The 144179-nt window shown below is 38.4% G+C and overlaps 5 protein-coding genes and 2 long non-coding RNA genes across 19 annotated transcripts; 4 read left to right on the forward strand and 3 right to left on the reverse strand.

Moving 5' to 3' along the window:
- Positions 1 to 16688: 16688 nt before the first annotated feature.
- LOC134825915 (uncharacterized) lies at positions 16689 to 18679 on the forward strand. Its single transcript, XM_063838118.1, has 4 exons — positions 16689 to 17274; positions 17388 to 17477; positions 17689 to 17782; positions 18047 to 18679. Exons 1-4 carry the CDS (start codon positions 17221 to 17223, stop codon positions 18388 to 18390), a joined length of 582 nt encoding a protein of 193 aa, XP_063694188.1. The 5' UTR covers positions 16689 to 17220; the 3' UTR covers positions 18391 to 18679.
- Positions 18680 to 25222: 6543 nt separating this feature from the next.
- Positions 25223 to 59143, forward strand: LOC134811458 (myoferlin-like). Its single transcript, XM_063818296.1, has 28 exons — positions 25223 to 25290; positions 25500 to 25556; positions 25714 to 28133; positions 28356 to 28436; positions 28614 to 28799; positions 28925 to 29027; positions 29255 to 29385; positions 29868 to 29997; positions 30188 to 30262; positions 30450 to 30527; positions 31430 to 31611; positions 31851 to 32102; positions 32260 to 32534; positions 32643 to 32791; positions 32923 to 33075; positions 33208 to 33402; positions 33524 to 33671; positions 33850 to 34122; positions 34268 to 34386; positions 34501 to 34668; positions 34970 to 35103; positions 56901 to 57030; positions 57216 to 57374; positions 57542 to 57637; positions 57783 to 57872; positions 58019 to 58178; positions 58401 to 58548; positions 58711 to 59143. The coding sequence occupies exons 2-28, from the start codon at positions 25535 to 25537 to the stop codon at positions 58756 to 58758; spliced, it is 6105 nt and encodes a 2034-aa protein (XP_063674366.1). The 5' UTR covers positions 25223 to 25290; positions 25500 to 25534; the 3' UTR covers positions 58759 to 59143.
- Positions 59144 to 75669: 16526 nt separating this feature from the next.
- On the reverse strand, positions 75670 to 85883 carry LOC134820567 (uncharacterized). Its single transcript, XR_010160902.1, has 3 exons — positions 85578 to 85883; positions 85314 to 85370; positions 75670 to 76272 (listed from the first exon to the last, which is right to left on the reverse strand). It is a non-coding gene; the product is annotated as an uncharacterized LOC134820567 (long non-coding RNA).
- LOC134823201 (uncharacterized) lies at positions 77256 to 84572 on the forward strand. Its single transcript, XM_063834591.1, has 18 exons — positions 77256 to 77401; positions 77495 to 77590; positions 77869 to 77974; positions 78133 to 78392; positions 78588 to 78689; positions 78833 to 78983; positions 79376 to 79630; positions 79781 to 80020; positions 80262 to 80501; positions 80671 to 80936; positions 81105 to 81245; positions 81485 to 81747; positions 82052 to 82145; positions 82556 to 82677; positions 83081 to 83313; positions 83627 to 83800; positions 83918 to 84106; positions 84364 to 84572. The coding sequence occupies exons 1-18, from the start codon at positions 77399 to 77401 to the stop codon at positions 84570 to 84572; spliced, it is 3144 nt and encodes a 1047-aa protein (XP_063690661.1). The 5' UTR covers positions 77256 to 77398.
- Positions 85884 to 107917: 22034 nt separating the features above from the next.
- LOC134820203 (uncharacterized) lies at positions 107918 to 108564 on the reverse strand. The gene is made up of 3 exons (XR_010160853.1): positions 108426 to 108564; positions 108196 to 108258; positions 107918 to 108089 (listed from the first exon to the last, which is right to left on the reverse strand). It is a non-coding gene; the product is annotated as an uncharacterized LOC134820203 (long non-coding RNA).
- Positions 108565 to 110402: 1838 nt separating this feature from the next.
- LOC134825986 (myoferlin-like) lies at positions 110403 to 143353 on the reverse strand. 13 transcript variants are annotated; one of them, XM_063838207.1, is made up of 50 exons: positions 138421 to 138568; positions 135643 to 135750; positions 135312 to 135450; positions 134924 to 135023; positions 134653 to 134769; positions 134453 to 134535; positions 134151 to 134234; positions 133851 to 134016; positions 133537 to 133683; positions 133215 to 133389; positions 133000 to 133046; positions 132707 to 132876; positions 131919 to 132105; positions 131637 to 131756; positions 131306 to 131474; positions 131036 to 131169; positions 130762 to 130868; positions 130573 to 130651; positions 130317 to 130427; positions 130067 to 130207; positions 129819 to 129938; positions 129293 to 129649; positions 129072 to 129183; positions 127977 to 128287; positions 127581 to 127742; positions 127099 to 127437; positions 126597 to 126725; positions 125989 to 126138; positions 125762 to 125863; positions 125341 to 125561; positions 125137 to 125240; positions 124870 to 124955; positions 120211 to 120367; positions 120021 to 120068; positions 118432 to 118506; positions 117811 to 117899; positions 117543 to 117674; positions 117153 to 117308; positions 116752 to 117017; positions 116133 to 116303; positions 115822 to 115973; positions 115482 to 115666; positions 115164 to 115249; positions 114870 to 114965; positions 114510 to 114651; positions 112091 to 112190; positions 111725 to 111900; positions 111493 to 111602; positions 111114 to 111261; positions 110403 to 111005 (listed from the first exon to the last, which is right to left on the reverse strand). In XM_063838207.1, the coding sequence occupies exons 1-50, from the start codon at positions 138446 to 138448 to the stop codon at positions 110973 to 110975; spliced, it is 6927 nt and encodes a 2308-aa protein (XP_063694277.1). In that variant the 5' UTR covers positions 138449 to 138568; the 3' UTR covers positions 110403 to 110972. The 13 variants fall into 13 exon arrangements, with proteins under 13 accessions (XP_063694277.1, XP_063694276.1, XP_063694275.1 ...); XM_063838206.1 differs by lacking the exons at positions 118432 to 118506; positions 138421 to 138568 and adding exons at positions 119816 to 119884; positions 136822 to 137028; XM_063838205.1 differs by lacking the exons at positions 118432 to 118506; positions 138421 to 138568 and adding exons at positions 119816 to 119884; positions 136822 to 137028 and having other exon boundaries at positions 127956 to 128287.
- On the forward strand, positions 112356 to 114266 carry LOC134826002 (uncharacterized). The gene is made up of 5 exons (XM_063838245.1): positions 112356 to 112489; positions 112720 to 112862; positions 113360 to 113549; positions 113692 to 113805; positions 114014 to 114266. The coding sequence occupies exons 1-5, from the start codon at positions 112429 to 112431 to the stop codon at positions 114163 to 114165; spliced, it is 660 nt and encodes a 219-aa protein (XP_063694315.1). The 5' UTR covers positions 112356 to 112428; the 3' UTR covers positions 114166 to 114266.
- Positions 143354 to 144179: the final 826 nt, after the last annotated feature.

Genomic DNA, 144179 nt, shown 5'->3' on the forward strand with positions numbered 1-144179 from the left:
GAATTATAGCGAGGCCGATGTTTTTTTTGGATAACTTTTTATCCATTTGTCTAAACTTCACTCTGTAAAAAGTTATTGGTAGTTCTAACTTCTAAGGTTTAAAGGTGTCTAAGAACTTGAAAGAACACCGTGTTCTTTCAAGTTTTTACGTCACCATTTGCATTGCCCATCATACTCCATAGCAACCGCAACGGGTCCCCTAGCAACTGTTTCAAAATTTTGACTTCTATCATCGTCAAAAGCATTACCTTTTATTTACTATAGCCTTGTCGAAGCCTGTGATTTACAGTCATGATCTGGTGAATCTTTTGATTGGTCGGTGGCTTTCACAACGCGTCCCATTCTCCAACTCCTGCTGCCTGGAGAGAGGAGACTCCCAAATTATATACCATAGATATATTTGGGGGGGGGGGGGGGGGGGGGGGGGGGTGACATGTCTCCAATGTCTCCCCGCACCTTAATCTTTCGAAAAAGACAAAGACATTGGAGACATTGGAGACACAGCTTTTGGAGACATTGGGGACATTGGGGACATTGAGACACAGCTTTTGGAGACATTGGAGACATTGGGGACATTGGGAACATTAGGGACATAAAATGGATATTAGGGGCATTGGAGACATTGGGAGACACAGCTTTTGGAGACTCCTCCTCCTCCTCTTTCTCCTTCCAGTCCTCCTCAGTCATTCTCCTCCTCCTCTTGAGTCCTCCTCCTGGGTCCTCCTCCTGGGTCTTTCTCCTCCTCTTCATCCTCCTCCTCTTCCTCCTCAATCATCAGTCCTCCTCCTCAGTCCTCCTCCTCATCCTTCTCGTCAGTCCTCCTCCTCAGTCCTCCCCAAGTCCCCTCCTCCTCAGTCTTCCCCCAGTCCCCCTCCTCCTCCTATTCAGTTCTCCTCAGTCTCCTCCTTCTCATTCCTCCTCCTGAGTCCTCTTCCTGAGTCCTCCTACTCCTAGGTCCTCCTCCTCCTCAGTCCTTCTCCTCCTCCTCCTCCTCCCCTCCTCTCAGTCATCCTCCTCAGTCATCCTCCTCAGCCATCCTCCTCAGCCATCCTCCTCAGCCATCCTCCTCAGCCATCCTCCTCAGTCCTCCCCAGTCCCCTCCTTCTCCTCATAAACATCCTCCTTCTCCTCAGTTATCCTGAGTCGTCCTCCCGAGTCGTCCTCCTCCCCCTCCTGAGTCCTCCTCCTGGGTCCTCCTCCTCCTAGGTCCTCCTCCTTCTCCTCCTCAGTCCTTCTCCTCCTCCTCCTCAGTCCTCCTCCTCCTCCCTCTCAGTCATCCTCCTCAGTCCTCCTCCTCTTCCTCAGTCCTTATCCTCATCCTCCTCTTCAGTCCTCCTCCTCCTAGGTCCTCCTCCTTCTCCTCCTCAGTCCTTCTCCTCCTCAGTCCTCCTCCTCCTCCCTCTCAGTCATCCTCCTCAGTCCTCCTCCTCTTCCTCATCCTCCTCTTCAGTCCTCATCCTCCTGGGTCCTCTTCCTCCTCTTCATCCTCCTCCTCTTCCTCCTTAGTCCTCAGTCCTCCTCCTCATCCTTCTCGTCAGTCCTCCTCCTCCTCAGTCCTCCCCAGTCCCCCTCCTCCTCCTCCTATTCAATCCTCCTCCTCCTCCTCCTCAGTCCTCCTCAGTCCTCTTCCTGAGTTCTCCTCCTCCTCCTGAGTCCTCCTTCCGGGTCTTTCCTCCTCCTAGGTCCTCCTCCTCCTCCCCTCTCAGTCATCCTCCTCGGCCATCCTCTTCAGCCATCCTCCTCAGTCCTCCTTAGTCCTCATCCTCCTCCTCAGTCCTCCTCCTCCTGGGTCTTCCTCCTCTTCATCCTCCTCAGTCCTCAGTCCTCCTCCTCAGTCCTCCTCATCCTTCTCAGTCAGTTCTTCTTCATCCTCAGTCCTGCCCCCAGTCCCCCTCCTCCTCCTCCTCCTATTCAGTACTCCTCCTCCGTTCTCCTCAGTCCTCTTCCTTATCAGTCCTCCTGAGTCCTCCTCCTCCTCTTCCTCCTCAGTCCTCCTCCTGAGTCCTCCTCCTCCTCCTGAGTCCTCCTCCTCGGTCCTCCTGCTCCTGGGTCCTCCTCCTCCTCCTAGGTCCTCCTCCTCAGTCATCCTCCTCAGCCATCCTCCTCAACCATCCTCCACAGCCATCCTCCTCAGCTATCCTCCTCAGCCATCCTCCTCAGTACTCCTCAGTCCTCCTCCTTCTCAGTCCTCTTCCTGAGTCCTCCTCCTGAGTCCTCCTTCTGGGTCTTCCTCCTCCTAGGTCCTCCTCCTCATCCTTCTCGTCAGTCTCCTCCTCAGTCCTCCCCAAGTCCCCCTCCTCCTCAGTCTTCCCCCAGTCCCCATCCTCCTCCTATTCAGTTCTCCTCAGTCCTCCTCCTTCTCATTCCTCCTCCTGAGTCCTCTTCCTGAGTCCTCCTACTCCTAGGTCCTCCTCCTCCTCAGTCCTTCTCCTCCTCCTCCTCCTCCCCCTCCTCTCAGTCATCCTCCTCAGTCATCCTCCTCAGCCATCCTCCTCAGCCATCCTCCTCAGCCATCCTCCTCAGCCATCCTCCTCAGTCCTCCCCAGTCCCCCTCCTTCTCTCATAAACACTCCTCCCTTCTCCTCAGTTATCCTGAGTCGTCCCTCCGAGTCGTCCTCCTCCCCCTCCTGGTCCTCCTCCTGGGTCCTCCTCCTCCTAGGTCCTCTCCTTCTCCTCCTCAGTCCTTCATCCTCCTCCTCCTCAGTCCTCCTCCTCCTCCCTCTCAGTCATCCTCCTCAGTCCTCCTCCTCTTCCTCAGTCCTTATCCTCATCCTCCTCTTCAGTCCTCCTCCTCCTAGGTCCTCCTCCTTCTCCTCCTCAGTCCTTCTCCTCCTCAGTCCTCCTCCTCCTCCTCTCACGTCATCCTCCTCAGTCCTCCTCCTCTTCCTCATCCTCCTCTTCAGTCCTCCTCCTCCTGGGTCCTCTTCCTCCTCTTCATCCATCCTCCTCTTCCTCCTTAGTCCTCAGTCCTCCTCCTCATCCTTCTCGTCAGTCCTCCTTCTCCTCAGTCCCTCCCCAGGTCCCCCCTCCTCCTCCTCCTATTCAATCCTCCTCCTCCTCCTCCTCAGTCCTCCTCAGTCCTCTTCCTGAGTTCTCCCTTCCTCTCCTGAGTCCTCCTTCCGGGTCTTCCTCCTCCTAGGTCCTCCTCCTCCTCCCTCTCAGTCATCCTCCTCGGGCCATCCTCTTCAGCCATCCTCCTCAGTCCTCCTTAGTCCTCATCCTCCTCCTCAGTCCTCCTCCTCCTGGGTCTTCCTCCTCTTCATCCTCCTCAGTCCTCAGTCCTCCTCCTCAGTCCGCTCATCCTTCTCGTCAGGTCTTCTTCATCCTCAGTCCTGCCCCCAGTCCCCTCCTCTCCTCCTATTCAGTACTCCTCTACGTTCTCCTCAGTCCTCTTCCTTATCAGTCTCCTGAGTCCTCCTCCTCCTCTTCCTCCTCAGTCCTCCTCCTGAGTCCTCACTCTCCTCCTGAGTCCTCCTCCTCGGTCCTCCTGCTCCTGGGTCCTCCTCCTCCTCCTAGGTCCTCCTCCTCAGTCATCTCCCAAGCCATCCTCCTCAACCATCCTCCACAGCCATCCTCTCAGCTATTCCTCCTCAGCCATCCTCCTCAGTACTCCTCAGTCCTCCTCCTTCTCAGTCCTCTTCTGAGTCTCCTCCTGAGTCCTCCTTCTGGGTCTTCCTCCTCCTAGGTCCTCCTCCTCATCCTTCTCGTCAGTCCTCCTCCTCAGTCCTCCCCAAGTCCCCCTCCTCCTCAGTCTTCCCCCAGTCCCCCTCCTCCTCCTATTCAGTTCTCCTCAGTCCTCCTCCTTCTCATTCCTCCTCCTGAGTCCTCTTCCTGAGTCCTCCTCACTCCTAGGTCCTCCTCCTCCTCAGTCTTCTCCTCCTCCTCCTCCTCCCCCTCCTCTCAGTCATCCTCCTCAGTCATCCTCCTCAGCCATCCTCCTCAGCCATCCTCCTCAGCCATCCTCCTCAGCCATCCTCCTCAGTCCTCCCCAGTCCCCCTCCTTCTCCTCATAAACACTCCTCCTTCTCCTCAGTTATCCTGAGTCGTCCTCCCGAGTCGTCCTCCTCCCCCTCCTGAGTCCTCCTCCTGGGTCTCCTCCTCCTAGGTCCTCCTCCTTCTCCTCCTCAGCTCCTTCTCCTCCTCCTCCTCCAGTCCTCCTCCTCCTCCCTCTCAGTCATCCTCCTCAGTCCTCCTCCCTCTTCCTCAGTCCTTATCCTCATCCTCCTCTTCAGCTCCTCCTCCTCCTTGGTCCTTCCTCCTTCTCCTCCTCAGTCCTTCTCCTCCTCAGTCCTCCTCCTCCCTCCCTCTCAGTCATCCTCCTCAGTCCTCCTCCTCTTCCTCATCCTCCTCTTCAGTCCTCCTCTCCTGGGTCCTCTTCCTCCTCTTCATCCTCCTCCTCTTCCTCCTTAGTCTCAGTCCTCCTCCTCATCCTTCTCGTCAGTCCTCCTCCTCCTCAGTCCTCCCCAGTCCCCCTCCCCTCCTCCTATTTCAATCCTCCTCCCTCCTCCTCCTCAGTCCTCCTCAGTCCTCTTCCTGAGTTCTCCTCCTCCTCCTGAGTCCTCCTTCCGGGGTCTTCCTCCTCCTAGGTCCTCCTCCTCCTCCCTCTCAGTCATCCTCCTCGGCCATCCTCTTCAGCCATCCTCCTCAGTCCTCCTTAGTCCTCATCCTCCTCCTCAGTCCTCCTCTCTGGGTCTTCCTCCTCTTCATCCTCCTCAGTCCTCAGTCCTCCTCCTCAGTCCTCCTCATCCTTCTCGTCAGTCTTCTTCATCCTCAGTCCTGCCCCCCAGTCCCCCCTCCTCCTCCTCCTATTCAGTACTCCTCCTCTCCGTTCTCCTCAGTCCTCTTCCTTATCAGTCCTCCTGAGTCCTCCTCCTCCTCTTCCTCCTCAGTCTCCTCCTGATCCTCCTCCTCCCTCCCTGAGTCCTCCTCCTCGGTCCCTCTGCTCCTGGGTCCTCCTCCTCTCCTAGGTCCTCCTCCTCAGTCATCTCCTCAGCCATCCTCCTCAACCCATCCTCCACAGCCATCCTCCTCAGCTATCCTCCTCAGCCATCCTCCTCAGTACTCCTCAGTCCTCCTCCTTCTCAGTCCTCTTCCTGAGTCCTCTCCTGAGTCCTCTTCTGGGTCTTTCTCTCCTAGGTCCTCCTCCCCCCTCTCAGTCATCCTCCTCGGCCATCCTCCTTAGCCATCCTCCTCATCCTCCTCCTCAGTCCTCCTCAGTCCTCCTCCTCCTGGGTCATCTCCTCTTCTCCTCCTCTTCATCCTCCCTCAGTCCTCAGACCTCCTCCTCATCCTCCTCCTCATCCTTCTCGTCAGTCTTCTTCATCCTCAGTTCTGCCCCCAGTCCCCCTCCTCCTATTCAGTCCTCCTCCTCCGTTCTCCTCAGTCCTCCTGAGTCCTCCTCCTCCTCTTCCTCCTGAGTCCTCCTCCTTCTCCTTCTCCTCAGCCCTTCTTCTCCTCCTCATCCCTCTCCAGGTCATCTTCCTCAGTCATCCTCCTCAGCCATCCTCTCAGTACTCCTCAGTCCTCCTCATTTTCTTTCCTCCTCAGTCCTCTTCCTGAGTCCTCCTGATCCTCCTGAGTCCTCCTCCTCCTCCAATGTCTCCAAAAGCTTTGTCTCCAATGTCTCCAATGTCTCCAGGACATGTCTCTGCACCCTATCTTTTCAAAAAAAGACAAAAGACATCGGAGACATGATCAAACCCCCCCCCCCCCTATATTAAACATAGATATCGACAACAGACTCCGAGAGTCTTGAAGTTCTGTTACCACCGCCCTTGGTCATCCTCCTCGGCCATCCTCCTTAGCCATCCTCCTCATCCTCCTCCTCAGTCCTCCTCAGTCCTCCTCCTCCTGGGTCTTCCTCCTCTTCATCCTCCTCTTCATCCTCCTCAGTCCTCAGACCTCCTCCTCAGTCCTCCTCCTCATCCTTCTCGTCAGTCTTCTTTCCATCCTCAGTTCTGCCCCCAGTCCCCCTCCTCCTCCTATTCAGTCCTCCTCTCCGTTCTCCTCAGTCCTCCTGAGTCCTCCTCCTCCTCTTCCTCCTGAGTCCTCCTCCTGGGTCCTCATCCTCCTAGGTCCTCCTCCTTCTCCTTCTCCTCAGTCCTTCTTCTCCTCCTCATCCCTCTCAGTCATCTTCCTCAGTCATTCTCCTCAGTACTCCTCAGTCCTCCTCATTTTCTTTCCTCCTCAGTCCTCTTCCTGAGTCCTCCTGATCCTCCTGAGTCCTCCTCCTCCTCCTCCTGAGTCCTCCTCCTCGGTCCTCCTGCTCCTGGGTCCTCCTCCTCCTAGGTCCTCCTCCTCAGTCATCCTCCTCAGCCATCCTCCTCAGTACTCCTCAGTCCTCCTCCTTCCTCAGTCCTCCTCAGTCTCTTCCTCAGACCCTCCCTTCCTGAGTCCTCATCCTCCTCCTTCTCCTCCTGAGTCCTCCTCCTGGGTCATCCTCCTCCTAGATCCTCCTCCTTCTCCAATCATACATCTACGTCTCCAATGTCTCCAAAAGCTTTGTCTCCAATGTCTCCAATGTCTCCAGGACATGTCTCTGCACCCTATCTTTCAAAAAAGAATCGGAGACATGTCCCCCCCCCCCCCCCCCCCCCCTATTTAACATAGATACGAAAAAACAAAACCCCGAGAGTTTTGAAGTTCTGGTTCACACCCTTTGGGTTTGAAACCCCCCCGGGGTTAACGACAGGAGACAGGGATTTCCCGGGGAAGGTCAGGCCCCTGCTACTTTTCAACTCTTGGGGTATGAAATTGTCATGAAAAACGCCTGTAGACCGTTTTCTTTCGATTTTTGAGTGACAAATTAAACTAAATCCTGGAGTTACCAAAACTTTTGGGAAGGGTGGGGAGCGGGGTCAAATCTGGGGGGTTTCACGAGATATGGAAAACCCGTGAGCGTTTAGACCCCTCCTTTTTCCCGGGGTTTTTGGGGTCCTGTCCAAAAAAAATCCTGGGTACACGAAGGGGGGGGAAGCCCGTGAGGGGTGTTTGATTTTTTTAAGGGTTAGGGTCCTAGAGTTACACGGGGGTGGGAGCCTGTGAGGTGGGTAAAAAAGGGGGGTTTCACGGACATGGGGAGGCCCGTGGCTTTTAGAAACCCCTCCTCTTTCGTTGTTTTTGAGTGTCCGATTTCCCAAAAAGGAAACTAGGGTACACGGACGAGGGGAAACCCGTGAGCGGTTTGAGTCTGTTAAGTGTTAGAGTCCTTTTGTTTTCAGAGACTGGGAGCCCGTAAGGTGTTAAAACCCAGGGTTTTCACGAGGGCGTGGTGCCTGTGGCGTGTTAAATCCGGGGGTTTTTTAAAGAAAACGTTGTTGCCCGGGGAGCGTGTAGAAACCCCTCCTTTATCGTTTTTTTTTTGAGTGTTCCCATCCAAAAAACCCAAAAGCTGGGCCCGGGGGTTAACGTTTATTTTGGGGGGCTTGTGAGGGCCCGTTAATTTTTTGCGGAAGGGTTAAATTTTTCCCGTGGTTAAAAAACGGGGGTTTTGCTGCGGTTTTCCCCGGGGGGTTAGTAGGGCATTAGGCCCTTTCCTTTTTGTAGAGGGTGGTAGGCCCTTCCCCAGGGATAGGTTAAAAAACACCCATGCACCTCCCCTTCGAGCCCCCCCCCAACACCCCGTGGAAAGGGTTTGGTGGGTTTTTTGTGGGGCGATTGTTCCCTATCCATTAAATTGCTATGTTGATCGATCTGCAGGTTTACTTGGGTTTAAATTGGGTTTCTGAGCCAAGTGGTTTTGGTTGGAAATTTTTAAAAAAAAATTTTGTTGTGTTTTTAAAAAGTCTATTTGAAAGGGAAAACCTTTTTTGGGGAGGGTTGAACAAATCAAAAGATTGCCCCTTCAGTGTCTTTCCCTATCATCTAATGTGAATAAACTATTTCAGGAGACTGTAGAAATCCGATGATTGTTTCCCGGGAAATTTAAATTCCTAAAAAATATTTTCCCTTTTAACCTACAGCCCGAACCCCCAACACCAGCATAAACCTAAAAACCCGTTTGAACCTCCACCTCGAAAAGAATTTCCCTTTGAATCCTTTTAGAACCCCCTTTTGCTAAAAAGGGGAAGATACAATTTTAGGGCAATTTTTGAGGGTTGGCCCCCTTTTATAGCTGTTTCAAAGGGTAAAATAACAAAGTTTTGCGCTAGGGCTTTTCTGTAAAAAAAACGATTTTTTGGGGGTTTTTTAAAGCAGTTTAAAAGTAAAGAAGGTGAGAGGGAAAATTGGGGCCCGCGTCTAAAGGAAAGCGTTTTTGAAAAAGCCTTGGAAAAATTTCAGTGGAGTCCCCTCTACTTTGAAAAGGGAAAAAAGGGTAAAGGTTTAAAGCTTTTTTTTATTTACTTTTAAAAGATCTTTCTTTTTTGGCCAAATTAAAAAGCTTTTAAAATAAAAAATGGGATTTCGAGTCGAATATCAACCTATCGATTAAAGGGGATTTTAGGTATAAGGGTTTTGATAATCATTACTTTTTTAGTTTTTTGGGTTAAAAAAAGGGAAATGATTTTAAAAAAAGTTTTTCAAAAAGGAAAGGTTTGCCCTTTGGGTCAACACAAAAGAAAAAAAAGAAGGTTACTGAAGGGAAACCCCCACGACCCCTTTTTAGCGCCCGCCCTCTGGGCGTTACCTTAAAAGGGCTGCCTTCTTGGGGAGGGAAAAATATTGGAAGGGAAAATTTCAAAGTGAAATTTTCTGCCCTTTGGGAGGGTTAGGGGCTGCCCTTCAGGGCACCTTTTTATTGCCCTTTGATGGAGAGGAAAAAACTTGGGCCCCCCCCCGTTTTTAAACCAAAGATATCGGGGAAAACTTATGGAAAAAACCCTTTAAATCAACGAGACATTTTTGTTTCTTAGGGGGAAAACATTCAAGGCCCCCGGATAGAAAAACCGTGGAAGGGAAATGGGTTGGGGGAAAAAAAGACTGTGGTGGGAAGGGATGCTTAAATAAGGAAATTGTTAGTTATATTATCAATTTTACTTACCGGGCCCCCTTTGAATTTCAAATATTAAAAAATCTTTTTTTTTATGGTATAGTTAGTTGTTTGAGGAAAGTAACCCTTTGGTTTAGGAAACACGTTTTTGGGTAAGGGTTTAAATTAAAAGGGGGTTTTTTTTAAGGGAAAAAATTCTTACTTTGCCATTCCCCTAAAAATTTTTAAATTGGGCCCTTTTTAAAAAGACGATTGTTTTGTTTTAAGAAAAAAGGTTTTTAGAGAAAATGTCTGAAGTTAAGAGTATCAGATGTTTTGTCCTTAAGCTATGTTCTGCCTTGGTTGAATGTTAGGGCCACTTAAAGTATACGAGTTGTGTTCTATGAGTAAGCTAGATGGTAGTTGGGTACTATTTAAATTGTTTTGGTAAGAACGTGTCTGTAAAAAAGGTCAATTATTAGCAGAATTTTAGACTTAACTGAGAGATAAAGACTAACGTGGTAACTCTTACTTCGTTTTAAAGATCTAGATTACAGTATGCTATATAGATAAATATCTACCACATACCCACTTTATTTTTATCACCAAACGACTATTAATCTGAGTACCCGTCTAGAGATTTGGCTGTTGAACCGGAAACAGTCTGATATCAGTCTATTTTTTCTGTTAGCATGCCCTTTAATAGTTGATACCAGATATGGAACCAAATATTTAGCTTAAAACTACTGCAAAATTTAGGGTCTGACATTTTGAAGCGCTGAGGCATCCGATCATTTTCATTAATTTTATTATGCAGATGAATTTTAGTTGTGTTATCTATCCATCTCCAGGATACCAATTGTACAAGTTTTAATTATATGTGGTCTGTAAATATTGTTGATTGTGACTAAAATTATGCTATACTGATTAATTTGGAATATGTTTTCTGATTAAACTACTAATTTTGATGTCCTGCACAAGCAGATCGACGCATTTTTAATTTATTTACTATTTCTATTTATATTGCTGTTAAATTTGACTCTAATTCTAATTTGTAAATGCTTTCCTGTCTTAAATTCAATACCGGGACTTAAGTGTTCAGACCACTAAACACCCAAAGCCCGGGGTCCCCAAGTAAGCAAGTAAGAATAAGATAGAGAGAGTTGCAAGTTCAAAAATTGTGAATAGTTGAGGGTTAAGCTTTTCTGTTAATTGTGATCACATCATCGAAGAAGTCAACATACAACGCCAAATAGTCTAGAACCTTCTAAATGTGACTCTACCGTACACGCGGTAACAATTAAGTATTGAATCCATCATCTCGCGCACGCGAGTTCTTCTCGTACAGTTGCACCTGAGATTTCTCGCGAATCTCGCAATTCGGATGACACCCACTATAGTGAAGCGGCAGTGGGGGTCACCGCGTGATACAATAGCCGCGGTGGTCTATCACAAACGTATTTTAGGAAACCTCCTACTTCACTGATCTTGCACTCACCTGAAGTTAACTTATTAAACATATATTTTGAACCATATTCCATAACCTGAATAATGAATCTGTTATATACAAGATTACTTTTATTCGAATATTCAAAAGGTTACCAGCATTTGAACCGGAGCTGGAGCCAGGGCCATATCTTGCTTTTTTCGTAGGATAGGGATTGTCTTGCGACGAAATGATATCATATAAAAACGATGATAGCAAGTGGCAAAAAAATCCGCATTTGAATTTGCAAAAATGTAGGATTTGTTATAAGAAAATGAATAATTTTTCTGGGTCAACCTTGCTTATATAAGCGTTTATTGTTATATATTATGCTCATATTATACTTGCCACCCCATGGCAACATTAAAATAGGTGCGACTATTCGGATAACCGCTAAAACACTATTTAATACCAGGTCACGCTGCTCTGTGCGTTTGGTCAGATGATTCAATTAGAGTTAGAAAAATGACTGACTGACCAACTTGAACCAATTACTCAATTAACAAAGATAATGTGTTCAGGGACAGTTCTCAATATATTATAACCAAAAAGGAACAACCGATCACCGTAAACCATGATGTTGCTAAGCGCAAAATGGTACAGGGTCCCCGACCTTGGTAATTTGCACGGAGGACACCAGTAATGTGAGTACCATGCTTTACAGGCATGAGCTGAAAAGTTTAAACCTGCAGAGAGGTGTAAATTCCTTAGGCACATGTATTACAAATTTACTGATGGATCGCATCACCAATTAATCGTCACTGATTGGATGACATGAATTGAAATATATAAGATTGACGCATCACCGTAGCTGTATCAAGTGTATTGTTAGTGCTTCTTAGTAAGACATCCAGCGTCTAGCAGTTCGCTCATTGCAGTTCGCTCAGAACAGGGTTTAAGTTTTTACCAAGTTTCTGTGATTGTCCCCATTATTGCGGGTTCCAAAGTAAGTCTCGTACATGCTGAAGTGCTGAGACTTATCACAATCAATATCATTTTATTTTACAATAACCGTCCCGTATACGGATTGATCGTGCGTATGATAGCATTGGGATGTTATATTTGAAGTTCAATATGTTGCGAGGTTTGCTATTCTTTTCAACTCTTATAAAAACAAAGGCTGACATCTCAGACGGCATTGTTTTCTACGACGTCAAATATTTGACACCCAAATGCTACAGAAAAATGGTGTCTTTTCTTTTTTTTCTTGTTACTTATAATTCAGAGAATTCTTTTGTCTGTATGTACGACCGCCCACGTGCAAATCAGACGAAAAATAGGAAGTTGCGTAGTTACCATGGTAACGAGGATTGTTACACGCACGTGCACGTGCAATGATTGTTTTAACGTCATTTTGATCGGTTTTGTTGATATTACGCTGTGTTTAGTACGAGCAACATTTTAATCGGCTGTATCTTCAGTTGTGTACTTGTGTAGGATATTATTGACACGATTTAAACTTACTAACAAAAATACTATTAGTTTCCTCCCTTACCACGGGTTTTCTAGTTTCTGTATAATGTCTGTCTGTCTGTACGACCGCCCACGTGCAAATTAGACGAGAAATAGGAAGCTGCGTAGTAACCATGGTAACGGTATTCAAAAGCGCACGTACACGTGCAAAGATTGCCGAGCGATATTTTGATAGATTTTGTGGTACCTTATCGGACCTTATTTGAACGGACATTAATTGAACGCTGGAGGTCCTAGCGTTCATCTTAATGTCCGTTCAAACAAAGTCCGTCCGTTTAAAGGTTTAAGGTCCGTCCAATTTAAAGTCCGTTGAGGTTTTTTCAAAATTGTTCCACTGCGAACTCATGTTTAGGATATGACAACTTTTTAATTTCAGTCAATTGTAATTTCTATCATCGGATTCGGACTAAACTATATCATTGGATCAATGAAACACGAGTTATTATGAAATTTAAATATTCTAAGCATCACATTATGGCATGATCACTATCTTGATCTTTTGCTTCCTTGTTCACTTCTTCGGAGTTCATATTTACCTCCACAATATCTTGTTAAAGTTTACACTGAAATGCAGGACCGAGGTGGTCAAATAATTTTTTTTTCTTCAAAAAGCAGGTATTACTGATATGATGCTTTAAGCATGGAATATTTAATGCACGATAACCCATTTGAGAAAGATGACCTGTGATATGGTCATCAAATCTGGTCATATTTCGAATCTGTTGTTTTTACACAACTTTCATAATCATAGACACTGATCTACAGATATTTTGACATTTTTTTACTGCTTAACGATTGCCTTTCTTGCTCATCACAGTGCTGGCAAGCACGACCGTTGCATTTATTGTGGGTATACTATGTTCCCCATTTACTATAAAGCTATAATACCCCCTTTACTATTATACCCCCTTTACTATTATACCCCCTTTACTATTATACCCCCTTTGGTAGTGTTTTTAGTTCAAAACATTCTAATTTGATGTCAAAGATGACAGGAATAAAAAATAGTTATGTTGAGATTTTTAAGAAATTTGCATAAAATAGTCGCCAGCACTGTTATACGAAATTCGGTAAAAAACCCAAAATCGCCATATTCAGGTGCCTAAAAACCATGTTAAAATTGAGTTAGAGATGTGAAATTTTTAAGGGCGTCTAGACGTTGACCAAATCGACTGCAAAAAAAATTTCAGGTTTCAGGAGCATCGGGAAATGGGTTTTCTAGAACCCCTGTTTTACGACAGATTGTCGGGACATATACATACAGATATACATATATATTCAGGGATAGACGCTTTGCCAGTCAATTGTAGCCTGTATTTAAGTGTCCATAGATTCAAAAGTATAAAAGATACAGCCATTTCCGACCACAGGTCTTGCAAACAATTGTTTACACCTTAGTTTACATTGTATACAAAAATTATTTGACGTCATAAACACCCCTTGATGACGTCATCAAGTTAACCGTTTTTAAAACTTGATTTTTGACAAAGTAATAACTTTTAAAATTAATTTTAAACCATTAAGGAGTAATTTTATTCAAAATCTGAGGAAATTTTCACCTTAGATAATTGTTCAAGCATTCTGAAAATCTACCGGAAAGTTTTTCTAGCTTGCTCCTTCATAAAGATATTCGTCATTGAAGTTTGTGCTTTTTTGAAGAATTATTTTATAAAAACGTCAATTTTGCGATTTAGTATTCTCTGGTGTTGGGCCATGCCTTGGATTGTGGAGCTCAGTTCTGCTTCCTATAGGTATAAATTGTGCATTAGGCTAGTTTTAAAGTTGAAAATCAAAAAGTTGCACACGTTGGGACACGCCCAAATTGATAGAAAATTGCTAAAATCACTGAAAATTACTGTTTTCGCCATTTTCTGTCAACTTTAGAGTGCCGTTGTGATTACAGTTCTTCTTGAAATACTTTGAAACTTTGCATGCTTATCAAGCTATATATAAAACAATTACATGCAAAAATTTACGGCGATTTGATATTAGATGCGCACGCAACGTCCGCTCAAAGTTTGCACGTGCGAAAGGTGAGAATTTTGCTCATTCGTGATTTCCAACAAATTCTGCTTTGCCACGACAGTTTAATGTCATTATATATGAATTTAATGTCAACTTGAATGAGTATTAAGTGGTATATTCAGTCAGTGATGGACCGATATGCTTACCTAAACACAAGGAAATGTTTTTAAAGGAAACATTTCGAAATCGTTGAAACTTCCTCCTTATTATAATGAAGATATCAGTTTATATTTCGACTTTATAAAGTACCCTGACATTATAATCAAAAAGAGATGATATTTTACCAAAACCCATAATCATGGGTAGAGTGGACCGCTGCCAGTGTCTCTCTTTCCCAAACAAAAGGAAATGATATTAATTTGATTGACCGTTCTCAAATGCAAAATGATACCGAGAATGAAATCGGTCGCTCGCTTTTCCCATTCATTTACAATTGTAATAGATTAAGAAGAACTACCCAAAGGCAGCTGTACTCGGCAATGAAGATTCAATAAACTTCAGCTTGTTCAATAAGTAATAACTACCACCCTTGTCCCTTACCCCGAAATACTAGGTATCTACCCGAACGCAACCCAAAGATATTTTTACAGCATCTGATTGATGTAATCAATCGAAACTTATATATACAATTCGTAAGCCGTAATGGGAAAAGCGAGCGACCGATTTCATTCTCGGTATCATTTTGCATTTGAGAACGGTCAATCAAATTAATATCATTTCCTTTTGTTTGGGAAAGAGAGACACTGGCAGCGGTCCACTCTACCCATGATTATGGGTTTTGGTAAAATTGTATGAACAATTTATAATTTACAAATAATCTGCTAAAATTTTAAAAACGCAAAAAAAAAGATGATTTTGAATGCCTTCGAGCGTTCATTTTAATGTCCGTTCATAATTATAATGTATGTTCATTTAATTTCCGGTCAAATACGTTGTGTTTAGTGCGAGCTACATTTTAATCGGCTGTATCTTCGGTTGTGACGGATATTTTTTGATGCGATAAAATTAACTGACTATACCAAAGAATACTATTAGCTTCCTCCCTGTGACCACGGGATTTCTAGTAATATAATAAAAACGATTACCTTACAAGACATTTTTATAACGTACGAAATGCGACGGTTTTCCCGAAATTTCGCCATATTTTCGGACCGCCAAAATTTCGGTCGTCGTAATAGAATCCGTCGCATTATTTTTAGCTTATTCCAATAATTGTGGCTTCATCGATTCATTTTGTTCTTGAAAAGTTAGTGATATGATGGTGGGACAAATAAACACAATATTCCATGATGAATTTAATGTCAAGTAATACGTTTTAAATTTACAATAAATTACATTTATGTGCTAACATAAACGTCTTATAAGAGACTAAGTCAAGATAAACAATTTAATACCAAACTCAATAAGTGAAACTGAAAGAGTCGAGCCGGACCCCTTAGAGGAAGATGAAGAAATCGATTTATAAGTTTCATTTTGTTTCAACATGATTTTACCGATTTTTAGAAAAGTTTGAATTTCCTTTAGCTTTGTGTCAGAAAACAAAATGATGAAAAATACCCTTATTTTCTGTGACGTCCGAAATGTGACGGTTTTTGTTCAATTTCGCCATATTTTCGGACCGCCAAAATTTCGGTCGTCGCAAATTGGTCCGCCACAAAAATGTCTTGTAAGGTATCACGTGCGCCAAACACCACTCTGGGATGCAATACAAGTAAAACAATTACATTGTAGGCAGTAGGGAAATTTGATCGTGCTTGGTGTATTGTGTAACCGCGGAGAAATTATTGTTTAGCTTTAAAGTCGGAAAATCAAAGTATGTAACTTTGATTCAATATTCAATATTCAATATTGAACAAGGGCCCTAATCAGGTTCTAATCAAGGGCCCTAATCAGGCCATACGAGCCTTAAGTTTAATGTTAAATATATGTGGGGATTTATAAAAGGAAAATTGCGTCGACTCATCGACTGTCAGCTGTAGTTTAGAAGAATAGGGCAGTGGAGATCAGAGATAGCTTGTTACTTTGTTAGCGTCTCGGGTTGCACTTTTGATTTGAGAATCAAATTTCAGAATATTGTGAATTCTTAATCTTAAATTGGATTGTGAGCTTTGCAAGTTCTTATCGGCATCTGCAGAAATTCAATACTATTACGACACTATTGGCACAGCCAGTTGAGTGTATCACAATGAAAAACATTCTTGTTATATCACGACAATTTTCTTTCCTGGTACTACTGAATTTTGAAATCTATGTAACTGATGTAACTTTGGCATGACTTTTAAAGTTTTCTGCTCGTCGCATTTTTGAAACTTGAGAAATGATTGAAGATTTCTCTAACCACTCCAAGGAAGACACTGATTGGTTTGCTCATAATGTCGGTTATTCTCTTATCGTCATGGGTAAGTTGTAAGATACCATTTCTAGTAATTATACTAACTGTACAATGCACTGATGAAAAATAGCTGAGGCCTTACGTAAGAATAAAATAACTATTTATGTGAACTATACTTTTTTGAAAAATCATTTTTCAAAAAAGTATGCTTCAACGTCAGGCTGTTTGGGAGTTGTGTTCAATACGATCTGTCTGATCTACTTCATCAAACTGAAGACCGAGTAAGTTAACCCAGTGATTGATAATAGAATGCACGAATATTAAATTAAAAAACTCTTTGTCACCTATTATATTACCTGTGTATCACCTATATTCCTGTATCAAAAGTTTTCTCTTCTCTATATGATCTCCAAATAATACCGGGGTCCGGGATCATAATGATTAGCTCACTGGCTTTGCTTCAGGACAGCATACTCCATGTTTGCAAGAATAGCGTTCATCAACCTGGCGGTAGTTGATCTGCTGCTATCTATCTCATCTGCTTGCATACGAGGTCCTGGGTTCGTTGATCCTGTCTTCATATGGGGGTCTAAAGTCGCAAAGTCAGGTACCATCTTGATAAAGTGATTTATTAATTAAATACCCGTGGCGAGTCGTTAATTATATGTACATCGAAGAAATTATTTGAAAACCGATTATTACAACAACTCGACTAACAGGTGATTTCAGCAAATGGTGTGAAGCTGGTACCCTAATCACGTGGTTCATCAGTGACCTCAGCTTGTTGGGTGTCATCCCCCTTTCCTTCATGTTCGTGTTCTTATACTTGCCCTTCCTGTCGCTCACCAAACTCAGCGTAAGTCAAAGTTTCTTGTTATATCTGAAAAGATTTCTTTAAGAGGCACACATAAAATACAACTTTATTACCCATATAAACATGGATTATTTCAGTTGTTGCTGTGCATTATCAGTTGCTGGAGTGTACCAGTATTGGAGATGATGTTCATACTCTCTTCCATAGCTCAGAAGAAGATTATTGTTCAATATGAGGTAAGATTTTTAGCTCGTTTAAAATTCTTAGTTTTGAAGCTCAAAGACAAAACCCCTGGTTTTAGAATCCCTCATGACCACTTAGTCCACTGTGTTGACGTCATACTTTACAGGACGTGTACAGACGTTGCACTCTGAGGGGGGAATATTCACGCTATCTAGACAGGGAAAATGCTTCCGTCTTCTTCGCTATTCCCCTGGGAGTAAGTTTAAACTTATTTCAGTCAGCTTATTGATATCAACCAAGGTTTTGACTGTTAAGAATTATATACTGCTGAATCAGTGCAGTGCTGATTAATTGTTTTATCCTGGGAGATCGATTTCATTCATCAGTCTATCAACTGCATAGAAACTCGTTTAGTGCTACTGCTAATAGGAATAATCTTAATTAGATGAAATAGAAATATTTTTCAGATTCATATCATATCCTGGAGTCTGATCATATTTTACGTTTGTCGTGTTGGAAACGGTTATCAGGACAAACAATGGTGGAAATTCCTTAAAACCGGTTTGTTTTCTGTTAGAACACAATAAATGCTTTATTATTTCGCTCATGGTGTCAGCTGTAGGTCGAGACTGATCCAATTAAGTCTCTCATGTGTGCCACACTTGAGACACTCACTTTAGCTAATGAAGCTACGCGACAAATCTGAGCTAAATGTTGAGACAGTCTCTTAAACCGTATTATAACTCAAACCGTAAGTTCAACATGTCAAGTTCCAGTTTATATGTACTAAGTTATAAATTTATAACTGAAAGTATAACCTCCCAGGGGTGATAGTGGTAGTTACCTTCACCTTCACCTGGCTGCCCTACTTTATAGCAGTGGTCTGGCAAACCATGGAGCCTGACGGCTGGTTCACCTTTGTGTACTGCTTCCTCTACTCCTCCGTTATACTGAACCCTCTAGTCTACGGGATGAGGTCCATGCAGTTTAATGGTAAAACTATCGGAGATATAGTACGGAATCTGTGTGGGGAGTTCAGAGCTAGAGCCATGTCCCGGGCCCGGCCAGCACCAGCTCTTAACCAGGTTGTAGGAGTGGAGAACAGTACTTACTCTTCTTATCAGGATCTGGACGAGGACGAGGGGGAGGATATGAACACTATCGCTTAGCTTGACAGCTAAATAAGGAACATTTTAGTAACAATTACGAATTAAAAAGTAAATGAGCTGGTGATCAGTTGTCTCAGGTCGTCATAGCAGTGACACTGACAATGAATATTTTAAACAGAATCGATATACCTTATCGGACTTTATTTGAGAGGAAATTGATTGGACGCTAAAGGACCTAGCGTTCATTACAATTTCCGTTCAAATTTTGACGGACGAAGTAGATGGCTCCTTGAGCGTTCATTTTCATGTATTTCGTTCAAAATCATGTTCGTTCATGCAATTTCCGGTCAAATAAGGAAAGATTTAATATGTCTCATTTATCTGTATTTTCAATTTTGTAAGAATTAGCATAGAGTAGAGTATCAGATACCTTACAAGACATATCTATGTTCGACATAATTCCGGTGACCTAAATGATTTGGGAACGAAAATATGGGAATTTTTAACAAAAACCGCCACATTTCGCACCCCAAATTTAATCATGGTATTTTGGGATTTTTTAATCTCCTTTAATTTTACAAAAAATGAAACCCAATATTCTAGAAAATTAAATACAAAAATCTTCTCTGATCAGCTGTTTTATCTTGTAAACAATTTCGCCGGAGCCTTTGAAAGTTAGCCTCAACTTAACTTATAATCCTCCAAAGGGTATAGGAGTATAGGAGACCGACACTGACAGTGTTCGTTATTTTCATTCCCACTACTCCTGAAATTTCACCGCTGTGGCCAATAAAGTAGTGACAGAGCTTGCTTATTTTTAATGGATAACGTGTCCAAAATCATTTTAAAGCAATTCATGATCGAATACTTATGTTTATTAATTGTTTGATGAATCATATTCATAATTTACTATATTGATAAGTTGATAGTAAATCGATAAAGTCTTAATTTAGGAAAATACGTGAAAAATTATATGCAGAAAACAATGATGGTGACTTAAATTTTTAGTCCGAAAATATGGTGTTTTTTCGAAAAAAAACACCGACTTTTGTAGTCGTACCTTTTAAATATGTCTCGTAAAGTAATATAATAGTAATACGCTGAGTTTAACTTGGAGTTGGATTGTTGTAGTTATTCGTTTCGAAGTGTATGTTTTTACGTTTTAATTACTAATGTAAAGATATTAGTTTTAATATTAACGGGTGATACTCGTAAAATATTTGGACCGTCGACGAGTCCAACTCTGAACTCGGCGCGCGTCCTGGTACGGTGTCGGTAGGTTATAAACCTACAATTTTAATATAAAATTAAAGGCCACTTCCTCACAATTGTTTCAAGGTTTTCAAAATATAACTTTTAATTTTGTGATCCTTTGCTAGTTAGTCCTGACATTCTTTTCCTCAAAATATAAAATAGGCCAAACATCTACCAACAATGTTTTATAAAAGTTTTAACTTGTATAAATATAATTGTTCTGAGCGTCAGTGTAACATAATGTTACCTCTACCCTGTTGCTACACCAGAAAGGAAAAATAATTTACTTTACGTACGTTATATTTTACTATTATAAATGTTATCAATGTCTACGTCTCGTCCATGATAAAGGCGTGGGCCGCAACGTTGACAACTATTTGTTTGATAAAACTGAGTGGAGACTCTCACTTAATAATAATTGTCCCAAAACATCAAATATAATTTAAAACTTTAATTGAAATTAAACGAAAAAGTATGGAAACTTTCGATGGAGTTTAAGTGATTAACTATTTGTTTTTTACCTTTTATGCTTTGATAGACTTCGCTTGAGCCATAGGTTTTTAACAAAAAGTGACAAATTAATAATTATCATCACATATGCATAAATTGAAAAACTTTGGAAGTTTGAACCAGTTATATAATATTTATAAACCGGCAAAAGAAAACAAAGCACCTAGGACTAAAAAGATTGACAGAATAGAGAAAAAATCATTTAAGTCTGGGTACATATCTTGGGATAGCTGATACAAAATATCAAGCTGAATGAAGGTTGTGATCATGTCATTCTATTTTTATAGAGGGTTCAAAATTCAATTTTGTTCCGTCCAATTCTTGCATGTTTGAGGTTTTGAGGTCCTGGGAATGTGGCTCGGCTAAAAGTATAAAAAAGTGATATTTTTATCTATCCTCTGACACTCCCTGAACTGCTTTAAAAAGTTCCATGTAAAAATATTGATCGGTCATTGAGATATGTGATAATATATGAGACGTTCCTCATGCCCGGAACGAGCAGTATCTGGCTAAGTTGCGCAGTTTCCGTCATAAAACCACAAAAATCACTCTTATCAACCTAACTGTTAATGTTCCTGGATGTAAAATGTATCAAGGAACACAGTGGTGAAATCTATTTGATTCTAAAATGTATCGTTTGGCCGGTACATCAATTTTCAAGGTCAGCATGCCCATATTTGGGCATTATGCCAAATAATCGCCTCCTCATGCATGAAAAACTTGCAAATGAACACGACGATAATATCCACAAGAGGCATTTTATAAGTTTGAGTTCATGATTGTAAAAATTATCAACATTTCGTAGCACTTAACAAATTCATTAATTATTATCAAAAGTTATAGTTTTATTAATTATTATCCTGAACGAAAATAAATTTACATACATATTTTACCTATACGGTGCAGAAACCACCAAATTGGACAGTTATTATTGCCAACATATGTCCACCTCCAACGATTGCTTTAAAATAGGCCCACTGCATCTCATTTCAAAAAAACAATACAGATGTTGGGTGGCTAAGAGGTCCACACTGAAAAATCCAGCTTACGATCTTCATTTAACATTTTGACATTTTGGGAAACCACTGAATAACAAAATTTGAATCATTTTCAAACATAAAATTCAGAACTCAGAAGAATGTTCGGAAATAAAATGCATGATTTTAAGAAAGACTTTTAAACATCACTGGTAATTGTTACTTGTACTTTTTCAGCTTAAACTCTCTTTCTGGCACTACTACTAGTGCTCACAAAATTCGGTGTAGTGGTTGAAATTGCTTCCTTTTTCGCATATTTTTCAGGGGTTTTTCCATTTTCAGTAACGAGAGCCTCAGTCCCATTTTGAGTGGAGACAGCCACATCCCCCTGTCTAACTGACAGCACGCAACTCAAATACACCATTGCTTTTGGGTAATCCTCAAACTTGTCAGCTTTAAACGAGAACCTCTTGCGAGTAGCCTCATCTGTCTTCAGAAACTCAGCCGAGAGAGACACTATTTTGTAGTTCTTAATAAGTGTTTTCTGCAGTTCATCCAGCTCATTCAAGGTTATGTGAGTGCGACACGATTCTATCTCTAGGACAGCCCCCTTCTCTATTGCTTCCACCTTAGCCTCAGCGAAGATATTCTCCCCAGCATTTTCTATCTTGAGAGGCATGTCCAGTTCCTCAGTGAAAGAGGAGTCAGAGTAAAGGTGTAAGGAAAAGGACCAGGGTGTAAAGGTATGGGTAGATTCTAGACTTATCTTATCAATCACATAGGCACTAACTGTCACCTCCTCAATCTTCATTGGTCGTGGGGTGTATCTGCAGGATACGTCCATCAGTTTCTTTGTCTCTGAGTGGGTGTGAGAGTAAACGCTATTCATGTAAATAGTCTGTTCTCCGTCCGTCCGACTCTTGAACCCACAGGAGGCGAGTGAAGCGTTGGTTGCCTGGTAACCAGTACTTTCACCTGACCAAGTAAGATTACAGCCCGACTCTCCGAGGGTGACATTGACTGGATAGTCAACATATCGGACCCTGTTATAATGATACCTGTCGTAGTATGATTTAGTGGTTGGAGTTGGTAGGTTGAATGCTGTCGGCATGATACTCAAGGACATGTCCAGGTCGCTGCACTGGATGTCTGTGGCGAATGATATACTGATCTCAGTGTACGGTTCAAGTTTAACGTTGCTATTTGGGATCAATTTGTAAGAGGAGACAAGGTTGGATCCACGTAGGATACTGTTCTCGTTACTATTGCATTGTAAGCTGAACGGGTCATGAGATGTCAGGCAGGTTTTATATCGATTGAAGGAACTAGTGGAATAGTGTCTCCTAATCAACACGGGTGTTATCTTACCTTTAAACCCTCGTCCGATTGCCCAGGTATTGGTGCCGCTACTTTCCTGTTCAAGGTCTTCCTGCTCCATTACTTCAGATGCTAACTCTCTCAAAGGTGATTTGTTCAAACCTTTGGTGTACATGCTCGGTTGCGGATACACGGTGAGCAGGATAAAGTGCCATTCGTTCATCGTGACATTGCAATTGGGAAAATTGAACACTTTGTGACTGCCCGATTGCTCAACTACCATGAGTTTAAGTTGGCTTGCTTCCATTACAAGCTCATAATGATGAACGAGTTTGAATTCGATTATCTTATTCAAACCAGCAGTGTTGTTTTCAGGTTTTATCCAAGTTCCTAGAGATACCATTCTTCCTCTTGACCCGTAACTCCAACCGGTATAAATCGTATCTTCAATATCTATGTCACTGACATTGTCATCTGAATCTCCCATTGCAACCTGAGCGTAATCTTCATTGCTTCCATCAAAGTAGAATACACCGACCTTTTCATCACCAATTTCAACTCTAAGTCCTGAAGTTAAACCAACGAGCACCAGACCCGTTATCAAAACAAATGGTAACCTCATACCGGCTAGAAATGGTGTAATACATATTCTCGTGACATATTTAGAGAGAGATTATCTAATTTGCAATTCCTGTAAAATAATCGGTCTGGTTAGTCCGAGGAGACTTAAGATAATTTCATGGAGAGGACATTTCGCCGGATTAACACAGGATTGAAAATTAATCATAAACTGGCTCTCTTGAGCAGCTCTCGGAGTGAAGCAAAGTGGAAGTGGGGGATATAAACTGTCTTACAGCACGTTCAAATCAAATTTGTATTCTGATTCATGATAGATAAGCGTGTCGGGTTGCATGGTTTATTCATGGTACTATGAGTATGGTTGGTTTCTAGTGAGCCCACTTCACGCTTGCAAGTAACAAATTCAATGTAATATATAACCTTTCTAAGAATAATTGGACGTTGTAAACCTTAAAACACAACCGTGACATTACTCTACCACTTACAGTTACCACCTTAAAACACAACCGTGACATTACTCTACCATTTACAGTTACCACCTTAAAACACAACCGTGACATTACTCTACCATTTACAGTTACCACCTTAAAACACAACCGTGACATTACTCTACCACTTACAGTTACCACCTTAAAACACAACCGTGACATTACTCTACCATTTACAGTTACCACCTTAAAACACAACCGTGACATTACTCTACCACTTACAGTTACCACCTTAAAACACAACCGTGACATTACTCTACCACTTACAGTTACCACCTTAAAACACAACCGTGACATTACTCTACCATTTACAGTTACCACCTTAAAACACAACCGTAACATTACTCTACCACTTACAGTTATCACCTTAAAACACAACCATGACATTACTCTACCGCTTACAGTTACCACCTTAAAACACAACCGTGACATTACCCTACCATTTACAGTTACCACCTTAAAACACAACCGTAACATTACTCTACCATTTACAGTTATCACCTTAAAACACAACCGTGACATCACTCTACCACTTACAGTTACCACCTTAAAACACAACCGTGACATTACTCTACCACTTACAGTTACCACCTTAAAACACAACCGTGACATTACTCTACCACTTACAGTTACCACCTTAAAACACAACCGTGACATTACTCTACCACTTACAGTTACCACCTTAAAACACAACCGTGACATTACTCTACCACTTACAGTTACCACCTTAAAACACAACCGTGACATTACTCTACCACTTACAGTTACCACCTTAAAACACTACCGTGACATTACTCTACCATTTACAGTTACCACCTTAAAACACAACCGTGACATTACTCTACCACTTACAGTTACCACCTTAAAACACAACCGTGACATTACTCTACCACTTACAGTTACCACCTTAAAACACAACCGTGACATTACTCTACCACTTACAGTTACCACCTTAAAACACAACCGTGACATTACTCTACCACTTACACTTACAGTTACCTAGACACAGAACCTACAAGAACTTTGAAATAAACAAATGTTGATCCACGAACTCGGGCAGTATCCAGATAGCCCGACCCCTGTCGAACAGCTGTTCACGAACAGATGTTCGTGAACAACTGTTCCCTATCTGGATACTGCCCGAACTCGATTGCCCTTACGTGACCTTATGTAAATCTTCTTTCCTTGATGTATGATTGACGTGTCCTGCACCTCAGATACGAATGCCTCATTGTTGATCTCTAGTCAAGAAAACCTATCAAATGTCTCAACATAACATAAACTTACTTCTTCATTCGTCCATAATTAGGTACCTAGCTAATTAAGCTGCTGATACTGATTAGAATCAATTACGTTAAAAGAAAAGTGAGAAATGAAACACATGTTAGTTACACAAACCTCTTCCTCAATGTACGAGTATTGAGGACCTTTGAAGCTATGTTTTTATTAGCTTCTAGTAAACGTTTGCTTATTTTGCTTGTACACAACAGTTCTATCATGTTCATTAATAAATAATGATAACTTAAACAGTTTTTTTGTCGATAATATGTTGACTTCCTAATTAGATTCGAATATCCTCCATTATTGTATAACTCATTCACACAGGTTCATTCAACCTTCTATCAGCAATTTAATCATTGATTTTTGTTCGCACTTTTGATTTTAGTTATGCTGAGTGGATGAGGATTGAGGAAGTAGCATTTTTTTCGGGTTGCCTTTTGTTTTGTTTGGGAAGTTGTTCTACATATAGATTAAGATAATATACCCAGAAAATCATAGAATGCTTATCTGACGATGACGCTGATAGTGATATAAATCAATTGATAACATATAAGGCAAGTCAACATTATTTGCATTCGCTGGAACCAAATCTCTATTTAAAACCAAATTCATGTAAATAAACGGTCTTGATTTTACTTTTAACGCTGAAACCTGAAATATGCTATTCAATACATAATAAATGTTTCGTAATTTATGCTTTAGATCCCAGAGATCGTATCCTGCAATCCTTTACTATTTTATTAACAATGATATCACTTCTCAGGATTTATAGTTTCGTTAACAAAAATAGTCACGACCATGCGTGATGGGTTTGGTAACGGTAATTGAAGATTTTTTTGTTATAGAAATTGATGTTTCTTTTCTTCAAAATTTTGTATGAGAGACAACGTTTATTTAACTGACTGACGTTAAAAACAAAAAAAAATCGATTTTAATGAAAGGAGTATTAATAACTCAAGCATATTTTATCCCCACAGAGTATACCCTTGACGTATTGGTGAAGAGAGCCAAAAACTTGCCTCTTTTTGACAAGAGTGGACATCAGAGTTCCGTCTTCACAGTAGGATTTCAGGGATGGAAAAGCAAAAGCAAAGTGTTTGACAATGATCTTAATCCACGTTACAACGAAATGTTCACCTTTCCAATTGGGATGCATGGCATTATTGAAGATGACAAAATTGGGATAAATGTAGAAACCTACAAAACGACGGGGCGAGGTCGCTCCCTTGGAAACATCACCCGAATTTTTCCAGTTAGCGAACTAAGAAGTGGGAAGGCGGTGAATTGTTCATGGGCCCTAAGTGACAATAACGGTTGCCTTAACGGAGCAACAATCGAACTAGAGTTAAAAGCAAAGTTTTGGCCTGAATTGAAAGTCGAAGAAAAAAAGATACAGTCAAAGCCAATAAACACGACGTTACTGCCAAAAGAGGTTGATACGTATAGGTTGCGTTTTCTGGTCCACAAATGCACTAAGCTAGTCCAATCACCCTGTTCGGCAATAGTAGTGATTCGCTTTGGAACAGACATCAAGTCAACCCAGATTTGTGAACTCACTCAAGATCCTGAATTTGAGGAGGAGATAAACTTTGTCGTCTACATGAGTCAGAGAGATATAGCTAAAGAAATTGTGACGATTGAGGTTTTAAATACCCTACGAACTGATAAAGAAGCGGTGGTAGGAGACTTTAAATTTATGGTAGAGACTGGATTCACTGGGGAGGCGGTAGGATGGGATGAGCCAGCTTATGAGGCCAACACAGTTTGTCGAACCATGACAAAGAAATGGATAATTTTAACTAATCCGTTCCAAACTCCAAAGAATATAAATGGCTTTGTTAACATGTCGTTTAGCGTGTTGCAATCAGGACAGTCTTTGGAACAATCGCCCATAATCGATCCCATAATACTCGATGTGTTAAGAAACGTGATGAGGCCGAGTGAGGTAACTGCTCAATACAAAAGGGTATATTTCAGAGTTTACCTTGCCGAAGATCTCCCAATCATGGATAATCCTGACGATATGTCTCATGTCATGGAGAAAATGAGATTAACGAGGGCGGCATTCTGTGACCCGTATGTTGGCATTTCCTACTGCGGGGTGGAAGCAAGAACTTCCATAAACTATGCTAACTACAACCCCCGGTTTAACACTGACATAATATTTAACATCGAAATACCAGCTGTAACCGATACAGTAGTAATAACACTTTATGATTACGACGCTGATAAAATCAACTCAGCAGATATACTAGCCACGAAGCACTTATCTCTCACCGAAATATCATATTTGTCAGATGACGAATACGGTTTCGATCCAACATTCGGCCCCTCTTTAGTGCCCTTCTATGGTTCGCCGAAGCATTTTGAACACTCTCAACACCCTGAACTGAACGAAGGAGCAAATGGTATCGGGTATAGAGGAAGAATACTGCTGGAGGTGTTTACAAAACCCAGCTTCTCTGTTGGGATGTTTGCCAACACTGCCCCTGCCCCCGAAGAGGCAATAAAGAGGGCAGCCAAGGGACTACGAACCCAAAAGTGTGTTCTGGTGATGGGTGCAATGGAAGCAACTATGATCCCAAAAGAGTTTGCAGACAACCCAGTTAGCTTTGAGATATCTGTGGGCGAGTTTGGCTATGCAAACTCTTTATTTACTAACCCGACTACAAGTAAGATATGGCCTCAGGCACCTTTGTTTGACTCAGTGAATTACTACTGGCTAGAATTTGATATAGATCAGGCGTGCATTATACCAATGGAATGGGAACATTCAATATTTCGACTTGAGCATTTGAACATTCTGGAAAGAATCAGAGACTTTTACAGAAAGTCTTTGGATGATATCGATGACGATATACAAAAAGAAAAAATCCCCGCTGACATAATCTCTTCTATGAAGATTCTGGTGAAAAGAACTATAGACAGGTGCGGCATTACTCTACCAGATCTACCAGATAGTGCCAATAACTTAGACAAAAACCAGAAAAGCTTAAGAGAGATGAAGTTGAGATTAATCATTCAAGAATGTAAGAAACTAGCCCGAGGATCTCTAGATGGCACCCCTCTCGCTCTGAAACTCCTTCAAAAAATTCTTCAAATCCTGGATGAAATCTGTTGTGAACCACAGATCGAAATCCCAAATGTTATCGTTTACATGTTCTCTGGAGACAAGCTTGTGGCCTATTTCTCAAGTCCCATTCACTACTTCCTAGAGTCTTCAGTAGCGAAAGGAAAGGACTGTGAAAGAATGATGTACATGGATCTGAAATCGACTGATGGACGGGATATGATGGCTGCTCAACTTCTTGGCTTTTTATGGTTTGGTACAGAAAAAATGTATAAAGAAGACTTTCAGTTCCCTTATGATGGCCGAATTTCCTCTTATGCTGAAATGGTGAGTGATACACTATTCAAACGTTTTGAGACCCTCAATTTTCGAAATCCTATTTACAGACTGACTCTGTAACAGTGAGCTGAAGTTGCTAAGGTTTACTTTAACCAAAAATTAAATGAGCACCATAGCAGGCATTCCTTCCCAGTCCCTAAAATTATTTGGTATTTGTATCTCTGTTTATTTTTTATAACATGTATCGGAATTTCCACCGTATATTTTCAGTATGAAAACGAAATTATAACAAATGGGCGATGGGGTGTAAAGAACTTAACACGGCCGCAATTCTCGAATGAAGATGGAACGGTAAGTACGCCTTGATCAACAGCTCAAATACTCGAAATAAGTTTCAGTCACATTATGACACCTCAAAAATCAATCCGTAAAAAGCATATAAACTCGCCATCCTACGCTATACAACGAAACTCTACGACACTTTTTACAAACAAAGTCGAGAACTATAAACGATGACCTCGTTCCCAGATGCAAACTCCGAAAGATTTCTTCACGGTACCAAAAGGATGGACGTGGGAAGGCGAGTGGGAAATTCAGCCAAAGAAAGGTTCGCTAGTTAGCGAAGAGTTCACACTGAAAGAATGGGTTGACAGAAGATATGAGACGGTGAACTATTTTGATCCGGGTGATATCGAGACTCAATGGTGGAACAAGGTTCTCATTTTTATTGATTTGGAGAGTCATGCAGTGTGAAAAGAGAAATGAAGCAAGTTTAGAGAATGCAAGTTTAAACAAAGGAGTTAGTTGAAAAACTAACACTTCTAATCTATTACATTCAGGACATGATAGAATCGAGCGCTAAAGATGAAGTTAAGTTGTCCAGTGACTGGGAGTGGACACATGAGTGGGTCATTGACTCAGAGGAACCTGGAGACGTTGATGGTAAATTTAAAATTTCTTTAAACTTAAAGGTTCTAATCGACATTTTGTCAATGCCTCAAAACATTTTGTCATGAATGCCAAACAACTTTTTCTAAAATGGTAGGGAATGAAATATCGAGAGGTGTAATGTTCGGCCACCGTATATTAGATTAAATAGATCGAATGTAAAAATCAACAGATAAATTTCACAGTATAGATTTAAGTTCGAACTAACTCCGTTCATTTAGGATGGTCCTACACACATAGTCCAGATAGTCAGACATACACATGCTCTGAGAAGAAAGGAAATTCGTTTAAGAGAAGAATGTGGAAAAGAGAAAGAGTCAGAAATGGGCCTCCAGTTCTGCCCGATATAAAGGTATGCTAATTAGGTGATCCTGCTAATTATGTGCTAATTAGGTGATCCTGCTAATTATGTGCTAATTAGGTGATCCTGCTAATTATGTGATAATTAGGTGATCCTGCTAATTAGGTGATAATTAGGTGATCCTGCTAATTATGTGCTAATTGGGTTATCCTGCTAATTAGGTGCTAATTAGGTGATCCTGCTAATTTGGTGCTAATTTGGATGATCCTGCCCTTGTTTAATTGTGATTATGTATGGGAATAAGCTGTCAGAATGATATACCAGCTATGTGAAAATTAGGCCAGCTATGTGTTCATTAAACTATTCCAATTCTCACCTACTTCCAAATAAAGCTAACCCCTGCTAAGTCATTTAAATTTTAACCTATTAGCGCCATAATTTTTCAAGATTATAGAAATAACATACTTTAAATTAAAACTTCGTGATTTGTTAATGTCAAGAAAAAAGGAGCCGTTATAATGTTCTCAATTCAGGAAGTTGTAGAAAAGAAGGGCGGATGGGTGTACAGCAAAACATTCAAGAGCAAGTTCAATATTGAAGAATTATCAACTGACATGGTCAGACGAAGAAGATGGATTCGAAATATGTCCTCAATGGATCCTTGTAAGTTCTTGAGACAGTGATCTCCTGATCTCTGATCAGGAGTAAGAATTTCTCGACTCTAGATTCTAGAGTGAATCATTAACTACTCTTACGTCAGTTTGATCAACCATTTCTATTTTGGGCCATATTTTTGATTTTAAGACAAAAAGTTACATAAAATATGTATATCATTGTAATTTTAATTTCGTAGATGCTGTTACCTTCTCGACAAAAACAGCAAACGCGGTGGTCACAGTAGCTCCCTCTCTGTTATTGAAGTTTCCAGGTAGACTGCCGACTTACTTACTTTAGGTTGAAACCATATGAATGAACCATGCGTAATATTTTTTACTTTGAAAGATGCTTACCTCTCTCTCATCTTGCATACTTGTTTAAAGTCTATTGTTTTACGAAGGTCAATTATGTTTTCATCACTCATTATATTCCCTTAAAACTTAAATAATATTTGACAGATATGCTCCGTTACGAAGTTCGAGTTCACATCTTCCAAGGGAGGACCCTCACTTCCCCCGACATTATGGGATACGTCAGTAAGTCAATATATGGTGCTATTTTGCAATCTAATAACAGCAAAGGATATAAGGTAAGCGAAATTGGGCCTATCTGGCTCATTTCAGACGGCACTATAATGCGTATTGGTCATATGGTGCAACTGGAGGGGGTTCGTAGCAGCAAACCTGTGTTTCATTTGGCTCTGATAACTCCATTGGTTTTATCAAAAGCTTTCAGTGGTGCTGATAGCGGGTAATATTTCCAACGCTGCATACGATGTTTTTAGGGCCAATGGATTTTACAAAATATCGACGATCATGTTTACATTTGTGTTAACTGTGATAAACGTCACTATACCTATGGCTATTGGCTATATGCTTATATGCTTATATGCTTATATGCTTATATGCTTATATGCTTATATGCTTATATGCTTATATGCTTATATGCTTATATGCTTATATGCTTATATGCTTATATGCTTATATGCTTATATGCTTATATGCTTATATGCTTATATGCTTATATGCTTATATGCTTATATGCTTATATGCTTATATGCTTATATGCTTATATGCTTATATGCTTATATGCTTATATGCTTATATGCTTATATGCTTATATGCTTATATGCTTATATGCTTATATGCTTATATGCTTATATGCTTATATGCTTATATGCTTATATGCTTATATGCTTATATGCTTATATGCTTATATGCTTATATGCTTATATGCTTATATGCTTATATGCTTATATGCTTATATGCTTATATGCTTATATGCTTATATGCTTATATGCTTATATGCTTATATGCTTATATGCTTATATGCTTATATGCTTATATGCGCATATATTGCGCATAATTGCGATGATTCTCGCATTTTCCTTGTTACGAACTATGCTGCTGCAGTCACGGCTGACAGAACGATTTTTCAGCGGTGTACGGGATTGTTTGTGTTTCTGGAGTTACTCATGTGACAAGGACAATCGAGCACCAGCTCTCTCCTACCTTCGACCAGACCCTTAAGTTTGAGGATATAGAGGTTATAGGGAGTTCTGAGTACCTACACTTAACTCGACCTAAAGTTACCATCCTCCTCTTCCACAAGGGACCCCAGGTACCTGACACAAGCTGTCTCTTCTTTTATCCAATTAGAGAGTTAATTAAATTCTGTATTATAGTCTCCTCAGTTCTTTTGTGATATTAGAGTATTAGCGCATTCCAGCGCTAATTAGCGTATTTAAAGCTCACTTTTCGTTCTCTCGGTTCGTGCCCTTTTGTGGTACAGGGATTGGCGACGGTCCGTGAAAAGCTGCAATTCACTATTTCAGCACAAATGATACGTACATATCCCAGGGAGATGTGTTTATTGGCAGAACGTCTATGTTTCCTGATATTGCCAATATTGGAGTCAGTCACCGGATGAAGTGGCATGAAGTAGAGTTGAAGGGAAACTATGCGGGAGACATTTTGGGGATGGCACAGATCTACAGATCTCATACTCCCGAGGATAAGGCATTGTTGCCATTTGATCCCCCTGTCATGCCAGACGGAATGTTTCAGCTTCCCCCAGGAATCAGACCAGTTATGAAACTTACTAGAATCGAGGTCAGTTATTTTCATCGTTTTCCCTACTTTAGATTTTCAACTAGGGACCATATGGGGTTTGTAATTATGTAAACTTATGTATAGTTGATACATTTTATCGTGCTATATTGTTCAGACATACAATTAAATAAAACGTGAACACTGATCTCCAAACCAGATTTTATCGTGGGGATTACGAAAGCTTAAGTTTTGGAACTCCAAGCCAATTGATCACCCACGAATTGAGATTGAATGCGGAGGCAGCACAACGACACTGGCACAAATTGAAAACGTTAAACTCAACTCCAACTTTCCTGAGACCAGTACCTTTTTCGATATTTTGCTGCCAGAAGGAAATACCTACAAACCACCCATCAACATTAGACTTCTCGACAAAAGGGGCAATGGATTTATTCCACTGGTTGGGAAATATGTCGTCACCGAGTTTGCCAAGTAAGAGCTCCAGTAAATGAGAAAATCAGTTTTGTTTATCAATGTGGAACTGGAAAAGAAAATGCAAACGTTACGTTGTAGTTTTGTAATAATATCCCCATACTCCAGGTTTGACCCAGAATATCTAGCGAAGGTGATGGCAGCTACAGACAAGATAGAGAAGCAGGGAGGAGGTGGTGGAGATGAAGAGGAAAACTCTTTGTATAGCTCTGAACATGGAACCTCTGTCAGTACTGACAGTACTGTCGTCATCATCGGTGAGTGCTTCTTTCCCCCTGTACTTTGGGCAACATTTTTATCGCGTTTTATTTGGAGTGAACATTTGTAATGTTTTATTGACCAGTTTACAACACACAGACTAATAACAAAATAACACTTGTCTTGCCAGAGGACGAGAACGAAGGCCAGACAGGGTGCATGGCATGTCTCAGTAAGATGGTAAAGGTGGTATCCTCCCTCATGGGTACTGAGGTGTTAGATGAAACTGATGATTGGGAGTTTCTGAGCATGTACTGGTGGTCCCGGTATTACGCTATGCAAGGTAACTGGTTTTGAATAAATATTATAGAACTGAAACATGTCAAAATTCTGTGACATATGAAAAAAAATTTGCTTTTTCTCAATAACAAAAATGAAATTGCCTATCTATTAAAATGAAAACAGAAAAATTCAGGAAACACGCTTTTGTACAAGACATTCAAACACCATGAGCTTCCGATGATATCGGTATTCGAGAAGGAGATTGAATTTTACTACAACAACTTTGCTGACTCGATCCAACAGTTCAAGTTGCAAACTGTGGCAAAACTAAAAGAGTCAAAAACTGACGAGGACTTGGAAAAAGATCCCATTATTGGGGTTTACAAAGGTGAGAATCATTTTAGTAAATTAAAATAGCGGCCAACATTTCGCTCGATAGTTATCCAAAAATTATTCAAATATTTTACTTTTAACAGCTCATCACTGAACTTCATACAATATTATTTCAGGGTCATTTAGGATATACCAGCTAGAAGATGGGGTAGAAAAACCTTTGTTGTATGCTTCAGTTCCAACCTCGAAACCTCTGAGAGTATTAATCAGAGTATATTGCCTGGAAGGAATTCAGCTCGCCTGTAACAGCCCTATTAAAGACAGGTTAGATTATAGACCTAGAGCTGAGACCTACAGCTGAGTTTCTTTATAAAAGAAATAAAATATTTAATATTTATGGATCAACCTGATTAATAATGTTAAGTGTAGTGCTCATTTGTCATTTATTACGCCAGTAACAAATCAATAAAGAGCAACCTTTTACCTCTTCCATGCTATACAGGTATTGTGATGCCTATATCCAGCTGCAGATCGGACCAAAAATCATCAAAGACGTTGGAAGTTTAGTCCGCAAAACCAGAAACCCACGGTTCTCCAAGATTTACAATGTCGAGACTATTCTCCCAAACTTTACAGAGCTTTCTGTGTCCGCCTACGACTTCGAGGCAACCGAGGAGAAGCACGACAAATTGATTGGAGAGACTAAGATAGATATTGAAAACAGATTCCTTTCAATTAAACGACCTATCTGTTCACTGATTGAACGTTACATGATGTAAGTTTAAATTTTAAAATTTTTCGACATAATATATTGGATTTAAGGTTTTAATAAGAACGTCATTTTATTATTTGCTTCTGAATCCCATATCAATTATCGACTATTCGAACAGAGTATCATAATCATATCTAATGTTTTTCAGAGGTGGTCCACACAAGTGGCGGGACTTCATGATGCCGACTCAGATACTGGACGAGTACTGCGTTGCAAATGGAATCTTCCTTCCGTCCTACAGCACGGATGGTACTACTTGCATTATTGGTAAGTCTTCTGTCGCATTATGTCACGGTACTCAAAGTGGATGGGAAAATTAATAAACAATTCTCTTTCTGATATCTATTTCAAATTTCACATCCAATTCCTTTTTACCCACAGCTAGCGAGGCATACACATTGGAAGAGTTTGAAAAGCACAAAGAAAACTTTGAAGACAGGAAGGTTTGGGGTCCTGCTAAGGAGAGGGTAGCCTTGTATGTGTTGCTAGAATTGGGGCTTATCCGTGACCATGTGGAGAAGAGAAACCTCTACAACCCTGTTCTACCCGGTAACTACTAAATAATATATTCAGAGCAATTTATTGATAGAGACTAGCAAATACAGGACTGGAAGAGTGGGCTAGTTAGAACTTTAGATTGATTTTAGACAGTACAGTGGGTAATGAACAAATAAAAAAGATCAAAATCTAGCAATTACGAATAAAACAATCATGATAGCAGCAAAAGAAAAATATTTATTTGCTGATCCTGTTGCTTTCTTGGCACTGCCTGAAATTCTATAGTTACACTCTCAGCTATAAATGGAACATCTTTCCTACTCCCAAACCAACGTTAGAAACTTTGCCTCAGGGGTGTCACAAGGTAGGCTGCTGATGTGGTGCGACATATTCCCTTATATGGAGAGTCCTCCAGAACCCATGAACATAGACCCTCCTCTCCCAGTGGAAATGGAGCTCCGGGTCATTGTGTACGACTGTATTGACGTGAGTCCTTTTCTTCGATATACTCTTTATATAACCTCTGATATTTATCTGATATCTACTTGATATTTATCTGATATCTACTTGACAAATCTATTTTGGTTTACTTGATGTATATAGTCTTGGCGGAGACAAGGGTGTTAGTGCTTCACCTGATTATTTTATTTTTAATTCCAGTTTAATGTATAATATATCATCTGAATGACCCAAACTTGCGTGCTCAATGATTGATGAATATTAGTCTGCTATTATACTCACCTAACGAAATGTTAGGGTGAGAGAGCTATGTTTAAATCTTACTATTATATTACTATGGCAGTGAAGTTTAGCTTAAATGACTCATGAAATTAAATGCTACAATGCTGTGTAGATTCACTATCACATACACATAGCGATTTAATATGCTAATATGAGTAGAGGTGGAGTCTTATAAAGTTATAACCTGCACTTCCCGCTCCGATGATTGAATAAGTTCTATCACCGCTGTTGTGCGCATGTTGTGCTCATGACACACACCCATGATCTCGTTACTATTCTATGTGATTGGGCAACCTTGTGCGATCTGTTCGGCCGCAGACCACTATACTGCCTGTGAGTCACAGTGGGGAAGTCACGGTTACATTGCTCCCTCTAATTTACAGGCAACCTTCACAGTGGTATTGACGTTACAGTGCGTCATGAGGGCTGAGGAGGGGGGGGGGGGGGGGCGTTTAATTGCATTTTATGAAATGATTGGGTAGCGTGGGTTAACACTGTCCTTACAGTCTGTCTACCTGTATCTTAGCTCACATGTGGTTGTAGGTATATGAGACATTGGCACAGTGGGGTCGTCTAAAACATAAGGCGAACTGTTACTATATCTTACTATAACACGAGACGCTATAAAGCTTTCACTTTAAAGCTTTTGAAACTATGTTTACATAAACTGAGGGTCAAAGGCTCATTAGAGGGCCTGAAATATTATCTGAATAAAGTTCAAACAGACATAAAATTATTACAAGTCTAGATAAAGACAAAGCTGGAGCCTGGACGAAAGGTGGAGTATAATTCATGAGCACATATTAATACTAATAGTCCTGTCGATGACAATTAGTTTTCACTTTTACAGCCTTTAACTTACTTTCACGTTGCTGTTTTGCCAAATTATTAATAAAATGTTGTCAGTTACGTATCACACGGTTTTTGTGTGCGAGAAAACTACCGAATCTTGCAAAATTGTGTTTGCATACTTTCAATTTTGGAACCCACACAAGTCGAACTGTGCGAGTAGTAACTGACAATGTAGCTCCTTATTCATTGTGACTTGATTTTGTGATTATGATCTCTTAGATTAGTAAATAATTTTTGTCTTCATCTTATTTCAAAGATGTAAATTTAGGTCTAGGCATCCCCAAAAGATGTCGATCGATGAACCAGTCCATTTCTTATTTGAAACATTATGTCCTGATGGATATCCATTTATAAAAAGTTTCATATCTCCGCATCGGCTCTTACTAATTCGCTCGCCCAAAAATTTCACGTGACTTTGGTGGTTTCACGTGACTTTTATGGTTTTACAGCCATTTAGTAGGAGCGCTCCGCATCATGACCTGCTCATGAAACATATCGCAGTGTCGATACAAAGTTGCAAACACTGGAGTCAGTGCAGTACTTTTCTTGAAGGCTTTATTTAAAACGATCATTAAAAATACCACAAATGTCATAGACATTATAGTTATACTCTACGTTAGCCCGAAGTTTATTTGGGAATTGGTCTTTCATCTGGCCGCCAACAAAGATGCCCAATAAGCTCGGGAAAGTCACCAGAAAACGAGCCCAACTGAACAATATCCGTAGTTACTCAGCTGAATTATGAGTCCAGAAATGTTGGTAGCTAGATATATATTATATAGTTCCATCTGAATACTCAGTACTCTCATCTTCTTTCATAAAGTCTTTGACAATCTTGTGTCTGTCTCCATCATGACATCTCACCATAACGTCCTTTTATTTATCAAGGTGGTACACGGCTTCGGCCGTGTTGCTGTGATACCTATAAATTTAACGGTTTCCCCATTTTAACCATGTGGGCAGTCAATCATTAGTTTTGAAAATTATATTTCAGGAAACTAAATACATTTTAATCGAAAACAGGTGCAAATAAATCTTAACATATGCTAATATTATATGCATATATATAATATATACTATTTGTGAAAAATTCAAATCAAAATCAACATCTGTTATAATAGCCCGTACATGTTCATTCGAAACGGCTTTTCCACATTTTTGACGTTTTCGAGTATTAAATATGTATTTTGACATTATTTTACATGCGTTTTCGGGTATTATGTATATGTTTTGTGATAAATTTAAATGTCGTGTTCGAGTATTATGCATGTATTTTGTTATTGATGTACATGGTCACTGTATTCTTGTGCAAATTTGTATTGATCCCGTTTGATGCGACAAGGAAAAATGCTCTTATCAGGAAAGGAATTATTCAATGTTTCAATGCTACAGCAAATTTCTTAAAACGATGTAAACGACGACAAGTTTTTCCAGTCTTCATTTTAAACAGTTTGTCACATCAGCAGTCATTATTTCCCATCTGTAATCATGTGTAGTATATTTAGTCTTGTAGTAGTTTTAGGATTGTACGTTATTTACTATAAAAGTTTGTCGTCGTATGAACTAATTTTGTTATGAATTTTTGTTATAAATTTTTTGTATCGCATTTTTTGGATAAAGTTGATTGAATTAAAAGTAAATAATTGTAAACTAATTTTGCCTCAGATCTATGTTTTTTACGTTTTGAATTTTTGATAGAAATATTTTAAGATCATGAATACGAGTAGATGTTGTAACATTGAAACGTTGAAACGTTGAAACGTTGAAACGTTGTAACATTGAAACGTTGTAACATTGAAACGCTGAGTAATTCCTTTCCTGATAAGAGCATTTTTCCTTGTCGCATCAAACGGGATCAATACAAATTTACACAAGAATACATTGCAACCATGCGACTCATAAACATTCTAGTGATAGTCTAGATCCGGATTTTACATGGTCACTGTTAAATTCAACATTTGACCAATTTCCCAACCCTTGAAGGATTTACAACCCCGATTTCGGTGTTTGCTGGCTACATTTAGTTTACTTCTATATTGTTTTCCTCCAAACTTTCTGTAGAGATAATACAAAAGTCAATTTTGTGACTCAAATTTTTGCCATAGTCTCCACATTCGACAAACATTCGTCATACGGTTTGCCTCATTCTCAAGTCTTTCGACCGATTTGTTTCCTTCTGCCTTCGCTTCATTGCAAAAATTGTTACTCTATAAAATTTATTGAATATGACATTGAGTATGATTATTTATTGTTATATAAAATATATCTATCCAGTATGCATCGAGTGACCGTCAAATTTAACCTTTGTTTCGTTAACCTTTGTTCTTTTAAAATGCACGCACCACATGAACTTTGGCGGACCTTTGTTATTAGTATAGACAGCTAAGACACGTGCCGTACTATTAGACGGCTCATTTTGGGTTACAATTGTAATTGTTGCACAGGGACCATGTGGGTTTCGCTGACAAAAGTAATACTACATGATAAACATCATACGGTATTTCTTGGTCGATGATTGATGGTTATATCTGGTTTTTGTACAGCCACTCCTCATCAACTCCCCATTAATAGCATTTTACTGCCAGTAGGTTTATCCACTGTCCAACTACCTGAGCTCACCAGTAATTACCCCACATCACAAGCCCATCCTCTCAGGAACTCCGCTATTTATAGGCAGACTCCCAAAGAGTTGTTGTTGTAGTTAGTGATCTCTAACGTCACAGCACATGACGTGTGGGGGGTCAGATAGTTTGATTTAGTCCCCTAGTCCAGTCCTTATATCATTGGAGTAATTTCCTCACCTAAGTCTTGTAACTATTATATTCTTACATTTATTGGGTTTATATCGCTTAAAATTACATTGTATAAACCAGCCTTTGTATCGAAGGCCGTAACAGATACTCAGATACACTATACAGCCAGTACGACATTTGGGTTTTAAGGAATAGAAGCCAATTGGTCAAAAGTTTTGCAAATTTTTCATAAATTTTTTTATACCATGAAATTAGAAAATACTGATTGTTATTTTGGGTAAAGCAAAGGTCGCTTGAACGCAAAATTTCTACGTCATTTAAAAGACAATGATTGTTCAAACATCGTAAAGTTTAATTTAGGGTAGTCTCCCACAAGCTGCAGCTGGCTAACGAAACTGTCGGTACTTGGTATGCAGTGTGCGACACTTTTGGGTTTTTGGGGAATCACGTTTTTAGGAATAGCAAGTTCGATGTGATATCACGTTTGCAGTTTAACTTAATGTCGTACTCCTACCTCCGTAGTGCACTTGACCGAAGTGACCGAAATGACTTTAGAGGCCAGTTCATTTCATCAAAATCTCGATGCGATGAAACATTGATTAAAACTTTAGAAGCCAGACTTTAAGCTTCACAGACTATAAACATTAACAACACAGACCTTCAAATTAGTTAGTTAGATAAGTTTTCTGCGGTATTTGTTGCGCAAGGGTCATGATAAGTTTCCAGTGTTAACGTTGTAAGCGATGTTCTGGGGGTAGAGCTCGTGATTAAATTCAATGTTGAGGTGTTGATCCACGATTTGAGAGGTGATATTTTGATCCTGTGCACGTAAGACTAATTTGTCATTAAACAACAATATCATTCACTCATTCATAATGAGCACGTACTGAAGTTATGACATTGAGCTCCTATAATATGGTCGGACGTTTGATCTGAGGGTTGATTTGCAGGTTAGTAAGGAATTTAAGTCTCAAACTTGTATACTCTTATACTTTCATCTAAAGCATAAACAGGGTGTTTCAAAAATTGTGTCCAAACACTGAGTACCGCTCGCTTACTGAAGGTTTGTCTGCAGCTCCTATATAGCCACCTTCATGCACCAGTAATCATCCACTAACGACCATGATAATAGTTGATTAATCGGTTACACTGTACAACTACAATTTAATGGGACGAGTTAGAAGCTGGTATACTGTGGTTATTATTCTTCACACTCTGTGAGTCAGATGATCCACCAACCTCATAGAAGTCCAAACTTATGGTTGTTAGTTTGCAGATCTTGGTAGTGTATGTGTTTCTCATGCATTGTCCAGAGTCGGCAAAATGGACCATGGTTCACTGTGATATAGCATGTTTGTTAATTGTGTACTTTTCTTTTAACTTTGTTACGGATCTACTAGAAAATTGTATCACGTCGTGACCCCCATTGTCGTTTCATTAGTATCGTGGCCACCGCGGCAGGTCTACAACTAGAAACTAAACCTGCATTTTGGCTTTCTTGAAGGACTATCTCGAAATTGTTGCTATCCTAAGGAATGGGGTTTATTGATTAACTAATCTGCTTGAAGGACAGAGGCAACATGTAGGTGCGGTTTATTGAAGGAATGTCTCGAGATTGTAGTTCTCATGGAGAAGGTGGGGTTAATCGATAAACTAGCTAACTGAGACATGTAGGGAAGAGAACTCATTAGACTCAAGCCATAGCAGTAATTGATTAATTGTGTACCACCATTGTATCTGTAATTACAGCTTCAATATTTTCTTAATTCTACAATTTATATCAAACAGATTTACCGACGAATAAATTTCGGTTTGTTGATTAAGAAATGCCAACAAATAAACGCCAATTGATCGGTAAATGCCAATTTATGACGCATTAATATTTAATATTCATTAATCTGATTTATTTGGTCAAATTCTGAGAGCCAGTTAAACTGACATCTTGATTTGCGGACCTGTCAGTAGAGCTTTGTAAGCAGCGTATGAGCGTAGTTTAACTCCAGCCCTTTATACAGCTTCTCTCTTCCCCAAATCATAGACGTTAAGACGAAGTCAGCCCTGCTCATGCAATGCCGCCTAGAAACGTTTAGTAGCGTCTCCCTGTAATATACCAACTGCTCCTGCTCCCACACTCTCCAACCGTAGATATTAAAAAATGTTCAATCTCTCCCAGTTTAATTATCAAGATTAGCCTGCTTTTAAACGTACTGCTCAGTTTCATCAGCTCAAGATCATCTCCGCCTTCGCTTTGATTAATTCCAAAAGTTAAAACCTATGTAAACTGTAAAGTATATTATATAGATTATAGCGGACACCCTTATCACATGTTTATTGTTGTTACCCACACTACTGTGACGTTGTGAGGGTTTGAAACTGGTCAACTTGCAGCTGAGAGCTTCCGTACAGAATTTATGATAAACTTTAGTTCATCTGCATAAACAGACAAAAGGAACGTTTATGTTAATGTTAAATAGGTAGTGAGCTGCAGAGTTGCACAGCTCTGATGGTTATAATATAAACATCAAAAATAGTCGCTCGTCCTAATTAATTAAGCTTTAGTGGAGGTTAGTTTGACTGCAGCTAGTGATTTAGTAATTGACCCTTCTTATATTTCTTTGTAGAGACTAGAATCTGTGCAGCAGCTTCAAGAGGTGTTGGTTGGTTATAGACTTACTAATTTGCATTTCATTCTGTTGCTTTAATTTATCAAATTTTTATTTTATTTCTAAGCACTATCTCTGTATCTTTGTATCTCTGAATATAGTCTTGAAATATTTTAGTTTGACGCAATGCATCAGTATAGTATTATCCACAAAGTTTACGTTTATACAGTTTTCTTTGAGGAAAAAATAATTGTTACCTGGCTGGTGAAGTGAAATCACTATAACCAATGTCTGCACTTTCAAGACTGTAGCGACTAAACAGTTTTTGATTATTCTGTCGCACAACCAGTCAGCTATTGCGTGATTGCCAGCATTCCACCCTCCAGAGGGATTGTCAGCTACCTCCACAGGGTCTCAGTACTGGAAACCTAACATATCAGCCGCACGGGCGAGCTGAAGAATGTACTATGGAGACGGCCGCTTACATCTGTCAAATTGTCTGTGTCTCAGCATGGTTCGACCAAATTAAATACCTCAAATATCCTAATCGAATATAATCTATACCAGTATATCGAGCCCTAATTCGGATCATATATTCCTAACTGTCATCGTGATAGTGGAACCCTGTGGTTCAAGGCGAGGTGATGATATCCAGAATGGACACCCGACATATATCCTGCTTGTCTTTGTTTATTAGGCGTGATTTTCAAAGTACCCATCATACCGCATTCCGTATGTGGCCGGTTTGCATGGCTTCTCCAGTGCCTCCCCTCAATCTCATCCATCATACCAACAATAGTTTTTCTACTGTAATTATTCGATATAATTTTGCTGTTTGTCCGTGTTTTTGTCGATTAATTTTGGTCTGTTTTTCTGACGTACAAATATACGAGGTGTTATTGCATTTGTCTTTGGGTTGAGTATTAAATGATGAAATAATGAAGTATCATCGACGACACCAGATTTAGTCCACTTAATGCATTGCACTAAAATCATACTATTGCAGTAGTCCATGGCGCTATATTCATCGCATTTAGGTAGCTCTTACTCAGTGATTCAGAGAATTTCAATAGAATCCTAGCTTGAATTAGTTGTAGTTTATTTCTAAGATAGGAAACAATTGTGTTAGAAATATATAGCTAAAGTCAGACTCCATTACCATGATACAGTGTATCATGGTAGTGTAGTCTGACTTACACCACCACCCAGATCCAGGTGGTGCAGCACCTTCCCCGCTTATAAGGTTGGTTATCATTGTTTTCTCTTTGGAAACTTAAACGATCGTTTTTTATCAATCTACCCTCTACTATACTCAGGGGATTGTGTAAGACTTGGTTAATGTAAGGCCTCGTTTAATGTTGTAATGGAGGGATCAAAGGTCTGGAGATGAAATTATTAGCGAGGAGAGTTAATGTACACCCAGCAAACAAAGCATTATTTTTAAATGATCAGTCGGTAGCAGTGAAATTCATGTATCACTTCTCCTACATATCAAGAGCAATATAGGCCCTTTTCAAGTCATGACGCCAGTCCGCCGATGATTTGGGAAATTATGCAAATTCGGGAGGGGTACTGAGAGGGGGTACTAAGAGTTAAATATTGAAGCTTCTCTTGTGTTCTCAGATCCACTTTCTTTGATCTTGAACTTCTCCCATTTTTCAGTTTTCCGCTTCCCCTGCAGCTTCTTCTCGGCCCCAGTTTTACTGTCCAAACTCACTTTTGCAGTGCCCAATCTTGAATTAATACAGCCTCTCCATTTTCTGCCTCAGCCATACAATTCAGTGGTCCAGCTTTTAATTTTTAAACTCTTGCTGTGTCTTTCTCCTTTAAGTTACCCATGGCTTTGATTGATACGCTGCTGCTATATTGTCTATATTAATGCCTCCTTAAAGTAACAGTACGCCTTTTGACAAATGAAATAAGGTGGTCAATCAACAAACCATTCCTACAGCGGGAACATGTTTTCCACAAATCTATTGGTAAAAATGAAGGAAAATTGGTTGTCTTACGAGAAATATTTAAATGGTACGAAAGTCGGTGGTTTTTCGAATAAACACCATATTTTCGGACTACCAAAATTTAGGTCACCATCATTATTTTATCCAAATTATTTTTCACGTATTTTCCTTAATTATGACTTTATCGATTTACTATCAACTTATCAATATATAGTAAGTTATAAATATAATTCATCAAACAATTAAAAAACACTAGTATTCGATCATGAATTGCTTTAAAAATGATTTTGGACACGTTCCATCAAAAATAAGCAAGCTCTGTCACTACTTTATTGGCCACGGCGGTGAAATTTCAAGAGTAGTGGAAGATAACAAACACTGTCGGTCTCCTATACCCTCTGGAGGATTATAAGTTAAGTTGAGGCTGACTTTCAAAGGCTCTGGAGAAATTGTTTACAAGATGGAACAGCTGATTAGAGAACATTTTTGTATTTAATTTTTTCAAATATTGGGTTCCATTTTTGTAAAATTAAAGGAGAAGAAAAAAATCCCCAACAAATTATTTAATTTGGGGTACGAAATGTCAAATGTGGCGGTTTTCGTTAAAAGTTCCAATATTTTCGTTCCCAAATCATTAAGGTCACCGGAATTATGTCGACATAAATATGTCTCGTAAGATATACCATCTCATAAACCAACCAATTGATTAAAAATGTGTGCTCTGAAATGAGTGGGAAACTGTAAACCAATTGTTGAACAGCTTCACTATCGTGTCACGCAGTCATTAAGTTGAAGTTTACAGCAATTTATTGCCTCTTTTATTCTGTCGCATTTAGCTGTTGTGAAGTGGAGCAGTCTTAAGGCGTAACTCTCCCTGAGAGAGAGAGAGAGAGAGGTCGGAGAGAGTGGTACAAATTAGTTATATATTGATAATTATGAGTAGAGTAGTAATAAACGAGTTGTAACTTACATTTACAGATACAGAAATTTAGTATTCGATCTACACTTGTTTGTTTTGATCTAGGAACAATAACTGATGCAGCTGTATTCTATGTTGCTTAACACGCTAAACTCAAATGAAGACCGCAGTTAAATTGTATTAATATAGATGTTCCCAATACTTGATCGTCCAGAACTTTCGTGCAGTAAAAGATTAAATTGCATCGCATGGTGTAATTGCAATCATTTAGCGTAACATTTGACGCAACTTAAAAGAGAACGAGCTCTTGCCCGTTTTGTAATTACTTGTTAATTTTGACTTAATTCGCATTGACTAAATATTATGATGACCATGTATGAATCTGATAAGTGGTTTAAAAAAATTAGCTGTGACGCTTTGGTTTAAAGATAGACGTTCGTCTCACTTCGCGAATAAAATTTAATTGAAACAGTGAGTCGGTCTGCTTTTATTATTTGCAAATTTGTGTAATTGAAGCACACCAGTTTAAATGTCGCATGGTGTTAGAGGTTTTCCCAACAATTGCAAACCATAGAAATTGAACAATAAGGCAAAATAGCTGGGAAAATTTACCAGGCAGGTTTCCGTTTAAAAATGTAATGGCCCAGTGGCTCGCCTGGTCGAACTAGACTAAAAAATGCGAAAAGTACTTCAAATTTCTCGCATTTCATCGGTATAATTGATATCATAATTATGTTTCTGTCTTTGGGAAGGAGTCGTTGAAAGACGCTGATTGCTTTCTACACAGTTCACTCTTCCAAATCTTCACAAATCTAAGTAGTTCTGAGTCGAGCCGACTCACTCGTGATGTTTTGTATCCTTTTCATCGGCGTTCGGACAGACAACATGATATGCTTCTGCAGCTTTCATGACATATCAACATAAAGACTGTAATAACTTAATAAGGGGTTCCGACCTGAATTAAAATAAACTTGTAACAATGTAACAAACATCCGCTACTTTAACTTTATAAACTTATAATGACAAAGGGCACATCGCAAATTTAATGAATCGGGTTATACAGCTCACATTGTTTTAAATTTGTTTTAAATTACCTTCGAGATATTTCTATCACGCCGATGACTTTTATTTTAAATATACTCCTAAATTTCAATGAAACATTTTTTGCGGTAGGTTCTAAGGTTCGCAGTATAATTTGCTGAAAGGTTAGACACTTTCAGACTTTCACCTTGAGGGCGATTGTGTCACAACGAATTCGTCCTGTCATAGATACCACCTTTTGGCCTCTTTGATGGCGACAATGACGCCAATGGGATGCAATCCTTGTTCAACAATGGCTATGGTAGGGATATTTTTGCCTCTAAGCTAATGTGGCCGCGTCATTTCAGCTGAGATATGAGACCCGTGTCTCTGGCGGTTGGTCGCCACTAAGTGTCTACATGCGTCAGCTGCACTTCTCTTCTACCATTGTTAATCTTATTCTTATGCCTGTAATATACCAGTTACCCTGTGTTCTGTAGGGGAGGTTTTAAAAAATTAACAATAGTACTCCGCAAAAGTATTAGAGTATTGATCACTGCTAAAAAGTTGCGCTGTTTATTGGTCGACAATAATGCGACTTGGATTTATTTCATTCAATACTCAAATTGAGGCGATCATCTTCATTTAAAGCTCCTATACGGTTAATTATTAACCATATGACTATTGATCAATCAAATAGGCGGCTGTAGTGGTGAAACACTACAGTTGATAGTTCACAAGTCCTCTTTATTGAGCACATTATCTTATCACAACACAGGTTATGAGTTAGGGATCAATATTGATCAGGATTCAGGAGTTGTAATCACTTATTATCGCTAAAGTTACTGTTACCCCCTCCCACTTACTCTTACAATACTGTTAACACATCTTTATTTATTGGCTAAGAATCTGACGAGCTTAGCAACATTATAGCCGCGTGCTAAACTTAATATTCGGTAGTTCAACTCCTAGTTGGGTATAAGTTGGTCCGAAGTAACCACTTCACTTTAACACATCCCAGTGAGGGTAAATCATGACAAGGTAAAACGTCAAATCGTTTCCATGTTGTGGTGGTAGCTGTGGCGCTCTACAGCAAATGATCAATGACTGTGACTATGAAATGACCGTTACACGGTTACAGGGGCGTATTAATGCAAATTCAGTCATAATTGGGTGTGATCCTAATCTTATTCAATTTATCCATAATATTAATAATCATGCAAATGATTTACAGACATTTGATCATGGTACCGTCTAGTGCTTGTTGTCTGCAGAGAATTATCACGATCAGTCCCTTCAGTTTTCACTCTGAGCTTCCAATATTTTACATAATTAGGAGATTAATTGCAAAATTATATTGCAATTCTGATTATCTGCATGGTTGATAATTAATGATGTTATCTATATAGTGCTCGTGCGTATTTGACCTTAAGATGCACCTTTTTGGTTACAATTAGAGCTGTTATAGCTTTATCACGAACAGAATAATGCACCAACAGTCCTGAACTTGCATAATTTTTACCAATTAATAATAATTGTAATAACTAATTGATTCGAATGGTATAGTGGAATATCAAGCTCATTGCTGCAATTGTTTGGATCACATTTAAATAAAATATACCATCTGGTTATTGACTTGTAGACAAAATATCAACATGCTATCTCTGGTGAACAAAAAGCGTACATAATTACCACCGTCCACAATTTTAACCGTGCATAATTCTATCTTTGTTATTGTAACCGATAAAGTTGTCAAACAGATTGAGTGTGTGATCCTTACCGCTACATTTCAAATCCAGCGCAGTATTTAATATTTGCTTGTTCAATCATATTTATATATTTGTACAGTTGCGATTTTTGAATTAATTATGGTCTATGGATGAAACTTTGTAGCCTAGCAGCTGGTGTTGTGAAAGTGATATAGAGTAGAGAACTTGTAATATGATCCTTGGTGTCTTATAGTGCCTATTTCAAATGTAAAAACAAGTACCGAACTTCTCAACCATTGTCAGGGAGATGCGTCAATCTGTCCTCAATCTGTTTCATATCAAAACTTGTCCCCTGCAGTGGAGATATCTCACAAAGACTCTGGGTACCTGGAGACACTCTATACTAGGACTCTATAATACTCGGATACTTTAATAGTTAATACCTTAGTTCCCAAAAATTTGTGTGCCATTATATTGAGCACAATTTATTTGAGCCCGAAAAATTTGGGCAGAAAATTTGAACTCATTTGGGCGACCGAAAATTTGGGCACAAATTCTTCGAAAAATGAACGAATTTCCACTAAAATTTCAGTTACATATTTGCCTTAGTTCATTATTATTCCTTATTATTCCAGTCATTTTGATTTCAATTTTAAGCATGTAGGTGGTAGTCTGAGTTGTTTCACATTATGAAATTTACGATCTGCCCAGTAACTACTAAAAAATACAGTGATGATGGCACAGGAGGAGTTTCATCAGACAATGTGAAAATTGATACCCGCTTGACAGTGATCCGTGAAGTACACGCTCGTTGGATCAACGAACTTTTTGTAAATTTAAAAGGGAGGCCAGATGACATAAGGAAAGGCTTTGAGAAGTCGGGTATAACTGATGCTTGTAGATCAGACTTTACGGTGGATGATAATCCATTTGCAGATCTTGTTTAAATCTCTAGCTATCCGTACCTCTAGCCATTTGTTTTATTAGTAGTTGTTAGCTATTCCAGTTATTTCTATTCATTTAAAATATAAGCCTTTTTACTTGGTCAAGCCATGAATGACAGATTAGAAAACTAAAATTTCAAATATTATTTCACTTGGATATGAAGAAAAAGCCTTCTTTCTATAGATTTCAGGGCCACAGGCCAAACGCCAAAAGTTGGTTAGCAAAAAATTTACCAGACGGAAAAGATTTATGTTAATTTGGTCTGCAAAAAATTTGGGCGAGAGGCCCGCTCAAATTTTTTGTCGCCCAAATTTTTGGGAATTAAGGTACTCAGAACTTTAAAATCCCGGCCCGGCAGTCCAAGTGTCTGACCGCACTTAAGGTCCTGAAGAGTTAGAGTACTTTAGTTGTATAGGTGTCAACAATGATGATCCGGTGGTCAGGATACCACGACTGCCTTTTAAATATTGTAGCATGAAAAATGCACGGACCTCTTGTGGGCGCTATAGTACTTGGTGTGCAGTAACATTGAACATCTGCTTATCTTGTCTAGTTTTAAATGATTTGCTAGACTGGGTAAAATGTAGTACTTTTTAATTCCAAAAGTATCTGAATGACAGCAAAATCTTTCAACAGCATCTCACATCTTCGAAAACTTGAATTTATAGTTTCTCGCCAAAATCTCTCCAATTGGTAGAACGGGACTGCCGGAATTTCACTAACTACGGTTCCCAGTATTTCTTAATTAGTGATCATAATATTATGAGCATTAAGAATTCCACTCCCTCGATCTTTAATTCCATTAACTGGTAGTTTGCGCTCATTTTAAGGATACCAGAAATGTTCATCCACATACTTTATCACACGGCAACAATAATTAATTAGTTTACTCCTTCGCCAACTTTTCTACTGGAGATTAACAATTGTATGAGACCAGTTTCATATACTTCACCCCGAATGACCAATATACATAGACTCACAGTTGTTATGAACATTATTAATGTTATTGATAAATATTAATGTTATTAACCAATATTAACGTTATTGGCCACGTACTCTTCGCCTCTGTTTTTCCTGAAGATGTTAATTCATTAATTACACTGTTTGTGCTGCGGGAGGAGTGTTTAGTCTTTTACTTTTAGTGGAGTGTTGTGCGTATAACTATAATTTGTATTAGCCACCTGTTTAAGACAGACTGACATGTCAACCTCCTCTTTTTGAGTAATGATCTTGTTTTAGCTCTCCGTGTCTGCATAGAGTATGGAATTATAATTATCATATTGATGTGCTTTATTTAGTAATCATCGGACACACCTTATCTATACATGCGTGAAATGAAGACAACGTCCAGCAGTTAGATCCTGGTTCAAACTTCAAATAGGCACAGCTCACTTTTGAAGATAATCTTACTGGAAACTTGAGACAAGATCGGTTATAAAGTTTTAACGAGAACAGCCGATTACAGCCGTCAAAATTACGGATTACTTATAGTTTGAAGTTGAATATTACATCTCTTCCAATGGAGAGGTTAATATTTGATCCCCAGATATCAAGAGCTTAAATCATGAATTTTCTCGTGTGCGATATTAGGAACATATAATCCTATCTCTGACATCAGCACTTGGCTTTCTGCCATGCCGATATCATTATCATGAAGCGATACGTAGCAGGGTAGGTACCATTATTAATAGTTCCATGGTTTATTTTGGAATGGAGATTGGAAATCCAACCGGACCCTCTGACTACATAGTTAAAATTTGGAGATCTTACTTGATTCTGGTGTCCAAAAACAGTTGTTGCCGTCCTAACCTAGAGTATAATGGCTCCAGCTGAGAGCTATGAGAATATTAACACAAAGCCTCTGGAACAACAAACTCTCGTATCAATTAAATGTATGTATATTTACATAATTATTTAATGGAGGGTTAAAAATAGCACTTAAAGACTTTCACACTAACCCTGATCCATTGTCAGATACGTACATTAATGGAAATGTTAATCTAAGTAGAAGGCTTAGAGCTTACCAATTGTTTAAAATATCTTATTCAAAAGCCAAGATGGTCGTTAATTATATTTATATATATTATATTTTTGATCGTATCGCCTGTTGTTCGCTTATAATAAGTATATTGTTAATAAATGAACCCTTAAAACAAGATTTTCCTACCAAAATTATTAAGCTTTATAAATGCGACCTTTAGTCTACCTCCATGGTCCTTAGTTTTCATTTGCATTACCATTTGCATTGTGTTTTGGACTTCACATATTACGAACACCAGATTTTAACCTTTAAGATCCATCCCTCCTCCGTACACCATGTAAGCCTTTCCTTTCCCTACTACTCTACTACTGTGTTTTCGGACGCTGATTCCAAATCACCCCCGTGCGACATTAGGGTTTCAGTAAATGCTTTTGTTAGGGATTGGGTTAGGGTTAGGGTTAGGATCAGATTAGAATAATAGTTGTTCAGGGCCGGCTAGAGGACAGGTTGAAAAAGTCGCGTGACAAACTTCACCAAGGTCAAAAGGAAATCGCGGCACGTGCAGAATCTCGATTTTCCCATTCTCCACGACAAATTTGTTAAGTGGGATTTGGAACAATGAGAACATTGATCAATTTTTAAGACAATTAATCTATATTGCTGCGATTTTCGAGATTTTCGCCACGATTTCGCCTAGTCGCGGCGCCTTGTCGCCGCAATTTTTGGCCTATATAATCGCGATTTTCTTTTGTCCTGGACAAATACTGAATAATTGGATATAGTTGTTTACCATAGTTATATTCCAGGTAATAGCATAACGTAATATCTTTAACAGTGTACCCCATCCAACCAGGTAGCCTTTTAGGCGAGTTGTTTTATGTTTAGTGCCCGGGTAGGCTGCCCGTCGCAATTACCTTCCGGGTAGTATTGCGTGCAACTTATATCAGAATTTTTGGAGACGAATGGGTAAATTTAGTGGTAAACAATAAAGATGCTTTTAGTTTTGCATGACAACTTAAGTAATTGTTTAAGTGATAACAAGTGTAAGATAACCTAAGGCATAAGAAATTAAGGGAAAAAAAGCGTAGTAATCGAACAATTCTTAAGGTAAAGCTTCTGGACGTAAGAGTAAGACAGAGCATTTAAAAGCTTGAACATTTAAAACATTTAAGGGCATTTAAAAGCTTGTTGTCTAAGTGGGTACTATTGTCTGTAAAAAAACCTTTTATCAAAGTAGGAAACCTATCATGACAGTAAAGCCCTTTGTGCCAAAGTACTCGGTGCTCTTTGCCTATATCAGATATTCCAGCATTCAGTCGATCATTTATAATATCAGTCGATCATTTATATCTGTAAATTGCGTGAGCAGAAGACTTTGTAACAGACGTCTTGCACTACCAGGTTTTATTGTAAAGTTTTGTTTAAATGTAGTTGCACTATGCAGTAGCTGCATGACCATATTTAAGTTTAACAGGCGTGTATGAAACTACTGGTATTAAATAACAAGCTGCTCGCAAGGATAAGGCAGGGCGGAGGACCGAACTAGATAAAGATAAAGATAAAGATTTCAGCGTGCCTAACAGTAACAATTTGACCACTATATCCTCATCATAACAATGTTTATTCGAGCAAACAAAAAAATTATTATTTGTTCATATGATGTTTATTTGAGCAAACAAAAGCATTATTACTTTTTTCATATGAAGTAGTCAATATCATTATTAGTTACGTAATATTATTAAGTTGTAACGTATTATATTTATCTTTTGATACTTTAAACAGGTTTATAGGTTCCAAAGCGGCTATGTTTGAAGTTGACACAACTGTTTGATAAAGTTAACATTAACTAATCTCCTGTCATTTTTACTGATATTCCGGATGTTTTGTCATCGATCTGTCGAAAATCTTCTGTAATCTGCAATTAGTGCAATTATTTATTGTGTTTAAATTTAATTCCTTTGTAAGTTGTAACTGCAGTGATTTCTGTCAACATGCTTCGCTCTGTAATATTTACTACACTTACCCAGTTACTGCAGTTACTAACAGTTTCCAACTGTTAACAATTCCTAGCTGTCCCACAGTTATCTTTCACAACTTGCAACCTTTTGTTGGATTTTAATCACTTCTGATTCAAAACTGAAAACGATCGCCATCTTAATTTCCTGAAATTGATCCCGGCTTTCAAATTGCAGTTTTGTTTCGAAGTGATTTTGATAAAAATTGTGAAGTAGTCAGTAGTATTAGTAAACTCATTTATTGCAATCAGAATACATACAACTTGAGGAGAAGGTTTAATTGTCAGTGAGTTTAACACTGGTTACAAGAGGAGGAGGAGGAGCCCAACAAGTACCCGCTAGTAGTAGTTACCTGACACTACTTCAATACACTACTGCAGCTCTGTACCATTAGTCTAACGTTTAATTAACTGGAACCCTTCCTTCTCCCAATAATTGCACTTTCACTGTACCTCCTGTCTCTGTTTTCAGGAAAATAGCTTAACCGTTGTTAGAGGTTGGAAAATTAATAAATTGATAGTTTGGCGTTATAGTCGGCATATATTGAAAACTTAGTTCATTTATAATTCAGAGTCAGTTGTAAATTTGTGAGTGAGACGATCACTTTTTTACTTTTTCATATGCTCAATGCTCATATGTTAATACTTTAATATACTGCTAGTTTTTCTTTAATAATTTTGGAGCCATGATTGGATTAAGAAGATGCATCATATTGTTTACAGAGATTAAAATATATATCATATGATTCATAAGTCCAGACTTTTGATTAACATCAAACGATTAGCTAATATAAACCATCAGCAACAAATAACGATTCTATTCGCTGCGATAGTTTTTATTTGACTTTTAATTAACTTAACGTCTGCACAATCTATACATATATTCAGTATAATGACACCTGCAGTCCATTTCGGCTACGCACTGTTTGCTCAAACATGCACACGAATATCTATTAAATCAATAATTGTGAGGTAATCGTTACCTTGGACCCCAGGCTATAATTATGTTCATTATCATAAACATAGAGATTCGGTGGAATGACAGGCTGAGCGCCGCCCAGTAATTGGTAATCGCAGTTACTTTCACACAATGTCATCTCCTTGAAGTTGATCTAAACATCTTTTCTTTGTCCACCACAATAAATTCGGAAATGATAATTAAAATCTTAATGCCGAACAATTTCCGCTTATTAATCATATCTATCTTGAAGATCAAGTGAACATATCCGAGCTGAAATCAGTTTAGCGTTAATTCCACCGTCAAATGGGCATGTGTCGTAAATTCGTTTAACATATCTATTTGTCGTGATCAGGAAAATATAAGGCAAAGCAACAAATTTTCATTCATTTCAATATCCCTGAGAATTTAATTGTCCGAGTTTCGTTTCCGAGTCTGGTCATGATAGCGTTTATTTGAGCAACCAGGATTTGAATATTTTTAATAGGTCGTGGTACCTTGTTGTTCCTTTAATTTTGTTATCTTAAACGAACTTTTAGTTCGGCAGAAATGCTGGAACTAAAAACCATGTCTGTTTGACATATTGAGTAAATAATTGATTTATTGCAATTTTTATTTTATTTATTGAAGTCTGGTTATTATCTTGACATATATTCTTAGCTGTCATTACTAACATGTGTAATTATATTTTACTTCGAATTCGTTAACACATCTCTGACAAATGTACTAATTGTACAACTATCGATAGGAAAAATTTAGCTGAGCTTTTTTGTAGCGATTATTGAGCCATTTCTAAATTGTTTCAAATTGTTTTGTTAAAAGATATCGACAGTTTTGATGATATATAATTAATCGCTAATGCAGCAGCAGCAGCAAGAAGATTATGAAATCCAGCACCTGATTTCTCTATCGAACAGTTATCTCGACATGACCTTCACGTTCGGCGCAGGTCCTAAACATGATCCTTACATCAACTACTTTTTTGCAGCATTCATGATCGTGTGCTTCATTATTTCAACATCACTCAACCCCCTCATTTTCTACAGCTACACCAAGAAAAATAAAACAATCCAGAACTTTCTGTTTAAGGTGATAGCCTCGACGGACTTTCTGACGAACCTGGTGCCGACCCTTTTTATGAGCTACGTGTTCCTCAGCAAGATGCAGTTCGAATACACGTTCAATAACCAGCTACCTGAGTTCTTCAGCTGTACCTTTGGGTGCATCTCTCAAGTTACAACAACCATGATGGCAGTCACTCGCATGATTAGCATCCTCAAACCCTTCTTTATCGTCAAGTTTAAATGGGTACTGGCTTACCTCATTTTCTACGCAATCTACATGTCAATTGGAAACGCTGGCGGTTTGATCATAACCGGAATAAGGGATTCAAATAATATTAGTGAGAAGGAGTACCAAATAATGTTGAAGGAACATGGAAACAAGTTGGACTTCACTAGCGTCGCTACCATAGAAATTCTAAACAAATTCTTATGCTTTGCCATGAATGTCTTTCACTGCTTCCTGGGTATTTTCTGTAGTTTCGTCACCGTCGGATATCTACGTTCCATTGTCGGTGGAAGTGCTGAACAAGTTCGGAAGTTGAAAAGCTGCAATACCATCCTCATCATGAACATTCCCTATGTGATTTCTATCGTCAGCAATTTTCTTGCTTATTATCAAGTTATAGGAATAGACTTTAAACTTGTTAACCACTACCTACTCCCCATTCTAACAAGTGCCTTCAACCCATGCGTCATCGTGGCGCGCACACCTGCTCTCAAGGTAGCGTTCGCATCACCAAAGAACCGGCGACAATCCATGTATAGCAGAAGTGCCGTTACAACAGTTCACACCCAACGATTCACCCAAAAGACTCCCATCGTTATATTCGAGAACCCTAGCATGGGCAACGGGACAGAAACTGAAGGTTCTGGGGTATACTTTCCCGAAAACGAGAACAACATCGAGCTGGTGAGTGTGAGCAACACTTCCTCACCCTCCCCAGATCGGGTGAACTCTGCCAGCGGCAGTGATGAGAGGGTGTGTAGTGCGGACAGTGTTCTCATGGTGGATGATAAGAGTGAGTAAAGGAGGACGTGAGAACTAGACGTGTTTTAGTGATAGTATTTCGGGGCAGGGGTTGAGAGCACGATACAAGTTTTTAATTGTTTCTTATTTGTTTCTATCATGAGAGCAGAGTCTGCTCAGCAGACCTTCAGTGAACCTGGAGTGCGAGAGTCTGGTTGACTTTGTAGACACAATCATGAATGTAGTGATGATATGTTTTATTATTTGATAAGTTATTCGTTGCGAGAGCTAGTGATTTGTTTGGTCAAGAAGCAAGTAAACGTGATCAGTGACGATATTGTTATTATCACGAAGACTTGTCGATGGTCAGGCAATAATTCCAAACGCAATTTATGTAACAAGCAATGACTTCTAAATCTTGCTATTGAGGACTGGATTTCACTCCATATACCTCCGTAAACCCACAAATATTTGACCGAACTATGACAAAAACCAAATTGCTTAGACTATACACGTTTGCGTTACAAATTTCCATAAATTGAGCTGAAGGATAACATGTTAGCGCGCAGGAAGGTTTACTTACTGGCAGGATATCAAATTTTGATAATTTCTTCCAAAGCGTGACCTGAATTATGTAAAATATTTATATCTGTGCAGTGTGCATTAAGTCTGATCTAGTAAATCTAGTAAATCTGTGCTATTTCCCAGACACTAGCTAGCCAGCTGTCTGGTGAGAAAGTTAGTTTGCTGGGTGAGAAAGTTAGTTTGCTGGGCCTGACCGTCCCACGCAGATCCGACTGTTTATAACTGATTAGATTAATTAATTTGTTGAAAGATAATATTTAGATGTTAAACGATTTTAATTATCTATTAACTGGGCATCGTTCACTCAAAATAGCTAAATAGATGCGATATACGTACCAGTGCAAATAAATTCTTATAAAATGTTTCTGGAGATGGACATCGAATATTCTAAATCGATTGTAGAACCATTCTAAAAAGGTGTTTTATTTAGCTGTGGGGAAGTGTGGCCATAAAAAGCAGTCGTTTAGTAATAAGCATTACATATATGCTGAAACAAACTAAAAATGCAGTTATCCTTCAACAGATCCACTCTTCAATATATGAGATAATATTAACGAGTTAAAGTAATAGCTATAAGTATAACACTGGTGGAAAGGACATTTTGAATTACTGAATAATAGCAGGACCACTAGAATTGGTTCACATCCCTGAAAACACAGCATATGCGGTCCAATAGTTACAATTTTCCAGCATTAGTGTTTAGTGAACGCCGAAAAAATGTTTTTCGAAATATCAGTATGTGCATGGTGCATCGGTGTACTAAATTCTTTAGTAATTAACGAATTGCATTAAATCCAAAGAGAAAACGGTAGTGAGCGTTCAGATAACTGTAAATGTGATAATAATAAATTCAGAATTAAAGATTTCGATTGTTTTATAATATATGTAATTACCTAATTTAATAAAATCAATAAAATAAAATAAAATAAAATAAAATTTAAAAATCTTTGCGAGGTCACCGCGGCCAAACTAACAAACCGGTTTCAGCAGAGACCTCACTAAATTTATACATCTAGTATATTTTAACACGTAACATACTGACAAAAGCCCTTTTAAGAGGGACGGAATAAAAAATGATAATCTACGCAGGCTCTTGTGACAATATCCGACATTTATCGTACATGATATCGTAAATTTTGGTTGTGAAAATTGCTTGATTGTATGCATATACATTATACAATGTATTTACGCTTATATTCACTGTACCTCTTCAGGTGGCCACGGTTGAAGAAGAACCTCCAGAAGATGCCTCAGCAGACACACTCCATGATTTAGTTTCTAAGTCTAAATTTGTTGGAGAAAAGGAGGCCGACGTTTCTGAGATTCATGTTAGGGCTATTAACGGTAAGTGTCACCTTACTTCGCTGTTACGGAGGGATCATGTATTTGGCTTAACTATGATATCCATGTGCTGATGATTAATGCTAAAAACATGATTCTGAGATCTGCAGCTGAATAATTTGAGACGCCGTCCAACTCTCACTATTTAAAAAAGTAAAAAAAAACATAACAACGAGTCACAAACTCAGGTGGGGGATCTTTCAACTGGAGGTTCCTACACAAGTTCCACTACGCCTATCTGGAGCGCAAGGTTATAGTTGAGGGAGAGATCGAGGACCAAAAGTTCGACCCTGTTATTACTCTGAATATCAGTGATGCTGATCCTAGTATTGCACCACTCCCTTATGGTAATTATTGTGGTTGAAAGCTGTAAATTTATTTGGGAGATATGGCGGAATTAGTTCAACTAATATTAAAGAAATATTGATTTAATGAAATTAATCTGTATCATAAAATTAAAGTTATCTGTATAATAAATACCAATTATACCTGGTTTCTTAACTAAGACCCCCAGGTTCAGTGTCCCTGAACCTAGCGAACTGTCCTAGAGGAGCAACAGACTCAGCTAAATGTCACATGTCCATGATCCCCGGGTACGAAAAACCACCAGGTGGGTCCATGTTAAGTCTGGAAATAGTTTTTGCAGATAGAAATTAAGAGAAATAGCAGGTAGAAATGAAAAGGTAAATCGAAGTCTATCTTTATTATAATGCGTAAACAGTAAACAGCTAATGTGAACTGGAGTATATTTTTAGAGTTGATTGAAGAAGAAGAAGAGAGTGGCAAAAAGGAAACCATTCCCAAGCTAACCTATCTGTCTGTTTTTAAAAAGAAGAAAACACTGGGTATGAATCAGAATGCAAACAAATATAGTTTTAGACAACTTATACTTATAGCGTAGAAAAGTCATGAAAAGTTAAGTGGTTGACATTGAAATAATCTGCAGATTATTTATTTGTGGATCACCTTGAATTACAGCTCCTAATTGCAGGTTGGTGGCCGATTTATGTTAAAAAACCGAACGGGTACATGTACCAGACAGGCATGATAAGCTGTGAGCTGGAGGTAATGACCAAGGCCCAGGCCGCAAAGAGGCCTGCTGGGACAGGTCGAGGGGAGCCCAACACTAACCCTGTAATAGAAGAACCTATGTGAGTAATACATTTTTTAATTGGGCATTGGGGCTATAACAAATTTTAAAATTTGCGACCTGCTTAGCATTTTGTGTTTTAGCATTAAGTTTTAGGCTTTAGTATTAAGTTGAAAGCTCGGATGTTTTCACCAGTTTTGTATGGATGTATAAAATTTCAAATGAGATTGATTAAACCATTAAATCACTTGAATATTTCATTAATCAATCCATCTCGTTTCAGTCGCATCCCAACAACGTTCCCAGTGATTGATTCTAAGGTTAAGATGGTGAAGTTTATCTGGAAGAGTCCTAACAAACCGAAACTGATTCTTGGACTCATAGCGCAACTTGTAGGCGGGCTTCTAGCTGGATTTCTCCTCAACGCTTCCGTACGTTTTCACTTTTCACTCATCTTTATCAGTGGCATTGACTCAATACATTCTAAGTCCTACACCTTGTATTCTACATCGCAATATAGGTACTGATGAAATTAAAACTACTGTCGGTTATTATTTGACCGCCGCAATACGGTTTTATAACAATTATTTCAGGGTATGGTTACAAGTTTGCTCGGTGTTGGTGGTGGTGAAGAAGCATAAAAGACAAAATGCGAAGAGACCAAACGTACCACATTTACATTTACAGCCCATGACCCGCGGCCGCATTTGAATAATCTAAACTGCACTCGAAACCAAGGAACTGGCAATGGTAAAATCTAAAACCAAAGCCAGTAGAGAATAGAATTGTAAATTTTCTGTAGATGTTAGGGCGGAATGATTTTTACAGAGTCGAAAGAAAGTAGAATGACAATAGATTATTTTGCTTACAGTTTAAATCGATAGAGATGACTCTAACCAGCTTTGCGACTTTCATTTATAGTTTAAATAAATGACATCTTAAAAGTTTTTTATCTACTGAATTAACATTGTTAATCACCATGTTGTAACCATAGATCAAGGATTCTTTTAACATTTCAATATTACAACACTAGTATGTTTTGGTTGTCAAAGTTAAAAAAAATATGAAGCATGATGATGGTGGTTATGATGATGATGAAGATAATCTTGCTTGATTGACGATGTCAATCCGTCGAGATCGTTGCTCTGCGAAGCAGAGCAACGATCGTCGACGGATTGAGATAATTACTTTCATCACGCGCATTGTGAGCCGCGCCAAATGAAATTGATGACAATGTGCACTTTGGTAACCAATACGGTAATCTAGCACGTGTGGAGCTGAGAGCCGCGCACTGCTCCCGTATTGCTGGCAGGCAGCTGCAAAACTGACTGTCATGATTGATTGATTGGGAATCGAGCGGTTTACTCGATTAATGTTTACTCAAAATTATAATACAAACAGTAATAGATAGAAAATAGTAACGTTAAAGAATTCTTTTAAAAAACCCTCTGGAAAGGGCACTGCACACGGTTTATCAAAAAGTACACTGTGATCATGAAGTACTATGAACTACAGATTTAAAAAACACAACGCTTCACGCTACACATGATATTACACATCCATAACCTATAGATTAAGAAGTTTAGAATTGCACTGAACAGCTTGGACTATTGATTTTAAAATTTTGTGCAAAATTTTACCATCAGTGATTAATGATTTTGGCCGGTAACTCAGCGCTTACAGTAATTATGAGTGCGCGATTGAGATTAATGTATGGAAAAAGAATTTAGCGGCAGTGAAATGCTTGCTTATCTACGCTAAGTGGGGGTAGTTATGCGAGCGGTTATTATATTGGTAGTCAGTAATTGCGAGTTGTCATTTAAATTTGTGTCATTTAGTGTAGTTTCTATGTGCTGGGTTGTGTGATTTTCATACTGCTCCCTGTTGCAAGCCATTAATTAGACAATAGACTTAATTTAAACTTAGATTATATTCGTTTCAGTTGAAATTCGATTCAGGTTAAATGTTAAAAGTTTAAATTTCACGTCTAGACTGTCTTAGGCCAGGAACATTGTGCAGTAGGAATGGTTGCCACTCGTTAACATCACCATCACTTTGAAGATTAAGAAGCATTTTCTTGGCACTACTCTTGAACAGATTTATCGAAAATAATGTCGGAAGTGTAGTAACGTCTGCTTTGTCTGCGAAGACAGAGAGCAGTGGTCCCTTGTAGAAAATACTGTTTTGAAAGTGTCTTTTCCCGTATAACTGGAGCCAGGAGCAGGCTGACGTGTGATCAGAAAGTTTTGTGGGTATGTCGACGGGAAAAGCTTGAGAGATGTTTTTGGGGACTAATTGTGGCATGCTTTTAACTTTATGCATCAAGATAATTGAGTTGTAAACGATAAGACCATGCACAGTGAGAATTTCATGTTCACTGAAAAATGGCTTTGTGTGTTGTGGTAAGGCACCTTCCTTAAAGTAGTAGTTTACGAAGCCAGGCATAATAGCCCTTATTCCTTGCTTCTGTTTGCTGAATAAAGCATCTATATGGCTTTTTGCAGCAAAACCCCATATCAATGAACAATAGTTTATATGAGACTGTACAAAGCTTTGGTATATCTGGAGTCTAACTTTAATCGGCAGCCGACTTTTTATTTTGTACATAATACCAATATACCGCATCATTTTCGCTTTAAGAGCAGTAATGTGACTGGTCCAGGTCAATTTTTCGTCAACAATTACGCCAAGAAATCGGGCCTCAGTTTTTCGCTCAATAGTGGTGCCTGCAATTTGAATATTTACGTCAGGTGTTGAGGTTCTGTTGGGTGAGAGGAGCATGTAGCACGTTTTCTTAAGGTTTAACGAAAGACCATTTTGATCTACCCAGTTTATCAATAAAGGTGAAAATTCGGTCATCTTTTGTAGTATTTCTTGATGATTTTTACCTGAGATAATTATGTTTGCGTCGTCAGCATATAAAACAAATTTAGCGTACGATTTGATTTTTGGCATGTCATTGATATATATTATGAAAAGTAAAGGTCCTAAAATACTGCCTTGCGGCACTCCGTGTCTCATGGACTGTGAGGAAGAATTTGTGCCCCCTATTGAAACATACTGACTCCTGGAACTTAGATAAGACTTGAACCATTGGTGTGCTAGTCCTCTTATGCCATAATGATACAGTTTGTCTAAGAGAATATCGTGGGAAATTACATCAAACGCTTTGCTAAAATCAAGTAGGAGGAGTAGAGAGACCTCTTTTTTGGAGAGGTTGTGTCTAATCGTGTTGGTTGCATCAAGGAGCGCATGTTCACACGACCGACCCGGCCGAAAACCGTATTGTCCTTCAAATAAAGTGCTATGTCGCTCCAGGAAGTCAAGGACTCTTCTGTGCATGAGTTTCTCATAGATTTTTGAAAAGGTGCAGAGCAATGATATTGGTCTGTAGTTTTTCACATCCAGTTTTGAGCCTCCCTTAAGGATAGGAACTACCTTTGCAATTTTCAGTGATGTCGGAAAGCAGCCTTCATTGAAGGAAGAATTTACTACATTTGAGAGTATTCCACAAAACTTAGGACAATCCTTGGCAATCTTGAGCGGCTCAACTTTTACATCCTGTGTGGCCTTATTTTTCAAGGTACATATTGTTCGTTGGATTTCGACAGGATCAGTGGGCGAGATGAACATGCTCTCCTCAACCTGGCTGTCTAAATATCTTGCATGCCCGCCAGGGTCGAAAGTGGTACGCGCACTGATCTGATCTTTGATTCTAGTTGCTATATTAGCAAAGTACGCGTTGAAATGTTCAGCAACATCGCGGTTCGAATTTATCAAGTTTCCATCATCTCTCCTCAATTTGAATTTGGAATTTTGCTTAGCTTTCCTGCCTAGAAGTTTATTTATCATCTCCCACTGTTTCTTGGAATTGTACTGATATTCTTCAAAGTATTTTTTGTGGTATTTGTCCCTTGCTAGATTGATATGTTTTTCACAAAAATTTTTCAATTTTTTGTACGTAGCATCATTTTTCTGTGTGGGGCAAACTGTGGATTCAAAATACATCAAGTTTTTTCGAGCACACGCGTCTTCAAGCCACGGCAGAATAAAAGGCTTGGGGTTTTTCCTTTCATTCATCCTTCTGACATGCTTAGATTTGATTGGATACGCGGTGTTATAGTGCTTGTTGTAAATTTCGTTGAACTTATCATACTGCTCATTAGCATCCATGTTTGATGTTATTTGCTCCCAATTTTCAGCGTCGATCAGTTCGTAAAATTTTAAGTTATTAGCGGCGTTGAATGCACGTGTATCACGCTTTTGTGATCGTTCGGTTTTGGATCGATCATTAGGCTCATGGTAGTCGGGTGCCGCGCGGACTTATCGCTCGGTCGATCGAGCGATAAGTAGCTCCTTATCGCTCGTGCGCGTCGTCACTTCAAGCACAATTGCGCGTCGTATCGTACTCGATGCTTGCCAAAGAGCTTTAATACTTTGGTTTTGGCGTGTTACATCTGAAGTCCAGAAGATGAATCCGAGATTGTGGAACCAGATGATACGGTTTTTGAGGCATTTTGATACGGTCATTTCAGTCTTTTAAAGTAGTTTCAGAGTGCTGGAAATGGTTGTACGGTGTAGGGGGATGTGTTTACTAACTATTTTGACGTCAAAATTGTCGCCAGAGGCTCCCTGAGTCATGGAATGAACGGAATGAACAAAAATGAATTTTTTTTCTAAAACTCGTCGGATTGCCCCAAAACAGGTCGGAATCGTTTGGTATTGACCCTTATAGTGTTCCTACAAAGTTTGGTGGCCCTAGCACTCCCAGAACGCCCACTAGAGACTTAATTCCATTTCCGTATCAAAAAGCTGGTTCCTGAGTATCCGATATTGATACGGTCATTTCAGTCTGTTAAAGGGGCTGCAGAGTGCTGGAGATGATTGTACGGTGTAGGGGGATGTGTTTACTAACTATTTTGACGTCAAAATAGTCGCCCAAGACTCCCTGAGTCATGGAATGAACGGAATGAACAAAAATGAATTTTTTTTTCTAAAACTCGTCGGATTGCCCCAAAACAGGTCGGAATCGTTTGGTATTGACCCTTATAGTGTTCCTACAAAGTTTGGTGGCCCTAGCACTCCCAGAACGCCCACTAGAGACTTAATTCCATTTCCGTATCAAAAAGCTGGTTCCTGAGTATCCGATATTGATACGGTCATTTCAGTCTGTTAAAGGGGCTGCAGAGTGCTGGAGATGATTGTACGGTGTAGGGGGATGTGTTTACTAAATATTTTGACGTCAAAATAGTCGCCCAAGACTCCCTGAGTCATGGAATGAACGAAATGATCAAAAATGAACATTTTTATAAAACTCGTCGGATGGCCCCAAAACAGGTAGGAATCGTTTGGTATTGACCCTAATAGTGTTCCCACAAAGTTTTGTGGCACTAGCACTCCCAGAACACCCATTATACCCTTGGCTGGATTCAAGAATTTAGAACCAGTTGAGCAGATAAAACGGATTTTGAGAAATTTTGTCTGCTTGTGTTGTTGCAGAGAGTTGAATTTGGTTCAACAGTATTCAAACAAGATGTGTTCCAACTTAGTTTTGTAGCCCTACCAGTTTCAGAACGTCCACTAGAATCCGGTTCCATTTTCTTCCAAGAAGCTGTAGACAAGGTTGTTTGAAATTTAAATTTAACCTCTCTGGTAATACAACTTTTTACTTGGATGGATTTCAATAATTAAAGAGAGCAGATTGTTACTTTGTTATTTTTGAGATTTGATTTTTTGATATCATATGTATAAATGTATAAATCAGTTTCTACAAATTATAACAGCAATTGGCAGTAATAAAGCGGTAGTAATAGTTTTGCACAACATCAATCATAATATCATTCAATACTTCAATACCTTCAAAATAATTTAACTCGGTTATAATAATTTAAACGCAGATCTAAAAGAACTAAGCACAGTAGTAGGATGAACTTCCAGGCAAGGTTGGAGGAAGGTAGAGGTGAAGCTGTGGGTAAGGATAGTAGGCTGGGAAGGATCCATTTCTGATCCAGAGCTGATGATTTGGGTTGAACTGATGATTTAGGTGGTACAGATGATTTGGGTTGAGCTGATGATTTGGGTTGAGTTGATGATTTGGGTTGAACTGATGATTTGGGTTGAGCTGATGATTTTGGTTGAGCTGAAGATTTAGGTTGAGCTGATGATTTGGGTTGAACTGATGATTTGGGTTGAGCTGATGATTTGGGTTGAACTGATGATTTGGGTTGAGCTGATGATTTGGGTTGAACTGATGATTTGGGTTGAACTGATGATTTGGGTAGAACTGATGACTTGGGTTGGGCTGATGATTTGGGTTGAACTGATGATTTAGGTGGTACAGATGATTTGGGTTGAGCTGATGATTTGGGTTGAGTTGATGATTTGGGTTGAACTGATGATTTTGGTTGAGCTGAAGATTTTGGTTGAGCTGAAGATTTGGGTTGATCTGATGATTTGGGTTGAGCTGATGATTTGGGTTGAGCTGATGATTTGGGTTGGGCTGATGATTTGGGTTGAACTGATGATTTAGGTGGTACAGATGATTTGGGTTGAGCTGATGATTTGGGTTGAGCTGATGATTTTGGTTGAGCTGAAGATTTAGGTTGAGCTGATGATTTGGGTTGAACTGATGATTTGGGTTGAGCTGATGATTTGGGTTGAACTGATGATTTGGGTTGAGCTGATGATTTGAGTTGAACTGATGATTTGGGTTGAGCTGATGATTTGGGTAGAACTGATGACTTGGGTTGGGCTGATGATTTGGGTTGAACTGATGATTTAGGTGGTACAGATGATTTGGGTTGAGCTGATGATTTGGGTTGAGTTGATGATTTGGGTTGAACTGATGATTTTGGTTGAGCTGAAGATTTTGGTTGAGCTGAAGATTTGGGTTGAGCTGATGATTTGGGTTGAGCTGATGATTTGGGTTGAGCTGATGATTTGGGTTGAGCTGATGATTTGGGTTGAGCTGATGATTTAGGTGGTACAGATGAGTTGGGTGGTACAGATGAGTTGGGTGGTACAGATGAGTTGGGTGGTACAGATGAGTTGGGTGGTACAGATGAGTTGGGTGGTACAGATGAGTTGGGTGGTACAGATGAGTTGGGTGGTACAGATGATTTGGATGAGGGACGAGAGGAAGACAGTTCCTTAATACAATCTAGACTATGTTTGGAAATAGATGGATCAATCTTTACATAATCAGAAAACTTAGGCAAATCTATATCTGAACGTTTCAACTTCTTACTCTTAAACTTAGGTGCTTGCTCGAAATCCTCGTCTGAGTCGACAGAGGGTTTGACTGAATGTTTACGTGACTGATTATCTAACTTGGCACCTAGTTCCTTCCTATTCTGGAGTACCTGTTCGGCAGAACAAATCATAACAGAGTACGACTTGTCTGCCCGAACTTCCTCAACAGAATGAAACAACTGGTCAGAGTATCTAACTAAAATCTTAGAACTTATGGAGGTGTGGAAACTTGCAACTATTCCATCTAATACTTTCTGGCTCTCCAAGAGATTAAACTTAAGAGACCTATCAGTTATTATGCAGCTATATAAATTTAAGAGAGCCTCTACAGAGCCATCCTTATCTAGTGAGCAGTGGTCAGAACATTAATATACATCTAAAGTGTGCTTACAGGGGAAAAAGTGCTTAAAGAACTGTTGCAACTTATCAGATAAAGGAAACATGAGCTGAACTAAGGAACTACAAAACAATCTAACGTGGGGTATCTTAGGACCTGACTTAAGATCAGAAATGAACACATAAGAACCACACTCTAACCGCAGTACTACAGAGGAGCACACGGTCAGGGGGTCAGAATAAGCATGTGATAAAGGAGGCAAAGCATCCTGCATATTATGATAATATACACCTAAAGATGAATCGAACTTGTGGGAGTCACGAATGAGCTCAACCACGGCATTTACCTGAGATGTATCCATAGGGAGTAGTCGTGTTGACTGAGTTAGCTGTAAAAAACAGCCAATAAGTAAAACTCAGATAGGGAGAAGTGTAGTCAAAGAACTGGTTGAAGGAAACAACACAGTCCAGATAGGAGTAGGAAGGGAGGACTCAGAACTAGTTGTAGAAAACAACGTAGTTTAGAGTAAAGTAGGCAAAGAAGACAGGCACGTAGCGTAAACTACAAAATAAAAATGTGTATTTGAAAGATAGAGCTTAAAGTTGAAATGTCAAAAGATTGTACTCAGTGTGTGAAATAGTAAACTGAAACCGGGTGAGCTATATTTCACGAGGGTATTTATACCCGCTTCATCGTGACAGGGATAACGAGCCAATTGTTTACAAACAAGCAGCAAGCATGTGAATCCTTCTTGATAAGGTTCAGATCACGTTTGATCGCATGCAGGGTTCTTGTCTCCGATAGATCAGATCATTGTCTTCTAAGAAGATCATATCCTCGTTCTTGCCCCCTCTGGCTCCAGTGGATCTCATCATTACTCGATAAGCATCGGATCAAATGATTGCCTCAAAAACCGTATCATCTGGTTCCACAATCTCGGATACTCAGGAACCAGCTTTTTGATACGGAAATGGAACCAAGTCTCTAGTGGGCGTTCTGGGAGTGCTAGGGCCACCAAACTTTGCAGGAACACTATTAGGGTCAATACCAAACGATTCCGATCTGTTTTGGGGCAATCCGACGAGTTTAGAAAAAATTTCATTTTTGTTCATTCCGTTCATTCCATGACTCAGGGAGCCTCTGGCGACAATTTTGACGTCAAAATAGTTAGTAAACACATCCCCCTACACCGTACAACCATTTCCAGCACTCTGAAACTACTTTAACAGACTGAAATGACTGTATCAAAATGCCTCAAAAACCGTATCATCTGGTTCCACAATCTCGGATACTCAGGAACCAGCTTTTTGATACGGAAATGGAACCAAGTCTCTAGTGGGCGTTCTGGGAGTGCTAGGGCCACCAAACTTAGGCATCCAATCTTTGCAGTTGTTTCTTTCATGGTAGTTGCGAGCGTCTATACTTTCAGTCTTTAGCTTGCTCATTTTGTATTTACATCATTTGTACAAGACTAGATGGTAGCCATGTTCTGTGTCCTAAACCTAACTTTAGTGTGCATGTTATCTATTATGTTGGTCTCAGTTTAAACCTGAAAGCCATTGAATATGTTTGCCACTGCTTCTCAGCTGATCATAAATAATTTAAAATAGGGTTCAGTGTTCTGACCATTTGTGTATGTAGATGAAGCAAGGTCAGGAACCCAGCACGGTGAAGGATTAGGCCGGTTATCTAGCAAAGATCTCTGTCACTATACTTTTGTTGCTCAGTATCATTAGTATCATCATTGAAGATTGTGCATACACAACTTTATTAAAGTAAATGTTAGACAGTGTTATTTCGAATACATCCCAGCACAAATATTATCAGCTTCATCAATCTTGATATCTTAGCGATGACCCTGGTCAAACAATTTAAAACTTCTGTAATTTCATTTCTAGTATGCGTATAGGAAATCGATAAGGCTTTAAAATGATATGTTCGGCGACCTTTCAGCTCAATCACGAGACTCAGTAGGAGTGATTGAACTGCAAGGGACAATTGAGGCTAACGAATTAGCAGTTTCAAGTTAAGTTTAATATAATAACGAATTAATTATAATAACCAATGAATTATACAGGTTGTACGTACACGCCACAGAATTAAAAACGTTCTGATCGAGCTGCACTTGCACTTATGAGCTGAACGTTTGCGGAGTTAAAATCGCAAGCTACCAACGCGATACTTCCAAATATAGTTGCGCGGCTTATTAGTAAAATTAAAAATTAGCTTTCGAATGTTTATTGTTTATTTTGATTTTGTTGCATATTGTTTTCAATTAAATTATATCTAATTTACAATTTATAAATAAAATGTATACTGAATACAACAATTTTTTTAAAATCTAATTATAGTCTGAAGCTAATTTTTAATTTTACCTATAAGCCGCGCAATTGCCTTTTGAAAGTTTCGCGTTTGTAGCTCGCGATTGTAACTCCGCAAACGTTCAGCTCATCAGTGCAAGTGCAGCTCGATCAGAACGTTTTTAATTCTGTGGCGTGTACGTACAACCTGTATAATTCATTGGTTATTATAATTAATTCGTTATTATATTAAACTTTACTTGAAACTGCTAATTCGTTAGCCTCAATTGTCCCTTGCAGTTCAATCACTCCTACTGAGTCTCGTGATTGAGCTGAAAGGTCGCCGAACATATCATTTTAAAGCCTTATCGATTTCCTATACGCATACTAGAAATGAAATTACAGAAGTTTTAAATTGTTTGACCAGGGTCATCGTTAAGATATCAAGATTGATGAAGCTGATAATATTTGTGCTGGGATGTATTCGAAATAACACTGTCTAACATTTACTTTAATAAAGTTGTGTATGCACAATCTTCAATGATGATACTAATGATACTGAGCAACAAAAGTATAGTGACAGAGATCTTTGCTAGATAACCGGCCTAATCCTTCACCGTGCTGGGTTCCTGACCTTGCTTCATCTACATACACAAATGGTCAGAACACTGAACCCTATTTTAAATTATTTATGATCAGCTGAGAAGCAGTGGCAAACATATTCAATGGCTTTCAGGTTTAAACTGAGACCAACATAATAGATAACATGCACACTAAAGTTAGGTTTAGGACACAGAACATGGCTACCATCTAGTCTTGTACAAATGATGTAAATACAAAATGAGCAAGCTAAAGACTGAAAGTATAGACGCTCGCAACTACCATGAAAGAAACAACTGCAAAGATTGGATGCCTAAGTTTGGTGGCCCTAGCACTCCCAGAACGCCCACTAGAGACTTGGTTCCATTTCCGTATCAAAAAGCTGGTTCCTGAGTATCCGAGATTGTGGAACCAGATGATACGGTTTTTGAGGCATTTTGATACGGTCATTTCAGTCTGTTAAAGTAGTTTCAGAGTGCTGGAAATGGTTGTACGGTGTAGGGGGATGTGTTTACTAACTATTTTGACGTCAAAATTGTCGCCAGAGGCTCCCTGAGTCATGGAATGAACAAAAATGAAATTTTTTCTAAAACTCGTCGGATTGCCCCAAAACAGATCGGAATCGTTTGGTATTGACCCTAATAGTGTTCCTGCAAAGTTTGGTGGCCCTAGCACTCCCAGAACGCCCACTAGAGACTTGGTTCCATTTCCGTATCAAAAAGCTGGTTCCTGAGTATCCGAGATTGTGGAACCAGATGATACGGTTTTTGAGGCATTTTGATACAGTCATTTCAGTCTGTTAAAGTAGTTTCAGAGTGCTGGAAATGGTTGTACGGTGTAGGGGGATGTGTTTACTAACTATTTTGACGTCAAAATTGTCGCCAGAGGCTCCCTGAGTCATGGAATGAACGGAATAACAAAAATGAAATTTTTTTCTAAACTCGTCGGATTGCCCCAAAACAGATCGGAATCGTTTGGTATTGACCCTAATAGTGTTCCTGCAAAGTTTGGTGGCCCTAGCACTCCCAGAACGCCCACTAGAGACTTGGTTCCATTTCCGTATCAAAAAGCTGGTTCCTGAGTATCCGAGATTGTGGAACCAGATGATACGGTTTTTGAGGCAATCATTTGATCCGATGCTTATCGAGTAATGATGAGATCCACTGGAGCCAGAGGGGGCAAGAACGAGGATATGATCTTCTTAGAAGACAATGATCTGATCTATCGGAGACAAGAACCCTGCATGCGATCAAACGTGATCTGAACCTTATCAAGAAGGATTCACATGCTTGCTGCTTGTTTGTAAACAATTGGCTCGTTATCCCTGTCACGATGAAGCGGGTATAAATACCCTCGTGAAATATAGCTCACCCGGTTTCAGTTTACTATTTCACACACTGAGTACAATCTTTTGACATTTCAACTTTAAGCTCTATCTTTCAAATACACATTTTTATTTTGTAGTTTACGCTACGTGCCTGTCTTCTTTGCCTACTTTACTCTAAACTACGTTGTTTTCTACAACTAGTTCTGAGTCCTCCCTTCCTACTCCTATCTGGACTGTGTTGTTTCCTACAACCAGTTCTTTGACTACACTTCTCCCTATCTGAGTTTTACTTATTGGCTGTTTTTTACAGCTAACTCAGTCAACACGACTACTCCCTATGGATACATCTCAGGTAAATGCCGTGGTTGAGCTCATTCGTGACTCCCACAAGTTCGATTCATCTTTAGGTGTATATTATCATAATATGCAGGATGCTTTGCCTCCTTTATCACATGCTTATTCTGACCCCCTGACCGTGTGCTCCTCTGTAGTACTGCGGTTAGAGTGTGGTTCTTATGTGTTCATTTCTGATCTTAAGTCAGGTCCTAAGATACCCCACGTTAGATTGTTTTGTAGTTCCTTAGTTCAGCTCATGTTTCCTTTATCTGATAAGTTGCAACAGTTCTTTAAGCACTTTTTCCCCTGTAAGCACACTTTAGATGTATATTAATGTTCTGACCACTGCTCACTAGATAAGGATGGCTCTGTAGAGGCTCTCTTAAATTTATATAGCTGCATAATAACTGATAGGTCTCTTAAGTTTAATCTCTTGGAGAGCCAGAAAGTATTAGATGGAATAGTTGCAAGTTTCCACACCTCCATAAGTTCTAAGATTTTAGTTAGATACTCTGACCAGTTGTTTCATTCTGTTGAGGAAGTTCGGGCAGACAAGTCGTACTCTGTTATGATTTGTTCTGCCGAACAGGTACTCCAGAATAGGAAGGAACTAGGTGCCAAGTTAGATAATCAGTCACGTAAACATTCAGTCAAACCCTCTGTCGACTCAGACGAGGATTTCGAGCAAGCACCTAAGTTTAAGAGTAAGAAGTTGAAACGTTCAGATATAGATTTGCCTAAGTTTTCTGATTATGTAAAGATTGATCCATCTATTTCCAAACATAGTCTAGATTGTATTAAGGAACTGTCTTCCTCTCGTCCCTCATCCAAATCATCTGTACCACCCAACTCATCTGTACCACCCAACTCATCTGTACCACCCAACTCATCTGTACCACCCAACTCATCTGTACCACCCAACTCATCTGTACCACCCAACTCATCTGTACCACCCAACTCATCTGTACCACCTAAATCATCAGCTCAACCCAAATCATCAGCTCAACCCAAATCATCAGCTCAACCCAAATCATCAGCTCAACCCAAATCATCAGCTCAACCCAAATCATCAGCTCAACCCAAATCATCAGCTCAACCCAAATCATCAGCTCAACCCAAATCTTCAGCTCAACCAAAATCTTCAGCTCAACCAAAATCATCAGTTCAACCCAAATCATCAACTCAACCCAAATCATCAGCTCAACCCAAATCATCTGTACCACCTAAATCATCAGTTCAACCCAAATCATCAGCTCAACCCAAGTCATCAGTTCTACCCAAATCATCAGCTCAACCCAAATCATCAGTTCAACTCAAATCATCAGCTCAACCCAAATCATCAGTTCAACCCAAATCATCAGCTCAACCCAAATCATCAGTTCAACCCAAATCATCAGCTCAACCTAAATCTTCAGCTCAACCAAAATCATCAGCTCAACCCAAATCATCAGCTCAACCCAAATCATCTGTACCACCTAAATCATCAGTTCAACCCAAATCATCAGCCCAACCCAAATCATCAGCTCAACCCAAATCATCAGCTCAACCCAAATCATCAGATCAACCCAAATCTTCAGCTCAACCAAAATCTTCAGCTCAACCAAAATCATCAGTTCAACCCAAATCATCAACTCAACCCAAATCATCAGCTCAACCCAAATCATCTGTACCACCTAAATCATCAGTTCAACCCAAATCATCAGCCCAACCCAAGTCATCAGTTCTACCCAAATCATCAGTTCAACCCAAATCATCAGTTCAACCCAAATCATCAGCTCAACCCAAATCATCAGTTCAACCCAAATCATCAGCTCAACCCAAATCATCAGTTCAACCCAAATCATCAGCTCAACCTAAATCTTCAGCTCAACCAAAATCATCAGCTCAACCCAAATCATCAGTTCAACCCAAATCATCAACTCAACCCAAATCATCAGCTCAACCCAAATCATCTGTACCACCTAAATCATCAGTTCAACCCAAATCATCAGCTCTGGATCAGAAATGGATCCTTCCCAGCCTACTATCCTTACCCACAGCTTCACCTCTACCTTCCTCCAACCTTGCCTGGAAGTTCATCCTACTACTGTGCTTAGTTCTTTTAGATCTGCGTTTAAATTATTATAACCGAGTTAAATTATTTTGAAGGTATTGAAGTATTGAATGATATTATGATTGATGTTGTGCAAAACTATTACTACCGCTTTATTACTGCCAATTGCTGTTACAATTTGTAGAAACTGATTTATACATTTATACATATGATATCAAAAAATCAAATCTCAAAAATAACAAAGTAACAATCTGCTCTCTTTAATTATTGAAATCCATCCAAGTAAAAAGTTGTATTACCAGAGAGGTTAAATTTAAATTTCAAACAACCTTGTCTACAGCTTCTTGGAAGAAAATGGAACCGGATTCTAGTGGACGTTCTGAAACTGGTAGGGCTACAAAACTAAGTTGGAACACATCTTGTTTGAATACTGTTGAACCAAATTCAACTCTCTGCAACAACACAAGCAGACAAAATTTCTCAAAATCCGTTTTATCTGCTCAACTGGTTCTAAATTCTTGAATCCAGCCAAGGGTATAATGGGTGTTCTGGGAGTGCTAGTGCCACAAAACTTTGTGGGAACACTATTAGGGTCAATACCAAACGATTCCTACCTGTTTTGGGGCCATCCGACGAGTTTTAGAAAAATGTTCATTTTTGATCATTTCGTTCATTCCATGACTCAGGGAGTCTTGGGCGACTATTTTGACGTCAAAATATTTAGTAAACACATCCCCCTACACCGTACAATCATCTCCAGCACTCTGCAGCCCCTTTAACAGACTGAAATGACCGTATCAATATCGGATACTCAGGAACCAGCTTTTTGATACGGAAATGGAATTAAGTCTCTAGTGGGCGTTCTGGGAGTGCTAGGGCCACCAAACTTTGTAGGAACACTATAAGGGTCAATACCAAACGATTCCGACCTGTTTTGGGGCAATCCGACGAGTTTTAGAAAAAAAATTCATTTTTGTTCATTCCGTTCATTCCGTGACTCAGGGAGTCTTGGGCGACTATTTTGACGTCAAAATAGTTAGTAAACACATCCCCCTACACCGTACAACCATTTCCAGCACTCTGAAACTACTTTAAAAGACTGAAATGACCGTATCAAAATGCCTCAAAAACCGTATCATCTGGTTCCACAATCTCGGATTCATCTTCTGGACTTCAGATGTAACACGCCAAAACCAAAGTATTAAAGCTTTTTGGCAAGCATCGAGTACGATACGACGCGCAATTGTGCTTGAAGTGACGACGCGCACGAGCGATAAGGAGCTACTTATCGCTCGATCGACCGAGCGATAAGTCCGCGCGGCACCCGACTACCATGAGCCTAAGAGACTGTAAGAGAAATCACCAAGAGAGATCGTAGTCAAGGTGGCAAAATGGTCTGAAATGTCAACTGTCAGGACATTGCAACTGAGAGTATGCTGAACATCGTTGCTGTAGACATGATCAATTAAGGTCCTGCTGTGACTTGTAACTCGTGTTGGTCGTGCAACAAGCTGAAAAAAACCGTATTTCGACATGGTGTCCACTAGATTTTGGCAATGTACATTGTTGCTGTGGTTTATGAGGTCTAAATTAAAATCTCCAGCAAACATTATGTGTTTTCTGTTGTGACGGTCTAAGCTTAATAGTACGGAATCAAGTAAAGCTATGAACTTATCGGGGTCACGTGATGGAGACCTAGAAACGTCAACAATTAGTTTGGTTTTGTTGAGTCCTTTACAGTTGTTAATTTTCACCAACATGAATTCACCTGCCGATTTGGTGATCTCATCTACGTCCCGGAGATTAGGAATAAATTGTTCAATATTCTCAAACTCACACACTCGCTTATTGATATAAATTGCAAGACCACCACCCCGACCCGAAGTTCTGTTTGGGCCCTTAAGTAGAGGTTCATGGAAACCCTCGAGTAAAATATCAGTTACGCCATTGGGCAAATTGGATTCAATGAGATTGGTTTCGTTCAGACATAGGACATCGTACTTGCAGTATGTTTCTATGTTTTCTCGCAGGTGTTCAATATTCTTGATCAGCGATCGAATATTCAGTGAAAATAATTTCAGCTCGTTTGCTCCTGAGTTCTGTACGTGCTTCTGTTCCTTATATCTACATTCTACCAGTATATTTGAAATTTCATCAAAGTACTCCCTGTCCTGTTCATCATCAAGTTGATTACCTATATCATTTGCAATGTTTTCTCTATCATATGGATTAAAAAATAAGTCATGTAGGTGGCTGTAATCATCAAGTAGATGGTGTGGTTCGTAGTTGAAACCAGGAATCATAGATTCACAACATGTTTTACAACCTAACTCGTGTTTCATACACTTGGAATGTATACTTTTTCCACACCAGTTACAATATCTTAGGTTTTTTGGTGAATAGCACCATCCTGCACAGGAATTGCATTTAACTTTGAATACAGGCCCGAATGCAGGCTTCTCGACTGGTGAATGGCACGCATTGATAGGGAGGGCACTGGCTAAACAATCGTAACAGGTCCAAGAAAAGCCTGAAGATATTATGTGCAGGGAATCAGATTTCGAGAGTCTCATACATTTAGGATGCTTGGTGTCGTTGCAAAGTGAGCAAGTAAGCAGAGGCGCGGTTTTTGGAATACGTTTGTTACATTTATCACAAACTTTCGCTTTGGGTAAGCTTGACATTTAAAGATTGCAATTACCGAGATTCACCGATAAGTATTTATACCTGCGGTCTCTATATATAGATATACCAAGAGAAAGAAAAAGGAGGAGGAGAAAAGAGAGGAAGAAGTAAGAAAAATAAGAAAATTAATTTGATAAATCTAACGAGAACTTTCAGTTCTGTGTGAGAGATTATCGTCAAAAATTAAAAATTGAAAAACGAAAAACTGTGTTTACAATTTACTCTTTACTAGACTGAAAATTCTACTTTTTGGTTACCTAGCAACCGTAGAGATTCAGACATTTTATGTTGCACTTGGCAACAGCTTGCTTGTGTTGTTGTAAGTCACTAGTCAGTGTGTCTGTCAGTGTATCTGCATAGTGCAGAGTGTGTACAATGTATTTCAGTGCCGAGTACATGGCACCGGAATCGCGTGTGGCAAATTCCGCCGAATGTATTATTCATGATTCATCAACATTACATTACAGCCTGAGGTCCCTTACTACTGGGGGGCGCCTAGCCTGTCATTCCGCCTTATCTCATAATGTGATTATGGGGACGGGGGACCCCAGGCTATTATGGCTATAATGTATTCATAAACATAGAGATTCGGCGGAATGCCAAGCTGAGTGCCGCCCAGTAATATTACGCAGGAAATTTGTATTATATAATTGAAATACCGTATTCAATTTTACAAGCAAATAAAATTTAGGACATAGTATTGATTGTTGATTGAGGTTAAATATTTTAAAACTCTTATATTAATACAACAGTGTACTCCAAGCCTACATTGCTGACTGCAAATCTGACTGAAGTTATAGTTAGTCAAGGAAATACTCAAACATTATACAAATTTGAATATCTTAATGCTCATTTCAATAGAGTTAGGTTAAATCCTGATAAGCTGGATATTTCTTTTCAGTAGTATTAATAATTTACATATAATAGACGATATTACCATAATATATCACATCCTCATCTAATATCTCCCCCATTATCACGTAGTTAAACAGTTAAACAAAGCTGCATGTTAAGCAGAATGCCATCGTTCCTCGATCAAATCCTGATGCGATATTTTGCATATTTAGCGAAAATCCTTGGTCAGCAGGTATTAGTGACTGTAAGAAAATTATTTTTATTGCCACCCTCCATGATTCCGGAGACGTTGTTCCAACTCCACTTGCTGATAAAACCTCCACTGTACTACTTTTTTCTGCACAGTTCCCCGAAGTTACGCATGCAGGAATGAGGACAATGTCAGGTATCAGCAGTCCCCTAAAATTTCAACTGAAAAAAGTAAAGTTAATAATCCTTTGAATTGCAATCGAAGATTAAAATTACAGGGACGACTGCAATTTTAATTCAATATAAAGATCACTATTTAATGCATAAAATTAATTATCAAAATTCTTATCTGATCAATACTCATATCTCAGACGTTATAATTCATACATGCTACATAAATCTGTCTCCTCCAAGTCGTTGGAATGGCCTGCAATCTGCATCACAAACATCAGAAGACGCTGAAGACGCTGAAGACGATTTACACATTTATTTTTAAAGCGACTGCTAAATAAAAATTTCGTATCACTTATATGTTTTGAACAACCCCCAACACATGTGTTGTACGACGTGACAGGTTTCTCCATTCCACTCGATTTAATGCTAACTGACGTACTGATGTTGTCAACACCAGACGAAATACGATATGCCATAATGAATACCCTCATAAATAATCACAGATAAGGTACATGTAGTAAAATTTCATTTGTCCGTTGTTTCGTAAAATCTTGACATGTCCTTGCCTGATTTTATAATAAAGTATTTTGAGGCTCATCATGTAGCAATATTGATATTCCTGTTTGTTGGACTGTTATTTGCTATAATAGGAGGTAAGTATACTTAGAGATTCTCTAATGATAAATAACATTCGGTGGACTACAGATGGAAAATAAAAGGAAGACTATGCTATTGCTATATACGAATGTTACAACGGGCGCTTAAATATCTAAAATATTTCAGGGACGTACTATTGTATCATAGCAGAGCTCCAAGTTAGATATTTAAGACGCTACTTGAAGAGTTTATACGAGAGTGTCCCTGCAGGCGAAAATTTAGAGGGTGTAAGTTTTACGGTTAACGATATATTAGGGTTACGATATATAGTGCATTAAAGTAACAATTCTTTTAGTACAAATAATTTGAGTGCTTGAAGAAGATAATCCCAACAATATCATGTACAGAAAAATCACAAGATTAAATTTTCTCCATTTTTTGAGATAGTACTGTAACCAACAAATAAACGTGCACTAAATTCCAGGGTTTTGAAGTAACAGTATCTGGGAGCCCAGTTTTAAGAGTCAAATCTCCTCAACCTGTTGTTTCTGACGGAGAAGAGCCTGGTACATCTGAAATGGTATGCTTGGAAAAATTGGAAACTAAAGATTAAATTTTCTCCATTTTTTGAGATAGTACTGTAACCAACAAATAAACGTGCACTAAATTCCAGGGTTTTGAAGTAACAGTATCTGGGAGCCCAGTTTTAAGAGTCAAATCTCCTCAACCTGTTGTTTCTGACGGAGAAGAGCCTGGTACATCTGAAATGGTATGCTTGGAAAAATTGGAAACTAAGAATACCCGTAAATCATATCGTATATATATAAATATAGTACATGAACAATGTACATTGTACATTTATCTAGATATACATCCAATCAAGCACTACTAATTTCCATTTGCTACTTTATTCACCCGCAAAGGTCAGCGAATTGAATTTAACTTTTAGAGGTCGAGACAGTGTGCAATGCGCTGTACTGTCAACATTTTTCTTGTAACATAGATAGCGTCCCAGTAGGCTCAAATATATACTAAACATCATTTCAGGACGATCTTACAGTTACCTCAGTACAAACTGGCGCTAACATTGAAAACGCTGCATTACCTGACACGCAAAATCTATTGAATGCTGACGAGAATTCTACAATTACAGGTGTTACTCTAGTTTTAAATGCGTTGGAATAAAAATGTATAAGTTATATGACTTGTACAGGGTGACCTCCAGCTGATAAGGAAAAGTTTCAAACCAATTGGAAGTGTTCAATCTTTCAATCTATTTTGCTTGAGATAACACAGCCCAACATCCTACAGAAACAGTTAATAAAGGCAAGGGAAGAGCTAAATCGAAGCGCAATTCTTCTGATAAGAACAGGGAATGCACTTTGTGCGGGAATTTTGATAGTAACTATGTTATGGTGTACAGCGATTCCGCAAAGAACAAATCAGAAACTGCTAAAACAACTTTTGAGAACATACTTTACCTCCTCAAAGGTTACTTCCCAGGCGAAATGATGACTTTGTGCAGAAAAGATTTTAGGTCAATTAATCAACTTCGTGCTCAATACTCAAAGGTCAGTAAAATTTGTATATGAACTTGAACGAGTGGGTTGAAAGGGTTATCATCGCCATAATATAACCGGCTGATAAACTATAAATTAGTAAGCTAAAGACGATATGTATTTTGAAAACTCCTGAAAAAACATTTCGTATCAATTTTTAAATCATCCCCCTCTAGGTATAAATTAGTAAGACACCTAACTTGACAGGTAGAAGAGATGCGCGAGAAATTGGGAGATCTTAGTTGCAGTCCACTCAAGCGAAAACGAGAGGACACAGGAAAATACGATATCAGACCTCATACCCTTCGAGTATGTACATAAAGTAGATAGTAATAACTAGTTCCCGATTCCATCAGTCCATAACTAAGCGTGAAATAATACAACTTCGTTAGGTCGATATTTAAAATTACTGCGACTATTCGATTAAATTAAACAATTTTTAACCATTTCAGAGCACCTCCACTATGACAGAAGATCAGTCGGCCCAGCCACAGCCTCTTCAGCAAGAAGATTTGCTCCTAACGATCAGTAGATTGCTAAAATTGGAGAGGAAGAGTATGGTTTCTAAGCTACAGCCGTCAATTTTAAGAGGAGCAAAGTCTGGTGAGATAAAAACTGCGGTCGCATTTAAAATTTAAGATAGCAGAGGAGTTATAGCTTTAATTCTCCTGTTTACCACTCGGTTCTGGTCTAGCTAACGTGTCGAACTTGAGTACGTGTATCGATGGAGAGAAACACACTCAAACTTAATAACGTATCGAAACGGAATATTGTACTCCAGTTGAACTTCATATAAAGCACCTGCACCGTTCACCAGTGACCAGACAGTTAGGAGAAGGGAAGCCACTCATTCAGGCCGAGGAGCAAAGGGACAGTGGAGGACCGTCGTCAGCTGTTAAAATTACACATTTTACGTGTCGGTGTACTAACTACTATTATGAATAAATATGGTACTCGTTCGTTTGCCCCCATTTATTAAGTCTCTCGCTTCACAGGAGATATATTCCCCGGGTCCACGTATAATCATCGGAGAATTCTAGCAACATCTCCGTTGGATATAACCAAAGACGTGCAGACGAAGAACTGTGACATCATATACACGTTTTTGAGGAACCTCATGGATAAACCCGACGACACTGAAGACGGTGTCAACCACAGGATTGGTATCGCTGTTTCAGTAATTATGAATCTCACTAACCAACAACTGAACATCTACGCAGATAAATTAGGAGTTATGATGATCGCTGCTGGTAACTGTATTTAAATTTTTGTTAGTTTAGCAAACAACAAATCATAGTCCATATAAAATATACAATGTTTATTTGATTGTATTGATCCTTGACCTATCAATGATCCTAAAGTTACATATTATAAGGTTTTAGTAAACATTTTCTCTACAGGTCTGCCAAACAGTGCATTAGACATCGTTGGCACAATGGGAATCACATGCGGTAGTCAAACTGGTAGAGAAATTATTAAAGATGCAGCGAAGGATTCAAAGTCTCTGATATTAAAAGCGGTAGAATTTAGCGGAACAAAACATAATACCGAAGAAATTAAAAAATTTCTGGAAAAATTGGCAAAAGAGCCATATTTGTTTATTGGGAGGAGCAAAATGAGTCACCAGATAATTTATAACGGTCAGCGATAAATATTTTAAGCCTTTAGTTATACTATTCTGATCAAGGTTTTCAAAAATGTTGCCATGATTTTGGCTATAACGATTTCTTCAATATCATGGTAACTGCCAATAAATCAGCATATTATACGCAGTTTCAATTTTAAACAAATATTATTGCTTATCGTCTTAATCTCTTAATAATAAAAATAATACTATACGTGAATTAGGGTGACTCAAACAGCTAATTATTAATATCTCAGCGACGGGAGGAGTAAGTATAGCATATGAGTGTGACGCTGAGTTGTTAGCTAATGTGGACAACCCTTTGTCACCTGCTGTGGATATTGTAGGGGATAACTTCAATCGAAACATTGGAAATGAAATATGGGGAAAATCAGTGCCAATTGATGTGTTTCACATTGCTGGAATACTGAGACAAGTAAGAGCGCTACCAACCCTTTCATGGACTAAGCCCGAAATTCCACTCGAGAAATTGGAAGGTGAGCGAACACAGCAAGAGTTTTAACTGTAATATTATGAAATATTTAAAAAGTAAAGCTTGTTTGAAGCCAGCCAGATCTGGACTTACTTTAATATACTAAAACTTTGTGACCCACGCTCCATCCCCCACCGGACCTGTTACCAACTTACAGTTATTATCTTCCTCAGTAAGTCATCTCTGCCCATCGACTACTGATTTAAATCAGTTTTCTCTGGATTCAGAATATCTTGTCATGATAGTATTAGTAAACAGAGATGACGATCTATCAGACTGTAAAGAATGGATAGATACTCATCTGCATCATCCACTAAGGGAAGTGATGGACCAAGCGACCGTGACTGTACCTCTCGGGATTATACCGGAGAATCAGACAAGTACTGCTGCCAATGTGAAGATTCTAATGGAGTGTGAGCAGTATATGAACAAGTCAAATGTAATTATTTAGCGAGTCACGTAGATTTCGATATCTAATCCTCTAGCTTTACAATTATAGTTCACGATATGTGTGGCAAACATGTCCTGGAAACTCTGAATGATATAAGCAAAGAATTTAATCATATTCACTACACGGTAACATAACTGATAACACATATTATTTTAGCTGACATATTTTTATGGTGACTATCTTACACGGGAGAGGTTACAAGGAGCTAAGATAAGCCTCTCTAGTGTGCCCGATTTACATCTGCACAAGACCGTGGAAGCAGATGGAAACTTCCATACACTTATAACGTTGCTAACGGTAAACACAAAAATGTACCTATTCCACGAATCCGATTATCCGACAACAATTCCTCCGTCCTCTTCGGTGTTTTTACTCTTTTTAAAGTAGAGGCATAGGAACGGATAGTATTATGCATGTATTTCACCAAATCTCCTCATAAATGTTATGTATCGTAGCGTAGACACACTCGCACTACCGGTAAATTTTTTATCTTGAAAAAAAGTGAGTAGTTTTGATTTGATTTTATTTCTTTTCAGTGTATCATGAAAATGATTCATTCAGAGGAGAGCAAGCTTGACAGGGCGTCATTTACGGGAGCCTGTTATTCTTTGGGTAACTCAAAAGCAGCAACTACGAAGGTCAAGGCGAATTACAGCAAAACTCGTAACGCTTTCATTATATATTATCAAGCCGTACTACATTCAGCTTGGTTGGAAATGCTTAATGATTATCCCGTGATGAAGGAAGAATTGGAGTCTGCTAAAAAAGAAGGGAAGGAAGCTTTTCTTACAAAATTAAGGTTAGAAACTTTTAGAAACAGAAAAAGTTGTAAACTTTTATACTCTTTTTTAGTATGTGGGCGTGGGGTAAAATATTTAAAGCCCCTAGGCCCTTATTCAGACTCCTTATGGGCTGTAAAGTTCCAATGAAGTATCAAGTTTGATATGTGGCAAGAAAATCACCTAAATCGCACCTTTAAAGCTTCAAGAAGTGAGGTAACAAATTAGTTCAGTGGATCTGCACTAACTTATCAGAAGGAATATACTCGTATCCGGGAGTTGCCATTACCCCAACAGTTACCATCAAATGAGTTTCTATTTCAGGTTTAATGTGAAGTTACTGTTAAAACGTATCCTTCAGTTCAACAAATCCCAATGGGTCAGAAATAGACCATTACTATCTTGCAGACATTGTCAGGTACTTAGTCGCTCTTGTCAAATGAACTTTATTGAGGCAGCATAACAGCATTGAACATTGAACATACAAAATTATATACTGATTCCTTTTCTTTTGAAAAACATCGGTATCATTATTCGGTCTTGCAGCTATTCGACTGTACAGCACTATGATTCTTTGCTAGATTAAAATATAGAATACACATTATACATGCTATATGCGTGGATAATTAAAACAAGGATTTGACTCTTGGCAATACGACTTATTGGCAATACAATGGGAGAAAACAATAAACTTGCACAATATCGACTATTCAAACTTTCGTACTTCAACATCACTTGTCATAAGAAAATGTTCGCTGTATCGCAATTAAAATTCATTTATCAATACCTTTTAACCAAACCAGTATTTTAATCATACTAAATTCGCAGCAAGAGTACAATAATAGAGGATTACTGCAACTACATTTAAGGGATAAACATCAATTGAAGGATGAGTCTGCAGCGGCCATCATCGAAGCGGACTTTAGCCACCTTTTCGAAATCGATGAACTGTGAGTTTAAACTAAACACCAATTTTACCATTTTTCTGGTGGTCCGATGCTATATATAGCTTCTGTATAGCTTCTGTATAGCTTCTGTACAGCATCCGATGCTATATATAGCATATATGTGTATATACACAAAATTTTATACAGATGTTTTGTGAAATGTATGTTGTACACGTCAATTGGGGGTGTTCTCGCAAATAAAATAATTGGTCACTCACTTTTGATGCGTTAGGAGTCTATATCGGTGTACGGCGCCAACGTTCTTCTAAGTTTACACGTCACTGCTGATAATTAATTGTTACATTATTGTGAGTGGAAGAAATATACATTTTTTACTTGAAAAATTGAACCAGACGGATAATAATTAAGTAAAATATATAATGTTCTATCTAAACCGATGTTTCAGGTTCAATTATGGAAGATTAGTCGTATATTTAGGCTTGCTTTTAAGCAACTTAGAGAAGGCTATTTCTTACGGAGATGGTGATCGCGAGACCCGGTGCTTGAAATTGACCATACCCATCTTTCGAAGAATGGGCAGAACCAAGTATGCTCAGTCAATGTTGAGACGGGTTGTAATGATCAAAAGCGTGCTCTCCGAAGCTGATGCCTATGAGTATCGCCATAATACAACAATTGGTAAACATTTTTCATTATTGATCGCTACACTAGTCATACACAATAGTTCTGAACTGATGTCACAAATTCCTAACATTACAAAAAGGAATATTGTACAGTTTACATTATCATTTTGGGATGTATGCCAACATATAACTGGACACTTGTCTTTGTTTCAATAAGGGATATCGAATACGCTTCGGATATGATAAACGTTTCCATCATTCAAGTATAGAGTAGAGTAGCATCAAACACTATAATACATGCATTTGGTAATTTGATAGTGATTCACTGGATAACATTGTAGTATAATATAATAATTACAAACTTTCAGGGCTTGGAGTAGGCCCAGGCAGGAGAAAGTCGGTAGACTACTACATGGAGCTGCTCAATAATATCCTGTCTAGAATGATCGGCAAAACTTTCACCCTTGAAACATTGATGAAGACAGCAAACGCTCTGGGGTACCTGCACACGATCAAGAAGGTAGTGGAGGAGGAGATTAGAGGTTAGCTACCATGATAACTCAACTCCGAAACGAAACTAAATTTCATTGACTCAATTCGAGAGTATCAAAGCCAATAATTCGCTTTGCTGCAAAAATAATTTGATATGACCTAAACAGGGATAAAAAGAAAGAAGAACAAAAGGAAGGAAGTCGGAGGTATTTATGAGAAATTGCTCTATAATGTCAAAAACGGAGAGTTATTTAAATTTACTCCGAGCAGAAAGTCACCTGCCGGCCTCTCGATAAAGAAGAACATTCACTTTGACAACAGGAGCAAAATAACGATGACAAACTGGATGTTGACAAGTAAATAACTAATCTAGCTGCTGATAAGTAGTACATGATTCGCAGTGTAATTGTAATATAAATAAAGCTTAAAGATTGGTTAATTGGCTGCAAGTCAAGCTTGCAATAAATTTGGACTAGATTGTTGGTTTAAGTATCTATTTTAAATCTGAAAATCTAGCGGGGTTTGATTAATAAAAAGTAAATACGGCAACATGCGTTCAGAGAACTAAATTAACACAGAATATTTTGTATGGTGCTTATTATCATATCCTTAGGTTTGATAAGATATCAGAACACGTACTACAAGAATAATACTCATGCGGAAATCGGAATGATTGAAACAAATGAAGATGATGAGGATAAGAATGATGAGGAAGATAAGATGATGAGGAAGAGAAGACAGAAGAAGAAGATGAAGACGTTTCGGATAACGAAGATGATCTCTTACAGGAAGAGTTTCTTGTCCAATTCGTTAACTTTGTAGACGAAAGAATAGAACGTAGTTAAAACTGCACCATTTACAGTGATAATGATATTAATGCTTTTCATACAAAGTTATAACGAATTCTTCATGTCGTGCATCCTGGGTTTGGACAGAATATGCCCGCTTATCAAGTTAGACAAATAGAACATAATAAAAAAGTCCGAATTTTATAGAGCGTTTATATATTACGTCAGCAGCCGAGAGATGGAGGGGAGGGGAGGGGTCTCGGCCTTGCTGAATGTCCGCAAACATACCTAAATGTTGGCCAAAATTGATCTAATTCCAATGAATTTGATTCCAGCTTGATATTAATATTTCAGTGAAATAAACTTAATTGTAGAACAACTGTATAAAATCAGTCGACTGAGCCCCATTTTAAATTTGGTCCAGGGGTCGGGGAGAGGTCTAGCAAATGAGGACGTATATTGGGGAGCCGAGGGGAGGGGGGAGAGTCGCCAAATGCTAACAGTTACTGACAGAGAAGGGGAGCTAGAGCTTGGGTAAAAATTATCAAAACGTTGCTCACGTAATATGTGAACGCTTCTTTATTTGATGAGCGTTTGCGACGAATTACCCCACCAAGCCGTAGCTGTGCGGCTCCACGTGATACTGAACAACCATTCGATATTTTACTGATTTGACTGTGATCATCAGATCTTTGCAAGACGTAACACATTTCAAATTTGCAACTATAACACACATATTTTTAAACAATCATTAATCTCAATAAGTCATGCTTACAGGAAAATTGACCAGAAAATATCCTCCATGACACAAACGGTTGATATCCATTCGTCCCTGAAAAAATATTCATTAAATGTTTTCGCCATGAAACGGACCAAACAGATCCTAACTCATATTCCACTATTACTAATCATTGCATATTGCTGAAAAATGAATCATGATAATTTCAGCTTAGCAGCTATCATAAGTTAGTTTATTAAAATGTTCCACTGTAAAACTCTGTTTCAAAAATTCCCAATTTATCGACATTTAAATAAAAACCTTTTATAGTTGTATTTGACAAACATTTCGCACAGTTTGAGAGTTATAGTCATCAGCTGAAACACGCAAAGCAAAGCATAAGGCAAGTCGACTTGTTTTTCTCCTGTAGACAGTAGAGTAGTGTCTTAGTAACCATCCTATAAGAAAATATCATTTATTGATAAGACATAAACATATTGTATCTAAGTGCGACAGATTACCATTATATCAGATATCAGAATTTTGGAAATTAAATTAGAGAAATATGTGAATCAACATTAAATAGGTATTCATTTCATATTCTTGTTCCAAATATGATAACTTGGTTAGTAGATACAATAATGATCAGGAAATATGTTAGAAAATGAGCAGTTAGCAGTACACATTAAAAACAATAAAGATTATTCGATAAACTATTTTGAAGCTGTGTTTCAACTTTCGTATTGATCTTATACCGCCTGATTTTAATGTAAGACAATTAAATGTTAGCGCCTCGTTTATCGATATCAAGAAGACTTTTTAGCACGATACATTCAAGTGTAGCCTATAAATCAAGTATGAACCGTGTAACGGGATATTTAAACCTTATAAGGAGCGCTACTTTGTACGGTCCCCTGATTACAAATTTATGATTTATATGTCACTTGATATCGGCGCGCCGCCCACGTGATTTCTCAAAGAATATTTCTAGGTGATTCTATTATCGACCAGTTTCGGTAAAAATGTAAAATGTACTGAAGATGGCATGAACAGTGTACACCGAGATGTAAGGGAGATGTAATACATGGCATGTAGAGACATATTTAACATATACATTATAAACTTAACTTAAATTTGAAATGCTTTTACTGGGCACATTTAAATTACGGAATTGTCACGTGGGTATCAGCATTTGCAAAGAATATAAGAAGCTCGGAAGTCCATGACCACATCCAAATATTATTTTAAAATATTATATATTTTAAAATATTGTTATGACTCGAAATCAAAATGATCCGTGCTATATTTAGGAAACCTAAGTATAATATTAAGAAGTCGAGTACACACTTCAGTGTATTGAACAACAAGCTATACTACAAAACCCCTCAATTAATTAACGCAGAGATATAAAAGTCGTAATACCTTCAATTATAAGGTATTATTCTTAAAACCGAGCTCTTTGCTCCACCCCGGCGATCCAGTGACTGCATAACTTAACTGTAAAATTATCTGTTATAAAATTATTTGTTATCCCGCAGTCACCAGTTATAGAGTTATAGGCTACTGCGTACTCCAGTGACCCACTCATCAATATAGGGCCTGTCGTGATATCATGGATCGCTTAGGTTCCACCAGGATCTGGTAGTCCTCATAATTCTGCGGCCTCTATGTGTCGTCATCTCGCACAACTCCGAAAAACCGTTGTGAGTTTGGCATGTGAAAATTTGCAGCCTTCCAGACATCGATTGGGTTAACGAGTTGTCGTACGTCACCTCAAGATCGGGTGACAGGGGGCTGAACAGGCCAGAACCCAATTGATTGGGTCTGAGGTCACGTGATTATGAGCCTGAGGTCACGTGACTATGACGTCACCAGAGCTCGTTCTCCGTTTCCCGCTCTTTGGACCAGGTGAGCTTGCATGCATGTGAAAGTGGGTGTAAGTACAGCTGTACTGTAGTTACATCCAATTACCCCTAGGCCCTAATAGAACGAAGATTTATTTTCTGACAGAAAGCTAGAAATTTACCAAAATATCGACTTTGTTCAAAATTTATTTTGATGACCACTCCTGACCTAAAATTGCACGAGAAATCGATTAAACTTGGTTTCAGAACTCAACAATGCTTCCTTATGCCTTAAAATCCATGTTTTATCGATACAATAAACATTTTGATCCTGTGGATTAATTAGTAACAGGTAACAAATGCACAGAAAAAACCATCGCACTTACATTGCATTCTTAACGGGTCGATTTCGAGTGACCAATAATCGTCGTGATGATATTTATACGTCATGCGTTCCTGATCATCATCAGCAATCAAGAGACAGGAGCGGCGGTTGCTTCAAATCAATGGTTTACGTTATTTTTGTGAATTCGACCCCTGTTTTAACGGTTATCAGACTTTGTAATGGAATGTATTGAGGATATCTTTACAAATAAGAGGACCAGTAAATAAAATTGCCACAAGTGTTTCTCTCACTCACTTTCGATAAGACACAATGAAAATTCTTACTTAACCATAAGATTCGGAATTTTTCAACCGTTGAAGAATATCGGAATTTTATAAAATCTAATCACACTTATGAACCTTTGAACGGTTAATCGAAAAATTGTGAATGATACCGCTGCAATTGTCTTATCAGTTATATGTATAAAAACCTTGCGTTAGGTGGCAGTTAAATGAGGAATGAGTTGTTAGAATTCGGGCACCCTGAATCGGTCATTCTGGCTAAACTAGGTATTTATTTAACACCATAGTACAGCCTTTAAATGGTGTTTTATAAAAAAACACCGGTATTCTTTAAAATATTCATGAAACTTATATATGATAATATACAAAAACATATATAATATTGTATAATTATATACATCAGATTTCCATTTTGTGTCCTACGTTCCGAATCTTATGGTTAAGTAAAAATTTTCATTGTGTCTTATCGAAAGTGAGTGAGAGAAACACTTGTGGCAATTTTATTTACTGGTCCTCTTATTTGTAAAGATATCCTCAATACATTCAATTACAAAGTCTGATAACCGTTAAAACATTGGTCGAATTCACAAAAATAACGTAAACCATTGATTTGAAGCAACCGCCGCTCCTGTCTCTTGATTGCTGATGATGATCAGGAACGCATGACGTATAAATATCATCACGACGATTATTGGTCACTCGAAATCGACCCGTTAAGAATGCAATGTAAGTGCGATGGTTTTTTCTGTGCATTTGTTACCTGTTACTAATTAATCCACAGGATCAAAATGTTTATTGTATCGATAAAACATGGATTTTAAGGCATAAGGAAGCATTGTTGAGTTCTGAAACCAAGTTTAATCGATTTCTCGTGCAATTTTAGGTCAGGAGTGGTCATCAAAATAAATTTTGAACAAAGTCGATATTTTGGTAAATTTCTAGCTTTCTGTCAGAAAATAAATCTTCGTTCTATTAGGGCCTAGGGGTAATTGGATGTAACTACAGTACAGCTGTACTTACACCCACTTTCACATGCATGCAAGCTCACCTGGTCCAAAGAGCGGGAAACGGAGAACGAGCTCTGGTGACGTCATAGTCACGTGACCTCAGGCTCATAATCACGTGACCTCAGACCCAATCAATTGGGTTCTGGCCTGTTCAGCCCCCTGTCACCCGATCTTGAGGTGACGTACGACAACTCGTTAACCCAATCGATGTCTGGAAGGCTGCAAATTTTCACATGCCAAACTCACAACGGTTTTTCGGAGTTGTGCGAGATGACGACACATAGAGGCCGCAGAATTATGAGGACTACCTGATCCTGGTGGAACCTAAGCGATACATGATATCACGACAGGCCCTATCATCAATACCACACAAATCCCACTACATTTAATTATTACATTTTAATATTCCTCTAATACCAGCTTCCTCCTTCGTTAAAAAATTAATTTGGGTGAAATTAAACCACTTTTAATGACTATTCAATATTTAAATTGGAAAGTTAAATAAGATATTTTGTGTTTTATGAAATGTCAAAATTATAAGTATTACAACTGTTATAATAAATAAGTTGTAAATCTCCTACGTATATAATATTTATTACTATATTACTAGAGTAGCAGAGTGTAGTCAAGTGTGCACTTCGATGTCCAAAATTTCATTATATTAGGTCATTTGAAACCAAATTCATCTAGGTAAGCGAGCACTATTAGTGCTGTGAGGGCCGATACTTTGGGGAAGGAGGGCTAACAGTGTGGATTTTCGTGAATATATATATGAAATAGATAGAATTGAGGATAGATAAAGTATGAATGTACTTGGTCAATTGTTTCTAAATCCTTTATACAAATATCCCAAATTTGCACCTGAGGGCAATTTAGAAATTTCGCCCTCTACGACTGGCCATAGCGATACTAATTATTGGGTATCTAGATGATTTTGGTTTGGAATGACCTAATAATCAACGATTACACTTGACTACACTCAGCTACTAGAGTAATACTCTCGACCGTGCGATAGCAAACCTATATCATATTTAAGGAAGCAAATCAGGGCGGGCAACGACAAATATAATGTTTATATTGCTGACAGGAGTCCAGAATTTTCTCTGTCCTATTCCCCGTAAATCCAGTATAGTTTCTCAATAAGCAACCAAATCAATCGTTACCATGATAAATTTGACCAAAATTTGAGAAAAATAGACACTGCTCTAAACACGGTAACTACATGTGCAGCAGCATTTCAAGGTTAAATTGCAGATATGCAAACAGTAAGATATTATGGCTTGTAAATTGTAGGGAATTACTAAAACACAGTAATGGCCATGGGTCTGTTGCTTTGGAAAATAAAAGAGCAACAGTTTTCAAATACGTATTTTTAAACGTCTTCATTATCATGTCTTCCTGGTTATGTTTGAATACATTCAATTGAGCAGATTGACTTAAGACCAGCAGTCAGCACGTTATCATGCGAATCATTATAATTGTAAAGAAGAATTGATATCAGAGCACTCAAGTATCGTAAGTTAATTGTTAAACCAACGAAAACAGCATTAACATTGCACATAACTATGAGAGTTCGATGATCACAACTTCGATAAGTAAGTAGAATTAAAACTGTTGAACGGTAATCTGTTGAAAATTAACAGTCGAAGGTTGAATATTCATAAACATAATGTAAGGTAAGACAAAATCATGTCCCTAAAAAAATCATGTCCCTAAAAAAACATTGTTTTAGACTCCTCAGGAATGTTATCAGAAGAAAGTATCTTTTTAGTAAAGCTCAGCTTAAGCTCATTGTTAATAGCATTATCGTCTGCAAATTGGATTACTGCAACGCCCTTTACTTTGGAATCAGTGACTACCTCATCCATCAGCTTCAACTCATTCAAAATGCTGCTGCTAAAGCAATAGTAGGACTATATAAACATGATCATTTAGGAGATACTCTGAAAGACCTTCATTGGCTGCCTATCAGTTACAGAATTCAGTACAAATTATTACTTCTTGTTTATAAATGTCTAAATGGCATGGGACCAGATTATTTAAGTACAATGTTCAAATTTGCAAACTATAATCATCTTATCTATTTGACTGAACCTAGAGTGCACACACAATATGGAGAAAGATCTTTTCAGAAAGTTGGCCCTAAATTATGGAATGAACTACCATTTGAGATTAAGAATTGTACAACATTGGACTCTTTTAAAGTGTATCTGAAAACATTTCTTTTCAAACGTGCTCATAATATTGTATCTTAATATTTTTCAATCCTTGTTTTCCCTATTTAGTTCTACTGGAAAATGCATACACATTATCGTTTATTTAGTGAATCAAGTCTAATCACCCTTATCTGGTTTAGAATATAAATGTGGGTTGCTTTTTCAGGTTTTATTGTATCCTGAACTGTTTTCGTGGCACACCTGTGCATTTTAAGTTGTTGTGCCACTATAATATAAAAGTTTAAATTATTATTATTATTTTAAAAGTGGAGACAAAAACAGGCTCATAACGATCGACGAGTTTGGAGCATACAGACACAGTTTAAGGAATATACGTACTTTAACTAATTTGAATAAACAATTTCGTTGCAGAGTCAGAATGATATTAATGTATACATTATTTAAGTCAAAGTCACACAGTTGATTGTGCTGAGGATTTACAATTTCTGTTTAGAACCTTATCAAAGCGGAGCCAGTGGAAATACTGACGGAGAAGAAGATCATGGACAAAGTCAATAAAATCTGGAGAAGATTTCAGCAGGATAATAACAAGAAATTGCAGGTTACTAAGTTTTAGCAAATTCTTGATCAATTATTGTATCAAACCATGTATTCGAATCAAATCGGTTCTCACCTTTTTGCCAACTGCTGCTGTACAGAGTCAAAATCTACAGAATAACGGGAAAAAAATGTACAGAACAGGGCCGTTAGAATTGTGATTAGTCTGTTAAAAATGGCAAACAGTCCTTCGGCAGAATGTTTTCCCTATACAGTTGAGAATGTGAAATTATCTTAATTGAAAGTAAACATACATAAACTAGAAAGAAAGTTGTAAATATTACTAGTCTTTACATTCGACAAAGCGTGATTTTACTTTTTCTAGCTATCCAGCTAGAAAAAGTAAAATCACGCTTTGCGATTACAAACTTCTGGCATAAATACAGTAAGAACGAAAAACTGAGCTAAGAAAACAAGCATAGATATCTAGAGCAAGCATGATATGAAGAAAACATAAATATGGAACTATTTCTGTCCTATCCGATCAAGGACCCACAACCTAGTAAATTAATTCCGCTAGTAGGCCTAATATAGCAATTTTCAATTCCTTTTTAAAAGGATTTTCATTAAAATGGTCTTAATAACTATTTTTACTACTTTATTATATTGAAATAAATATTTGAAAACTACTTCAGTCAACAAATATGTACCAACTTGCATAAAACATGAATAAATAGGGATTTAAATTTGTTGCTACCCTAGCCATACTAAGACAATTTTGTAATATCCAACGCGAAATAATATCGACGATATCCACCACGGTTGTAAAATTAAGTTACAGATGCGCATGTTTAAACTCATTCTTAGCTAAAGTTTAACAAATCAAACCCAAAAATTTTCCTTTAAATTTATTTGAATATTTAATACTAGCATTTAATTAGATTTTACATACTAATTATAATAAATTGGATGTCATTTATCTAATTTAAAACGATGCAACAGTGATATGTCAAGTAAATCGGCGCGCGGCGAAGCAAATCGTCCATATTGAATTTACAACCAAAATTTGGTTGTAGAAAAAGTAATTATTCCCTCCCTTCGATGCGAAGCAAGAATGCTAGTTTGCGCGGCGCGTCGAAGCGGCGAAGTCCTCCAAAATCTTGCCAGCTTGTTAATATTTGTTCGTGTTGAAAATGCAATGCATATTATGCATGCCAGCAGAACATTTCTGTGGCAAAAGTAAAACTGGCAGCCCATAATAAAAGCTATAGCGCATAATAAATTGATGAATATTTTCATACGCGATAATTCAAACGTAATGAAAGCTAATGTCAGCCGCGCCGCAAGGCTGACATTATCATACTCTGCATACACCGCGCCACCTCTCAGGCGCGCCACCTCTCAGCCACCACTCGTAGGTAGGAACTCCACTGTTACCTTGGTTCAACAGAAGTTCCAGAGTCGAATATAATGCCATTACTAAGAAACTCTGAAATTCTTAACCAGAATTCTTAACATCAGTCTTTTCTGTTTCACCTTTGTATTTGATTTGGACTGCTCTTAAATTATCTCTCTGTAAAATTCTTCTACAATCGACGGAAGAGTCTCGGTAATATGATGTACTGCATTATTTCGATTGCAGACATGATAGTTTTGATGTTGATGCTATTCTACACTCTTCCTCATCTGGAATCTGGTAGGATTCAGAGACCCTGTCATGTTTTCCTCTGAGCCGTTCTGCAAGGTGTGGAGTGTGGACTGTTTTATGGGGAGCTACCTCAAAGAGCACCGTGGTCCTGGTCGCAGTTCCTGGACTTTGCAGGACAATCGCTCTGCTGGATCCACTTAACATGAGTTTCAGGGCTATCAAGAAAAGGGTGGTGTTGGTTGCTCTGCTGAGTTACTTTGGAATCTTGGTGATCTGAACGAAACTGTTCCCATGTGGTACTTCTTCATCCAACTGAGGATGAAATGTGAGTGGCGCGATTTGACGGGCTGTGATGGGTCTTGTGTACAAAACAGGATCTTTGGATACACTTGAAGCTCGGTTACTCTGGCTCTACCTGTGCTACCTATGCTGGGGAGTGCAGTGATCTCTATTTACGCATTGAGGAAGGACGGAGGATGGAAAGAATCAGTGAAAAAGCAAGGAAGCATGACCATCACTCTCTTCACAGTCCTTTACGTAACACTGAATGTCCCCACCCTAATTTATTGGATAATCTTCCTAATCTCATACTCTCGTGGTATTGGTAATTGGGATACGTCTCTCTATAGATCACCCCTACTACTTCTTCTTCAATTTCTCAGAAGTACTGTGTGTTGGTCTTAACTCACTGTTGAATCCAATCCTCTATCTTGTGAGGATGAAGAAGCTGAGAGTATCCCAACAATTTTACAAGGGAATATTCCACCGGCATCCTCCCATAGGACTGCCATACCCCAGAGGTAGGCAAAACATCCACATGCTATCCTCTCGTGGGCCATCCAGCCCAGCCTCTCTTTTAAAAAATTTAAAAAAGGGAATCTCCCGTTTCAGATCAGCTACAGTTGGCCCGTCCGGCGTCCACAACGTCAACCGACCTCAACAAACGACCAAACTTTAGGGGAGGTGGTGCAATTGGGTGATCCAGCAACCCGCTGTCGGGAGAAGAATTATGGTGGTATAGGTGATATATCGACGAGCGTAATTCATTTATGGAAGACGAGCTTATAAATAAACAGTAGAACTCGAAATCGATTACTTAGCGTAAAATACAGTATAGTATGAAGTTGCATTTAACAGATTTTAAGACATGCACAAATTCAAAAAATGGACACTTTCATATTGTATTGATCGGAATAAAATATTTAACTCCAGAATCTTTATCAGTATATTTATTGACTCAAAAAACCAGTAGCTTGTTCAAAATATCGTTATTCTTAAATTGAAGGAATAAACTTGGAAAGTTGGGATGTAGTATTCAAAACATTGTTTAACGTTTTATCAAACGTATTCTTATTTCTTTCTGGCCCGAGAAGATTAGCAAAAGCGATAAAAACCAACAGTTCATTAATTAATCAATACATACTATTATGGAACTGTCTAGTTTCAATAATGAAGTCGTCATGAAATTCATGACCGTCATTCTTCCTCCCCCTCACAAGAACCTTGTCCCCAACAATCACACCGTGTACAACTTGTTTATCTTTATGGATAACTGACGAGGAAGTGTCAGAGGAGAGGTACTTGTCAATAATGCAGGACCTGTCTATTTTACTGGGTCTGGTGTCGTCTAGGGTAACACCGGAGGAAGTGCTGCTAATGGTGATGGCACTACTGGTAGAACTGTTACTATTGCTCCTCCCTCTGGACTTACTCAATTGTGGCTTGATGCCGGTGTTTTCTTCATTCTGTTGCCTGCTTTTGTCTGATCGTCTCTCCTTACGGTCTCCTTGTTTTTGGTTATTTGTTGCTGAGTTCAGAGGTTGATGAGGAGGATTCTTTGAAGTATTAAAATTTCCAGTTTCAACTTGAGCTTTCGAATGTTTGAGAGATTTGGAAGTGATCAAACCATTGTATTTTGGTAGTTGCATAAGCAAATCTCTAGGCCGTGTAATGACAAAATCAATTTGATCTTCACTCTTACCATTTTCTCTTTTTATATTAGGGATCTTAGTCTGAGAGACTTCTTTCATATCGGTCTCCTGATTTTTTGGAGACTTCTCCGAAAACTCAATCTTCTCTGAAGACTTCTTTGAATACTCGACCTTTTTTTGTCTTTTTATGTCTTTTGAAGAATATACAACATTTGAGATTGCTAACTCCATTTTCTTGTTAGGCTTTGAGGAAACTTTGGAAGACTCATCGATAGGGCTGTTTTTCCGTGAGTCCTTGTGCAAGTTCTGAAGTTTTTGTAAAAGTAGTTTTTCATCTTTAAAATCTTGCCTTTTGCTTTTACATTTATCTTTACGTTTAGTGACGAGCTTATCCTTAGTCTTGTCAACGGTACCAGCTTGGTTGGCCATAGTTTCACTCTTGATATGCTGACTAGTATACTCGTTATATTGATTTGAAACGGTGTTATAACTGTTAGGGTTAGTAATCAATGAGAGTTGAGAGTTGGAAAAGGTCCTATTCATGGTGCTACATTTTGTAAGGTGCTTGTGACCGGAGCTTAACCTAACTGGTGAACCTGTTCTGGGAGTACCTCTTGGAGTACCTCTCGGGGTCCCAACAACAGACATTCTACTCTGTATCCTCGTCTCGATGGCACTTCTTTTCCGGGCAATACTCTTCATAAAAGCTCTTAGCTTGTCAAGCTTCCTTTCGTATTTTAGTATTTTTTGTAAGGCAGCCTCATGCTCTCGGAGCAGCTCGAAACTCTCTCTGCTCCACAGCTCTAGTTCGTCATCTTGTATGTCCGGAGTTGAACTTATCTTTAGATTTGAAACCTGATTCTGGAACCCAAGAAGGTCATGAGTTTGTCGTATTGTAGTTTTGAGAACTGCTTTTTCTTTTCGAACATCGTCTTTTACTTGATCAATCTTAGACAATATGCGACTCATGTCGATGTCATTTGATGTCTGTGGAGTCGGTTTATCAGGAGTCTTTGTATCAGCCGATATTTCAATGTTATTGCTTTCGTCTTGAATTGATGGCGCAGGGCTTCCTTTCCATTTAAAATTCATGAATGGACTCGACGATATCGAACTTTTTTCAGATTGCCTTGATACGGTTTTGGTTATCAGGCGTGTTCCCATTTTGGTTATCTCATCCAAAACAAACTCAACTCTTCCAAGTGTTTCTGATAATGGTTCACCGTCACTTTCACTGCCACTGCTGCACTTGGTTTCTATTCTACGTATCTCCTCGTCCAAAGCAGCATCATTGAACGTGCAGTTAGAGCTATTCGTTCGACAACCAACCAATAATCGGGGACTCCGCTGGGGACTCCGTTTTCCAGAAAGTCCATCATCAACTTCTCGATTGCATGATTGAAACTCACATATTGGTGATGCTGATTTGCTTCTGGAACCGCTTTTTATCCGACGGTTCTCGGAAAAATGGTACGACGGAGAAATCGATTTATTTCTAGAACCACTCCTCAATTGCATCCTCTCAGAATAATGATCGGAGACAGGAGAGGATTTCCTTGAGTGGGATAGTGGAGAAGATTTCCTGGAGGGAGACCTCTTGTGGACTAGTTCTGTGCTGTTGTACAGGGGGCTGAACACTCTGAAGTACTCATCGATAGACATCGAATGCTCTGAATTATCCTCAGCCATGGAATTTAGTTTCTTTACTGCCTCTTCTATCTCGTCATCTTTCTGAACCTGTAAGCTATGTTGGTAATGGGTAAGGACTTTATTGAAAGTTCTATCGTTTGGAATCTCTTCGTGGTTAAAATCGCCACTAGGAGTTGGGGATGCGACAACTTGATGGGGAATTAAGATTGGAGAACAGCTTTTAGCATAATCAGAGTCGATGAATTCTTCCACTTCAGGACTGGTTGATAATGTATTCCGAGTTAGTGGTTTTCCTTTTTGAGGCTGGTTACTACAATTTTGGGAAACAACTTTGGCAGTCACACTCAATAAACTTGGCGGAGTATTATCCAATCCAACCTCATCAGATGCACGTTCGTCAAGATCTTCAGATACACTTCCAGTATTTCTAGAGATAGCCTCTCTATTGGTGTATTCCTCACCAGAGTATATCGTGGTCAGCATAGAGTCTAAGAAAATACTGCTCTCTGCAGCTTCACTTGCGGGACTCTTTCTACTTGCACTCACTTGGAGCGAGTTTTCTGATGTCTTTACTGTCCCAATCGGGGGGCTAGAAGCTTTATTATCTCGTGATCGTGAAACAGGTGCACGGTCGGTATTGCTTGTAGAAGTGCACTCTTTTCTCTTCGTGGTGCTTTCATCTTCCTTGACATTCGTTTCTATAGATTGAACCTCTATTTTTCTAACATCATTTGGAGTCCTCATATCTGACACTAATTCCGAGCTGTAAGCCTTTTCTTTCTTTTCTCCAGACACGTGATCACATTGAAGGGACCAACATTTGCTGGACTGTTCTGAAACATCCTCCTCCTCGAAATCAGGTGTTTTACAGATCGAGACATCCTCCTCGTCTTCCACAACGTCTGGGCTTCCCGCGGGTCCTGTTTGGTCATATTCTGAGAAAGTAGGAGAGGTTTTACCCTTATCAACTGAGGCATAGAAGATCGGTATATCAGGTGAACAAACTCGAATAACACCCATGGCAATATTTTTCGCAGTTGCCTCATAATCGAAAACATCGTATGTCACTTTTATATTATCTGATTTTAGTTTTCTCTCTAACAGATGTTGATTGCCACGCTCATCTTTCGAATCAATTCGAGCAACCTCCCTGTCAGCTTCGGAGTCAAACGTTACAACAATGTTGTTGTTTGTAAGGCTGTTCTGCATATCTCTGAGCGTAAATTCTTCGATGTAACATTCATCTCCCACCCCAAATGTTTCACTTTCTGCTTCGGAATCTACTATGTTGGCAATATTTTTATTTTGACTTTTTTGAACCTCGTTGTAATTTAATTTTTGACAGTTGCTCATAGTGTTCGGAGATTTACTTTTCGTTTTGCGTGTACCGGAATCTGTTTTCGAGGTGATATGACTGTACCTGTTTTTCATTCTACTGCGTGGTTTCTCATCAGTTTCACCAGAGTGTTTCAAATTGTGTTCGGATGGGAGCGAATTTCTCCTTGGTTTGGACGACTCAAGTGGTTTCTTAGACTCATTGACAAATGATTGAGACTTAACGACCTTTTTGTTCGATCCTCCAACTTGGCCCTGATAAGTAAATGCATTAAATTCTGCACGACCCATGCCGAAAGGTTTTGGGTTTGATTTTCCTGCGACTGATTTCTTAAAAGGGCTCCCTCTCCTCATATCTGGCGAAGGACTTGATGGTTTGAGTGATTTAGTTTCGCCGAGGAGATTTTTTGAAATTCTTGGGGAATTTGATTGGTTGAATGATCTTGTTTCAGGTGTTCTTCTTAATAAGGGACTCGATGCTTTTAATGATTTTCTTTCCGTTTCCTTTTTGATCCTAGTAGTCGTTTTTAATAGTGAGGGACTTTTTGGTTTTGAACAACTTGTTCCAGTCAAAGTTTTTCTTGTAGAGATACTGGCCGAAGGGCTTGATGCCTTTATTGATTTCGATCTTATAGGTTTTTTATTTCTTGTAAGATTTTGATGACTTATAGAGTTTGCTTCGTTCGAGGGATTACTTGATGTTTCCATGGTTCTGATGGGAGGACTGGATGGTTTAAGTCTCTTTAAGTTTAGGTTAGTCTTGTTAGGACCTATACTAGGTTTCAAGTTGCGTGCCGTTTTGTCATCGAGCAATGCTGTTGGGGAAGTGATATTCTTAGGGGCGACATTCTGTTTAGACAGTTGCTTTAATCTCTTGTTACCTGTGGGCGCATGCTTTTCTTTCTGAACGCTGTCCAGTCGCCTCACTGCATCAGTAGATTTATATTCTTGTGCACAACTCTTTACTACCTCACAAATCAGTTGAGCAAAAGCTGTTGTTATTTTAGCAGGAACCGATAAGCTGAAACAAAGAAATAATCTGATGAGAACTTTTTATGATTAATCGAAAACGTGCAAACTGCATTTAATCCTATTCACGGTAAAAAACGTCCAAGATTTTGTTATTAAATTTCCTGACAAAAATTAGAATGAACATTTTCTTTTCATGTTTAGTTTAAATCTAACCAATACTTTGCGGAGAGGAACGGTTGATGGTTGAATTTGATGAGCTTTACAAAGTTTATGAAACTTTCGGTACTCATAGACAGTTGTCTTTTGAAGGTAAAATCAAGGGTTCGCCTAAATTCAGGAGGGCTAACTCTTCTAGCGTGGATGTATGAGTGTACCTGGGATTCGAAACTTGATCAAATAAATAATTTCAACATTGACCTACTCTTATTACTTGTAACATGGTGCATCATTCTTCATCGGGTAAACGCAGAAATAGTGACAGATTTAAAAAGCAGATAAAGTGTTGTTAACTTACCTCTTTGCAAAAGAAACTGCAAGGGTAACAGTGGTTGCAGTTGGTATCATTTGAGGGTTCTGGATACATATTTTCGTAGTCCCAGTTCTCCATAAGAACTTGTGAGGAGTAACGTTTCTTTTTTCTTTTAGAGAGTTTCTCGTTCTGCAGGAGTAGCTCTCCTTCGTCTTCCAAGGAGCACGTTGAATTAGTTGTATCATCATCGCCTCTTTGGTCACCTGGGCCGGAGAGGTACATAATATAGGATCTGGTAATAAGGTATCGAGTGTCATTAATATGTATACCTATTCTGTTAAACATACCCATTTGGCATTTATATAGTCTTTTAAATGAAAGTATCTTACTCATGGTCATATTAATAGCAATTTCGTAAGCTTTATCAATATTGATTAGGAGTTGGTATTCCACAATGTCCAGCATTGACTCCGATAGAGTTGAGTTGAAAATAGCATGCACTTCCTTTGAGAAGAAACTGCACGTAAAGCAGTTATTGCATTGGCTGCACCAATCTGCAAATATAAACGGTAGTTAAAATAAACTACTTGTAACTTAAAGTTAAAGTGATAATTGCAGTTCAATTTTAAAATCTTTACCCCGCCAAATCGTACATCATGTTGGCAATAAAAATGACAAAAGTATTACTATTTCATCGTTTGCTACTTACCATTATTGATAATGGATTCTTCAATGTGTAGACTTGCTGAATCCTTTACACATTCGCCCTGGTCCAAATAAGAGGCGAGAATGTAAGCAACCCTAGTAGAAGAAATGTCAAAAAGCGAAATAAATTTTGATCCAAACTTTATGTTAAGATTGGTAGTTGCCACACACAATCCTATACCACAATACAATTGCAGTCCTCAAATTTGGAGCAACCACTTGGCTATATATGGTCTTCCAAAGATAACCTCCAGATGTCTGTAATTACAAAACTAAGATACACGAGCTATTTCGTCACCTAGAGTGGAGTTCTTTGTTCCCCGGATACCCATCCTCAGTTAAATTGTCCATGTCAAGAAGTAGGACTTAACAGTAACACATCACAAACAAACAGCAGACAACATTATGTAGACTATTTGTGTGAGCTCAGCATTATGGGAGATTAGCTTTCTTAGCTCGTCTAGATTATGCTTGGTGGAGACTTTTATGTGCAAGTCAGATGGCTTTTTGTGTCACTTAATCATAGATTTAATATATCGAGAGGTCGATTAATCAGGAGCGACAGTAGATATAAAATAGGTAAAGTTCTCATCACTTAATTGAATCATGAGTCAACTTATAGATCCCCGCTGCGTTTAATTGCTGTGACTAAGCTGAGTACGTTCACTTTCAGTGTTAAATTCTTAAATTTTTAACGGTTTCCCAGGGTTACGATATAACCAACAATTTATTTGTAAATTTTCAGAACTGTTCAGAACAAAGATCATATGTTTATTGCTTCTTGTCTCTACTGTCCGCGATATGGAGTGGATTAGCGCTAGAGAAGTCAATTGCAATCCCGATCAAAATATTTAATCCCGGGATTCGGGAATCCCGACCAAAAAATCCCAGGATTCCTGAAAACCGGGAAAACAATCGGGATTCCCGAAAATTTCTTGATCGTATGTAATGAAAGAGTGTGATCTAACACAAGGGTAACTTAGCTAACTATTTTTTTTATAACACACCTTTTACAGTTAAGATGAATAAAACGATTATATTAAAATTTCAGTAAAAAAGATTATACAAATAAATAAACAAATAAAAATACTAAATCTGTTTATAAAAGAGTTACTGGGCAGCGCTGAGCCTGTCATTCCGCTGAATCTCTATTACATTAATTATAATATTATAACCTGGGGTCCCCAGCTAGGTAAAGTCCGATAGTTTCTCTGCGTCATAACATATGAGTAAGCTCTGTTGATATTCTGTACGAGCAGCTAGGCTCAGATGGTTTGATCATGTGGTGAGGATGCTGGAAGCGATGCTATCTTCTGAACTGGATCTCAAAACATGACAGTACAAGGTCTAGAGGCTGGTCTCACAAGAACTGGTTATCATGTGTCCTAAATTTAGCTTCCCTTGCGGGAAATATTTGCAAATTATCAGCCCTCAGTCTCATCACAGGGGGACTATTATATAATTATATATAGTGCAAAGAAACTGCTGTTGACTGCTGCTTGTACAATTGTTTTCTAGGGAGTGTGATCTTTTTCACAATACTAAATTTGTCATACCTTTTTGGAATAATTAACAATTAATTAATTTCGCCTATAGGTGCAGTGCTATATATATTTGATGATGCGCGGCTTTTGGAGCTTATTCAGTAAGTCTAAAAGTCGCGTAATTTGACGAAATTCGTTGATTTTTGTTTTATTATTCTGTCATATTTCAAATTCCTGATATGGAATCATGCTGAAAATTTGTAAAGACCTTCCAAGGGGACTGTCAACAGTGTCCGAGTTGATATAGTGATAAAAATGGGGCAAAAGACGTTGCTTTGAGCTGTAACATAATGTTTGATAATATTATTATTAATTGAATTAGAATATGCCTCAAATTTTTCGGATAGCTTCCTTGTCACTTGTAAGTCTATCAGTAAGCTTCCCAATTTTTATTGAAATTGGATTGAGGGAAAGTTAATCAATGTGAATTTGTTTGAATAAATTTGTGCTGGCCGAAATTAGCGCTTAAAAAAAACATTTTACAGTCGGCACGCGCGCGGCGGCTCACTATCAATGGCGCACTACCTATTGCCACCATCAAGACCAAAATAACCATCCAGTTTGTTGACTGGTGTCCTACTGGATTCAAGGTTTGTATCAACTACCAGCCACCAACAATTGTTCCCGGAAGTGATCTTGCCAAGGTATAGAGGGCTGTGTGCATGTTGTCCAACACCACCGCTATCGCTGGGGCTTGGGCTCGTCTTGACCACAAGTTCGATTTTATGTATGCCAAGAGAGCCTTCATCCATTGGTTCAGTAAATTATTTAATGAGGATTACATTTTTGAGACCAGAAATTTTGTTTATAATCTAATTCGTGAAAGATTTCCTAAAAGTAAGCTATGACTTAGTATCCATATTCCGTGCACACTTTGAAACCATTAATTTATCTACGATATTATTTTTTGTTTGGTTGAATAACTTTCATTTAACTGATTGGGATCTGACACATGTAATTTTGTAATGATCTTTCTAATTTCTAATTTCTAATTTCTAATTTCTAATTTCTAATTTCTAATTTCTAATTTCTAATTTCTAATTTCTAATTTCTATAATTTCTAATTTCTAATTTCTAATTTATAATTTCTAATTTCTAATTTTCTAATTTCTAATTTTCTAATTTCTAATTTCTATGGTTGATTCAAATCAATTGATATCATTCTTTACCAATAATCATGATACCAGTCTTTTACTTTGCTTCTAATCAATTAATTATCATTCGATATTTTTCCTCCAGTTGGAAACTCTGATCTTTTGTGTCGGTTAATTTGGTGACGGTTCAGATTGGTCCATGGCTCAGTGGTTGATGATTTGGTGTAAGCTATAGCTGTGATGGAGACACTCATCTCATAACAATACATAACAATTTAACTCGGTCCAAATAAAAAAGGCTTCGTTCACGTTCCTAGTCCTGACACAAGAGTCATGGATCGGGGAAAAAATTTATATTACAATAAATATAATAAGTATTCTGAATAAACATATAATGAATATCAATAATTACCAATTCGCAGTCTCTTTCTTTTATTCTTTTATTAAAACATTAAAAGTTGTCTAAAATATTAAAATTTTAAATATCAAAAGTTTAATTATAGATTATAAATTTATAGATTCGTCCGGGTTTTTGAGTTATTATTTTTTTCTATCACATCCCGATAAAACACCATGTTAAGATAGTTTTTTGTACCGTAGAACCATTCCAGTCCAAAACAATTTTAAATTCTCATATTTACAGCAAACAGCTGAGAACGACGAGGAAAATTGAGCTGACTTTCAGGGCTGCTGCAGCAGAGTAGTTCTGGTTGTCTCCCTGTTCACTTTCATCATCTTCTTCACTTTCATCTATTTCTGAAAAGGAAATAAAATTTAATAAAAGATACCTTCATTCTGGAAAGATATCGGCATGATCTATTCTATATGGCTTTGACTAATTATTGCAAGACCACGAACAGACACAAATCTTATATTTATATTTAGAAACTATAAAAAAGTAATTACAACTATTCGATTATCCTAGTTCGCTTGACTCCCGTACGTTAAACTGTTCATTTGTTCTTCAATGTTAAAAAATTTAATTAAATGGGTAAGATAAAATCGAATGCAACCGACAAAATACTGGCACTGCAAAATTATTCATCATCCTGATGGACGATTCTTCTATTCATAGGTGGAGCCTGATATTATTAAGTTTTTAGGACACAGTAGAAAATAGGTATCATATTCTGAGTGTGCGACAAAGTTTACCAAATCTTGCCTTATAACCGTCGAATCCCTGCTCTTTAACCAATGATGTTTTATGATTGTTAGATTGATCTAATTAGTAATCTACTACATTTCAGAATAAGGAATACTATACTGTTAACTATAGGCAGCTATAGTTAACAGATTCACAAAAATTCAAACTTGTAGTTGTAACTTGTAACATTATGATAGTGCATAACAACAATAAAGTTTCTGTGTTGAGAACTTCTGAACATGCTTGGTTAATATGTTTGTATGTGTACCAATAATCTCAACTTCCAATGAACATGTCCATTAATAAAAATAGAAAGTCCTGGCTACCCGGCAGTTTTGCACGAAACTACCGACAATCCCCCTTCCACCCGTCGATGAACATCATAACTTATTTGGTATATCTACTCGACTGAAAAATTGTCTTTGGCGAGTATGATGATCCTGTGTCCAGTGTCAGATGTAGCGATGCCATTATGTTATAGTATTATGTTGCAAACAGTAAATTAAATAATTAAGAATAACCAAGAAACACGTTCTAGTTTTGTACAGGAACTGAATGATTGAACTTTCTAAACTAAATTCACTGGATCCTATGATAAGTTTAATTTTGTTTTAACAGTAGGATGTAACAAGTTATCTTAGATATAAAGTTAAAATACTGATATCTGGATATTATCCGGTTGGAAGAGACAAGGACAAGTGAAACAAGGAAGTTAGGAGTAAGGGCAAATTTTCGGCGTCAACGCCATCTTCAGGCTAAAATTGTTATAAATGTTAGTATATAATAAATGCTTCTATACTAGTTAAAATGCTAAATTAAAATTACACACACTGAATACAGGTTACATCAAATGGTATTGTACATTACATTGAAAATAGTGATGTACACACGTTTTACACTCTGTCCAAGTACATAATATCTACTGAACAGCAGGGTCGTGTGCTATTTGTTTAAATTTTTCTTTGAATATGTTGTAAAAGAAATCCCTTAAGCTTCTCGCACTCTTCTTTGTTATTGATACTAGGTTTAAATAAATTAATGTAGTAAGCTTCTGTCACTTTACGTTTAATGGTGCTATATAAGTTAATTTCTAAAATATCGAAGGAAATATCTGGTTCTATGTTATCGTGAAACTCTGAATAATGAGCAGCCAACGCATTATCAGGATAGGTTAAAGGCCTGTTGACTGCTCTTCGATGCTCTGAAAATCTATCGTGTGCTGTTCTACTCGTTTCCCCTATATATAGCTCTTGACATAATTTACACGTAACTTTGTATATGACACATTTTGGTTTGCAGTCGTGATTTGTTGTGATGAGTGGACATATGATACAGTTTGGTATGGTGCAGTGTGGTTTGTCGTGTGGTCGTGATGAACATAAGATCTCTGAGAGTTTCTTACCTGGTGTGAATATGAATTTGACCGGTAAGTTGTGTGAGAGGGCAAATTGAGTGACTTCTTTGGAAAATGGCTCGTTGATGAATGGTAGAGTGCATGTTACGTGGTCGGTATCTTGTATGTTTGATGATGAAGGGTTATGCCGTGTTGTAGGTGAGAGAGGGTGAAGTCGTCCTGTTTTGTTTATACGTCGTGGGTCTTGGTAACCGTTGTTGACCAACAAGTTGTCTACTATCTTCATGGACTCTTCTTTATACTCTGGTGTTGATGAGCAAAAAGCAGCCGTTTTGTAGAAGTTCTTGATGGTTGCTACTTTAGTTCCCTCATTGTGGTGGCTGTTGGCGTGCAGTGTGATATTCTTTTTCTGCTTCTTTCTGTAGAATTTGTGGTGTAGTGTTCCCTGTTCGTCGATCTTTATCTGGGTGTCGAGGAATGGGGTGAAATCCTGACGGCTTTCCGGATAGTCAATTTCCCATTTGAGCAACTGGTCTGGGTCCTCGTTTGAGATGGACTCCACTATCCTCAGAGCTTCTTCTTTGGAGCTGGCTAGACTCCCGGCATCATCCACGTATCTCCGGTAGAATGAGACGTGTAAATCAGTGTAAATCGATCTTCTCTCGAACATATATACTCGTACTATCGCTCCTATTGGTGATGGTTGGCACCCCATGAAGAGACCAATTTTCTGGAGGTAGAGTCTTGAGTGATATGTAAAGTATGAGTTGGTGAAGACGAATTCAAGGATCTTGACATCCACAAGATCCTTGAATTCGTCTTCACCAACTCATACTTTACATATCACTCAAGACTATACCTCCAGAAAATTGGTCTCTTCATGGGGTGCCAACCATCACCAATAGGAGCGATAGTACGAGTATATATGTTCGAGAGAAGATCGATTTACACTGATTTACACGTCTCATTCTACCGGAGATACGTGGATGATGCCGGGAGTCTAGCCAGCTCCAAAGAAGAAGCTCTGAGGATAGTGGAGTCCATCTCAAACGAGGACCCAGACCAGTTGCTCAAATGGGAAATTGACTATCCGGAAAGCCGTCAGGATTTCACCCCATTCCTCGACACCCAGATAAAGATCGACGAACAGGGAACACTACACCACAAATTCTACAGAAAGAAGCAGAAAAAGAATATCACACTGCACGCCAACAGCCACCACAATGAGGGAACTAAAGTAGCAACCATCAAGAACTTCTACAAAACGGCTGCTTTTTGCTCATCAACACCAGAGTATAAAGAAGAGTCCATGAAGATAGTAGACAACTTGTTGGTCAACAACGGTTACCAAGACCCACGACGTATAAACAAAACAGGACGACTTCACCCTCTCTCACCTACAACACGTCATAACCCTTCATCATCAAACATACAAGATACCGACCACGTAACATGCACTCTACCATTCATCAACGAGCCATTTTCCAAAGAAGTCACTCAATTTGCCCTCTCACACAACTTACCGGTCAAATTCATATTCACACCAGGTAAGAAACTCTCAGAGATCTTATGTTCATCACGACCACACGACAAACCACACTGCACCATACCAAACTGTATCATATGTCCACTCATCACAACAAATCACGACTGCAAACCAAAATGTGTCATATACAAAGTTACGTGTAAATTATGTCAAGAGCTATATATAGGGGAAACGAGTAGAACAGCACACGATAGATTTTCAGAGCATCGAAGAGCAGTCAACAGGCCTTTAACCTATCCTGATAATGCGTTGGCTGCTCATTATTCAGAGTTTCACGATAACATAGAACCAGATATTTCCTTCGATATTTTAGAAATTAACTTATATAGCACCATTAAACGTAAAGTGACAGAAGCTTACTACATTAATTTATTTAAACCTAGTATCAATAACAAAGAAGAGTGCGAGAAGCTTAAGGGATTTCTTTTACAACATATTCAAAGACAAATTTAAACAAATAGCACACGACCCTGCTGTTCAGTAGATATTATGTACTTGGACAGAGTGTAAAACGTGTGTACATCACTATTTTCAATGTAATGTACAATACCATTTGATGTAACCTGTATTCAGTGTGTGTAATTTTAATTTAGCATTTTAACTAGTATAGAAGCATTTATTATATACTAACATTTATAACAATTTTAGCCTGAAGATGGCGTTGACGCCGAAAATTTGCCCTTACTCCTAACTTCCTTGTTTCACTTGTCCTTGTCTCTTCCAACCGGATAATATCCAGATATCAGTATTTCAATCATGAGACTAATAAACAGCGAACTACTCCGTTATTTGATAAAGTTAAAACAGCAGAGCATCATTTATGGGCAGTTATAAATACCCACCAAGTCCTGAGAAACCGCATCAGAACATCTAAATTAATCCATGATAACTGTCGTAGTAATTTATGCATTGTGTTTTACCCATTATAATTTTTGTTATTTTATTAACAGACCCGATTTCAGCGCTTATGTTTTTTTAAAATGAGGATATGATCAATAAAACATTTAACAGAGCTACTGTTTTATTAACAGACCCGATCTCGTTAAAACAAATAAAACCTGATTGAATTACCTGGACAGCTTTGGGTGTTGCAACTCTGAGACTCCGAAGATGTTCCCGAACAACTAGCACCTCCGTGTGCAGGAGAAGGATTTGTATTTTGTACAAGTTCTGCTTCTTGTTTGTGTTCCCGATCCGCAAGTCTTTGAGCAAGAAGACCATGAGCCGTATGAAGTCCAACCTCCGTTTACTGAATAGAATATTTGGGTTAATAAATCACAATATCTTTCTAACAGTGACTGTAGTGTTTCAGCTAAACAATTTGAATGAAAACTTTACTTAGAAAAGAAACAAACCGTTGATAACACAGCGAGGACGCGACTATTTTCACAAGCGTTGATAAAATCACTCTGTGAATTCTGAAATGATAAATAAATGTTAAACGCAATATTAACTTTAACAGCTTGATGATTTTAATGTACAGCTCTACCATTAATATATTATTATAATATAATATACGTAAAATGACAACACAAGCTTTTAACGTATAGAAGTAGAGCCAACGTTTTGAAACAAATGTACAAACCTAGGATTGGCCAGCTAAGATTTTCCGTTATAAGTGTGAACGGTGAGTCATCTTTTATGTTCAGTACATCACTTGTAACCACTCTCCTCACCATCGGAATACTGTTATTTAGAGTTGTCACAATCTCCAATGCCTCCTGTGACATCTGTTAAATAGAATAACATTATAGTAAATAGAGAAGGGATGGGTTTACACTTTACAAAATAAGGAGGGGGAGGGGGTGGGGGAGTTTACAACATAGTTATATTTCAAGATTTATAGTTTTTGTTTTACTTTGAAAAAACTTACACTCAGCTTAGCCTCTTTGATAGAGATATATTGCTCTCTAGTAAATGTTAGGGTTGGTTTTTGAGGTATCTCTATGCTCATTATCAAAACCCTCTCCTTGTCCTTTACCTTCTCGTAGCTGAGCTTCCCTAGGAATAACTTGTGTGAGCTTAAATTTGTGTTATTGCTATATTAATTGTGAAAGTTGTCGGCACTTGTATGCTTGCAAAATTATATTCTTAAACGTTTCATTATCTAATGATATTTACCCCCAGTTTTCAGAACCATAGAGTTTAATAAGGCCGAGGGGTGGGTGCTACCAGGGTTTTTATCCCCTTTTTTCTCCACCGCAGAGGTGTATGGAATGAGGCATTGTTTACCTCCATCCTCACCCTCTTCTTGGTAAAATTTTATCAATCTTATCGCCACATCCTTATACATTGTACCTCTCTATACTTGGTTTTTTTGTACCTGTAATAAAGTGCTGTGTTAAGTTAACTTCTCAATTCCCTACATATTATCAAACAGTATTTTTATTTAAGTTAAATTAATTTTAAAGATATTAAAATTCAAGATAAAACTCAACACAATGAAAGCGAGTGAAATATAATTTGTTGTTTAGATTATAAAATCACCTCTTCCAACACCTCTTCATCTAACCCCGCCAAATACCCTCTAGTGTAACCCATGTCTCCCATTTTTTGATACAACATAGGGGGAGGGGGGGGGGTTTACAGCATAGTTATATTTCAAGATTTATAGTATTTTTTACTTTGAAAAAAACTTACGCTTAATTTTAAGAGATATATTCTTCTCTAGTAAAACTAAAGGTTAACGATGGCTTTGAGGTAGTTTGATTGTCATTATTATGACTCTTTCCTGCTCCTTCACCTTCTCGTAGCTGAGTTTACCTAAGAATAAGTTGCGTGAGCTTAAATGTGTGTTATTGCTATATAGAGATAATATAGAGAATTATCATTCTATCGACTTTTTACAGTTAATCAATCATTATTCTATTGACTTTTTACAGTTAATGCTCCAATGTTATCATTGTTCCAAATCCGCACGAGCCGCGATTTCCTTTAATTGGCCTTGATACCGCCCTTATCCCGAAATACTAGGTATCGACCCGAAAGCATCTCAAAGAGATTTTTACAAAATGTGATTGATGTAATTAATCGAAACGTTTTACAATTCGTAAGCCGTTATAAAAAACCACCCATATAATGAATGGGAAATGGGAGCGACCGATTTCATTCTCGGTATCATTATGCATTTGCAGACGGTCATTCAAATTGATATCATTTCCTTTTGTTTGGGAAAGAGAGACATTGAAAGCGGTCCACTCTTATCTACCCAATTATGGGTTTTGGTCAAATTAATATACATAAAAAAATATTTCTGATAATAAGACTTTGAAATATGTTTATGATTACCTCTATGTTCTTTAATTTATCACCGTATATAGTTCAAAACTATCCATCGTGGGGCTAAAAGTGTAAACAAACATTTTTGCTCCGGCAAAATGTCGTGTGACGATACCTTCGTTACATTTTCAGCAGTGTAAACCATGACTATGATAATGAAATATTAGCACAAAAACACCAATAAAAACTGAAATAATGATAAAGAATGGAATATACCACTCGTTGGAGTTTAGTCAACAAACTATTTTAAAGTTTTATCCATTGAAATTTAAAAATAGATTTCACCATAACTTGAATTTTTTTATTACTCCATAAGAATACAAAAAAACGTGTTTGTTTAAAGAATCCAACCTCAAATTTTCTATATAGTATCATTGAATATAATTATTAACAAGGTCGAATGTAACAAAATTTGTTTTAAAAGCAACGCACATAGTTGGTAGTTAAAACTGTACTTCAATTATTTTAAAGTAAAACCTAATTGGAAAATGGAAACCAGCCACAAAATGATTAAATGGTATCTAAATAGTTGAATATTTAACAAAAATTGCAGTTGAATTCAAACCCATCTTTGATTTGACTAATAAAAATTTAAAATCATTGCAAAGGATATACAAAACTAGTTATCTACAAAACTTCACTTTCACAAAACTTAACTTCCATAATAATAATTAATGAAATACATATTAAAAATCATATGTTACATTTATATCTAAACATTAAGACTACTATAAACATGCTTTACCAAAATATCATATTGAGTGTTTAACAAAACTATAAATCCAAATTTAAAGTCAGAATAAAATAGGAATTAACACGATAAAAACTACATTTTAATATGAGTCCACGGAGCTTATCTTCCGTAAATTGCGTTGTTTATTGCCTCCTGAAATTGTAATCAAGTGAGTATTTAAAAATAACTAGTAGTCGAATAATCACGACCAGTGGATAATAAAAATCTCGAATAAAAAGTAAAGCAGAAAATATGACTAACCGGTGCAGTGTAAGCCATTAGGACGACAAATAGGACGAGAAGAATAATTAGCAAGCCGATGATAATATGCCACTTGAATCGTCCCCAAATCAGGATTTTGAACACTTTCCACGGGTTTGTGAACCAGTTGAAAGAAGTCTCTGGGCGGCTGAAGGAAAGTTCAGTTAGGTTACCGGCAAACATTTATCACGAACAATTCATTAACGGTTTTCAATGCAACGATTTGGTATCATATTCACACTGATCAGTGGTTGCCTGGCTACAGTGCGTGTCACCACTCACCTTAATACTCCATTCTGGGGCTGAGAAGAGCCAATAAAAATATCAGCGAATCCTTTGTCTAAATTCTAATATTTACATAGTTGCAACAGTTTCTTACTTGGGTGGTTCGAGTGTGGGGTTGGAGTTTGGATCATCCCTCGCCTTTCCTGCAGGTCTCTCGGCTACCTCTTCCTCTGTTAGTATCTCTAATTCCATCTCTACTTTACCCTGGAATTAAGTTTAGCTTCATTTAAAAAATAACTGATAAACGCTATATATACAGTTTTATGGAAATAATTTTGTGTTTATTCAGATTTTGATATCTAGAGCTAGATAGATCTCCCACTCACAGTTAGTTCTCTGGTTCCCAAAGAATCGTCATAAACAGGCCAGAACCCTTGGATTTTCTTCTTCTCGAACAGGGACATTCGAGGGTGCGCCTTTTCGTTTTCATACACGTCAAGAGAGCACTCTTTAGCGGTTTTAGTGGGGGCAGGAATTCTCGTCAAATCAATCTGAGCCCATCCTGAGAATCGATAATTAAATTCGTGATGCGGTGTGATAATTTATAGCATTTTTATAGCATTTATAGCATAGGAATACCTTTTAGGTGAATATTTCAGTGTATATAATGACAACTGTGCAAGCCGGGATAAAGGATAAGGGGTAAACAATATTTTATTTTCCTTTTATCATCAAAATATTATCACAATTACCTAATTTGTCGTCTCTACTGAGAACATCCTTATCGAAGACTTCCAGATGCAGGATTGGATCAACTTTCATAACAGTCTTCTCAATATGCCAGAATTTACCCTGTAAAAGTATAATGAATATGATAGATGCACAGTGTACATTAACATAAGCTGTGAATTAGTACCCATAGTTTAGCACCACTGCCCTAAACAGATTAGCTCCTGAAGTTCTGGGGCACCAAATGTTGTTAAAAGGTGCTAATCTCACTTCACTAAACATAGTTAGGACGACTATTTACGACTGCTTATGTGAACTTCAACTGAGGGAAGTTCAGAAACCACGTACTCTCAATCTCGTCATGATGTTTAAATTTGTTCCAGTTCTGATGATCCTACTAGGAGGATTCTATATGGCTGCAGGTATGCTCACTTGTTTTGTCAGGGGTAGACACTACAAATCCTACTTGATATATGTTCCATGTGTGATCACCGTGACTCATACAGAATCAAGCCACTGGCCAGTGCCATATCATTTTTTAACACTCATCTTATTGGTTCAGCCAATTAAATTACGAAGCTTTTAAACAAAACTGGGGATGAGAAGTTCTGGTTCTCTTCTTTTCCCTTCTCTTACTCGAAATATCTGACAGCCTCAGGGATTCCGTACACTCAGTCTGTGTCAGTTGGGGGTAATAAGATGTGGTATACGCTGAAATTCCCAACTCAGTACGAGATAAACAAGATCTCAATTAAAACGGATGCGGCTAACGAACAATATCTCCAAGGAGTGGAGGTATATACAGTACACATGAAGAGGGATCATTTTTACTAGCGCGACCAATCTTTATCAAGTCTGATACAATGTCAGCTACTTTAACCAATTCACAATTTAACATTTCCTCCTCAAATTGTGTTTCTCCAGGTGTATCTTGACAGTGGGTTCCTCCTCACTTAACAAGTTGTGTTTCTCCAGGTGTATCTTGACAGTGGGTCCTCCTCACTTAACAAGTTGTGTTTCTCCAGGTGTATCTTGACAGTGGGTCCTCCTCACTTAACAAGTTGTGTTTCTCCAGGTGTATCTTGACAGTGGGTCCTCCTCACTTAACAAGTGGTGTTTCTCCAGGTGTATCTTAACAAGTTGTGTTTCTCCAGGTGTATCTTGACAGTGGGTTCCTCCTCACTTAACAAGTTGTGTTTCTCCAGGTGTATCTTGACAAGTTGTGTTTTTCCAGGTGTATCTTAACAAATTGTGTTTCTCCAGGTATATCTTAACAAGTTGTGTTTCTCCAGGTGTATCTCGACAGTGGGTCGTACCCAGACTCCGGCAGACTGGTCAGTACACTCAGTGTAGTACCCGGACAGCTACAATACGACATCTCAACAATCCTTAATTCTAGTCCCCTCATTGCACGGAGTGTCACTGTTTTGTCGTATACGCCCCCCAACTTGAACTTGGAGGATTTTGTTTTTCATGGTGAAGGTAAGTGCAGTATAATATGTTACCCTGGGGACCCTTTGAAACTTTATGATTCCAAAACATCGGCTTAATTTAAGAACTCACTAAATTAACCAATCACACAAACAGTATTTGGTCATGTGACCGTAGGTCATTTCTATCTCAGAAGCTGAAAAGTGTGCGTGGGGTAGGGAGCACATCTGTGACAGAGACTCGAGGTGCTCCTTTGGGTGTCACTTTGAACATTCTAGCTATAAATACTGCTGGTCTCAGTGCGATGGTGATATTATATTATCTTTTTAGATTATCTACTTCTTGTTTAAACACTGTGGTAGTCGGAGTTAGGTTATCTGGCAGTTTACACAGATTTTAACCAGATTTATAAGTGTATTTCTTTCCCTCCTCTATAGTTAGATAGTTTAACCGATAATGTTTGAATCAAATGATTGATACTATGATCATATCAATAATGTAGCTACACAACTCAGGAGCGTGTCCCAGAAGAGAAAGTACAGGGTGTCACGGGTGTAAAGAGTGGTGTTGGTTGACTGGTGTCGGGGAGAAGTATCAGAGTTGCAATCAGAACAGCGAGTGTATTGGTGTCAGGATGAACCCCTGTTCCGGAGCTTGTTCTATTTAACAGTGCGGATTATTATGAATACTGGTGTTTATTTGTGGCTTTAATCGCTGTTTTGTGTTCGTCAGTGTATAAATCATTTTGAAAATAAATCAATTTTGAAATGGGATATTTTCTTCATGAAATGCGGTAATCATCATATTAAAAAATTAAAATAAAGCGCCTCAGCCACGGTTGTAAAGAGTAGTGTTGGACATAATTAGTACACTCTACATGATACATCCCACAGAGAAAACAGTTAAAGCTACATGTTTCCTAATAATAATGTTATTATTCCATAATATAATAAATTATGGGTGACAATACCCGTACCCACTGTAATTTGATAAATGGCGCAGTATATTTACCTTTTTCTTCTGGATCATCTTATTCTCCTGTATGATAAAGTCCAGTGGATAGACCATTCTCCAGTTGAAGTTACCCTCGCCGGTTAGTGATCTGTAGTGGGTATCTGTCTCTTGTTTGTCCTTCTTCTTTCCTTCTAGATATCTGTAGCATTTTCACATTCGTGTCATATCAGCAAGTTTAAAAGGTTAAAAATGCATGTTTAGAAATATCCACGCGCGTCATTGTGAACGCATGTGCTCTAGAGCTTTTGTTTGAAACTCCAAGGTACTGTATCGACAGAAATTGGCAAATAACGGTTGCATTGCTAGTAAGTGTCCTCCTAAATAATCAGAAATTGACATTTCAATAGCTTAACATACGTTCTAACGTAGATGTCTGACATTGATTCTCCCAATATGTTCGTCTCATCCAGTATGACATCTTCAGTATTGTAGATGATACAGCGAAGAATATACCTAAAGTTTTCTTACTTAGTAAAATATTTTTATGAAACACACATTTTCAGAAAATATCAGAATCCTGCATAATAATAATACGAAATGTAATTCGAATGCTATTGCTAGGTAGTTTTTCCTTTATAAAGAAACACATATTTGCAGCTCAGATACTCAAATACTAGTGCAGCTAGTACAAGTCACAGTTTAGTGTCTTACTTCTGAGGCTCTCTGGGATTTATAGCAATAGGAGCTGGAATGCTTTCATTGTAAGGGAAGAGATCAATCCACATGTGAAGCTTGCCCTGCGAGAAAGTAGAACATAGTTTATTATAGCCATGAACCGTCAACAATTAAATTATAACCCATCTATTTTCCAAACATAGAAATAGAAGCACGTATTCCCATATTGATAGTGGATTGGGCGGAGTTCATGTGCTAGTAGCGCAGTACAACCAAGGGTTGTCCAATACTCTGCTACTGTGCACTCAGTAAAACCAATGTTCCATTTCAAATACCTTATTTTAATTATAATACCTGAGGAATACCAGGACAGTCGTCATTGTACAAAGTTCTAGTCTCAATATGTTCAGGGGTGACGCCACTCTGGTGCAGGACTTGGATTGCTAGTTCGTTTCTCTCCGAGGCTGGTAATTTTACGGGTGCAGGTTCAGCAGCTTCGCTCGTTCCGTTCAGCTTCATTGGACCTAATTTCTTCTTCTCTGAGAGGAAATTAAAATATAAACATCTATAGAAAGGTACGAATTTGTGTTTTCGTAGTTATCAGACATTGTTCTGGTTATTGTTGTCGAGAATACCATATTTAAGAGAATGGAACTGTGGTCGTGAGACCAATTCAATGAGATTGTAAGCTTACCTAATTGGTAAGTTTCTCCTCCAACAATAACTTTAAGACCGTTAGAATCTCTCCTAAACTGCGGAGATGTCCATCCCTTGAGTAGACACATACGCTTCAAGAGGTCCACTGGTTTTAAATTGTCCCTCCATCGATCCTTGCTAGTTCGTGTTCTGCAAGTAATAAGTTTACTAACAAGACATTGACAATATCTTCAGTATACTAGTGATGTCTGAAGCATACTAAGTATGGACCTTGTGAAATGGTTCGGGGTCACCGGTCACATGATTTATCTCCACGTCTCGCACGAACCAATGACAACATCAACTCACTTGATGTACTGCTGAGAAACACCACAAGAGGCACGTCTCCAGGACATGTACCTGTCCTCAACATCAACTGTTGTGGATCCTATCAAGTCGTTAGCTCCGATCAGGTCATGATCGTATACTTTGATTGACAACTTGCTGTCCCGAGGCAGCTTCGCTCGGATCTGGAACATTCTGTGGAAATAAAGAGATTTAGCATCTAAAGTTTCAAATCATGATTTCATGAATTTAAATCAGAACCATAAACATAGTTCCACGATTGTAAATTTCACAAACCGCACCAAACGCTTAATTGTGCCGAAAGAGCAGGATCAGACCGGGGTGACTTAGAGTATTAACTCATAAGCTGTATCGTCTCATTTTACTTTTCCAAACCCAGCTGGCACTTAAGCGTATCATCTTGACTCGTGTCACTTTTTACACCATCCTCCACCATTCACTCTGATTTCACCGGCAACCTTCCCCAGGGTTGCCACACCCCAGAGGTAAGCAGAGCATCTCAATGCTATCCTATCGTGGGCTATCTTGGCCCAACCTCTCTTCAAACATTAAAAAAAATAGCTCTATAAAAATAGTTGCAAATCGTGATACGATTAATATATGCTCTGAAGCTATTAGCTACCTTCCGAAGATAGGGTTAACATCTTTAGTAAGATATTTGTCTTTATCACTGATGGTAGTTTTGCCACACTTAACCAAGAGATAAGGATCAACACTACCTCCGAAGTCTAGAGGTGTTAGACCCACTGCAGCAGCTACATAAACTCTGATCAAAACATCCATCGACTGATTTGAGGGAAGGTTTGAGAAGAGGAGCTTCGGAGGTTTCTTCTCAACTTGGACACTTTTGTACATTTCTTCAGTGATCTCGTAAATCTTGAGAGATCCCTGCACAGAGTTGAGATTTTGGTTAGACACAAACAAGTTTACAATAGGTAATAATTTGTAAAACAGAAATGTAACATGTTACATTTGAGGTTAAAAAGTTAATGACAATCTCTTTAAAAAAGGGAGGAAGCTCACCTTGAAAAATCCGACTCTATGTCTTGACTCTTTGTCCTCATCTTCCTCGTCACTACTACTGTCATCGTCAGATATATCGTTATCTGGCTTTACAATAGGGATGTTCTGCATCACATCATTAAAGTTAAATACCTTCTCGAGTTCTTTCTCGTATAACTGGGTGAGTTTGAACGTTATAGTGATGACCTACCAGTACATACTACATAGTAATACATAACATAAACTGTAAAATTTAAACCAGATAGTCACAAATTACAAATATGATTGTAAGATTGTAAAACTATGCCAATGATTAAGTCATACAAATTGAATCCAAAAATATCGTGCTTCATGGTTAACACTTTAACATAATGAATAGTTGACTTAAAGAACAGTAGCTGAGGTATAAACCTTAATTCTGGGAAGGTCCCGTTCTTTGAATATTCTCTTCAGTCTAGGATCATTTCCGACACACTCGTAGTACTTACTCCACCAGTCCGATACTAAAACATCGTCCGGATTAGCTGCTTTCGTTTCTTCCTCCTGAAGCATTGTAGATTGTAATGCTCAAGTAAAATCATAAGGATTATCAATCTGACGACAATCTGTGAACCTAGTGAAGGATTACAGATCACTGAATACTTCATGAGCGGCGATTATGTAGTTATAAAATGGTCACCTTGTTTTGTTGACGTATTTCTTTTCTTGTGGTCGGTTTTGAAGCCTCTTCAGCTGGTTTAACAGCTGGTGTTTCTACAGGTGTCTTGTCTGGGAGAAAATTTATAAAGATTTGCTGATTTATTAGATTTATAAATATTTGCTGTCTTAGAAAAATAAGATAAAATATATTCGTAGACCAATTTAAGGATGCAAAAAGATGCTTTCTTATTTTAGTCAAGAGATTGTGTTCATAAATACTAGATAGTTGCAAAAAATAAAGCAGTATTAAGGAGTTAAATGTTAGACAATTGCAGTAAATATTATAACATTATATAGTTGTGAACTGTGAAGTCAAGGTAGGACTCTAAGAATTAGGAGTAGAATAAGGAGATTTTGGAAGGACATGGTGGGCACCAATAACCAATCTTTCGATTGCTCTCTTTTTATCGTACGAATAAGTGTTGTGCTTCATATTGTGGAACTCATTTTCACAATTATTTTCAAAACATTTTAATTTTGCTAAAGAACTAAGAAGTCTGTTACGACGTATAAATGAGATTATGGGATAAAGTTCCAACAATTCTTGTTGCATATACGGAAGGAATACATGATATTTATATTTATGGATTTTATAGCTCACTCGTCAGTTGATCGTCACCAGCACTGATCGTACTGCCGTACTCTGTACATTTCTTGTTTAAAGGTATTCTTGTTCCTGAACAGAGTACACACTAATCTCATGAGCTGGTATGAGTGGGTCTGCTGAAGAAGCGATAGAGCCATGCAATCCGGATGGAAGTTGAATACTACTTCAAAAAGGGCTCTGCTGCGAATCATGTTTTGAAGCTTGCAAATTGTGATCAGTACCTTTTATTCTTGCTGTAATTTGTTTGATAATACTGCAAGTCACCTCGACCAGTGGAAGTGAACACGGATAAATTCTGGCGACAAAGCTAATAGCCATTCGATGCAGGAGTAGTAAAAGTAGCTGAAGTAGCTGAAGAAGTAGCAGGGCAATAGCTGGTCAAATGATAGTTTTAGCAATAGCGAAATGAAGAAGTAAGACGGAAAGATTTTAAAAATTAGTATGAATAGAAGTAGCAGAAGTAGCTGCAGAGGTAGCTGGACAATAGGATCAAATGATCGTTTAAGCAGTAGCAAAATAATGTTGTAATATATGGAAAGATTTTAAAAAGTAATATGAAAAGAAGTGATTAGTATTAGGATCGTCAACAAAAGTTCTATAAATTTACAGCAGCAAGAGTAATAAAGCGAATTCTATACATATTTTCGTCATATTATATTACGACTTAAACTTCTCGACTGAAACATTATCGACTGTAAAAGGATGTATAAAAAATGTAGGTTGAAAAAATATAGCAGCTGGAAGATTGGAAGATGTTTTACCCACCTGATCTCGGTGATGCAGCTTAGCAAGAGGCTTATATCTTTCACTAGGATGGACCCAAAATTACTGATATATCCTCACAGAATACATAGCTTCTATGAATGTCATTTAAACTAATCCGTTCAAGCCTCAAGGACAAGTAGATGCCAGAAGGTATACAATCGCTTGATTGACTTTACAATTTTGGGCTCCTACGATCCACCCAGCCCCTGGCAACTGCTAAGGTATACAGTTGTATACAGTTGTGAGTTGTATACAGTTGTATAGTTGCCGTGTCACGGTACTGTTATTTATAGTGTCGAGATAAAAGCTAATCTCTTATTTCCTTATGATATCCCTCGAGAGAGAGTTTAGGGCACTCCAACGTCCACAACGTCCACAGATAAGGAAGTTCAACTTTGAATCATGAAACATACAATTTAACATGAACATTGAACATTCGAAAATAAATACTTGGATAGGAAACGATATCTTATTTATTATGGTATCAACAGTGATTGACAACATCGAAAATAAATGATTTAAATGACAATCAAGAACGGCAAAAAGGAGGCGTCATCTCAAAATTCCAAATCAGCAGAAAATATGAAGAGTACCCCTACCATAAGAATCTTACCGGCAGAGGGTTGAGGAGCGTTAGAATTAGGGTTGCGGATAACAACCATGGGTATACCTCTGTCTAATTCTAAAGGAAAACATATAATCGATTAGTGCTGCACATGCAATATGGCCATGCAACAAAACGGATAATTTTTTATTTGAACAATAGCATTCTGCATAAGCGGAAATTGCTGGAAATGCTTGCTAGTTATAAAACCCACCGTCATCAGCGATTCCCGCTAGTTCATCGTTATCTATAAGTTGCTCCGCTGAAATTCATTTAGGCTTACAGCATTCCGACAGACAACATGCATTAATGTGCCCTAACAAAAATCATTGTTTCCCTCTTAAACCTAAAAATCAATCAAACAACCTGTTTTAGAAGAACGACTGTAAGAAAATAAAACTCACTCGATTGTGATTTAGTCATCAGAGTTGCCTTCTTCTCACCAGCAGGTTCAGGATCACCAACTTCAAGCACGACTGCATCAACCTGGCCTGGCTGTACTACTTCTACTGACACTTCTTTCACTTCTCCGCTCTCTACTGTGGGAACACTACAGTCTATCTGAAAATACAATGTTCAAAAGATTAAATTTACTCGATTGATACAACCCTAGGTTAAAACCATCAATCTCAATAGGACACATCAATAAAGAATCAATGATTTATGGACACGTTCATTTGAGTTTGAGGATATTGGTAAACAAAAATAATAGCGTTTTTGACGATAGTGGCTTAATTTTGACATCTATTAACCTAGCACGTTCAGAAGTTCTGAACATTAGCCACGTAACCCATACTCCCATATGCACCGCTCAGAAAGAAAATCTATTGTTGTTAGGCACTATAATGTTTCAAATGTCACATTTTGTGTGACTGAGTTAACTGCAGTTGTCTAATTATCATTCCTTGGTCTGAAATATAGTAAATTAGGTCAATCTAACAATTATGATACAACATTGGTTAATGGGTACGGATCGAACGGTTACAAGGCAATATTTGGGTAACTTTGTCACACTCATGATACCATACCTCTATTCTACTGTGAGGTGTCCTTAAAACCCTTTCAACTCATTATTTTATGGTTGCTCTACCAAGCATAGCCCTAAAATATGTTGTTTTGAATAGTTAGCTAATACAGGCACTTGGTTATTGGGAAATGAGGTTAATTCTGTCACAATATATGAAATTTAAAATTTTGGGCGAATAATTTATATCTGATTTTGGTTTGAAAGGCGGGAAAATTTTATATGATAACAATGTAGTTGATGCAAGTTAAGATCAGTTGATGTTTACATTGTCACAAAAAATCATACGAAATCGTAAATAGATTAAAAACAATCATTATAGAATGAAATAGTCTCTTATAATAACTCTTATAATAACTGATGTGACAAAGTAAACATGTCTTGCCCCTATTTTGAAGATCTATATTCTATACCTCTATTAGAATATTGTCCAGAACATCAGAGCTTAAGTTTAACAATTTTAGGTTAAATTTGTCAAAGTCACTAAAAATGTGACAAAATTAACTTTTCATGCCCCAACAATTTCAAGATAGTGTGTAAAAATTAGCATAGGCTGCTTTATTACCTATATAAATCAAGATCCAAACTACAAAAATTATATGTTAATGTGATGACGATTACCTAACTCTTATAATAACTGATGTGACAAAGTAAACATGTCGCCGACCCAGAAGCCGACCCAGAAGGATATTATACAGAAAAAAGAGAAAACTCAAGGCACGCATCAGATGTCTTAAGATATTAAACCCGGACTCCCTCTCCTTACCTACCCTAGAACATAAAGTAAATCTGATGGCTTATGAAATTCAACAAAACATAAGTATGGAGATTAACGGAAGAGAGCGCAAAGCTGTACAATGCGTTAAGAAAAACCCGAAATATTTCTTCAGCTATGCAAAAAGATTTTCTAAGCTGAAATCAAATATCGGTCCGCTAAGAAGCAGCTCCACAGGAACACTACAACATGATGCTAAGAAAATGGCGGAAATCCTTCAAGACCAATATTCTTCAGTGTTTAGTGACCCTGACAACGAGAAGAAAAAAGACACAACCAGCAATATAACATCGCCCTCAGAAAAGTTAACATCATTCAACTTTAGTAAAGAGGACCTCATCACAGCTATTGATGAAATTGATGCTGACTCGGCAACATCTAATGGGGACATTCCAGCAAGGATACTGAAAGCTTGCAAACAACCGCTTTCAGAAGCCCTGATGATCATTTGGGAGAACTCCTTCAGAAATGGTCAAGTTCCTTCAGTCTATAAGGAACAATATATCACACCAGTGTTTAAAAAAGGAAACAAAACAGACCCGGGAAATTATAGACCTGTCTCGTTAACTTCCCATATGATAAAAGTGTTTGAGAGAGTACTAAGAAAGAACATGGTAGAGCACTTGGAGTCGAATCACATATTCTCTAAGAAGCAACACGGCTTCCGGAAAGGTAGAAGCTGTCTTACACAGTTATTACAACACATGGACTACATCCTAAACAACTACCTAGACAGCTCCGAAACAGACGTGATATACCTTGATTATGCTAAAGCCTTCGACAAGGTGGATCATTCCCTACTTCTTAAAAAGGTTAAGTCGTATGGAATACAAGGTAATCTGTACAAATGGATTGAGCAATTCCTCCTTGATAGGACTCAAACGGTCATTGTCGACGGAAAGCATTCTAGGTCAATGCCGGTTATCAGTGGAGTACCGCAGGGGACTGTACTTGGTCCAATCCTCTTTCTTCTTTACGTCAACGATCTAGATCAGTACGTGAAAGATTCCAAACTTAGCAGCTTTGCCGATGACACCCGAATAGGCAGAAAAATATCGACGTTAAACGACTGCAATCTTCTTCAAGAAGATCTAAACAGAATCATACGTTGGTCCGAGGACAACAACATGAAACTGCACGAAAACAAGTTTGAACTTGTTTGCTATAGAACACCGGCCTCTAAATCACTTTCAGAGGAGCTGCCATTTATGAGTGACATCACAAACTACACCACTCCAAATGGATCAGTCATAGAAAGAAGTACATTAGTGCGTGACCTAGGAGTCAACATGTCCGATGATTACTCCTGGACACCACATATCAACATCATGGTTGACAAGGCACGTCAGATGGCATCTTGGGTTCTTGGAGTATTCAAAGACAGGACAACACCTGTTATGCTCCAGCTCTACAAATCCCTGATAAGGTCCAGAGTGGAGTACTGCTGCCCGCTTTGGAATCCAAACAAGATCTTTGATATCCAGTCTATCGAGAGCATACAACGCCAGTTCACTAGACGAATTCTAGGGCTGAGAGACACCGATTATTGGAATAGACTGAAGGAACTGAAACTTGCATCACTGCAAAGACGCCGAGAACGCTACACCATCATACATCTGTGGAAAGTTCTCCAGGGTATATGTCCAAATGACCTAGATGTACAGTTCAGAGAGAATGCCAGACTGGGAGTTAAAGTTATACTCCCTTCTCTCACAAAAAAAGCATCAGCTGCTGCACGCTCCACCTACGACCACTCATTCGCAGTGAGAGCTGGAAGACTCTGGAATGTTCTCCCCAAAATTGTCAATACTCAAAGGACTTTGACAAGCTTCAAGACATCTCTTGGAAACTTCCTAGACACCCTTCCAGACAAGCCCCCTACTCCTGGATACAGTGCAGAAAACTCTAACTCGATAATAGACTGGTGCAGTCAAGGAGGTGGTCCGCAGATTGCGTGATGGCCGTGAAGATGCCTACTTCTAAACCTATCAATAGGTTCAATAGGTTCAATGTCTTGCCCCTATTTTGAAGATCTATAACTCTATTACAATTCAACATTCTTTCAGAAACGATTGGAAGAATATTGTCCAGAACATAAGAACTCAATTTTTAAAATTTAGATTTATTTGTCAAAGACATTGAAAATGTGACAAAATTAACTTTCCCTGCCCCAACAGTATCAAGATAGTGTGTTAAAATTGGCATATGATTTATTACAGGTATATTAAAGTATTAATCGATCCAAACTACGAAAAATATCTTTTGATCTGATGACGATTACCTAACTCTTATAATAACTGATGTGACAAAGTAAACATGTCTTGCCCCTATTTTGAAGAACTATACCTCTATTAGAATACTATGTAACTTTATCATCAAAAAATTTCGATAAACTAGTTATTTTGCCAGCAAGGAGCTAACAGAGTTATAATAATTTTTTGTGACGAAATTACCCTATTTTTGACCATGTAGCGGTAGTTTAATTGTGACACTGTTAACATATTACCACCTGATAATGATTTATGTGACTGGTGCATGGTACTAGCAGTGTTGTTTGATCCATAGTACGTATAATATAAGGGGTTTAAGCTGGTATATCATTATTTGTTCAATTTCACACATGTTCAGATATTATCAAGATTATGTGACAAAGTAAGCTTGGTTGTGCCTCTGTGTTTTAATTCCTTACGACTATATGATATAATAACAATTCCCAGCACTTCCAGGCCATCAAATAAACTTACACTACTCAGCATTGCTTATCAGGGTGCCCTAAACATTCATCACATATTTTCTTTAATGTGTGACAGAGTAAACCTGAATGCACCATCTAACGAAAAAAGTCGTCAAATATGTAGGTAATGGTCATATGTACCCATCCAATCAACTGGACACTCAAAAATTTGGTCAAAAACGGCAGCAAGGGGTCCATATTTACTCCGTCACATGTTTATAGTGTGACAATGTAACCATTTCCGTGCCGGCCGTATTTAAGCGATATCTTATCACCTGATTAAGATATCGTTATGTGACAAAGTTAGCCTAGAGGATGAAACGATTATCCTAACCATCAAGGGTTTAAGTAATTTCATAGTGTGACAAAGTCAACTACACTGTGCCTTTTAATAGGGTCACTTATATTTACCAATATCCTCAAACTCAAATGAACGTGTCCTTATATAAGCTCATTTTCAACAGAAGAATTCTTTACTATTGTGAGTACTGGGACTCTCTCCATACAAAACTCGATTATATCTCTTTTACCTCTGTTATTGAAGCTGAAAGGTCGGTGGTGCTTGCTGTGGTAGGATCCTCTAGGTTCATCTCTTTGCCAGCGTTCCTTTTCAGTGCTGAAATTGCGTTCATATGAATCTTTTTTTTACCGAAGAAATAATTATCTGCCGCAGTAACTACAATTCATCTAATGAAAAATGACTACCAATACTGAATACAGAATTGTTAGTTTTATCTGTCATTTGAACAAACAAAGTTCAAACGAGAAATGTTTTCAAGATATTTATAGTGACTAACTTTCCATATGCTCAGCCAGCTCCATGAGAGCCTGGAATGTAGTTCTATATTGACCATACTCTTTGATCGAGCAGACTCCTATTAGAGGGGTGTATCCAAAGTTCCTGAAAAATTATGAACATACAAATCTCATGTATAGCTTCGAAAAACATAAAATCATTAGTCCTTGAACTGGAATTTCCCTGTTCATAATTAAATGTTTACCTGTTGTCTAACACACGTATATTGATGGGAGGCAAGTATAGCTCGTTAACTGGTAACATAACATCAATATAGTTCTGGGGGTTCTTGAAGTTTGCGTGCTTCTTTACACTCTTGATCTTCTCCATAGTTAACACTTCTCCACCAACTTCAATCTCAAGATGTGGAGAATCCACTGCTGACAGTTTGAAATCTTCTAGCTCACGCAGACCCCAGGTCAGAAACTGGAAATATTGGTTAATTTGATGCTAAGTTGATCAAATCCAGTGTAAAAATAAACATTAACTGAAATTCATTGACGGAAAAATATTCTTCGTTCTTATATTATGAGGGTGTTTATGTATGAGGATGTTAATATATGAGGATGTTAATGTATGAGGATGTTATCTACAAAACGGTAAGTTGTAAGAGGATTATATCATACTTCGACTCTGGTACGTGCCAACTTTGGTCGGATGTTATCGGGAACAACAAACTTAGTGTTCCCCTCCATTCTCGGTAAAGGTGGAAGCTCGCTCCCTCCGATCTAGGTTAAGAAACAATGTAACTTATTATTTATCTACTCAACATTTAAAATGAATACCATAATCGAGTTTAATTTCATTCTCATTATATGGGAATTATTAATAATAATGAAAATATGATTCATACCTCGTAAAGCTCGAAAGCGGCAAGGAGCTCGCCTTTAGACTTTTTAACCCCAGCAATGGAGTACCACTGTAGATGAGTACCAGATTCTAGTTGGTAAGGAGCATTGATCATGGTAGGGGTGCACACAACCCTTCCTAGTTTGTCGTGGTTCTGGAAATAGGAAAACGAGCTGGACAGAGAAATCAAACATCCACTGTCGTTTAATGAGTTTATCGTCAATATTTCAGCCATCCATATAATTTAGCAGGTGGCAATATAGCAGCAAGTAGAATTTAAACAGTAATTCAGATTAGCTGAGCAATAAGAAAACAGTGAAAAATTTGCTAACAAAAGAGGTTAGTTGATGTAAAGATAAGATTAACACCGAATATGCAGCTAGGGGTGTAGTTGATACCTTAACGTACATTATTTGGAAGGATATAATTTTGGGTGCAAGATTTTTTTAAACGTGCATGGAAGCCGGAAGTCCTAACGGACTTTAATCTGGGTTAAGTTCTCGGTCACCCGAGCAGACATTTTAACGTGAGAAGTGAACCTCCAGCACCCAGGTAGTATCCGACGAAATATAGTCCGATAAGGTAACACTAAACCTGAACACAGATACTCACTACGAAGGCTGCGGGAGTGCTGTTAAGTTTTGCCTGCACATGTGAGGGAATCTGTCCTGCTGCTAAATCTACTGACAGTGCATCTTTTTTGCTTTTAATCTTCTTCATTTTATCATGCAAACCTTGGTGCTGTCAAGATTTCGAAAAGGGTAGAAGTTTAAAGAGGATAAAAAGTTGTAGATAAAGTTATTGCATGCATAGTTTTTTAACCGAAGGTATAAGAAAGACTGAGTAAGAATTCTTTCTTGATAGTAGAGACAGTGCTAAAAGATCTTAAAGGGCTAAGTGCTTAGTTAAGGTAAAATCGTAGAATTCAAGAACATGGGCTTCAGCACATAGAATTGCTTTCTGTAACATATAGCAGTTATATAGGGGTTAGAATCTAACAGAGGAAGTTAGCACTAGCAGTAAGTATTTAGCTCTTACATTTAGCTGCAACATAAAGCTGTAACTTGTAGCCGTAGAAGTAGCTGTAACATTCAATAATCATTTCATAACTTACCAGTGCATCCTCATCGAACACCTCTATAACTACATTTGGTGGGTTTCTAGCAATATCTGCCTTGTCTCCACAGATCTCAATGTTATCCAGCATGATGGTAGTATCCCACATGGGACTACAGGACTGCTTGATGACCTTTGTCACACCACTTCGGTTTCCGAACACAATCCTAGCGTATGGGTCGGAGTAGCCCGTAGCATCAGCTCCCAGGAGACCCCTGGCTTGGTAGAGGTATGCTCTCAGCTGGTACTTCTTCACGTTGTTGGCCGGATACTCTGTCATGATACGAGGAGCTATGTTGAACGTTTCTGCGTCGTCTTTGTCCTTGTCATCCAGATCCTAGGTGATAGGGATTTTGTAAGAGAGGTCTTAGTTCAAATACAAAAACATATGTTTAATCTGATATTTTATTTTCAATTGCCATAAGTAAAGAATTTTCGTAGTAGCTACTCAAGTTTGAGACAGACATAACTGAGACCCACCTTATACACAGTAAATGTGATGGGTACCGGAACCTCGCTCACAAGCTTTTTGTTCCACCTCCTTCTTCGGACCATATCGAATGTTTTCTCTTTCAGATGGAATTTGGTGGTGAATAGTTTGCTGTACTCCCAGCCCTCTGGGTCCCTTTCGTCCTCTTTAGCCTAGGTTCAAATTTTTAACAAAATGATCAGTATTGAAATTAGCAGCAGTGACAATAAGCAGGTTTGAATAAATGAAATAAGCGATTATATGACAAAGAAAGGTTATTATATGAAAAAGAGAAAGATTGTATGATTATTGATTTCAGCAGAAAATTTCAATTAACAGCCATGCACGGGCATGCGTAGCCAAATTAGGCTAAAACCGCTGCCGACCTCAAATTTCACCCAACCCACTTTGGTTTCTGCGCCAGTTCTCTCTCTAACTCTTGCCCAGAGTCTCCTCCTTGCTAGATGGTAGTTCCTCTCCACTGGTCCATAACTCCCCATATCCGCCTCATCGGTATACTCGTATCCCGCACTGTCAACCGCTCTCTGGATATCCAGTAACCATTCAGTAGTCCACTTCCACCCCTCTTTACAAGGTATCTCATCCATTGGCGGACTGTCGTCCCCTTTCTCGTCCTGCCACCAAGTGTCAGTGGAGGAGGCGGTCCACTTTGCACCGGGCTTCCTGGTTTGTCCTTGAAACACGGTCTCTCTGAAAACTGGAGAGAGAGTGAGTTGGTTAGTTGCCTATAAATTTGCTGTTTGTAACCTGTTACAAACAGCAAACTTAAAGCATATAGTTATTAGTTATGCTTTAAAATAATTAGCTTTATCACGTGCCAACGTATTCACTACTCTGAGACCCTATGAGGCTTAATGTGACCAGCCACTGCTTTTTCTTTTGTTACGGGCCCGATATGGCCGAAGTCAATAAAGAGCCACACAGAGGGGGAAACAAGGGCGTGGTGACGGCTATCCGTCGAAATGTTAGGTTCGTGTGACCACAAAAGAAAAAACAGCAGCTGGTCACACTAAGCCTCATAGGGTCTCAGATGAGTCAGATAGATGTCAGAGCTGTGAACACGTTGGCACGTGACCAACATATGGCACGTGACCAACATATGTCAAGATGATTATTTTTGTGACTCGCACGTGGCTCTTTATTGACACTACATGACATTATTGAGCTATATTATTACGATCGTAAACTTAATGTAAACTTATGTTTAAGCGTATAAGCGGCATATTGCGGATCACGATATTCAGACTTTCAGAAAATCAGTGCGATTAGTTTTGAATCGCACCAACTATGTTTCGGTTTCTCAAAACAGTGCGATCAATTTATAATCGCACTCCCTGTCCGTTCACAAGTTTCATTTAGCCCGGAGGAGGAAAAACCGAGACAAAAAATCAGGTGCGATTATGAAAAAATAAGTGGCCGTCAAATAGGTCAAAATTGGAGTTATATAAGTAATCAGATGGAGAAAAGAATTAAGTTAAAACCTGTTAAGCCACGCTCATTGTCAAAGGAAATAGCTTTATCCACCTGGATAATCCAATCCCCGTCAAACCTCCATGCTTCTGGTGGTTCAAACGAATCTTTGGTGATCTCGTACTGCAAAGTTATTCATGATCCACTAAAAAATATAGCTAGGTTAAAGTAAAGGTTTACATTTTTAAAATAAATGAAAGTAAAGGTACTTTTAGGTGCTTTTAAAACAAACCTTGCCAGTACTATCCGACCACTTTGGTCTGGGGAGAAGTTTCGTAGTCCAGCTTCCGCATACGCTCATCTCATTTTCATAAGTTTCCGCAAACACAGTTACTTCTGATCCAGAGGGCGTCTTAAATGCACTGGCGACGTGTTCAAACTTTCCAAACCAGATATTCATGGAGAGATGGGCTCCGATCTTCTCTTTCATGGGCTTCTTCAGGAAATAGGACCCAGTTTTGCCACAGTTTTTACCTCGTCCCCTTTCATTCTCAGTGTATAGAATCTCATGGATGGGGATCCTAGTGTAGCCAATCCTGCTCGTTCCACTCATGATCCAGATGAAAACATCGGGGACGCTAATTTGAGGCTGAAATTGATATCAGCGTTAGAAATAGACAGTTTTATAAAACAGACACTTCATACCGTCCAGTCCAGCTATTTTGCTTAATATCAATTCATGTTCATAATTGTTGACCAGCAGTCATTAAAGGCTGGACAAAAGGATGTAATAATAAGTATTGTATTTGTAGTTGTACCTCAAAACAGAGTGATTTGAACTTTGATATGACATTTGCAACACGACTCAGCTTTTTTTCAGGTGCCACCTTTTGTAGGCATCCAGATTGCATAGCTTCCAGTTCATCAAGACAACAATCCTGAGGAAAATGGCAGAGTTAAGCTCTACTTCTTATACTTTACCAGACAAGCTCCAAGTGAGATATTATTAAAACATAACCCATAAGCTTAAAGTTACTTTTAAACATATGTTTGAAAATAAACTCACGAAGAACACAGCATTGGTGTTCTCTTCATCTTCCTCGTCCTTCAAGGACCCCGAGGCTGGCATAGGCAGATCCGAGGTATCTTCATCATCACTCAGTTCTATCAGAGCACCCTCAGCTTCATCATCCTCCTCCTCTTCTTCCTACAGTGGGACAATAATTTCAGTTTCAACCTTTAGCCCATGGTTCTAGACAGAAACCATTGTAATCAGAACATTTCAGATATTATAAATTATTCAAAAATGCACTTACAATTTGATCAAGCTTTGTTTCATCGTCAATATCGATGACCACATCATCAAGACGGTCCAAGTTGATACCAACAAACTCGGGAGTTTCTTCTTCTAAATTTTTAACCAATCCCTAATGTTTGGGCAAATTATTTTTATTTATCCGAAATAAGAGAACGAAGAAATTCGGAAAATGATAATCATGTTTAGTGAATTATATATTCTCATGGATATTTTCATTTTAATAGCATGGGTATTGGGGAATCGAGATCACTTACAATTTGGAAAAGGCGCAATTTGTGCAGATTCCTATCGAGTTTAGTGGCGTTTTCTGGAGGTTCCGGAAGAGCGAGACCCCTGAAGGAAACATTCGGTTAATAAACAAGGTTACCGGTCAGAGCATCTAGGTTTTGTATTAATGAAACAGAAAGTTTGGTGATGGATAAACAGAATAAACAGTCACTCACGTAAGCTCGCTTATCAGGTTTTGGATCATTTCATTACATTTTGTGGATAGATCAGATTGCTTTGCTCTGGCGAGTTCAATGATTTGAAACTTCCTAACTTCTTCTTCCTGAAAATAGAACCGGATTATTTAATGGCTTCACTTGCTTACTCGCTTACTTTAAAACTATTTAAGAAGCTTTGGTGACCACTGACAATAATCTTGATAAAAATAAAACGATTTATTCCAGGTCTCATGCAGGTAACTAGGTTCTATTCAAGATAAAAGAACATTACCATGTATTCCAGAGTCCACATCATAGTGTTGTAGGTCTCCACCCTAAACTCCACGTCCTCCCACTCCGAATGTATAATTACTGCCGGTTTGGAAGACGACCAGGGCATGAAGTAGTAGTGAGTACCATCGTACACTGCAGCGGTAAAGAGAAATCAGGGAATTTGAATGACAACCTGGTAGAACCAGGATATATATAATATATATATTATATAGATATTAGATGGTGAATATTTTAGACATAAACGTAGCAATGACAGTAAGATATGTACCTGCATTACAAGGTTGAGTGGTGGAAGGGTGGGTGCTGCCGTTCATTGAGAGACTGTTTCCGTAATCTCCGATACTCACCTCAAACTCTACCTGACTGTCCTTCTCTCTGATCATGTTACCAGTGTCAAACGATGTGAACAAGTGGTACTTGTGTCGCCTCAGGCTTGACTGAAGTGGGAGGATATTACTCTAATTAAATATGATTCACAAGAAACATTAAAACTATTTAACTGCGAAGGCAATACCACTATCAGCCGGAGGGAGGTTCTTGAAACATATAGATATTATGATAGTTTCCAGCATTCATTACTAGATTTGGTTATAACTAACCATCACATCATCACTCTCGTTTTGAGGTATGTTCGACTTGTTTTTGAGAGCTGGGTCTGGTTCTCCCATATTTGAGCCTAGTTCCATCAAAATTCTACCTCTGTAGGCGATTCCAGGCTCCTGAGGGGTAATTCACGTGATGAAACAAACTGCTTTGGTTAACAAATGGTAGCTTAGGACAGGAGGATGGCCCTTACTCCTTCCTCACACAGAGTTTGACTAGGGTGACGAATATGCCGTGAAATAAAGCAAAGGAGGATATTTGTCATGTCCCAAACTTACATCTCCCTTATTAAGATCTTCGTATTTTCCGGAGAACTCCGTGAATTCTCTGGGAGCTCCGTACAGTGGAATGTAACTTGGGCCAAATGTTGGCTGGAACCCAAGGTCTGAGTTAGTAGAGGAAAACGAAATCTGGGACATTTTGAGCAATTTTGTTGCTATCAGGTCGTCACCTCCAAAATCATCACTGAAACAATTTGTGTTGGTTATGAATGAATAAATGTGAAAGGTAGGGTTACCGAAAAGTTTGGATAATATTCAGATTTGGTATTCGTTTCGATCGAATATTCGGTGATTCGGTCGACCGAATATATTTAGTCGCTGAATATGACCGAATATCGAATACATATTTGATGATTCAATTACCCATTAACGTTCGCGTGATATAAATTTGACTTGATACTGATAGATGTTGACTAGAAGTTAGAACAGTTATCCTTCATTTGTTCGCCTCTTTTATTGTTTCATAACAATTATCAGTGTACAATTATTAAACACCTCTACACAAGTAAAGGTGCCGCAAATGTCTGCTTCAAACAGAGTTAACCGTTTATGATTCCACTCATGTGGTGACGTATCCACCTGGACCCAAAATTCCATGTAACTGTACATTGTACGTGTTACTTTATAATTTCATGTGTAACACACAGGGAACTCAGTAGTCGTTCATACCACAGGAAGTTTTACATTTAAGGCGGTAGGACGAATGGTGTCGAAACACTAATTAGAGAAAAAACCGTCAAAGTAATAAAAAACTGTAAATTCCCAATCACAGTAAACCTACGCACCTATCCTTGACTCGGACAACAAATTTCTCCGCCATGGACGGGAACTGGCCATGAATAACGAGTTTCTGTCCCCACACCGGGTCGAATGTACCGTACTGAGTAGACGACTCTATCTTTGATCCTGCAAACTCGAACTGAACGAAGGGATCCACCAGGTCTTCTGGCTTTTCCTAAATGGATTTCTAAATTTTAGTGTCAGTTTCATTAGCTAGATTCACAAGGATGCACATTTTACTTTAAAAATAATCATGTTATTAACCTTGCAGCCTCGTTTTCTAAGTAATAGTACATACCCCGCTGGAGAAGAAGTTTTTAACACTAGCCAGAGTCGATGAATCCACTGAAAAAGATTAACTTAATTTCTACTTACATTATATTATGTAGTCTACTTACGGAATACAAATGTTCATGTAGTCAAACCACTAGGTTCCGAATCGATTCAGCGATTACATAAATCGCTATAAAGCTATAACTGTATTAAAATTGAGTTCATGAAGGGGTTTCTTACTTTGAGGAAGATCCTCGCCAGTGTAGAGTTTGACAGTGAACTGGCCGGGTTGGAGGGTGATGCCTGGAGGGTAGAACACATTACTAGCTACGTCTATCTCTGTGTCACTCTTTTTGGACAGCTTCTTGTAGGATGCTCCTGGTGGGATTATCTGGATCGACACGTTTACATAACCCTGAAAAGGAGGCGGTTCTTAGTTGGAGACATGAGGAGTGTTCTGCGTTTACATTTAATAACATATCATGGTAATTCAAACAAGCGAGCAGCTTTAAGAGTTAAGAGTTAAGATGAAGAACAGTTCAGCTGTGTTTATATTCCATACCGTTGTGCCCTCCTGGGGCTCGTCGGGATCAATGATAGCAAACCACTTGTAATCGAGAAGCTTATCCTTCTCAGTGAAGGCAACAGTGAGATCTAAATTGTAAAGTCCGATCATGTTGTAGGGCGGTTCTTTAGACGTGTCTAAAACCTGGTTTGAGAGTGTTAAAATGAAATTTTTATAAAAGTCAACAATTAACAGGAAAATTGATTTTGCTTCATATCAGAAATCAATTTTGAGTCAATTGGGCGCTTTATTTCATTTACAGTTATGAGAAAAAGGCAAATGTTGCTACTGTATAATTCACATTAACTTACCGCAATTTCAATAGGTAGGTTGAGAAGATCTTTCTCCGATTTTGTTACAGAGAATATGACGGTCTCGTTATATTTGGGAGCTTTGCCATGTCTTGGCTGGGTTCGTAGTAGTTTGCTGTCCAAACTCATACGCACAATAGGAGTTTCGATGCTCCCTTTTAACTGCCTAGCAAGGGATTTAATGGTTATGAAGCAAAAGTTGAGGAACGAGTTCCTTTTTCTCTGCGATATTGATATACGGTAGCTTATATTATGGACTATGATGTGGGATAAAAATCGAGCACAGAATAGAATAGATACCTGGCTTTGTGTACAACGAATCTGATCTGGAATGTTTCTTGTTTGGTCGATAACGAACCGAAATCAATCTTGGCTCTTGCCTCCCTGAAAAGAGTCTGATGAGTTATACACACTTTGTAAATGGAACTTTCGATGAAACGTGTTTATCCTTGAGAGCTCGTAAGTGGATATAATGATTGTAAAAGAAATTTTCTTGCAGTGCAGCAAGGATAATGGATTTAACGAGGGTTTACGTTTCAATCCTAATAATGCAGTTGGATTAGGAATATAGTTAATTTTATAATAATAGATAAATCACTTACTCAACGGCGGTCGACATGCCGGGTTTTCCTCTTTTTTTCTTTTTCTTCCGTTTCTTTTTAGATCCAGGGACTGGGGTACCATCCTGTTTAGTAAAAGTGTTCTTATTAAAAACAATCAATAAATGTTCTATAAAGTCAAAACTTTATTTGTACAAAAGAATGTATGGTAAACTATAGTCAAAGAATTTAAAATATTTTACCGCTTGGAGTTCCTCTTCTTCATCTTCATCCTCCTCTTCTTCCCCTTCCTCCCCTCCTTCCTCATCTGCGTTTCCACCTTTCTCTCCACCACCTCCAACACCCAGACTTACTACCCCCTGGGAAGAATAACTTATCAATAAATTATAGTGACCGGAATAAGAGAATAACCGGAAAAGTACTGAATGATTCTGAATAGTACTGGCCACTGATAAGGGCTATTAGCAGCTAATAATTAGCTAATAATTAGCTAATAATTAGCTATGGTTATACCTCAGTCGCTCTCTTCTTAGAGTCTATTAGTTTGATCTCGATATCGTGCCAGTCAGACTTCGTGTAGCCAGTGATATTACCCGTACCGTACGCTAGCAATCTGAACATGATTGTTGTTAATTGTAACTCGAACATGATTGAGAGCATAAACATTTGAGATGTAGGTGCATTATATAATTATTAATTGTATTGTAGTTCCCTCTACTCTTCGAGCTCACTTAATGTTAATGTTGAAATAAGATTACTGGTAAGATTTCAAGTAGATGATTTACTGGGCGGCGCTCAGCCTGTCATTCCGCCGAATCTCTATTCTTTATGAACATATAAGATATAGCCTGGGGTCCCCAGGTAAGTAGATGATATGACAATTTATATTCTATAGTCTTACTTGTCCTTTCCCAGAGATTCTTGGTGGAATATCTTAACTTGCACTTTGACTGAGTCGGAGTTAGCTCTAGGAAAGATGAGCTCCTCATTCCATTCGGGATTTTTGGTGTCATCTTGAACTTTTGTCTTCTTCGTGTAATCTACGAGAAAAAGTTTCGATGATACATCAGTTCAATTAAGTTAAAAACTTAAGGTTATGTAGGTCGCGAATAAATTGAGAGAGAGAGCCACCATGAATATGATGAAGCATTAGAACAAGTTAAACGTAGTCGGTACAGTAGGAGACATGTTCTATTGAACTCGAAAATTATTTCCATTCTCACAAGACTTACTCTCAAAAGAAACTTCAGCATAAGGGTCGATAGTACCAAACTTCAGAACATTCTTGAGGTTTGTTGCTTTCTTTACCAGGATCTTTATGGTAGGCCCAAAAATTTGATCTGAAAAATATATTCTGTCACATTATATAATAGAAATATACTTCATGTCATGGATTTAAATGATTAAATTTAATGTTTTTCAAGATAGGTTTTGAGTACGACTTTTTGAAAATATTTAGTAAGCCCACCTTTATTTCAAAAATCTAGCTTAAGTTATATTTTAAAGACTTTCGACATTACTTTTTAACAAATAATTTGAGGAATCGATGTAACAGAGTCAATATATTTAATGTTGCCATGGCAATTAGCAGCTAAGTGGGAGTCCCTTAATTAGCAGCTAAGTGGGAGTCTCCTAATTAGCAGTTAAGTAGGAGTCCCTATTCATCGCAGCCCGCTAGTTTTACTGCCTCCTAATATGTGAACGATTTCTCAGTTTACGGTCGAAGGGTATCAACTATCAATAACCCGATATATTCGACTACAACTACCAGAATATTGTTGTAATAATCACTATTCGCGACAATATCATGGACAGAATCGTCAAAGACACTATACTACCTACTAATTGCGGTTTATACAAGGTTCACTGACATACGTACCAAGGGAATTTAAGGAATGCTCATGATCACAATAATTATTGTAATATTTCCCACGGACTGTCGCGAGCGCCAGATCATGATTGGTACAATGGTACTTATAATAGGAATGCAGTTTGTGCCCGTTACCGTCCGCTTTATGTCGAGTGCACGTTAGATTTATTATTTCATTACACCTTTCAGCTTCTTTTCCAAAAAATGTTGAAAGTGGACCGACTGGAGCTACCTTATCGGACTTTATTTGAACAGACATTAATTGGACGTTGGAGGCCTTAGCGTTCATTTAAATGTCCGTTCAAATAAGGTCCGAAAAGGTAGTTAAATTAAATATGTTAAATAAATGCCTTGGAGCGTTCATTTTAATGTCCGTTCAAAATTATGACCGATCACAAAATGTCCGGTCAAATATTGTCCGGTAAGGTACAAACGGCACCACCTGTAGCGGCGTCGTCTGAGAACTGATCTTACTCGCGATATTCACACTACAGCAAAATAAGACAAGCGAAAACTGGCCATAATAGAAACAATGGAGCACCTTCTTTTTCATCTCCATCAGAACCACCCCCTGACTCCTCCTTCTTCTCCTCGTCGTCACTTCCAAACATCCCCATTATAAGCGGTTACCCGTTTCACACAAGCAAATAGTCAGTGAACTGGATAATAAAACAGAGACCAAACAAAACTACAAAAGGAATGTGTGTAGGAGAACGGGAATGTGATAGAATGCTGAACGTGGCCTCTTATTTAAGGGGAGCCGCTATACTGCTGTAGGGGCGGTCGTATCTAATTAGGGAATGTTGATCTTATTACTAGGTAGTAGTTCATTGGATCTAGTACACTGTGCTGATAATCTTATAAAGTATACATAGTATTGTTGTTATGGTTAGTTGAGATCACTTCAAGGATTGTCTATTTTAATAAAAGTACGTGTTTTTATGGTTCATATAAGACGTGCGAGGTAGCCAAATATATATTACATGTTAAAACTTGAAATGAGATTTATGCGTCTCCAGACATATTATGTAACACCTTATACCTTGGTTAGTGTCTTTAAGTTTAATATTGAATTTAAATATCAGATCATCAGAGATGCTGAATGCATTACGTGCATATGTCCTTATGTCACAATTGAGATTATATTACTAATGTGGTGGATGTTAAAATCATTAAATCCAACACGATCGGCGATCCCACGTAGGTACACCATAATAAATAATGCTGTCATCTTTGGGAAATTAGGAATGGTGCAAGCTCCAAATAACTTGTCAAATAGACTCCTGAAAATGTCGAATAGACTCCTGAAAATTGAAACATTCTATGATAGTCAGGTAAATAAACTTGCCCTGGTATCTGTAATATCATTTAACTTCCGATCCTAGTTCGAATTGTTCTTTGCAAGACTTAGTGTAATGCCTATGCAGCGATATTCGAGTAATTCGTTTTTCTAGGTTAGAAATAGGCGACCAAGATACAATCAAGATACAAAAGTAGATAATTAGGTCTCATTCAATCTTTACATCTTAAAATATTGGTATGATATACAACTTTATATATATACTCATGTTAACAATTACTGATGATGATACGCGTGCCTCTGACTTACTTGTCACATCTTTAGCACGGTGCCTGGCTCTTTCATTCCCCTTATTCTTCTTTTTCAGCATTTATAGTTCGAGGGATTATGCAACTAAGAAGAGCAGAGGTAACCTGTACTTAACGAAGAAATATAATAATTTGGCAGCACTATCATAACGAGTTATCACATCACTTACTATAACTAATTATAGTACAACTAACTATAGTACAAGGGTAACAAGCCATACAGTGGGTAATCCATGTACAAGTGCTACTAGTTACGTGCAGTTCACACTGCTTCCTGCTCCTATCAAAATACGACCAATTACACATCGCAGACATAAACCATGATATTCAGGTCTAAGAATTTTTCATTGACTTGCCAGTTTATTCCTGGATCTGTACTTATCTGTAGAGAATAACTGGTCAAAAGCTCGAACAAACAGAATACTGGAGTCTGGAATATCCCCGGCTTATTTCACAATTCAGTGGTGCCGGAACTTTTATCAACAAACTGTGTTGACTCATTGTGGAGCTGCAGTCGCTGGATTGAACTTACCCTTGGCATCCACTCCGTCGTCAGGCATCTGAGAAGTTAATGCTCTGACAACTGGAACAAGGAATTGTTATCGTGATCGTCAGCAGCTACTGGCGGCTTCCAGATCCTTCTCCTCACAAAGTTTTCTTCTTATCTTACCTTACACCCTTAGGTTATGAACAAGGTAGGTACAAGTGTAGTTTATTAGTTTATTGGACCTCGCAATAAAGAGAAACTGACATATAAGCGACCTTCGCAGCTGTTATTCGGCGAATAAAAACTAAAGAATTAAATCTTAAATACGGTTGATTCTAACAGATTTACCTATCTTTTCGGACTTCATTTGAACGGACATTAATTGGACGCTGGAGGCCCTAGAGTTCATTTTAATGTCCGTTTAAATGAAGTCCGACAAGGTAGTTAATAAATTAAATACATTAAATGAATACATTCGAGCGTTCATTTTAATGTCCGTTCAAAAGTATGTCCATTTACGCAATGTCCGGTCAAATAACGTCCGATAAGGTATGCAGTTTATGGGGAAAATATCGATATTTTCAATAAGTTTAAGCGAACAAAGGGAACGTAGTAGAAAGACAGTGATTCTATTTTCTAATACTTTCATTGATCCATCTAATCGGTAACTGAGTCAACTATCATTTCTGAAATAATAACATTGCAGTACAGTGCTTATAGTATTAACTTTATAGTAATTAACTTACTTAAAGTAAACGATATGTATTCCGGACACGTAAAGAAATTGGGACAGGAAATAGTCAAGAGACTAAAAGCGAAGAGGCGGAACGTATCAGATTTCTAGAAGAAAAGGAAAATACAATTTATTCTCATTAGGTAAAAGTCAACTGCTTTCACTTTCAGTGTATAAATATAATAGGTTGCTCAACATAATATAATTATAACAAAAAGGAAACAATTACTTTCGAAAAATAGCAAATATAAACGCAGCCGATGAAGCTGAATATTGGCACTGATAGTGATATATTCAAATTTGATGAAGCTATGATAATTGATAGCTCCTCTGCAGCTCGACAGCTACACCGCAACCGGATAACAGACCTCTGGAGTCCGGGCTTGTATAGAAGTGTATATAATATCATCACCAGGCATGTACTCTAATTCCCTACGTTATCACTTAGTCGCACAAGAACTAGACAACTGACAAATTTTCTCAAGAAGCTAGTACCAGTTGAACTTTTGAGCTATTGATATCACGTACGAGAAGTGCATCACAAGAAATGCATACTTTGACAGACTTGAACTACAGTTCAGTTGAATACTATTGTAGAACTCCAAACTTGGATGACTGCTGGTTTTTTGACAAAAATTATAAATATCACACTCTAACATGACAAGAGAAGTACAAAGTCTGTTATCAAAATTCAAAACAACTTGGCAACCACCAGCTATAATGTGGCCTATAATGTGTTCGCAAGCAATCTCAAAGACAGAATATTAGCTGTAAGTGTACGTGATGCAAACTTACAGCGTGTATTTGTGAGCACAAAAATCATCAGCAGGATTTTAGATTCTATACAAACCGATGGTTACAAATTAGACATTTCTAAATTCTTATGCCCCAGCCCTGAATGATCATTCTAACTAATTTGGTGCAGAGTTGTGAATAGGGGAATAAAACAGCTGCCGATATCAATTCACAAACTTAAAAATATTTTTGTAAACATCCAACAACTGTTTCTACTATTACTATTGATTTGACCAAACTAATGCCTTTCATTGCTTTATATCATGGTTGTGTAGTGAGTGTACTCATATAAGACGAACAAAATCACAGAAAATATAAAGCAATAGCATATTTATACTCAATATAATCCGGCACGCACCATCGCTTGCTACTATCATGAAGCTCAGAAGTGAGGAATAATATGAACTGAGGGGTAAACAGTGGATAACATATTCAAACCTGGGCTACCCTGCGCGGAAAAGAAGCTTGCTACTGAGTTGTACACGGATACTATAAGCATAACCAATTAGCATTAGCATAGTCATACACTCTGTTAACATAGCCAGGCTTCAGGCTTGTACTTTTTATGATGTGCAGTGTCTCGAGTATATAATTCTCAACAGATATCTTAATCCTGGACCAGGCAAAAGTCCCGCTCACATTGGGACGTCCGCTCGGTTTCTCGATGTAATCCGACTTATATGGTCCTAAATGACACTAATTACTCGGGTACACTTTTTCACCAGTGGGGCATTTCTCGGAATCACGCCCTTTTTGACCGCACCCATATCGCGACCCCAACTATACATTATCTCGGCTTCTGATTGTGATACAGACCTCAGGCATGAACCAAAATGTGCCTAAGATGCATGTTTATATTAGTGCTATGAAGATACTTAAGGCCTAAGAGACTTAGTTTTTGAGAAATCGCCAAAAATCCGATTTTACTATATTAGCAGTCTCGCAAGCAACAATTATCACACTTATTTCAAGATATCTCAGCTTCTGATTGGAGCTAAGCGTTCATCTTGGGCATTGAAATGGTCAGAATCATCACATTGAGTGGGGTATAGCATAGTTTTAAAGTCTTGCGACTTCAGGTTGTTGAGTTATTAGGTCACATCCCATTTCTACGCTCTCGCGAGTAGCGATTGATGCACTCATTTCAAGATATCTCAGCTTCTGATTGGAGCTAAGCGTTCATCTTGGGCATTGAAATGGTCAGAATCATCACATTGAGTGGGGTAGAGCATAGTTTTAAAGTCTTGCGACTTCAGGAGTTATTAGGTCACATCCCATTTTTACGCTCTCGCGAGTAGCGATTGATGCACTTATTTCAAGATATCTCAGCTTCTGATTGGAGCTAAGCGTTCATCTTGGGCATTGAAATGGTCAGAATCATCACATTGAGTGGGGTAGAGCATAGTTTTAAAGTCTTGAGACTTCAGGTTGTTGAGTTATTAGGTCAGATCCCATTTTTACGCTCTCGCGAGTAGCGATTGATGCACTTATTTCAAGATATCTCAGCTTCTGATTGGAGCTTAGCGTTCATCTTGGGCATTAAAATGGTCAGAATCATCACATTAAGTGGTAGAGCGTGGTTTCAAAGTCTTCAGACTTCAGGTGGTTGAGTTATTAGGTCAGATCCCATTTTTACGCTCTCGCGAGTAGCGATTGATGCACTTATTTCAAGATATCTCAGCTTCTGATTGGAGCTTAGCGTTCATCTTGGGCATTTAAATGGTCACAATCATCACATTAAGTGGGGTAGAGCGTGGTTGCAAAGTCTTCAGACTTCAGGTTGTTGAATTATTCGGTTAAAACATATTTTTACACTCTCGCGAGTAGTGATTGACACACTTATTACAAGATATCTTAGCTTCTGATTGAAGCTAAGCGCTTATCATGGGCATTAAAATGGTCAGAATGATCAAATTAAGTGGGGTAATGCATGTTCCTAGGGCTAGAGGTTTTAGTAAAAATTTATTGATATTTCTTGGCAATCGCTACTCAATCACTACTCGCGAGAGCGTAAAAATGGGATCTGACCTAATAACTCAACCACCTGAAGTCTCACGACTTTAAAATTATGCTCTACCCCACTCAATGTGATGATTCTGACCATTTCAATGCCCAAGATGAACGCTTAGCTCCAATCAGAAGCTGAGATATCTTGAAATAAGTGCATCAATCGCTACTCGCGAGAGCATAAAAATGGGATCTGACCTAATAACTCAACAACCTTAAGTCTCATGACTTTAAAACTATGCTCTACCCCACTCGCGATATGGGTGCGGTCAAAAAGGGCGTGATTCCGAGAAATGCCCCACTGGTGAAAAAGTGTACCCGAGTAATTAGTGTCATTTAGGACCATATAAGTCGGATTACATCGAGAAACCGAGCGGACGTCCCAATGTGAGCGGGACTTTTGCCTGGTCCAGGATTATCTCTCCTTAATAGATAATAAACCTACCCAAAAATTGTCGTCACCTACCCAAAACTTGTCGTCACCGCTCTGGCAGAGATATGATAAGTACAAATTGAACCCGGCGCTGAGACTCAATTCGGTGGCCTCAATTCATATAACCCCAGGCACCTATGTTCCCGAGTTGTTATGTATAATGGAATGGAAAATAATTACAATACATAGTACATACCGATCACATTGTCCCATTCTTCTTCACCGTCAAAACCGTCAAAACCGATAAAATTATTGATTCTTGTTTTTATTCTTGTTTTTATAAAACAAGAATCTGTCATCGAAAGTACGAAAGTATAGAAGGTCAGGCAATTGCCGTTTGCAGAAAATCAACATGCAGACGCTATGAATGAACTGGCTCCATGATCATGATGTAATTTTAGCAAAATACACTCATGGGACAATCTCGATGTGTTTGAAAAAATATGTCATGAGCCGTAACCGAGTTCCTAACAATCACTTCCAACATACACTGTGTCTCCAAATTGAAAGAAAACACTATTCTTGCTTTACTAACCTCACTTACTTACCTCACTTACTTACCTCACTTAGTACTTACTTACCTCACTCTGAATAACCGACTGATGAATATTATAATTATAGAGACTATCGTTAAAAAAGTGACTGCATTTCTTGAAAATGTTTTAGGCAAATAACTCTCCTTAAACCTACACAAAACTTGTCGTCACGGATAAAACTTTCTTAAAGTTCAAAGTTAAACCATTTCTTAGAGATAAGTGCAAATTGAAACAGGCACTCAATTTGGATGTTTCAATTATTCAAACCCCAGCCACCCATGTTCCTATGTTGCCACACTCACACATGGTATTAACAATTAATACAATACCTACCGATATCTCCTTCTCCTTCATCATCAGTGAAGACCATAGTGTTTCAGTGTGACGTGCCACTATATCCACTGTACTGGTTACAAGTGCTTATTCTGCCCCAAACAGCTCAGTACCCCCACAGCTGCTTCCTTGGTTCTTGCTTGAAGGTCGACATAGTTGTTAGACAATCGTTTGAAAATGGCCACTAGAAATTCACAAATAAACAAAGCTTTTAAAAAAAAGCGTTTCATAGTTTTATTTTTTTAAACCAGTTAAGCCTAAGCAAGACACTTTGATCAGTAGTAATAGTTTATACAATTGCAAGCAATTGCAATATGCAAACGCTATCAATTTACTGGCTCCATTTACAATTTACATACCGAGATCGTAGGAAAATTAAAATTAACTAACGGGACAAATTCTATATGTTTGAAAAACATGGCATGAGCCGACATGCCTATATAGTTACCAGCATATACCTTCAAATTGAACAAAACACTCTTCTTGTTTACCTTAATATCCCACAGACTGATGAACATGAAGTCTATTTTATTGTTAACGTGTGATATAACTAGAACACGTGTCTGCCCGCCAAAACAAAGGAACAACATCACTGAAACAGCCGCAGATCGTACCTCGTGTAGCTTGGCTATTATAACTACAAGCTTATAGACTGTTAGATATGGCTAGCCCCCTCTCATGGAAATACTACATCATGTTTTACACTCATCTATACAGTTGGTGTCAAATTTAATGGACATTCCTCCCTTGTACATCCCAGCTCGATCCAATGAGTTATTACTCATTACAAATATGTGCTGTGATCCAGATCGTATTATATGTGTTGGTCAGAGATGATCGGGTAACTATTTGAACAGTAAATAGATGATCGGAGATAGTCGAGGAGTTCTTCGAATAACTTGACGTCAATTCTCTGGTAGCAAAGTTCTAACACTGAAGACAAGACTTAACTATTTGCATGGCATTG

Source organism: Bolinopsis microptera, chromosome 1 (assembly GCF_026151205.1).
Source record: "Bolinopsis microptera isolate Bmic1 chromosome 1, MBARI_Bmic_1.0, whole genome shotgun sequence".
Lineage (NCBI taxonomy): Eukaryota > Metazoa > Ctenophora > Tentaculata > Lobata > Bolinopsidae > Bolinopsis > Bolinopsis microptera.

What these genes read in the sequence shown, in the direction of transcription:
- LOC134825915 (XM_063838118.1), top strand. Translation starts at nt 17,221, where the DNA reads ATGATGTTCATACTCTCTTCCATAGCTCAGAAGAAGATTATTGTTCAA. An exon ending in AGATTATTGTTCAATATGAG is followed by an intron (nt 17,275 to 17,387) that starts GTAAGATTTTTA and finishes CATACTTTACAG; the next exon opens with GACGTGTACAGACGTTGCAC. An exon ending in TCTTCGCTATTCCCCTGGGA is followed by an intron (nt 17,478 to 17,688) that starts GTAAGTTTAAAC and finishes AATATTTTTCAG; the next exon opens with ATTCATATCATATCCTGGAG.
- LOC134811458 (XM_063818296.1), top strand. Translation starts at nt 25,535, where the DNA reads ATGCGTGATGGGTTTGGTAACG. An exon ending in GTCGTCACCGAGTTTGCCAA is followed by an intron (nt 32,535 to 32,642) that starts GTAAGAGCTCCA and finishes CCCATACTCCAG; the next exon opens with GTTTGACCCAGAATATCTAG. An exon ending in TAAAAAGAAGAAAACACTGG is followed by an intron (nt 57,873 to 58,018) that starts GTATGAATCAGA and finishes TCCTAATTGCAG; the next exon opens with GTTGGTGGCCGATTTATGTT.
- LOC134823201 (XM_063834591.1), top strand. An exon ending in TCAGACCTCATACCCTTCGA is followed by an intron (nt 78,690 to 78,832) that starts GTATGTACATAA and finishes TAACCATTTCAG; the next exon opens with AGCACCTCCACTATGACAGA. An exon ending in AGTTATGATGATCGCTGCTG is followed by an intron (nt 79,631 to 79,780) that starts GTAACTGTATTT and finishes TTTTCTCTACAG; the next exon opens with GTCTGCCAAACAGTGCATTA.
- LOC134826002 (XM_063838245.1), top strand. Translation starts at nt 112,429, where the DNA reads ATGATGTTTAAATTTGTTCCAGTTCTGATGATCCTACTAGGAGGATTC. An exon ending in TTTTGTTTTTCATGGTGAAG is followed by an intron (nt 113,550 to 113,691) that starts GTAAGTGCAGTA and finishes TTTCTATCTCAG; the next exon opens with AAGCTGAAAAGTGTGCGTGG. An exon ending in CTGCTGGTCTCAGTGCGATG is followed by an intron (nt 113,806 to 114,013) that starts GTGATATTATAT and finishes TACACAACTCAG; the next exon opens with GAGCGTGTCCCAGAAGAGAA.
- LOC134825986 (XM_063838205.1), bottom strand. Translation starts at nt 136,897, where the DNA reads ATGGGGATGTTTGGAAGTGACGACGAGGAGAAGAAGGAGGAGTCAGGG. An exon ending in AAGAAGAGGAACTCCAAGCG is followed by an intron (nt 134,536 to 134,652) that starts GTAAAATATTTT and finishes TTTACTAAACAG; the next exon opens with GATGGTACCCCAGTCCCTGG. An exon ending in AAACAAAGCTTGATCAAATT is followed by an intron (nt 130,208 to 130,316) that starts GTAAGTGCATTT and finishes GTCCCACTGTAG; the next exon opens with GAAGAAGAGGAGGAGGATGA.